The sequence below is a fragment of the Misgurnus anguillicaudatus genome, unplaced genomic scaffold, assembly GCF_027580225.2.
Source record: "Misgurnus anguillicaudatus unplaced genomic scaffold, ASM2758022v2 HiC_scaffold_28, whole genome shotgun sequence".
Taxonomy (NCBI): Eukaryota; Metazoa; Chordata; class Actinopteri; order Cypriniformes; family Cobitidae; genus Misgurnus; species Misgurnus anguillicaudatus.
In genome coordinates, this window is record NW_027395278.1 from 1127795 (window position 1) to 1235333 (window position 107539).

Below are 107539 nucleotides of genomic sequence, written 5' to 3' on the forward strand. Positions count from 1 at the left end.
TTTACGCCCCTCTGTTATTAAGTTGCCACCAACTGCTCCCCTAGTGGCCACTCTCCTTGTGCTTATTTTTGTTACAAACGGACAGAGTACGGCTGGAGCTAAATTATTTACACATTTAAAAATCAGTTTAATAAAAGAGAACTTGATAAAACTATCAAAATTTAAAAGCTTGTATTTTTGTATAATCAGACAATGATGCCACGTAATTGGTTTCTGATCCATTATTTTCAATGCCTGTTTATACAGTGATATAATGGGTTTGACTGTTGTGTGGGAGGCTTGGCCCCATACAGTAACACAATAAGATAGATGAGAGAGAATCATAGCATGAAAGAAAAGCAATGATGCCTTGACAGGTATATGAGATCTTATCTGTCTAAAACAGTTCAAATTTATCTGAATAGTCTTGCAGAGTTTATTGATGTGTTTATTAAATTTAAGTTGTGAATCCAAAATAATACCTAAAAATTTAAATTCATCAACTTCCTCTATTATTGCTTGATCTATTTTGATAGTACATTTAGCTTTCCCTCTTATAGAAAAGCACATAGATACAGTCTTTTTGATGTTTAGTGTCAAATGATTATTTTTAAGCCACTGGGAAATACCCTCCATTTCCTTAGTCAATGTCTCTGCTACTGCAAGTGGTGTTTTGGCCGATGCATAAATTACTGTATCGTCAGCATACATTTGACAGTTTGCTGACTGACAGCATGTTGATAAATCGTTTATATATAAACTAAAGAGCAGAGGCCCCAAAATGGATCCCTGTGGAATACCCATTTTGGAGTATAGTGGTGTTGAGAGTTCTGTGTTTATTTTAACACGTTGCTCTCTATGCTCCAAGTATGATGCAAACCAGCCAATAGCATGTTCAGAAAAATTAAAAGTGGTAAGTTTATTCAAGAGTATCATGTGGTTCACGGTGTCAAAGGCCTTTTTTAGGTCTATAAACACAGCTCCCACAACATTACCCTTGTCCAGCTTACTCTTAATGTTTTCAATAAGGTAACAGTTAGCCATTTCTGTGGAGTAACCTGCTCTAAAACCAAACTGTTTTGAACTGATAAGTTTATTACTTTCAAGATACTCTATTAGCTGTTCCGTAATAACCTTCTCTAAAATTTTTGATAGGGCAGGCAATATAGAAATTGGCCTATAATTGCTTGCTTGGTCCTTTATACCATCCTTAAAAATTGGTGTAACAATGGCTTGTTTCCAACTTTGTGGGAATTTACCCACTCTGATGGAAAGGTTTATCAGATGGGTTACAGGTTTAACCAAGACAGAGCTATGAGCTTTAATAAACGCAGTATCCAGCCCAAACACATCCTTTGCCTTAGACATATTTAGTTTAGTAATGATTTTATGTACTTTTTCCTGACTAACCTCTTTAATTTGGAAAAGTTTTGATGACTCAGACTTTGTGGTGATATATGATAGGTTTGCTGGTTCAAAAGTCTCAGCAAGTTCCTCCACTGACTGAATAAAGAAGTTATTGAATTCATTTGCAATAGCTGAATTGTTAGTACTGGTAGCTCCATTTACTTCCAATTCTGATATTGTTTTTTGTTGATTAGGCTTAAGTTTAATAAGACTGTTGAGGTGCTTCCAAAGGGATGCGCTATTTCCTTCAGATTCCTCAATCATTTGCATAAAATAGGCGGTCTTTGCTTTACGCAGTTCTCTAACTACTGCATTTCTCAATCCTTTAAAAACGAGGAAATCGGTGTTTGTTTTGGAAAGCAGTGATTTTTTCAATGCATAATCTCTTTTTTTCATTAGCTGACGGATGTCATTATTCAGCCATGGTAAAGAGACTTTTCGTTGCGTACCTTTGAATGTCTTAGTATATTTCCCAATCAAATTTGTAAGGTTTTTCATCAGGGAGTTACAACAATTGTCTAACTCATTCGATTGTAAAACATTATTCCAGTCTAAATTGTCTAGATCGTTTTTAACGTGTATCAGCTTGTTTTTGGGAATAACCGAATGCCCTGTCTTACTTTCATTCCCAAATTTTAGTAAACGCTGTTTAGTAAGTTTTCGGACAACCATAGTCATATTATGATCAGAGAGACCCGTAAGTAAATTATACGTTCTAGTAATTCGTTGGGGTCTATTAGTAACTATCAGGTCTATCATAGTTTTACTCATTCGCGTAATCCTTGTTGGACCCTTCATCATCTGCTGAAGACTTATTTTGACAACAGCCTCTTCAATTTTTTTCTACGACTTTTGTCTAACCAGTTGATATTAAAATCACCCAAAAAGATAGTTTCGGTGCGAATATTTACGTGTTTAAAAAGCTTATCTAAATGATCATAAAATGAAACATCATGAGATGGTGGGTTATACAGCACTACAATGTTAAAATTCATCTTAGGAGACAATATAACATTCAAAGCCAAACATTCTAATGATGTATCAAGTTTGATTTCGTTACATTTCAAAGTGTCCTTAACATAGAATAGTACTCCCCCACCACTTTTACCAGATATTCTATCTTTTCTATAACAATTGTAACCCGGAACATCAATCATACTGGTCGGGATATTACTATGCAACCAAGTTTCACTCAACGCCAAAAAATCTAAATTGGAGTCAGTTAACAGATGTTGAATCTGATCACATTTTGGCAGTATACTCCGAATGTTCAAGTGTCCACCCAAAATACCCTTAGGTTTAGATGTAGGCTCCCATATTACCCTTGCGTGATTTACAGTCTGAAAAAATCTAAACTCTCGTTGTTTCCTTATGGATTGGATACCACTGTCGCCGTATGAAGCTCCCGTTACCTCAGGGAAGACGTCCGTCTCTCCGAAGCCCAGCCGCTGCACGCGCAGTCCACTCGCCAGTGCACCTCCCGGGGAAAGGTTAGTAGATGGACCTGGATTTAGTTGCACATCCCCAGACAGTAAAATCAGAGTCAAGATAACGCTAAAAGTATTCCACTTGCGTCCTCTCCGATTGTCCTGCTTTCTCGGTGCTCCACGACGAGCGATCCCAAACTGCTTAGTATTCGAGCTTATGGCAATGTTGTTTTGCTTGCTCGTCGTGCTGCGACGGGAATTATCAGATTGTTTGATGATCGAGAAGACGGTAAGATATCCATATCCAAAAAAGTTCAATCTCGATATTCCATTCATATTTACTGACTGGTCGTTTTCAACCTGGGACATTTGTTTGTTTGAACTTAGATGTTGTCCAATTGGTGACAACAGAAGCCAACAGCAGAGCAGCAATACACAAACATTTCCCCCATCTCCATGATTGTTGTTTGACTGGTTTCTTTGTTTTTTTCTTAAACCACTAACTGTTTTATTAAAAGCAAGGGCTATTCTGCCAATTAATAGCACACAAAAACAGTTAAAAAGTATTGAAGTGGAGCCTGACAAACCACCCAACACCTCCACCGCCATTACTAATTAATTAAAAGGAAACTAATTATTACAGGACTTCAGACACTACATCTCTCTGGTCCAGTCATACTTATAAGTGTAGCCTATTTGTCCAAAACTCATTTATTTACAAAGATTGAGAATTATTGAATTATTTAGAATTATATCATACAATTTCTAGTTGTATTTTGAGCAGTTTCCTTGACATTTTAATAAAATGCAAATATAAACAAATGTCATGAATATGTATGCTTTTTATTAGGCACGGACAATACAGGTAATGTTGTATTTCTTGTAGTTGTATTTTTTATACCTCAAGACATCACACACATGCAATTTTACAACATTGCAACTGTACAAGTGGGATCTGGTGCCAATTTACAGAAAACACACATTTCTTTATGATGTATCAAAAACAAACACATAAAAAGGTCATCTAAAGAAGATTTGAAAGGCAAACCCATTTTGATAAGGTGCACTGACAAGGTCCCTAAATTACATACAAAAATAGGCAACAATAATTGCCATGTTTTACAGCTGTTATATGGCTAAAATATAGCTAAATTATAATATAGCTAAAAACCAGAAACATTAATACAAAGGGTCCACCTTATGGAAAAAGAAAGCAAACTGTTTGTTGGACAGACAGACACATACATAGTTTAATGTGTTAATAAAAACAAACTGGCAAAGCTAAGTTTTGTGCAACAGGCAAATTCTTACAAACAGGAACAATACAGTATTTGGCTGTTTGTAAAATCTATACTGTATTTTAAGATGCATTTCCTAGTTACAATATGTTGAAGGAACAAATTACATTTTCTATGCTACCCAAAAAGAAGAAACAAAATAGGCACCAACTAAATGAAAAGCCAAAGTGATATTTCAATAACCCTGAAGGAAAACAATTATATTACACAAGTATATTACATAAACATAAAAACATCAAATGGATACTGAGACCAAATGTACATACACTATAAATGAAACTCACTCTTCTGAGATTTTATAGCCCATACATCAAAATCTCTCATGAGTACATATTTACCCAAAAAGTGTTTTCTTTCCAAATGTCATAAAAATCTGCTTGGCACTATCAATATATACATGTATGTGTATGCATTACAATAGTTATTTGCACAGAAATAGTCAAATGTTGCTGAAAAAACAACAAAAATTAGGTTTCACTCAACAGAGAAACGTCTGTGCTATTCATAAGTGACATATGATGTGCTTTGCTTTTATTTATCATATTTTTGCTATGGTTTCAAATTAGGGAATGATATACTGTAGCTAAAGGTGTCAAACACTTACTTAATTATAAGTCAGTTTTCTTAACAGAATATTATAGAGACTGAGAATAACCATTATTATGATGTTAAAAGATGTACTTTAGCAAGAAAAAAAATAATACAGTTGTTGCATATAATGTATAGCAAATGATTCGTTTAGTCCATACTTTGGCCATGTGTTCATTTATTTATGTATGCATTAATGGTATCTTTAACATCACAAAAGTTGTAAAGTGTTAAAATGATTATTCTAGAAGGATCTAGGTAAGCAAAACCAATAAAAAGACAGAAAAGGAATGAACAAAACCTTAACCCTACAGAAGAGAAACTCCAACTGACTGAGGTACTCCAAAATTTAAGGCTAAAATGTGAAAATGCAAGTTGCTACAAAAGAATGGATGTGATTAACATAAAAAATAACTTGTAAATATAGCTGCAAGACAGGCCCTCGGACAATGTTGCCATCGCTACATAGTGGTTTCCAGAAAATGATGCATGGTGGGCACATGCAATTAAGTAAGTAAATATCAGTGGACCATTTGAATGTTGTTACTGACTAGTTTGGGGACTGTAGGCAAAACTAACACCACCACTTTACTCAAAAGCGGGCACTACAGAACTCTTTTGCCACACCCAAGTTTTGCACACGCCTACCGACCAACAACTTTGACGTCTGTGCCAAATTTCGTGACATTTTAAGCCTGCTTAGAGCCTTAAATACACCTGAATGTAATATTGAAGTTTGACAGGTTGCCATAGCAACATATCACAAAACCATTTTAACAAATATACATCAGCCACGTCTCTACATTTTTCTGATCATGTCTGTATTGAATTCGGTAAATATATGCGGACAATTTTAAAGTCTGTTTTACGAGACACACCTTCTGTTGCTAGCTGGCGGCGCTATGCCTGTGACTTACAATATCTACATCAATATGATCAGACCCCATAACCAAACCAATATTTCTCAGATGTGATTGAAATCACTTAATGTATGCAGTAGATATAATACACTTCCTGTTTCCCTGATTTCGCCATAAATCTACTGCCTCGCCATGGCGACAGCATTTTAAATATCAAAAATCTGTTCGCAATTTAAAATCTCCAATGTCTTGGCATCATGCTCACCAAATTTAGTGTCAATCGCATGGATCCCCTAAAAGGAGTATTTAAAAGTTAATCGCATGCAACTGTAATCCACTTTTGTGACTGACACACTTCCTGGCGCCAGTTAGTGGCACTATGCCGGGACTTACAGTAGCCACATCAATGTGATCAGACTCCATGGCCAAACATACACCTTACATTTTAATCACAATCAGAATGTATGCCTTAGATATAAGACTTTCCTCTTTCTGATTTCGCCATAAATTTGTTGCTTTGCCATGGCAACAGCGTTTGAGATATAAAAATCCCTTTACAATTTATCTCCAATGTTTTGGCATCATGTTCACCAAACTTGTTGTCAATCACATAAATTCCCTAGGAGGAGTATTTAAAAGTTTGCTACATGCACTTTTCAAACAATCACAAAAGTTGTTCGGAATGATAATATCTATGCACGTATCAAGTTTTACAAACATGTATGCACGATCTGTGCACCAAGATTTTTTTTCATTACAGGGGTGCTACAGAGCCCCCGTCATGCCCGTGTACCAGCCTTTGCCCGGTCCGAATGGTGACGACTCCAGCGTTTGTGCCAAGTTTCAAGACTTTTCGAGCATGCTCGGGCCCGTAATATACTGAGAATAAGTAACTTAGGGCTAGGAAAAAAATTATTAAAAAAAAGACAACCCCTTCACCATCACCCTCCAATATGGCACTCCCACATTATAAAAGATAAATTGCGAATGTTAGATGAGAAAATATCACAAAGGATTTTGAGGAGATGAGCTACATATAGTCCAGCTACAAATATGGCTGGTGCTCCATTCATGTATTTATGAAACATATGATGGTGCAATAGCTTTTAAAAATGAGCCATGTGGTGCAGGCAAGATGATAACATTGAAATAGTATAACTCTAAAGTGCATTTAAAGCAAGAAATTATTTTCCAATGTTTTCAGAAATGCTGAACTGTTTTAAACATACATTGATATAGCTCTCCTTTAGCTAGAAAACCACTGTATACATAAACCTGCAACCATTCAATTCAAGACAGCAAACGCCACATTTTTGATCTACAATTTGTATAAACTTGCATAGATACAGAGCTGAAGCTTGAATCAGTGTATAATCCCTGTTAGAATTAGAGACTGTTCCAAAACTGAAAATGTTGCAAGTGATACAAACTGTATACAAGTTTAAACCATCTGACAAAAAATACAGCTTAATAGCCATAAAATCTCCAAAATATCTTTGCACTCATCTTGACATATCCAAAAAAGATCCGTAGAGACCGAAATTAAGTCTGTTTACAAAGCATATATGCAGTTTAGGTTAAAAGGCTCTTAACAATGATACATTTTAATAATTTGGTTTCAGTATTTGGACCGTTTGCATTTAGCTACCTGCAATTTTAGGTGTTTGGATAAGATTAAACTTCACAGAACAGCCCTTAAATCATAACGCTTATATTCCTCCGTTCCAAAACCTTTTGAGCTGCCTTTGGAAACACTATAAGGCATGAAAGGTGCATTGCTGGAGAGAAGGCTGTTTCAAAGGGTAGGCAACTTTATTAAAATACCTTCTTTTGGCCAAAATTTTAAAGGCATTACAGCATGCATCCATTGCAGGAAAGGCAATCCCAGAATGCACTTCAACAAGCTCAGTGACAGAATAAATCCACTATAGACTATAGATACATATTCAATACTAAGAGTTTTAATGAGAAGTAGTCCAGTCTATTTAAAAATTATTTAGTGTGTATTTTATTTTAATGGTTATTAGCTTAAACGCTTTTAACTTAGCAACATGCTAATGTATTCAAATGAATTGTTAGACGTACAGAGTTGCGTTTCAAATTTGTCACTTGTTCCAAGTTTGCCTTTAAAGGCAGAGAAAGCAAGACAGCTCACTAGGTTTTGGAATAGGGCTTTCATTTTTCTGTGGGTTTAGATTAACAGACTTCATGTTAAAACTGCAATGTTTTTATACATTTGAGACAAAGAAATGATATATGCTCACATTGAAACTGACAGACAAGTCCCATCTCTGTGTAATACTAGTGATAAAGAAATAACTGAACTGCTACTTTGCACACCGACTAAATGTTTGTGTTAAAACAGAACCCGTCAGGACAGCCACATATGCGTAACATCCACCACATACAAAAAATACAAGTGCCCCATACAATCACCATGCTGTTTCCTGCGGTACTGCGGAGAGGATACTCTACCTCTCAAATCCTCCACCTAAGCAAGCGGCTCATGAGGTCCCCTTTGGACTCGTTGAGCCTGCCGCGATATAGCCTACTCAGCCAGCTATGCTGCTGTGTAACCGTGGCATGAGTTGCTCATGTTACAAGTCCCACCGGTTGATGAAGAGCTCAAAGGCGGAGGAAGAAAAGAAAAACGATTAAAGGAGATGACCGGAATTCCTCACACAGCGACTCTTCGGAACGAGCTGTTAGGTGGGAAGAGGGTCATCGTCACCTTTACTGCATTTGCACTTGCAGCACAAAATGAAAGGTGTGGCCAGCAGCAGAAATGGTGAGGCTACCAGTAAGAGGAGGCCGAAACCGGCGAAGATTCCAACGACCTGTGGAAAAAACAATGAAGTCAATATAACAGATGTTAAAAAAAGTACATGAGACTGGTGGTCTACCGATATGTCCAGTCAATGTGACCAATTCAGTTCAGATAGTCATAATGAGTATTCACTTAAACTACTAACAACAAGCTGTATGATGATCTGAGATGTTCACTGTCAAAAAAATTGGTCCAAAACTGTACATTTTCTGTTGCTGGGGTGGTACCCTAAGGTTACGTTTGGTACCCTTATAGGTACAAAACATAATACAATGTTGTACCTTTTTGGGTACATTACTGTACCTCAAGGACCTATTGTGTGCCTTTAAAGGCACAGTTAAATGTTGTGTACCCTTAACATGAAACTGGTACAAAATGGGCTATTACAAGTACGCAATAGGTCCTTAGGGTATAATATGTAGCCCCTAAAGGTACAACATTTCAATGTATTGTATACATATAAAAGGTACAAACATGAATCTTTGAGGGTACCATCCCAGTGACAGAAAAGGTATAATTATGTACCTTTTTTCTGACAGTGTTCATCCAATGCAGCACCATAATTCACCACATAGGGGCATCAGATCTTTATAATTTATTACTGGAAAAGATGTATTCATAAAACATGTAATCATGGTCTTAAAATTATGCTTGCTTCACATCACTCTAAGACACAGTATGAAACTTATATTCATATTTAACAACTTCAAAAACATATAACTGGCCTCTATTTCCATAGACAAACTTCCCAGAATTTCTATAAGGACAATTACAGCGATTCATCAAGGGACCCATTTGCACACACTCTCCATTTACTTTTGGCGCTTTTCCATTGCATAGTACCCCACGGTTTAGTTTAGTTTGGGTCGGGTCAGCTCACCTCACTTTGGCTTGGTTAGCTTTTCCATTGAGTTTAGTATCACTTTGCAGTGGGAGGGATTATAGGCGTGTCGTTATATTTGCGCTGCCTGCTGTGACATCATACAAGTGAGAGCGTCGTTGTACATTCCCATTTATTTATTTATTTATTTATTTATCAGTCCGCCACAAAATTAAAATTGACCATTACAAACAGATGTTTGCACATCGCGTTTATCACTATACCTCTGTCTCACATGACAGGTTCTGTACAAACACCCGTGGCGTCAGCTGATGGCGCTCCGCGGAGCCTCATTTAGGTTGCATTTATGCATATATATAATGCCGACTTGCTCGTCGCAAATGTTCCGCCACAAACTGCAAGTCTGGAAAAAACTGTTATGGTGTCCCGGATTCTCAACATGTGGATGTTTTTCATTGCTAAATGGGAGTTTGGGAACTTATAGCAGAGCAGATGACAACAGGTTTGCTCGAGGCATCGCAAGCTAGCATTGAGGTAAAGCTAATGTTTTACATTATAGCGATGACGTGACGATTCTCTCAGACCAATCAGTGATCTACAGTGTTTTCGCATCACGTTTGGTATCAGCTCGGGTCGCTTGGAACCCCAACCGAGGTGGTAAGAAAAAAAGTATCGGGTACTACGTACTGCACCCAATGGAAAAGCTCCCAAAAGTAAGCTGACCCGACCCAAACTAAACCAAACCGTGGGGTACTATGCAATGGAAAAGCGCCATTTGTCTATGTAAATTCTTTTGCAGTCTGAAAAACCACACGATTAACAAATGGCATGAAGAGGAGAGCAGTGAAATGAAAGAAAAGCTCAAGGCTCAAAACCAGGTGCGGCTCAGCCCAGCAGCTCCATCTTTACTTATTTATAATATAAAGAGTCAAATTCTGATGCTATACAGACTGAGGCTTTGTAAAATTCAAACTCTGAGGGCTGGCGCAGAGCTGCCGTGCTTTTATGATGCCTAATGCGACTCACTGTTCCATGCTGAGCAACAGATGTCTTTGTGCAGATCTCTTTATAGTTTCAGGGCCAGCTCACCTTTTCAACATTATGTTCAGCATACAATGATGTCAGCGCTTAAAAAAGATTTTTTACGTACTTTATTATCATAAGGTTTTAAGTCAAGCAATAAGCAGCACACGTTGTGGTGTATATCACCATGGTTGCGATTTGCACTGCTTTATCATAGTTATATTTCAAAAGACATCAAGGCAGACGAATACAAAACCCTATTATTTAGAATGCAGTATTATGAGTGTGCAGAGCGTATATAATGCAGTTCTGTTGTCATTGTCTCTTCAAAATAATCACACAGCACAAGTTCTGATGTGTTTGACGATACGGATTATTGGCTGATACATTGGTGCATCCCTATACAGTATTAATATAATGGCAAGAAATAAGCCCTAATGAGTAAAAGCCTAGATATACTTTTGACTCGTACACGCAGACCCGTACAGGAGTATGTAGTATGTACTGTCGGCCAGGAGAGGTATTGCAGTTTGCCCCAATACGCATGTATGCATACAAGGCTTGGGGGTTCGTGCCTGCAAGGTACGCTTTGTACACTTAAAGGGGGGTGTTCAATGGTATTTCATGCATTCTGACTTATGAACACAGTTATAGAGCAGTTAGGCGTGTTACAGAGTATTTCTGTGCCGAATGCACTTTGCCAGGGTATATACAAGTTTCGGAACGTTTTTTTTTTTCGATTATGGGTCCAGCTGAGGTTTCAGGGGTTTCAATACGTATCACTTCTTTTTATAGGCACTTCCCCCGGACAACCCCGCCCACCCGTCAATCAGCGGCAGACTATAGAACTTCGCGTGACAAGCACGGAAGAAGAAGTTTGTTTTTGGATGTAAGGAGAAGAAAGCCAGCCTTATGGAAACGATGGATGTAGTTTATTATCCGGGGTAGCAGCGGAGTTTTGCGTGTGTGTTTGATGCGCTGGATTTCGTTGAAAAGTCCCAACCGGGTCATGAGTTGCATGCGGTAAGTAAGACTTCTGCCTTATGTTGGAAATAGGCATGTGCATATTATATTAATGACACAAACATGTAGTGAATCATAAATTAAACAGTGTTGTATAGTGTTGCATGACTCGTACTCGCTCCTCCTGTGGTAGTAACTCCTCCTTCTTCATTTTTTCGTACGTTATTGGAAAGAATCAGTAAAGCTAATCTTTCTTTTATAAATCTGATTAAACTAAAGACTCTTTGGAGATATAAAGGATGTAATACTACTCTATAGGTACTCCAGATTAACATCAGAAATGTAGAAACAGCGTGTGTTATGTGAGCTTTAAAAAAACGAAGTATACTTGGGCCTTACATCTAACTAGTTTACAGAAACAAGTGTAATACACTGGAGCTACTAAGGTCAGCAGATGTCTCTATAGACCGTTTCATCGGGCGCACGTGCGGTGATGTGATAAGCGTCTGGTCCGAACTTTACCTCCGGTTTCTGTTTGTTTAATGGTCTGACTAGTTGCTGAAACTGAACTCTTAAACAAATACCTCGTTGAAAATAAAAAATTTTTTGGGTTCCTATGTAATTTACGAGTTGTTTATTTTTCTTGGTATATAAATAAACTGCTTTAAAATGACTTTGTTGTTATTTATTACTCGTAGAGTTTACCGGAAGTTACGTGATGACCACGAAAGCCGCGTGTTAATGTTGTTACTGCTGAAACCGTCTATATTGTATAATGCATAAAATGTACACCAATCAGCACTTACGATCAAACAATCTGTTTATTAATAATATAATAGTATTTTTAATAGAATTATTAATAGTGCTTACACAAGCAAGTATGGATTATGGTCGTATATCTGCAAATGCCTCTCATCCAATCAGATTCAAAGTTACTTTTGTTCGGTAAGGTGCAATGTGGGACTTTTAGCAACATCTAATGCTGAGACTGTAAACTGCAACCAATGGCTCAGTCCAGAGGTCACCCATTCCATTTTGAAATGCATAGTGGTAGCCGCCACAAGACAAACATGTAATCGTCTAAGACAATGTAGTAACAAAAAACGATCTATTAAAGAGTAACTAAACCCTAAACCAACTTTTTTTATTTTTTGATCTGTAAGAATGGGGCTTTATTAGTGCTGTTCATTGATTCGAGTAACTTTTTTGACATTTGGTTATAAAGTGTTTCAATGCTACAATATATGGTGTAAAAACATCCAAGTGCTGCCCTCTTCAGATTGAACGGTGGCTACTGCAGTTAAATTTTCCTATTGAATGTTGCGGTACTGCGTGACGTATGACCCTACGTAAGCAGGTTCAAGCTTACCACGCCCTTGTTACGATCTCACCACACCCTTGATACGAGCTCAGTTCGTCCCCTCTATCTCCGTTGGGGTCTGCCCACTTTTCTTGCATTTTTCAAATATTTCCAGTGGGTGGAGTCAGGCTTTGACCAGGGGTTTAGTTACGCTTTAAACAGTTTGTCCATTTAGGGCTGCTGCAGAAACATGATGGCGCGAAATGACGATTTCCATATAAGGGAACTCGCAGTGTATGTAGAAAAAAATGGCTCATTCTAAGGTAATAAAAACAATAAAAGTCATTTTGTAGGGTGTTTATACACCACTGATAATATTGTTATGTATATTCTATTGCATATTGCATTTCTGTCACATTGCATCTTTAAGGCATATTCTTATGAAATTAGGTGCAACATGCCCCAACAAGGAAATTATCAGCAATGTTAGTAGTAATACTTCAAAATCCATTTTCTCCATACTGTAGCTTCCTCCTAATGACATCCTTTGGAGACTTTATTACACATAGCTTTTGCTAATCTTATGAGCCGTAGAAAAATTAGGTAATAGGAAATACATTATGGACAGTATGTCTAATGAGCCTTACACAGCACTGAAAAATATGTCAGCACAGAATGTCCTATAGACATAAGCAATGTGTGTATTTGTGTGGGATGGATAAAGGCATAAAGCATAGCTTTATTCATCTAATTTACAATTACTAACGGTGAGACTATGAATTGCAACCAACAGCTCAATCCACAGATCACCCGTCCTTTTCGAAACACACAGTAAGTGTATTTTTTGAAGCACAGAACCACCTTGCTGAATAAACGCTAGTTTCTGAATGGACCCACGTGTAAGTGCATGTGCATGGGCGCATGCTGGATTCACAGCAACACAACGGAGGAAAAAACATGTGCACCCACCTGCGTTCTGTGCCAGATCACGGAGGCCCGCGAGTGGCCTAATTTGTTCCGGCAGGGTCCTTTGTCATAATGAATCAGGAGGAAGTCATCCTGTTAGAAACACAGTATTAGGAGAAAGCGCTCATTATCACTGTGGGTGTTCAGAAGAGCTGAGTGAAGGACACTGTTGCATTCACAGCCAAACGTGTCGCCCTCAATGACAGACACATGACCACTTAAAATACAGTAGGATAGCGTGGCATTCTGTTAGTGCTCTAATAGCGCTCTAAAGAATGAAAATTTGGTTATTATTTCACCCTGTATTGTTTCTTTTGTTGGGAAAACACAAAAGGAGATGTGAAAAGGGATGTTTGGATGGACAAAATCACCATGGAGGTATCATAACAGTAGTTCATACAGCATGTGCGCTAAATTACAAGTCAGAAGAAACCAAATGATATAGACAAAAGGTATCCTCATATAATCCTCTTTGTGTTTAGGGGAAAAGATTTTTAGTGCATACAATTTCTTGCACAGAGCTATTGCATGATTTCAGAAGACTTTGAATACAGAGCACAATATTAAAATTTGTCATTATTAATCACTCCCCACTTTTGCATTTCATACAAAAACAGCTGCTCAGAGATTCTGACTAACATCTCATGACGATAGCCGAGATATTTGACACTACAGATGCTGTGAGAACTTACGTCCAGAGACTCCAAGCAGTACCAGCAGAAAGCGTGCTTGCAGTTTTTACACATCATCTGGGCACATCCCTCATCTCTCTCTATGTACACTTTACATTTTGGACAGCGTTTGATGGGCGTGTTGTCATCGTTGGCCTTAAAGAAAGAACTGTGAGAATAAAAAAAAGAGTATTACTAAAAGTATTACTTAGTTATGAGTAAAAACAAATAAAACTGATGCTTATATTAAAGGATTAGTCCATTTTCTTAAAAAAATCCAGATAATTTACTCACCACCATGTCACCCAAAATGTTGATGTCTTTCTTTGTTCAGTCAAGAAGAAATTATGTTTTTTTGAGGAAAACATTCCTGGATTTTTCTCATTTTATTGGACTTTAATGGACCCTAAAACGTAACAGTTTTAATGCATTTTCAAATTGCATATTCAAAGGACTCTAAACGATCCCAAACGAGGCATAAGGGTATTATCTAATGAAACGATTGTCAAACTTCTCGTCTTACTCCGGTCCTGTGACGCGCCAGAGCTACCTCACGTAATACATCACGTCACGGAGGACGTATGCGAAACTACGCCCCAGTGTTTACAAGTGTGGAGAAAGAGGACCGTTCCGAAGTTGTTGTATGTCGAATGATACTAATTAATGTCTTTGTGTCAGTTTTTTGTTGGTCCGCAAATGTGTGTTTCATATATGTAACATGTAACCTTTTAACGTAATTATGCAAATACGTGATTTCGCGCTGACTGGTCACACAGCCAGAGGAAGAAGAGAACATGTGGATTAAAAATGCATATTTTTTATTTTTCTTGCCAAAAATGACAATCGTTTCGCTAGATAACACCTTTATGCCTCGTTTGGGATCGTTCAGAGTCCTTTGAAACTGCAAACTGCAATTGCAAGTGTTGGTGTCTGTTCTTTCATTTGGTATATTGTATGTTTATATATTTAAAGAAGAACATTTTCTGGAAGGCATTAAACTTTGGTGAAAATCATGAAAAACGCTGGCGTTGGCTGGCAACTTTTTTTTAAAAACGCTGGCGGTGAAAGAGTTAAAGGAAAACACCACCGTTTTTCAATATTTTACTATGTTCTTACCTCAACTTAGACTAATTAATACATACCTATCTTTTATCAATGAGTGCACTTTTAATCTTTGTACAGCGTCTCGTGAATGTGTTAGCATTTAGCCTAGCCACATTCATTCCATAGGATCCAAACAGGGATGAATTTAGAAGCCCCCAAACACTTTCATGTTTCCCTATTTAAAGACTGTTACATGAGTAGTTACACGAGTAAGTATGGTGGCATAAAATAAAACTTTTGTTTGGAACCATAGGAATGAATGTGCAAGTGTTGGGGTCCATTAAAATCCATTAAAATGAGAAAAATCCTGGAATGTTTTCCTCAAAAAAACATAATTTCTTCTCAACTAAACACAGAAAGACATCAACATTTTGGATGACATATTGGTGAGTAAATTATCTGGATTTTTTGTTAAGAAAATTGACCAATCCTTTAATATGTGCTAAAAAGAAAAGATGAGAGATACTAGAGCAAAATAATTTAGCATGAAACTGACTTAATCTTTGAATTTAAAAGAGGAACTGCTAAAAAAAGTCAAGAGTTGACTCTTTTTCGCCTCGACAAGCCCATATCTTTGTACTAAGGAGTTGTGGCCCAGAGTCAGTGCTGGTAATGGAGCGGCTGACCCACAGGGACCGAGCTGACAGGTACAAGCCCATTTATTTCCAGGACAATCCCTGCTCTATTGATCTAAGAGAAGTGACACCGTGCAGCTGTGCTTTCATAGTCAGTGAAATGTCTGAATTTTTTTACAACTGCAGGGGCAGAATCTGATTCACATTGCTGCTTAATGGAGCTCTGAAATATAATTTTAAATATTACAATTATTTAGTATTAGGAGTGCAGGTATTAACTCTTTCACCGCCATTGACGAGATATCTCGTCAATTAAGAGAAAACGCTTCCCCGCCAATGACGAGATTTTCCGTCTTTCCGCAATACCGCTATTATCCACAAGGTGGCGCCCTTCCGCAACTTTTTAAACCCGGAAGTATTGCTCTATGGCAAGCGGCTCCATGTCCGTGTCTGTTTTAAAGATCGCTCTGAATGGGATCTCTATGAAAAGTTCATCACAAAAATGGAATTATCTCTGCTTTTTGCTCAAAATGTGGTGTTTTTGCAGAAACCTACCCATATTCAAAAGCTGATTACAAAAGAACCACTTAAGGTAGGATGAAACGTTTTTTTTTTTTTTTGAAAGCAGAGGGTCTGTTCTTTCATTTGTTATATTGTATCTTTATATATTTAAAGAAGAACATTTTCTGGAAGGCATTAAACTTTGGTGAAAATCATGAAAAACGCTGGCGTTGGCTGGCAACTTTTTTAAAAAAACGCTGGCGGTGAAAGAGTTAAAGGAAAACACCACCGTTTTTCAATATTTTACTATGTTTTTACCTCAACTTAGACTAATTAATACATACCTCTCTTTTATCAATGAGTGCACTTTTAATCTTTGTACAGCGTCTCGTGAATGTGTTAGCATTTAGCCTAGCCACATTCATTCCATAGGATCCAAACAGGGATGAATTTAGAAGCCCCCAAACACTTTCATGTTTCCCTATTTAAAGATTGTTACATGAGTAGTTACACGAGTAAGTATGGTGGCATAAAATAAAACTTTTGTTTGGAACCATAGGAATGAATGGGGCTAGGCTAAATGCTAACACATTTAAGAAGCGCCGTACAAAGATTAAATGTGCACGCATTGAAAAAAATAGGTATGTATTAATTCATCTAAGTTGAGGTAAGAACATACTAAAATATTGAAAAACTGTGGTGTTTTCCTTTAATAATTACAATAGTAATAATATGATGAGTTCACATTTTAATCCCACACTAGTAAGAATGCTGGGATCACTTCAACCCAGGGTTCGGTCAAAAAGGGATGAACACAACCCATTGGGTTGTAATTTCAATTATGCTGGGTAAGGCTGTGTATCGGCAAGAATGTTGCGATGCAAAATGTTGCAATACATTGCAATACTGTACAGCGAGATGGTATATTCGTAGATTTCCTTTTTCGGAATATAATAGGATCAAATTTTAGGAAAGCTGTCATTGAGAGCACACCACAATATGCAAAACCACCTTAGCAAAAAATTGTGGCGAGTCCCTATGTTAGTACTTCCTGTCACTGTTTAAGTTCAGAGATAAGAAGAATGCTGTCTAGTGGTCAGGATGTAAACTCCAAACGAAACAACTGCCATGAATCTTTCATCATTTTTATTTTAAAAATATAGATTTTTTAATTAAAGCAGCCTTGCCAAATGAAATATCATAATACTTATATCATGTATCAAATATTTTCTTACACCCCTAATGCCGAGTTGTTTTAAACCCTTATTTGGGTCAAAAACGTTTTCTGGGTTAATTTAACCCAGTGGGTTGCATTTGTCCCTTTATGACTCAATGCTGGGTTGAAAATAACACAAACATTGACAGTAGTTCATTTAAGAATGACATAAAATGGAATTGCAAACAATATTAACTCTACCAATATGATTTCAAGGGAACCAAGACAGTCTTGGGGAAAAACAGTAATGCAGGACAGGAGCTGATTTTATTGGCGTTAGATTGGATTAAAAATAGCTAACTTTTTCATTTTTTCATTATTTTTAATATAATCAGTAGAAAATGTATCAGTATTTATTTCAGAGGCAGAGAAAGTTATTACATCTACAAGATTAAAACCAAAAACCCAGTTAAAGTTAATATTTAATATGCCTGACTCAACCTGAAAAAAAAAACTCACAATCATAAGTCATATTTTTGAAATTATTAGGTAGAAATAGCTTCATAAAGAAATATTCCACTTTCATAAAAAATCCTGATAATTTACTCACCCCCATGTCATCCAAGATGTTTATGTTTTTTTTTTTTTGTCGAAAATAAATTCCAGGATTTTTCTCCATATACTTTAGTGGACCTCAACGGTTTGCTGTTTCAAGGCAGCTTCAAAGGTCTCTAAGGGGCTGTTTACACTTGATATACAGATGTGTTTTCGTCAATCGGATCACAAGTGGACGACGTTAATGCGCTATTTTTTGCCATTCATTGATAAAACTAAAGCAGCTGATCTCTGCAGTTTCATTTTGCAAGCGTGTAAAAGTTTTCATCTTATTTCATCCATTGAGCTGAAAATTCAGAGAAAGCTTTAACGTATACATATACAAAACACCGAGCAGCATGTTTACTTACAACACAAGCAGCTGACTCTGACATAATATTACTTCGCGTCCATATAAACTCATCATTACTCCCGCTTGCGTTTAAATGACAACAGAGAGACTCATCCACAGTCTCGACATACCACCCCCTCACAGTTTTCAGGACAGAAGCGGTCAAAAGTTGACAAAATAGACGGATTTAAATACCAGGTGTAACGTGTACCAGGTGTAACGTAATGTGTCTCTCTCGTCCACTTGTGATCAGATCGACGAAAACACATCTTAATACCAAGTGTAAACAGCCCCTAAACAATCCCAACCTGAGGCACAAGGGCTTTATCTAGCAAAGCGAATCGTAATTTTTGCCAAGAAAAATACAAAATAAGTACTTTTTAACCACAACTTCTTGTCTTGCACTGGCCTAGTCATGTGCCAGCGTAACCTTACATATTACGTTGTCACGTTGAAAGGTCACATATCACGTATGCGAAACTACCGCTTTAGTGTTTACAAGTGTGGAGAAAGAGCACCATTCCGACACTGTTGTATGTGGAATGATAATAATTAATGTCTTTGCGTCAGTTTATTGTTTAAAATGGTCCGCAAGTGTGCATTTTACATATGTGACACGTGACCTTTTGGTGTGATTAAATAACACGTAAGGTCACGCTGATGCGTTACACGGTTAGTGCAAGAAGAGAAGCTGTAGTTTAAAAGTACTTTTTTGTGAAAATTATGATCGTTTCGCTAGATAAAACCCTTATGCCTTGCTTGTGATCGTTTTGAGCCCTTTGAAGCTGCGTTGAAACTGCAATTTTAAATTGCATTGAAACTGCAAACCGTTCACCAAAGTCCACTATATTGAAAAAAATTCCTCAATTTTTTTTATTTTTGACTGAAAAAAGAAAAACATAAACATCTTGGATAACATGGGGATGAGTAAATTTATCAGGATTTTTTTCATAAAAAGTGGAGTAATCCTAGTGCTGGGCAAAGATTAATCGCGATTAATCGCATACAAAATAAAAGTGCATTTTTGCCTAATATATGTGTGTGTATTGTGTGTAATTATTATGTATATAAACAAACACACATGTATACATTTCAGATTTTTTTTATATATCCATTTTTATGAATAATATTATATGTAGAATATATAAAAATATAAATAAATAAATAGATAAATAAATAAATAGATAAATAAATAAATAGATAGATAAATAGATAGATAGATAAATAGATAAATAGATAAATAGATAAATAAATAGATAAATAGATAAATAAATAAATAGATAAATAAATAGATAAATAAATAGATAAATAGATAAATAAATAGATAAATAGATAGATAAATAGATAAATAAATAGATAGATAAATATATATATATATATATATATATATATATATATATATATATATATATATATATATATATATATATATATATATATATATATATATATATATTAGGGCTGCACGATTACAGGAAAAATGATGATCACGATTGTTTTGCTCAAACTTTTGATCACGATTAAAAAATTACGATCATTCTTTTAGTGAAGAACTTCTACTTCTGTATTTTTATCACATTTTACAGCCATGTATATAATATTATATACATTTTATATGCCTATATTATAAAATATTTTATTGTTTTGTAATATCCACAGCTCCCATTCTCTTATATTTTTTAAAACATTTAAAATCATTTCGCATAGATTTTGCAAAAGAAATGCGCAGAAATAACAAAAAAATAACTCCTTACACACAGATTCCTTACAGCTGTACTACTATTGCAGCAATTAAAGCAGTTCAGTTTTAACTGTCAAAATTATAAAATATCTTTTATTTCTTACATTTTAGAGCTTTTTTGTTTGTTAAATTAAGGTTTTTGATAATGACCAAGCAGTTAGCAGCCGACAGCTAACGTCATTTTGACGACTTGTTTAATCAGTTGAGCCTCTCAAATCAACACTTCACTTGCAATAAGATCTATATAAAATATATATTTTCAGCATATAACAATGTTAGTTTAATTGTTTATTATCAACACACTATTTTTTTAAAAAGCGGAGGGAGGCTGCTCTGTTGCTCGCAGTTGCGGCGGGGTGCAAAAAAATAATGAAAAATAATGTATCAAAACAAAACAAAACGAAACATGAAACGAAATAAACATGCAGGTTGCCTTACCTTACACATTCGCTATGCATCAATTAAAATTCAAGGCTTTACCATAGAACATGGTTATTCGTGTATCCAACAGTTAAACTAAGAAAAAAGTCTCTCAAACAAGAAAAAATGACACCGCATTTTTACATGACTACAGAAAGAAGTCTTTTATAGATTATGCGCAGTATTTAAGGTTTTAATTCAGTTCTCAATTTTTCCCGATGCGCTGAAGGTCCTGCTGCTGGCGGAGATGCTAAACACCGTTGCAACAGGTGCATTGTGAATGTGCGTAGTGGACTCGTGCGATAGGTTAAACGTCTTTAAAAATTGATCAATGTCTCAACATTTCTTTTAATTAAATTTAAATATATAAAGGTGGAGAAGCCTAAAAAATCCAGAGGCCTGGCCGCATATCGACTGTGATGTTAAAATTTGTCTGAAACCGGACCCGAGGGGCGTAAAAAGCAAATGCAGGGCTCTAATATATATATTTATATCAAATTAGAATTAAACTGAAATAAAAACAAATTGTGGCAATCATTTTTTTTTAAACCCCTTGCTGCTCACGGTGCTTATTGACACATATCCTTGGCTAATTTACATGATCCCTTATTTTTTTCTTTGTCGTGGATGGTCGGGGATTTTTTTATGGTTGCGGCTTCAGCTTTTGAAACTTTTGATATTTCACGTTTGGACGGAACAGGAGCACAGTTTGCACAAGACGTAACTTACCTGATCAGCAACCCTTTCCTCAAATCCGAAATATCCAAACAATGTAGGCCTATATGACCCTTTTTGGGAATTAAACATACATATTTCTGCACTTTCTTCTTGTTGCTCTGCCTTTATTCTCGTTCAAGGTGAATGACCGTAAATCTTGTGATGCTAACGTTTTCTCTACCATAACACAGACTGCGCTTGCAAAAACACTCCGTTTACTCTGACTCCGCCCATAACAAACACATTGCATGATTCTAGACTGTCTGTTTTGTGCTTGGTCTATACACATTAATCGCGACGATTGTCATTACTTAATCGTGGGGCACGCATATCGTTATCATGATAAAAATACGATTAATCGTGCAGCCCTAATATATATATATATACATACACACACACATGTAAATGTCTCTTAAATACATACATGAATGTGTGTGTATTTATATATACATAATAATTACACACAGCACACACTCATATATTATGCAAAAACATCACTTTTATTTTGTATGCGATTAATCGCGATTAATCTTTGCCCAGCACTACTTTAATGTAAAAAATTTAATTTAAATTTTAAATTTAAAGGCCACATTTAACATTTAGACTCTGAGATGGTATGCTTCATCATTTGTTTGATGTTCGGAGGTTGACACAAAGCAATATTGAAATGCAAAAAGATACAGAGATCTTGATAGGATGTGTGAAGTATGTAATTCACTCCAGTTCACTTCCAGCTAAGTGCTCAATCCCACCTGCCCGCAGATCAAAGATCAGAGTCAGACACTCTCCTCAGTGATGCTTTTGCTTGTGAATCGAGTTTGTGTGTGACATGAATGTCAACTAACACCTGTGAGTGAATCTCAGACTCACTGAGCTGAAAGCAGAGCGCTCTTCGACATCTAGAGCAGACATCAATTCTGAAGCTGAATGATGCGAGTGCTCAACAGTGTGGAAAAAAGCCCGCTTAAATGTACATCTATGAGCCCAAACAAAACTGAGCGAGTATCTCAGCTGGTAGAACATACAGTAGCACCACCAAGGTCATTGGTTTGATTCTCACTGACACACATACAGATTAAAAATGTATACCCTAAAAAAACCATGATAAATTGTTTTATACATAAATGCTAATGAATGAGAAAGAGAGTGTTTAACACCAAGTACCTGCTCTCTCCAGGTAGAAAGGAGGTCATGGGGACGTTCTCCTGGCAGTCTTGGTCTGGGTGCCAGCTGGCCTTGCAGGCGGAACAGAACTCGTGTGTGCAGACGTTGCACCGTACCAACTGCGGAAGTGTCGTGTCAGACTCTTTCAGCTGGCATACCGCCTGGCACGTGGAAGACGGGCACCAGGTCCGGCGCGGGTCCAGCAACACCTCTGTTGGGGTGAGAGGAAGAATATTACGGTTCCTGTGAGTGTATATTTTAGGCTGCTTAGAACAGATTCGGGCTGATGGGTCACCATGGTTACACCATCAAAGATGAGTCTCATCTGCCCCGAGGAACAAGACACTACCAGTGCAACAACTTATCATAGTTTTGCATAAATTCATTAGTTAAATAAGTGATCATTAAAGCAATAAGCCATGAGAGGAGCTTAAGTGATTTTTAGCACATCTGCCATGTAAAAAAAAATAAAGCTCCAACTGGTTATAAAAGTAATAGTAAAAAAAAATGTATGCATGTTGGGTTTGGGTAAAAAATGATTCGGGTCATTTTGGGTCGGGTATATTTCTTTGTACCCAAGATACTCTAGGTGATTTCCATAAAAGATTATAACATGACTGCATTTTAATATAAAAATTATTTATTTGTGTTCAGCTGAAGAAAGGCATGAAAGTGAGAATATTATAAAAGAATTTTCATATCTGGGTGAAATATTCATTTAAACAACATACTGTATGACTCAGTTATCTATGTAAAGTACGGTCAGGGCAAATACTGTAAAAAGACTGCTTTCATAATATGTGCTGATTGCCATTTTTAGAAGTCTTGTTGAGTCAGGATGACACACGCTCTTATCTGTCCCTGCATGCACTGTGAATCTCTCACAAACCTAACACAATCTTTCTCCATATTTTTTGTATTTTGCTCGGTCTCTGTAAGCCTTGATATGTTAAATTCATAATTCCGCCCCAGTTAGCAGGAACAATGATGGGTTTGTTTCTCGTTTTACTTATTTATGATGATATTGCTGTCACAATCCTCATGCGAAACTCTACAGCCCTTACAGAAACAGCCGTGTTGATCCAGACTTTCTTTTGGAAGAAATACCTCGCGGGCTCTTTTCCATACAGTGAAAATGGTGCTTTCATGCTCCAAAAATAAAAAACAGCTCCATAAAAGTGATACATATGAAAGCTTTGTCAGAGAAAAAGAGCAAAGTCTGCGTCAAATTTAATAACAATTGATCCAGTTTGCTTTCTTAATATAAAAAAGATTAATGAAAGCCATATTGGTTTTGAATATAAAAACAACAAATTGTATGCTGCAATACTTTGTATTTGCCTTCTACAAGAAAAATCCTTTATTAAAATATTTTTATTACTTTAAAAAATGTAATACTCATTTTAAGATGTTATTATGTTTTGTGCATAGTGCATTCTAGTTAATAACATGTAATGGTTGTTATGAAATATAAGTACAGTGTACTATATTAAATACTATAGTATCTACTATAGTTTTTAATGTGAGAATGTTTTACTCCCCACTTTCTTACCTCTCACAGTACGTATACAGGGCGCAAGCGTTAACGTTTCCCATTCACTTTTAATGCGTTTCCTAACTGAATTGTGGATCCGTCGGCGTCACGTCACTGCATTGCTCGCGGCAGAAGTTGAACATTTCTCAACTTTCAAGCGGCAACGCATGCCTCAGCCAATCAGATCACCTTATGCAAATAACCTAAACAGAGCCAGCCAATTACTTTTATGGAAGACCGACACATGTATTGCGGCCACTGTGATTGGCTGTTGGCCATGCTTAAGACAAGCCTTCTGTCAAGCGTTAATGCTTTCGCCCGTGTGAATGTACCGTCAGACTTTCTGTATTGTTCATCATTTATGTTACTCTCCAGTTTATACCGAAAGGGCTGAACAGCAGATGTTAATGTACTTGTATTTTTAAAGCTGTAGTCTACGATGTTGAAAATCGGTCGAGAAAGCCTGAGACGGTTGGGAAGTTTTAAAAAACGTACCCGCCCCTCCACACACACACACCCCTCCAACCGGGAAACGATGTGAACAACGTCACTCATTCAAGCTGCGATCACCGGTAGTAAACATCGGAACAGAGATTTACTGAGATTTAAAGAGATTTAGTTAAAAGCAGTGAACACATAAAGCCTTGAAGGAATGAACACTTACAATTATGACTGATTGACATTATTTACTTTCACAACAACGTTTGGCATTCAATTCCCCTCCTGAGCCTTGTTTACCCTGGTCAAAAGTGCTACCTAGCGCACATTAAGTGCACAATAATTATTAGTTAGTATTGCTAAGGTTTTGAGTAATTGTTATAGCAGCACACAGCGCATCTTGATATTTACGTAACACCTCACACCATAAAAGTATAAATAAATGTTAACCTGCTCAACAAAAAGTCAGCCGTGTCAGCGTCGGTTTTCAGTCCCAAATCTCCCTGAAGCTTCCTCCAATGGTCAATGGTGGACCCTATATTAATTTGACTTTGAGTCCGGCATTCTTCACATTATTTTTTTATCTCTGCTCTTTTTTCTTCCTTCTCTTTCTTCCAACCTTGACCGGACCGCTTGCTGCTGTCGGTTTGTTTTTTCTCCATTTGTGAGCTGTTGCTACTTTGCTAGCTACCATACACTGTCAGAAATTTATTTTCGCAGGAGGGGCCGGGGCGGGGTGCGAAGGGGTGGAGACGCGAGTGCAAGGTGCAGTTTCAAGTCGAGCGGGGATTGGATGAGAGCAGTTGACCAATGTAAGCTGTCCGGCCGGACAGCTTACATTGGTCAACTTTTCTGCCGCTTCACACCCAATAGAGTGAATGGATTTTTTCATTCTCTTTTCTCTTCATATTGTTAGGATTTTACTGTAGAACCATAACCAGCATCTAAACGAGGTTATTAATAATGAACAATCTTTGAAATCGTAGACCATAGCTTTAAAGGGCACCTATTTCATTGCTAAAAAACAACGTTATTCTGTGTATTTGGTATAATACAATGTGTTTGCGTAGGTTATGGTTCCAACAACACATTATTTTCCACCATACATTTTTGTAGCTTCAGATATCTCGGTCTTCCTGAAATACACTGATTTTGTACAAAACTCATCAATCTGAAAAATGCCAGCTAATCTGTACGTTGTGATCGGTCTGATTACCTCTGACATAAGCCGGAAATGTGACGCTCTTTACCATGTTTAAAAGATGCGCTTACAATGCAATGCTAACAGGAGTTAACTTACAGGCTGCAAGTCCGAAGCGGGCAGAATTATGATAATGTCGGTCTTGTCCATGTCAACAGGCCCAGGATTTGTTGCCAAATCGTGTGTTTGTTGTAGTCCAAGAAAAGAGATTTACGTTGGAGACGATAACTCGCATCATTGTTTACTTTGGGGTTTGTACCTTTTGCATATCGTTGACATGTACTAATACACTCTTACACACCAAAGGAAATGTAAAATCGTGAATCGGACAATAGGTGCTCTTTAATAGCATGCAGGTGCCAATACCACATACCGCCACCTAGCCTACTGTCTGTGAGCATTTATAACTATAAAAAATTCATTTTAAATTGAAGCCTTGTATGTAACGTTAAAAGAATGGCTTTTTATTACAACCTTTTGACGTGATTTGCATTGCAATGTAAACAAAATGAAAGCCTCCAAGTGAAAAGATTTGTAATTTATTTATTAAAACTATGATATTTGTACTGTTTTTAATTTTACATTCTTATAGTCAATCCCAGTGTTAATCTATACGCCATACATGTGTTTATAGTCGGGGTACCATAGTTTAAAGTAAAATACACTCTATAAAGAACAAAACACATTAACTCCCAGCGAGTGCCACATGTAACCACATTTAACTTTCTCCCTTGTGTCCTATTTCAAAGGCATGCAATACACAAGAGATGGAAAGGGTGATATCACTCAAATGTATCCTGTGGTTTAGACAACCGGAGGCATAACAAAGCCTGGGATCACCTACTGATGAATATGATGAAAGAGAAGATTCATACGGCACCAAAGCTAAAGGGTCTTATGTCTCATCACATGCATTATTTTTGATCAAGCATATCCAATTAATGTGAGACTTTGAATAACTCCTTATGAATCTGATTTGAAGCATGTTAAAAACTGAAGGCACTTCAGGACAGTCTGTGCTAATGCCTTAATGCCTTTAAAGGGACACTCCATATTTTTTTTCCAGCTTCCCTTGAGTAAAATTTGGAATCCATTCAGCCGATCTCCGGGTCTGGCGGTACCACTTTTAGCATAGCTTAGCATAATCCATTGGATCCGGTTAGACCATTAGCATCACGCTAAAAAAAACCCAAAGAGTTTTGATATTTTTCCTATTTAAAACTTGACTCTTCTGTAGTTACATCGTGTACTAAGACCGACGGAAAATTTAAAGTTGCGATTTTCTATGCCGATATGGCTAGGAACTATATTCTCATTCCGGACTGCCGTACCATGGCTGCAGCAGGCGCAATGATATTATGCAGTGCCCGAAAATAGTTCCCTGCTATTGAAAGTACCATTTTCTGGCGCTGCGTAATATCATCACAAAAAAATTACTTTACCTGGGTTTTCACATGGAGTGTCACCCAAAAGACTTCAGATGTGTCTATCAAATTTATATCTGCCAACCCAGTTATTATAATAAGCCGTGTTGCTTATGCAGACAATGTGAGTTTAAAAATGAAAAACAAAGACAGTTCACATAATAAGGTTAATCTACTGGGTGACATTGATATGTCGACAGATGGCATGTTGTTACTGTTTGAGATGCAGCTAGCACCTGTTTAAGCATAAGGTCAGCTGGACGTACACGTGTGCAATGCGAGTCCCCCCTCTTTACCTTCATGCTCACACGTACCACCGCCTTGGCCTATTTGTCTAAGGTGAGTCACCCTCAGGCATCTAGGACAGGAACCATGGAGCTCACCATAAACAAACATGCACACGTGTCTGATCAGGTGATGCTGATCGCCCCCCTGATGGACAGACAGACTGTTTCCACTCACCCTTCTCAAACTGGAGCTTCCTGTATCTCTGCATTATCTCTGTGGCCACCATGCATTCAATCTGAGAGATATAGAAAGAGAGAGAGAGAGAGAGAGAGAGAGAGAGAGAGAGAGAGAGAGAGAGAGAGAGAGAGAGAGAGAGAGAGGGAGAGAGAGAACAAAAGCAATTATGCACAGTGTGGTCTGATGGAAACAAGATCACTCTTCGATTTGCAGATATTACATTTTAAATTATGATTTAATCTGGGTAAACACTGTCCAGATATCAGACATGATGTCTAGTGTAATCACTGTTTTAAGAATATGGCTATATGAGATATAAAATTTATAACATTCACATATTTTATATATTTAAAATATTTATGTATATTATATCAATATATTAAATCATATCTACAGTACTTGTAGCTTATATGGTGGACCATGTGGTAACAATGTCATAGGTTAAAGGGTTAGTTCACCTCAAAATTAAAATTTTATCATAAATCACTTACTCATTTGTCGTTCTAAACCACCAATTTTTAGATATTTTTGATGAAAACCGGGAGACTTGTGACTGTCCCATAGACTGCAGTTTGATTTTCCCAATCAAGCCCAAAAAAGAATGAAAGAGATCGCCTAAAATGTCTATGTTCCATTATTAGTTCAATAATAATATTTTGAAGCGACCAAAACACTTTTGTGCGGTTTGATTCAACAATTTGTTTCCCTCCTTGGTCGTTCAGTGCACGTTCACGAGCAGACGTGTTGATGTATTGCCAGCGTACAGACACAAAATACATTATTTTTGCATTCATACAGACTTAAAGGATTAGTCAATTTTCTTTAAAAAAAAATCAGATTTTTACTCACCACCATGTCATTCAAAATGTTGATGTCTTTCTTTATTCAGTCAAGAAGAAATTATGTTTTTTGAGGAAAACATTCCAGGATTCGAAGGACTCGTTTCGCTAGACCCTTATGCCTTGTTTGAGATCGTTTAGAGTCATTTGAAACTGCAATTTTAAACTGCATTAAAACTAACAAGTGTTGGTGTCCATTAAAGTCCATTAAAATAAGAAAAATTCTGGAATGTTTTCCTCAAAAAACATAATTTCTTCTCGACTGAACAAAGAAAGACATCGGGCTCTATCTTACACCCGGTGCAATGCAGCGCAATGCACGACGCAAGTGTCTTTCGCTAGTTTCCACCCTAATTTTCACGTTTAGCGCCGCGTTGTTTAAATGGCAAATGCATTTGCGCCCCCTTTTGCGCCCATGGGCGTTCTGGTCTGAAAACGAGGTGTGTTCAGGCGCATTGTTGGCGCGTTGCTATTTTGAGGCAACTAAAATAGACTACACCATTGACCAACAAAAAACGGGTCTAAAGTCTAAAGTCAATGGCGCAATGTGCTTTATGTTATTTAAAGAGTGCATTAGTAATATGCGCCTATAAACGGGAGGACAACGCGGGTTTGCTTATCACAAAGTACATGAATGCGCAGCAGCACAAAAATGCTTTTAAATATGAAAGATTAAAGGATTGAATGTAAAAGATTATTATTGAGTCTCTTGGACATAAATGAGGACTAATTATGATACGTTAGAAGACGCAAAGAGCTGCTTCACCTTTAAACAAATGCATCTGTTTTTAAATGTTTTTTTTTTAATGCTACCTCACGGATTTATTGTATTGACTCTGTACCTGCGGATATGGTGAGATAAGAAAATTTTTTAAGTAATGCTTAAAAAAACTCTTTGCTAAAAAAACGCTGTCCAAAGTACTGAAATGTGAGGAGAGCCGTTTGTAAATTCTTTATCTCCTGTTTGTTACAAATAAAGTATTTTTAGAGTACAAACCTTATCTTACATACTTGATATTGGATAGCCATACATTTAAAGCAATTACAAGCCTGCTTTTTTACTTCCATGACTAAAAGAAAAACGGGTTTTAAAGGTTTTAATAAAAAAATAACAATTTCAATACAAGTGAAAAACAACACAATTATTTAACATTAATCTTAAACTGGGGATCTTCTTCCTCCGCTTAGTTTTTCAGTTTACAAAGTCGGTCATCTAATTAGGGATTAGACATAGCGCCAGCGCAACTTGCTTTTAAAGAGGATGAGAGCTGTGACTCTCATTGGTTTACTGCACGTTACGCCAAAAATACTCCCATTACAATACGACCAACCCTTTTCGACCATGCGCTCGGCGCACAAACCATTTTTCCCGTCGTTAAATTAGCAAAAGTGGATTCGGACAAGCCCATTTAGACGTTGCGCTGTGCGTTTTAGACAATGCGCTTAGATGGTTAAAATAGGGCCCATCAACATTGTGATTGACATGGTGGTGAGTAAATTATCTGGACTTTTTTTAATAAAATTGACTAATCCTTTAAGTAGGTTTAACAAGTTTAAACATTGCTTATGTTGTTTGCATAATGGTTTAAATAAAAAAACCTTTGGCAACTTCTTCAGCAGGTCACGTTCAATGCGGCGAACGTGGCCTGCTGACGAAGTTGCCAAAAGTTTTTTTTATTTAAACCATTTGTTTGTTTTGTTTTCTTTGTGCACAAAAAGTGTTCCATGTGATTGGGAAAATCAAACTACAGTCTATGGGACAGTTACAAACCTTCCAGTTTTCATCAAAAATAGCTAAAAATGTGTTCTGAAGACAATCGAAGTGATTTATGATAACTAATAATGATAACTGATAATATAAAATGATTTTAATTTTGGGGTAAACTAACCCTTTAATTTTTAAGGACCCCATTTCAATATGTGAATCTGCCTGTGAAATCCAGTCTCATAATCTTATTTTGAGATTAGGAGCATCAACATTTGATTTCAACCATTAATTTCACTTTCATTTCAATAATTTTTATACTTAAAAGGTCACTTTCTTCCTGATCCCATTTTCAAAACTTTAGTTAGTGTGTAATGTTGCTGTTAGAGCATAAATAATACCTGTAAAATAATAAAGCTCAAACTTCAATGCCAGGCGATATATTTTCTTTAACAGAATTTCCCTTTCAAAGCCTACAGCAAACGGCAGGTTTGGACTACAGCCCTTTACTTCCTGCTTTAATGACGTCAATATAAGAATTTTTGACTATACTCCGCCCACAGGAATAAGTCAGTCGGCAGCTAAGCTCAAACGGCTCAGCAAAACTAAGCTGCCGAATCACAACACACTAAACAAACTACACAATCAGAACTCGTTATGTATTTCTCAAGGAGGGACCTCATAGAACAAAGAAGACATTGGCTCATTTTAGGACAGTGAAAACAGCAGTATAGAGATAAAGTAAATTGTGTGAAAGATTTTTTTACACGTAAAACCTGAATATATGAACACATGTTATATTGCGCACTGTAAACACAATCAAAGCTTCAAAATCACAAGAAAAACAGGACCTTTAATACTTAGTCAATATTAAAGATATCAAGGTTATATTTTCACAGAACGTTCTTTATGTATAATGATTTTATGGAAAAAAAACATTAACCCCCCCAAAAAATAGCTGGGTTTTCACAGGCTGGGTCACATATTGTAAATATCACTTATTTCATCCAATATATAGCCTACTGTATCACCCAAAAAATGTCTTAAGATCACACAACAAATAAGTATATTGAAAATGAACCACTTACAAAAAACTCTAAGCATAATGACCAGTGCAACATTGGCTCAACTAATTTCAGAGATGGGTTCTGTAAACCTAAAAACCTGAAAAGTGATTATTTTCGCAGTTACACTACACTATCTTGACACAGAAGTGATACACTTGTCTTTTAAGATGGCCAGACCGACACATTAGTTGCTCTAATGCTCGGTTCCTGGTTCCGATTCCTCCGATTTAACTGTTTTGAATACTAAATGAGCCAAGCATCCTCACAATGAGCCCACAGCCTGAGGAGAAACCCTCCCCTCGCACTGACCTCAGACTACAGAGGATTTCACGATGCAGGCAACTGAGGAAAGAGTGAAACTGTTGAGATCTCAGCATACATTTCATACTGAAAGACATCTGATACTGATGCTCAGTAGAATTTCGTTTGCTCTATGTTTGTATCCAGCATCCATGCCAGGTTTGGTTGAAAACACATCTGTCAGAAATCCCATTAGTATTATATTTGCAGTATATCATAGCCTCAGGTGTTTATAATAAAGTTGCTACAAACTACAACAAGAACAAATTTCATATTGGCACTTTAAAGGTGCAGTGTGTCATTTTTAGAAGGATTTCTTGACAGAAATGCGAAATAATATACAAAACTATATTATCAGGTGTGTAAAAGACCTTTTATAATGAACCCTTATGTTTTTATTACCTTAGAATGAGACATTTTTATCTACATACTGAGGGTCCCCTAACATGGAAGTCGCCATTTTGTGACGCCATGTTTCTACAGAAGCCCTTAACGGACAAACTTTTTTTACGAAGCTGTCTCCGAAAATGAGGAGGCCGTCATACATAGCCCAGGAGATGCATTGGATTTTGTTGCAAAACGCATGCATTGAACGTCTGTGTATACGTATAAGAGTAAAAAAGCCTATGCTTTGCATTCGACCATGCTCATATGTTTACATACATGTTTTGCGTCTTCTTGTGCTTAAATATTTAAATTGTCAAAACTAAAAGCATGTGAAATGCAGTGGCGGATGGTGCCTTCTTTTTTCGAGGGCGCTTGATGCAAAGTTAGTCCCAACCTGTATGTAGCCCATCATGTGTGTGGTTCCTTATTTCAAAATATATGCTCTGCGCATCGAGAGATCCTGTGTGCATCAAGTGTCTTGTCAAAACAAATGCCTGCTGCAAATGCGTCTAAAGGGTTTATGATAAAAGAGACGCTCGCGTTTGCCAGATACTCGCATAATCTCATGCGTGATCAGAGTTTACTGTTAATAGAGTGTCTTGCGTGTATTTTGTGAACGTGAGCGTCTCTTTTATCATAAGCGGTTTTGACGTGTGTGCAGCAGGCACTTATAAAAATGCATTTTCCCCAAAATTTAATCAGTCTAATTAACGTTAACTTAACAGCCCTATTTTTATTTAGTAAGAAAATGATTTAAGTTCCATTTATCTAGAATATACAGTCCGACAAATAAACAACATTTAGTTTGAAAAATATTGTATGAATATTGCACAGTGATAGCCAATGTCTGAACAAATATTTTGCATTAGCTGTTTTCTTTATCATGTTTAAATTAGTATTTTTCTACTTAAAATTCTCCTAAGATAAGCTATATAAACTGCACCCGCATTATAAATGTTAACCTTACCTCATTTTCCTGTAAATGTCCACGTTTTGGGCAGGCCGAGTCTGGACAGCTGATTGCGATTTCAAAGCCCTCTTTGATGAGAAGTTCCACATACTGCTTCAGGCACTTTAAAAAACAAAACAAAATAGTAACTACAAGATAAAAGACAAAAACGAAAAAATACAATCTGTAAACAAATTGCTTTTGTTATTGCTCAATGTGTCTACAAGGGCGAGCACTGGAGCAGAGAAACATCACTTGAAACATGAACTGCTAACTTTCTCAAAATAATTACATTGTGTACAGTAATGTCTCAATTTAATGAAGACGCAGTCACTTTTCCAAGACTAATTATTCTCCAGTACGCAAACTGTTTTGAATAAGCCATGACAAAATACTTTAGTTTTATTATTTATAAATGAAGAGTTTGGTTCCAATCCGCAATAAATCCATTTTGACTAATTTTGGTAAAAACGTGTTTTCTATACCAAGAAAGTGACAAGATGAAAACCACTATTTTCTGTTACAAACTTTCACATAGCATCTTTAGGTTATAATAGCATTATAAATTCAAATCCATAATTTGATTTTCAAAAATGTATTATAAAAACAGATTTTTTTCCCCACAAAATGCAATAAATCCATGACTTTCATTTCAAATCCATGTTTATTTTTCAAAATTCTACAAATCTATTAAATCAATATATAAATGTGCATTTATCTTTGCCATGTTATATTCATTTAGTTGACTAGTGGTATACACTGATTAAAAAAACATTAATGGCATTAATCAAAACGCTTTGTCATATTAAGAACACTGTCATTGCTGCTGTTATTCGTGGGACGTCATCGCTGAACTTTTTTGACGGCGATCAGCTGTAAAATGTTTTGGTCCTGCTCAATTTTCGTTGACTGAGTAAAATAATGGAAAGTTTTTCATAAGACCCACTGGGATCAATGTGTTAGCATGACAGAAGCTTGACGCTGTCGTGTGAGAACAAACAACAGCCGGCATTTTTCCTTCGCCCGAGTGGCTTACGTTTCTTCCCCGCCACAGAAAACCACTACAGGTTTATCAATGCCAAAACAAAGTATGATTTTGTTTTTGTTTGTTTGTTGATCACGAAGTACAAAGTAGATGGGGAAAAGTATGATTCTGTGTGTTTTCAACGCGCCGCCATTGTTGTTTACAGTGCGTGTAATGGTGCGCTGTTGAGCGGATTTGTTGCATTCTGCAGAGAAGGAGGATTGGCGTTTATCCGTTTTGGGAAAAAAGGGAGAAAATATGACAGAATAACACGGCGGATATCGGATTTTGCGTAAAATTAAGAATTTACTTTTTAATATGACCAAATAAAATACTGATTTTGGTAGTACCTTTTCTTTTTAAATGGCGTTTATTGCGTTTTGGAACCATACTATTCATATATATTAACACACACACAGCAAAAAAATCTTGAAAAAATATCAGTTAATATTTTTTGTTACTAAATAGTTTTTTTTAAACAAAAACAAAAAGACGTGTATCTGAGCATTTTAAAATGCTTGACAAGGAAAATGTTATGTTTTAGTATTAACACGAAAGATCGAACGCACAGCCTTTCAAAGCATAGTTTATTTGACTCATATGTGTACGCAGACGTGCAACGCATGCACATTGCGATAAAATGCAACGCATCTCCTGGGCTACAAACTACATTCTCCTGTACACGCATATGGTATAATGTATACCAAGGTTTTAAAACCACAAACATTTTCTACATTGAATACATTGAAACCGGTAACTGGCCCATGCCTACAGTATACGGCACTTTTCATGGTGAAGAAAATTGTGTCACGAGCACTGTACGAGGACCCTCACGTACACACATACTTCGGCCTTTAGTCGTGTTTACAACGTCAGGTGCATTCGTATGTCTGCGGAAAATGGCAGTGTACCTTCTTTTAATGAATAACATGAAAAAAACAGATTTATTAACTCTTTCGCCGCCATTGACGAGATATCTCGTCAATTAAGAGAAAACGCTTCCCCGCCAATACCACTATTATCCACCAGGTGGCGCACTTCCGCAACTTATACAACCCGGAAGTAGCGCCTCACGTGAAAGAAAAATCACAAAAATTGAATTATCTCAGCTTTTTACTCAAAATTGGGTGTTTTTGAAGAAACCTACCCATGTTTGAGAGGTGATTACAGGAGAACTAATGAAGGTAGGATGAAACGTTTTTTTTTTTTGAAAGCAGAGGGTCTGTTCTTTCATCTGATATATTGTTTGCTTATATATTTAAAGAAGAACATTTTCTGGAAGGCATTAAACTTTTGTGAAAATCATGAAAAATGCTGGTGCTGGCAACTTTTTTAAAAAATGCTGGTGGGGAAAGAGAAAGGAAAGCTGATCAGGTTTTGTTTTTTTATGTTAATTTTAATTTATTCAGACACACAGCAAATGAAAAGAACAAGCTGGACTGTGAACACACTGCTGGCACAAAAACTCTGCGCCTAAATTTAGACACGCTTAAAAAGGCTTACGCAAGAATCACACCAATGTATTTTTAGATGTTCCATTTGAATAATAGTAAAAGGCACAAATCTATTATCCAAAGTGAGTAAACACAATGGTACAAAATACATAAAACAATCAATATTTATTTTCAAACCGAGGCAGACAAATTTTAATATTACTTTACTTCCAAAGCGACGTACAGTGCATGACTAAGTTTACATTTTTATCAGTATGCGTGTTGCCTGGGTTAAAACGCATGACTTTTTGTGCTGCTAACGCAATGCTCTACCACTAAGCTTTACATGAGCACTTTATTTAACTCTTTATAAAGAACAAACAAGATGAGAAGAATGCTGTTGATATGCAACATACATTAATCTTAATAAATAAAAGGCATTACAAATAAATCACAACACATAAAACAAAAAGGCAACAATATTGTGTCGTGACCAGGGTATTCATCCAATATTGTCTGTCCAGCTCCCTGCTGATACCCACCACCCCTGGGGATCAGCATCCAAAACAACATTTGGTGATGACTGGCTCTGCTCTTTGTTTGGTCGGCAGGGGTGCAGCTCTCTTATCTGATGAGTTTGAACTTTGAGACCTATGTTTAGATGCTACTCACCAGGGTGCAGAAGACACATTGGCACTGGGTGATGGTGGTCATTTGCTCCAAAGGAAACTCTCCAAGGCACAGCTTACAAGACACCAGTGGGTCCAGGGCCAAATCCCAGGTGGGTCGGTACCTAGCTGTGGTCATGGTTCCTGCTGGAGAGCTGAAACACATAACATGCTGTGTTACAGAAAGGCTACACGCTTTAATACGGCAATACAGACAGCGCAAAGCTTTTAAGCATTGTGAATCCAGACTGGCAACGATAAGTGCATCTTTATTGCCCAGTTGCTAACATACACGGTATCGCTACCAATGTGATGGCCAGCCTTTTAAATGCACATTAAATTAGCCACAGTTTGTACAAAGAAGGTCTGATAGACGGAGTGGTGAAAGGGTCAAGTCCATTTACCCGCCTTTATATTATGTAACCGAAAGCGTGGCCTCGAAGTGCTTTCCGATATACATTCGGGACTGCTTTTCAAATGTAATGGAATGGGAATAAGTCAGGCGGAGCTATTTTTCCTCGTCTGGTGCTGCCGGAGTAAAAAAGCAAAGGGGAAGTAAGTGTGAAGGTGAGGAGAAAAAATAAATCACACTTTCACTCTGCCTACGCTTCTGCTTTTTACAGTTTTCAGGAAAGGGATATTTTTGGATGTCTTGAGTATGAGAGACACAGTGGTTTCTATTTTCTCATGTCGAAGTGGGCTGTTGTGCACTGAGAGGCTTGCGTACCCTTAAGTGTTTACAGGAAATGCTTGTGAGAAACACCCTGGCTTGGCTGCTAAGCAACGTGGGAAGGGGGCACGAGGCAGATACGCTTCATCTGGTGGTGCCTGAAGTATTTATGACAGATTTCTTCTGTAGTTGTGGAAGGAGGCGGGGCAGAAACTTTCAGATTTTATGACGTAGTTGTGCCTTGAGGGATGGTCAGGTATCTTTCACTTATCAGGGGTCGTGCAGTAAAACCATCAGCCAGCGCTGCAAAGGGCAGTGTGACGTGGTGGTTAATGGTGATCTGCTAACTAGAAGGTTGTGGGTTTAACACTCAAAGAAAACAAGGAGTAAGTCATCACAATTGTACACTTAAAGGAATAGTCCGTCTAAAAATAAAAATCCAAGGTGTATATGACCTTTCTCTTTTAGCCAAACCCAGTTGGAGTTATATTAAATAATATCCTGGCTCTTTTCAGCTTTATAATAGCATTGGATAGTGCTCCAACTTTGAAGCTCCCAAAAGCACATCTATCCATCAAAAACTAATTCATCATGGAGTTATTAAGAGAAAAAGCGATGGGTTTTTGTAACGTTGCGCCTTCCGCCTGACCTTAACTCTCTGGTAAACATGCATTTTTTTTAAAGTTTAAAGGAACACCCCAACTTTTTGGGACTTTAGCTTATTCACAATATCTCCCAGAGTTAGATAAGTCCATACTAGGGGTGTCACAATTCTCGATTTTTACTTTTTTTGAAGGAACAGGTTGCTATGCCATTTTTAGACTAGACTTTTATGAAATATAATATCTGACATAGAACCCGAAGATGCCCTGCCATGTTAGTCGTGCTGCCAGTGGAAAAATAAGGTACACGCACATACCTGATAAAACAAAACTTCCTGTCAGATGAACATCTGTCAGTACTTTGCACCTTAAAACGCTTTTACTACCGTCAGACACGATTGTGAGACTATACCCCAATAAGTGATGTTTAAATGCTGTTTTCATAACTCTTAAAGGAATAGTCTACTCATTTTCAATATTAAAATATGTTATTACCTTAACTAAGAATTGTTGATACATCCCTCTATCATCTGTGTGCGTGCACGTAAGCGCTGGAGCGCGCTGCGACGCTTCGATAGCATTTAGCTTAGCCCCATTCATTCAATGGTACCAATCAGAGATAAAGTTACAAGTGACCAAACACATCAACGTTTTTCCTATTTAAGACGAGTAGTTATACGAGCAAGTTTGGTGGTACAAAATAAAACGTATCGCTTTTCTAAGCGGATTTAAAAGAGGAACTATATTTTATGGCGTAATAGAACTTTTGGGAGTACTTCGACTCGCCTGAAAAGTCCGCTCCCCTTCTCACTCTCATAATGGGAGAGGGAGGGTGTTACTGCGCCGAGTCGAAGTACTCCCAAAAGTGCTATTACGCCATAAAATATAGTTCCTCTTTTAAATCCGCTTAGAAAAGCGCTACGTTTTATTTTGTACTACCAAACTTGCTCGTATAACTACTCGTCTTAAATAGGAAAAACGTTGATGTGTTTGGTCACTTCTAACTTTATCTCTGATTGGTACCATTGAATGAATGGGGCTAAGCTAAATGCTATCGAAGCGTTGCAGCACACAGATGATAGAGGGATGTATCAACAATTCTTAGTTAAGGTAATAACATATTTTAATATTGAAAATGAGTAGACTATTCCTTTAACTCTCTGGTAAACATGCATAGTTTATAAAGTTTAAAGGAACACCCCAACTTTTTGGGACTTTAGCTTATTCACAATATCTCCCAGAGTTAGATATGTCCATACTAGGAGTGTCACAATTCTCGATTTGTACTTTTTTTTTGAAGGAACATGCTGCTATGCCATTTTTAGACTAGACTTTTATGAAATATAATATCTGACATGGAACCCCGAACCCTGCCATGTTAGTCGTGCTGCCAGTGGAAAAATAAGGTACACGCACATACCTGATAAAACAAAACTTCCTGTCAGATGAACATCTGTCAGTACTTTACACCTTAAAAACGCTTTTACTACCGTCAGACACGATTGTGAGACTATACCCCAATAAGTGATGTTTAAATGCTCTTTTCATAACTCTTAAGCAACTGAAATAAGTTGTTGTGAAACTTAAACAGATCTCAGTTCAGAGATACGACTGGTCCTGGCACAGACGTCGTTCTGCTGTGCACGCGTGCATGCTCTGTTTTGATTGAGTTCAGCTGAAGGTGGGAGGTGCTTGCTGTTTTTTTTCTCCTGTAAAGAGCAGCTCGCGTGGTGTCTCCTGCATCTGCCATGCTATCTTTTTACTGGCTGTAGCAAGCGAAGTTAATGGAGGTTGACTCGCAGGACTTAACACATGTTTTTTTCCGCTTGCAAGCCGACCGGACGTGACATGGGGGCGTGGCAGCATCGACGATTCCATTTTTTTAATTCGAAGTTCAAAGTTGTGAGTTCATTTCAAAAGATTTCGATTTAAAATCTAAATCGTGACACCCTTAGTCCATACATACCTTTTTCATCTCCGTGCATGCCATAACTCTGTCTGACACACCCACTGCTAGCCTAGCTTAACACCAAGAATGGAAGTAAATGGCTCCATACATATGGTTAAAAGATGGCTGTGTCTCATATAACCTTGACTATACAAATCACAACATACAAATAGGAAAATGTTGGTGTTACTTTGTCATTTATTGGGAGCAGTATGCCATCTGGAGCCATTTACTTCCAGTCTTTGTGCTAAGCTAGGCTAGCAGTGGGTGCGTCAGACAGAGTTACGGGATGCACGTTGATGAAAAGGATATGTATGGACTTATCTAACTCTGGGGGATTAAAGTCCCCAAAAGTCGGCGTGTTGCTTTAAAATTAAGATTGTGCCGATAGACAGTACTATCAGTAGTCAGACTTATGGCCCGATAGCGGGCCTTCATGACGATAGTTGACTTGTTGGCCAATTATAGTTTTAAATTATTATTATTATCATCATTGTTTCACATTAACATGCACACTGCATGCTTTTTCTCGCATATGAGGGCTTGTGGGGTTCTGTTTGTGCGAGACAGCTTGTAATGCTCTTTCTCACACGTGAACTTGTAATGCAGACGACTCAGACTCTTCCGCGCACCGGAGCTTGTAATAAATGTTTATTTGCACTGGAGAGGCGCGCAGGGGTTTTAAACCAGTGAGTGAGTTGTTCCCGCTCCCTGGCATGCAGGAAATTTCAGAACGCCTGGGCATCAATGACGCACTCGGATTAATGGCATCAAGTTTAAAAAGGTTACTATTGTGACAGTGTTGCCAGCTGCCCTAAATCAGGTTCTGTTTTTGTCCACCAATCCAGTGGCTTGTCACAAATGAGTAAAAAACTGAAAATAAATAAATAAATAAATAAGTAAACTATTGCACGGTCCCCAATATTATTGTGTATCGGCAATCTTACAGGCTGACGACAGGATGATCTAACTATGGGGCATATCGTACAACACTATTTAAAATATAAATGTTTCCTTACAAAAAAAAACATATCATTTGGCTTAAAGAAGTAAGTCATATACAACTGGCTTGAGGTTAAACTTTTCAATTTTTTTAAGAAATGCACTTGTTTAACTTTATCAGTGATGATAGAGAGGTTATGAATAACAGACAATCGATTGAAAAAAATGCTTCTAATTGCTTTTTATTTTAAACCCCACACTTCATAGGAAGTCAAAAGGCTTTTATGTCAAGCAAAATCGTTAATCATTTCCACAAACACTTGGCCCGTTTTGGCTTATAAGTCAAATGGTGTTAAGTATTGACGCTTGGTAATGCAGTAATGTGGCTTCCTGTCTCTCAAGAGAGAAGATGCTAAAAAAAGCTGATTTTGCAGGCTGGGGCTTACGTCACTCTCTCTTCAGTCTATCACAACATCTCACTCGTCCACATCTATCCATCTCGATCGCTCTGCCTTTCTCTCTACCACCTCATCTACATGGCCGCAAGAAAACTGCACTCAATAGATATATCATCAAATATAAAAGAGGAAGATTTGTGTTGGCACCTTGAGATACTGTATATAAAGGTTTATATAAAGAACCGAAATATTTAAAGTAGGGATGCATAACGAATAATCACGATTAATCTATAGCAGAATAAAAGTTTTTGTTTACTTCATATATCTGTGTAAAATGTGTATAATAATTAATTACAATATATAATTATACATGTTTTTTTAATATCCTATTACTTAAATATCCATAATTATTATACACAGTTCACACACATGTAAAATAAAGGGATACAAAAGTCACAAATGCCATTACATAAAATTACATATTAGGCAGAATGTTAGGGACTGATAGTCTAATGGCGCTTTTCCATTGCATAGAACTCCACGGTTTAGTTTAGTTTGGGTCGGGTCAGCTTACTTTTGGGAGCTTTTCCATTGGGTGCAGTACGTAGTACCCGATACTTTTTTTCGTACCACCTCGGTTGGGGTTCCAAGCGACCCGAGCTGATACCAAACGTGACGCGAAAACACTGTAGATCACTGATTGGTCTGAGAGAATCGTCACGTCATCGCTATAATGTAAAAGATTAGCTTTACCTGTGCTAGGCTAGCTTGCGCTGTCTCGAGCAAACATGTTGTCATCTGTGCTCTGCAATAAGTTCCCAAACTCCCTTTTAGCGATGAAAAACATCCACAGATTGAGAATCAGGAACACCATAACAGTTTTTTCCAAACTTGCAGTTTGTGGCGGAACATTCGCGATGAGCACGTCAGCATTATATGCTTAAATGCAACTTCAATGAGGCTCAGCTGAGCACCGTCGACTGACGCCGCGGTGTTTGAAATGAAACTGTCACGTGAGACAGCGGTAACGTTAGTGATAAACGCGATGTGCAAACATCTATTTGTGGTGGCCAATTTTAATATTGTGGCGGACTGAGAAATAAATAAATGTATGGGAATGTACAAGGACGCTCTCACTTGTATGATGTCACAGCAGTATGCAGCGCAAATATAACGACACGCCTATAATCCCTCCCACTGCGAAGTGATACCAAACTCGATGGAAAAGCTAACCACGCCAAAGTGAGGTGAGCTGAACCGACCCAAACTAAACTAAACCGTGGGGTACTATGCAATGGAAAAGCGCCATAAGTCACCATTTGCTTTCATTGAATCTTTCACCATACAATGGAAAAAATTGAGACTGGGGCTATCAGTCCCTAACATTCTGCCTAATATGTAATTTTGTGTTCCCCAAATGAACAACAAAAAGTAAACAAATGCTTCACAAACAAACTACATATTTTTTAAATGAAATTGGAAAAAGCATAAGTAATAAACCACCAAATTTCTAATCGATTTCTATTCCTATTACCAGGTTTTTACATTACCGGTTACAGATATTCCATGTGAAACAAGGTGCAATGGGAAAGTTAGTTCACCGAGATGCAATCCTCTGAGCAATTATCACCACCCAACACAGCAACAATAACAACAACAACACAAGCAATCCACAATAACGCAGCCCTCTGAGAACATCTCTGCGCTCATATTTCAGTTACTTATCAGATCACTGAACTGAGAAGAACAATCATTTATCTTGAACTCGGGCGGCAATATGATCTACAGCATCTCAAAAAGTTTCCTATTGTGACTTACACTAACTGACAAACAAGGCAAAGCCTGATTAGTATTATCTCATAAAAAAATCCCATAGTAACCATAACGTCTCCCAAAATAATAAACCACAGTTGTTACAATACATCTGTCTGAAATAGCCCCTTATATATAGTGCACTTGAGGGGCCTGCTATTTTTAGTGGTATTCGAAAACATAGTGGACATTATCAAGTGCACTCATTCAATCCCATGATGCACAGCAATAATTTGTGTATGACCCACATTGTTTAAAGCGATAGTTCACCCAAAAATAAAAATTCTGTCATCATTTACTCACTCTCATGTTGTTACAAACCTGTACAAATTTCTTTGTTCTGATGAACACGAAGGAAGATATTTTGAAGAATGTTTGTAACCAAACCGTTCGTGGACCCCTTTCACTTCCATAGTAGAAAAAAATAATACTATGGAAGTAAATGGGGTCCACAAACAGTTTGGTTACAAACATTTCGTGTTCATCAGAACAAATAAATTTATACAGGTTTGTAACAACATGAGAGTGAGTAAATGATGACAGAATTTTCATTTTTGGGTGACCTATACCTTTAAATTCACTTACTCATTTTCATTAATTCCCTTAAGTCTTGTAGGGACTAGGGATGGGCGATATGGCCTAAAATCCATATTGCATTATACATTGCAGCCTCTTGCAATAGCGATATGTATTGCGATATAATAATTTCAATAGACTCGTTTCAGAACAGGTTATATAGACCCTTACAAAAGCCAAACTGCTAAAAAAGTAAGTAAAAGTAAACCGTTATGGCCAGATTAGTCTTGTTACCTTGTTACTTCTTAGCTGGAACTTTTGCCTGACACACTCTACAGCAGGGGTGTCCAGACTTTTTTGTGTGGTGATCTACTTTTAAGATGATGAAGCCGACAAGATCTATCTGCTAAAAACACAGTTAATTATTTAACACTAAACACTTTAAATGCTTGTGGGGACTATACTGCATATATATTGCATATATATATTGCATGTTTCACAATTACTAGACCATAATGGCAATTTTGCGCGTGGAGCAGCAGTTAACTTATGTAACTTATGGCTTAAATCCAAAAAATAGATGTTGCATCGGTCTTTTTCACGAGTTCCTCTGTTTCGCTGACGCTTTCATCCATGTTTATTCGGCTGCAGCTCGTGGCTAAAGTTCGCGGGTAGATTGTGTCATCAACACGCATTATCGCGATAGTGCAATAGATTGAAAATCTCTATCGTATGCCAATTTTCTATCGTTTATATTGCATATCGTTTATATTGCCCATCCCTAGTAGGGACTAGTGAATGAGGGTATAGGGGCAGGGTTCCCACACCTTAGTTAACTTAAAATTCAAGGACCTTTCAAGGACTTTCTTGGTCCAATACCCTCAAATTCAAGAACTACATTTGGGACACATTTCAAGTGAAAGCAAGGTTACATCATGTTACTTTTAAGATACATTTTTCCCTTTCGAGGGAACTTGCGCTGCGTCACTGCGGTGACACTTAGGGGACGCCTCCAGGTGTAAGTGCGTCTGAATGTATATATCAAATTTAACCAATGGTGAGGCTTAACGACAAATACAGGGTGACGTGGAAGCCAAGAAGTATATCGCTATCTGAAATATTGCCAAAGATGGCGTAACAGGGAAGCAGGAAGTATGGCAAAGGAGACGCAGCGTCTCGTTCCCTTCTCAGGGAACAGCAGTTACATACGTAACCTGAGAAAATTTCATGTGTCAAACACAACTATGCAAAAAAGCATTTTGGTATGAATCAACATTCGCATACAGAAGATAAAAGCATTTAAAGCAAACAGTTTAGCATGATATTATCCTATCCTACAATTTTTTCCAGAAAACTTCTTGCAAAAAATGATTCAAGCACTTTCAATGATCTGTATCTATGTATGTATATTTTCAAAAACTTCCCAGGGCCTTGAATTTTTTTCCCCAGATTCACAAACTTTCAAGGATTCCAAGGACCCGTGGGAACCCTAGGGGACAATTTAGGGCACAGTCTTAGGGTTTAGTTCTAAAGGACAGCCTATATTTTAAGTTATAAAAAAATCATAATAATAAAATGTATTTATTATTATTTTCAGTTAGAATTGAGCGCTACAGATGTCTGAACAATCAAAGATATGGTTGTTTGTAAATCTCTGCCTCAATCCATAAACAGAATACACAATGTTCCCAGACTCGTAAACTATTCTTCTTTCTTATCAACTTCAACAGGCATGTGGTTGGTTTCCACATTATTCTTTAAAAGAAAAGCAGGGCACCATGGGCCCAAGTTCGACTCATTTATCAGAGCATAATATTTCACAATCATAATAACGTAACACTGTGAGCTTTCATAACACTTTCTGACAACATATCCCCATATGAGATTAGCTGGATGCCAACAAACACAATAGACTGTGATAAGAATAGACAGACAGTCATAAACAGACTCATTCAGGGACTTATCAACAATTTTTGCAAAATGAATCCCAGTAAACAAGAAATCCAACCCTCCTCGTTTTCGGTTTACACTTCTGGCCCTTGGGATCTATATGACTCCAAAATTGAATGCATAATTGTAAGAAAAATATAAATTTTTAATAATTCAAATAATGTATCATATTTTTTTCTTTACTTCTAAAATCCTCAACTACACTATTGGCTTGCCTGAAAAATATCACATTTTTATGAAAATTCACATAAATTATGATCTAAATTTGATTTTAATTGTTTATAGATATTGATATAGGTGTGAGGTGTTGAATTCAGGCATTGCGTGTGTGTGCGCGCGCGTGTTTGTGTGTGTGTGTGTGTGTGTGTGTGTGTGTGCGCGAGCGTGTGTGCGCGTGTTTGTGTTTAGGTCACACCCCTTGTTGTGTTATTTTCTGCATTTGTGACTGATTTTATTTGCCAAATTCCACAGAAATGCTCTCTGTGGCAGTCATACCTGTGTGTGTGTGTGTGTGTGTGTGTGTGTGTGTGTGTGTGTGTATGTGTGTGTGTGTTTGTTTGTGTATTTGTGTGTGTTTGTGTGAGCATGTGTTTTTTGCATTGCATTTGTGCACAAGTACCAGGCCTTCATTTCTGTGTCAAAATTTTCAGATTTATAATGGATTTATTGCTATTTATTTTTTTATTGATATATATCATTTTTTTGCATTTCCCATTCACTTTCAATTGGGGTCATATTGACCCCAGGGGATAGATTGATAAAAAAATTTTACATACCTTTAAAACAACCGAATCAAGCCCAGTTTTTTTGTGTATGTAAAGATAGATTATTTAAAAAAAGTCACAAAGTTTTACATCTCTGAGATGAAGGGAACCTTTTTTTAACCAATGAAATGTCGTTTGGGGTCATATAGACCCCAAGGACCGATTGAGGGTTAATGCCTTGAACTTCATATAAAGAACACACAACAATGACAAAAGGTCTGAGCTTCATAGCAGCTTTAATGGACAAGGACCGCCCAAGAAAAGCAACCAATCACATTTTGGCTTTGATTTAAGTAAAAATGGATGTAATTGTCAAGTATGGTAGCCCATACTGAAATTGTGACCTCTGCATTTACCCATCCCAGTGAGTAGTGAACACACGCACTGTAAATCACAAACACCCAAAGCAGTGGACAGCTATCACTGCAACACCCGGGAGCTATTGAGGGAAACGTGCCTTGCTCAAGGGCACCTCAGGCACCTGTCAGTCACGAAACTCAAACCAGTGACCTTCAGGTAACTAGTCCGGCTCTGGTGGACAGTTGAGGACACATGCCTTTTTGGAAATTCTGTAAATTCAAATGTTCAAAAATGTTCATCCAATGGTTTGTTGGCATGATGGCTAGCTTAACTATTATTTCCTGTTCTTTATAGCAAGATTTTCTTATAAAAAGTAACTTTACATGTGATTTATTGTTCCAAATGTGATTTATTGTTCTAACGTGTAGAAAAAGAACAAGAGAACGTTCATTAAACACTTGTTTCCGACGGCAGGCTGTGTTGGGGCTCACACTGAGGTAGTAAATAAGCACTGAATTTGTCTTTGTGTAAAGGTCATTTCTAGTTTCCTGTAAAAATGATATACTCATTAATCCGCCATGTGTGAATGCCAAAATAAACATTCAACAAGCTCAATAAAGGTTTAATAAGAGCTCAGGCTTCAAACACTAACAATAGAGAATGCAGTAGCTTTACACATAAGGTTGGTTTGTCTTTAGATGAGTCACTTGTGAGATTATTAAGGTATTTTTCTTTGAAACACAGGAGGCTTTAGCAGAGATATTAAATCAAAATTGAGCAAGTATGGTGGCACAAAATAAAACGTGGTGATTTTTTAAGCGAATAAAAATGAGAACTATATTGTATGGCGGAACAGCACTTATGGCGCTTTTCCATTGCATAGTAAAATATTGAAAAACGGTGGTGTTTTCCTTTTAAGTTAAAATCTCAATTTCATCTCATTGGCTTTAAATAGAAACAACTGAGATATTAGAGACACTCACGGTAGGATGACAAACGAATCAATAAAGGCAACTGAAAGTTCATGACTACACCTTTTAAATACCCAGAAGGACAATGTAATGACAAAAGCTTTCAGACGGTCAAGGAAGATCACAGATGTTACGGTTCCACCATCGTTTATTAGCCCTTACAAAAGACCCACTTTATTACCCAAAGGGACTGAGCACTCTTTTATTTTTGACATCATCTTTCTAAACTTCGGGATCCCAGAGGTGAAACCCTCCAAGCGAGCAAGAACAATTATCTTCAGCCTTCATCATAGTGATGAGAACTGAACTCTACTATTGCTTTATTCATCTTGATATCTCAGTGATCACCAAGGGTTATTTTTTAGTTCAGTGAGTCAGACAAGGCTACAATAACAGTCTTGCATACAAATACAGACCGGTGGCAGTCTTTAACCCTGGCATGCGTCATGAATGACACCAACACCATCAGTCTCTTTTCCAAAGAAACCTCCTTGAACGTCACGGGCAAGATTAATAGTCAGCTCTTTGGAAAGGATTATTGTGGTGTCTCTCTACAGTATGTGACTAGGATGAGATCCGTCCAAACCGTTCTGTAGAGATGTCCATTTCTTTATCCAATTTTTAGCTTTGGCATAAAATCCAACCTGCTAGTAGATGTTTTTTAATATAATCTTTAGCTAGCTGAAACTGATAATTGCCCGGTCTAAACTAGTTTAGATGAATTACCAGCTGGTGGTAGCCTGGGTGCCAGCCGATCTTAGCCCCGCCCACAACATTTTGAGAACGGGAAGATCGGTCTGGGGTTTCTCCGTTGAGGAGCTACTATGCTAGACCCAAAGCTGGTCGAACCAATCAAATTGTCAGGGCGGGCTTTATACGATGATGGACAGATGATCAACAGTAACGTAATGAACCACGTCACCAAAGAGCGCGTGTGTTGAATCTGTTTACAACGAAATGGTATGGCTGCCGCTGTAGAATTCAGATGTGTGGATTCTGACATTGAGTCTGTTCTAAAAGATATTGACAGAGCATTGATTTTAAAAGAGGAACAGAGAAACGCGAGCAAGGCATTTGTTGATGTTTTTGCCGTCCTTCCTACGGGATTCTGCAAAAGTTGATCGCAACTGAAATTGGTATCACGGCGATGCAACTCGGCGTGCATGACAAGATGGATATAATTAGCGGTCGTTGCCAGCTTCTTTTCGGAAGCCCGGAATCATGGTTGCTGAATAAGTGGAGGGACATGCTAGGCTCCAATATTTTCAAGCCAACGTAATGGGTATCGTCGTGGATGAAGTTCACCTAACATACAAATGGTAAGAGATAGTCTTACTGTATGACTTAGTAAATACTTAATGTTGTGATATAAACCAAATGTTGTAAACATAGTAGGTGTTGATGTACGTTCGCTAACTCAGACTTAATATAATCACAATGTTAGTGTCATTGTAGCGAAATAACTAGCAGTTCGGTCAGGCTGCAAAAGACGTAATTTCAACATACGTCACACACTCTGTTGCTCTGATTGGTCGTAGGTCTATCCATTTGAGCGCAGAGGCATTTTTCGGTTGAGACACGCCTCATAATTATAGCTCAATGGAGAGGTATCAGACTCAAATTCTGACTAGAATTGAATATGACAACGTCAGGCTAAGCTGGTGGGGCTGCAGATAGGCCATCTTGGGCTGGTATACCTTAGCTAAGCTGGTGAAGATCTGGCTGAACTGGTTAACAATGGTCCAAAACAAAGTTTGAAGTGGTTGATCCCCACTGCCCCATGTGTGAGGCTTAATCACCCCAAACCAAACCAGAAATGTGCTTCATTTTAAGTGGCTATTATCAGAGCGATTCACAAACTGCAATTGACACTAAGTGAATACACATACGTCTGGTTGGGAATCAATCAGATGGAACACAGTTAATTGGTATGACCAGTTTATCCAGCAGTATAAGCTGAAAACAATGTGCTTAAATTATGTCGCTCCATCAGTAGTATTTTACTGTTATAAAAACTAATTCACGAGGAAGTGACACATGTGACCCCGTCTTTAAAATGCAGGCTAACGTCTAATAATCTAATTATGAGATTAGCACCATCAACGTTTGATTTCAATAATTGATTTCACTTTAATTAACCTTACAGATTTCAAGGTCACAAAATGTTCTTTACATAACAGTATGATTTTATACTGAGTTTTTACAGACTAATTTTTAATAGATCAAATTTTCAGATTTCGGTGCAGGAATATCTTGTCTCATCAGTTTATATCATGTAAAGGTCAACCTGATAGAATGAGAACGCTTCTCTATTAAATATCCACGTTACTCTGTCTACAGATGGTCTGTAAAAATGTTTCCCAGTTTGATTACAAGAACGCTATTATCTACAAAGATGAATAATTAAAGCAGAAATGCAACACTGAAACGTTTTAATTTCACTTTAGTGTGAAGGCTAAGACAAAATAACACTAAATTAGATCTAAACAGACATCTTCCATCATATAAGCCATACACACCATCAGTGGCGGCGCCAAGGGGGGTCTTGAGGGGTCTTAAGACCCGCCCAAAAAACGCCTTGACCCCCCATTTGACCCCCCACCCTCTTCCTGATTTAATATATACATATATATATCCGGGATAAATATTTAAAAATGTTTCTCTACGCAGAACAATAATAAAGAATAATATTTTTCGACATAAAAAATATATAAACATAAAAATCACTGCGATGCACTGTGACTCATGAACGTCGCTGCGTCATTGCGTCGCTGCGTCATTGCGTTCTGCTGTGAGCCCGCTAGAGCTGCTACGCTAAAGCTAGCTTCAAGCGGAAAATGGATCGCTTTGTCATACCTCAGAAAAAAATGAGAGCAGACGGAAATTTAAGGACTGAAAATATACCCGTTGCCGTGGATGAAGAGCCGTGCTTGCTTATAGAAACAGAGGACAACAAGGAATTGGAGGAGGAGCAACTCGCAGCCTCCAAGGCGGGGGAGACAGGTGAGCAGATAGAAAAAAATGGCGCCTCATCGAGCGCTGCAGCGGGCACGGATGGTGAGAATCCTGGCGGCGGAGTGGATTTAACGGGGGATTTAAGCCATGGCCCAGCCGAGAAACCAAGACAACCTCAACTTAAAGCATACCCGCGTTGTTCTTTTGGATCGCAGGGGCAGCTAGCATCCAGGAGTTTTAGTTATTACACACTGCAAAAAATGACTTTTTTACTTCAGTAAAAAATATCTTAAAATTCTTAAATTAAAAATGTATTTTCTTGATGAGTAAAATTACCTAAGAAAATAGTTTTCTAATTTTTACGGAAAACAAGACAAAATTATTAAGTAAGAAAGTAATTTCTTCAACTGGACAGAAGAAGGGCAATCAAAAGAGAGTATGAGAATAGATACTATATTGTTTTCTGTCATGGGTATGGCTATGGCAGTTATAGTTTGAGCGTATTGTTTGTTAACTGGAATTGATTAATTAATAAAAACAAATTGGTTCATATGCTGTGTTGTTTTTGTTGTTAAGTAGCAGTAATATGCCATTATTAGCCTTGTCCACTGTATTTTTTGTTGGTTTTCATGAGACCCCCCTTGAAATGACTAGGACCCCCCATTGCCCCCCCAATCAAAATTGTCTGGAGCCGCCACTGCACACCATTTGTGCCTTTGGGGGTTAGGAAGAACCAATAAATATAATAACCAAATATTTTTCTTTAAATATGAAGAAGTGCAATTGTTCACGTTTGTGTATAACAGATTCCAGTTACACAGAATTAAGTATTATGGTGCAAACAACCAAAAATGTGATGTCCACATATAAACACACAAGGAGTGTGACAATTTATCTGTGGAACACATATTTCTATTGACAGATACATTCAAACAGGTTACCGAAAGTCCGAGGTTATCTGGGAATGTTTTTGTGTCTTAAAAACACATTAGTAAATTACAAGATGAAAATAAAGTGAAACACCTACAACTTAATCCATGAAAAATAATTGTTACATTTTGAATTTCAGATAAATATGAAAGTGAAACATTTAGCCAACACAATTGAGCATGCCAGCTCCTCAACAAAAATATATGTCTTGTCAACGGTTACACTGGAAACACAAATAAGATGGGAAAGGTACAGAAGTCGCCTATAGCAAAGCTGTAAATCACAGATGATCGGGACAGAATTCACTTGCATGTCTAAACTGGTCCCCCTCACGTTTTCTTTAGCAAACACAGCTTTACAAAAAACGCATGCATTCACTGCATCACAAGGCATGCACTGCAAAAATGACTTTCTTAGTATTTTTGTCTTGTTTTCAGTAAAAATATCTAAAAATTCTTAAATTAAGATGTATTTTCTTGATGAGCAAAATGACCTAGGAAAATAAGTATATTAGTGCTTTAAACAAGCAAAAAAATCTGCCAATGGAATAAGAAAAAAAATTCTTGAAATAAGTTTACTTTTTTTATAAACGCTTAACTCAAGAATTTTTTTCTTATTCCATTGGCAGTTTTTTGCTCATTTTAAGCACAAATTCGCTTTTTTCTATAAACTAGACTTATTTCAGGTCATTTTGTTGATCAAGAAAATACATCTTAATTTAAAAGTTTTTAGATATATTTACTGAAAACAAAATACTTAGTAAAAAAATGTCATTTTTTGCAGTGTGTACATTTACCCTGTGATTGCACAAGCTGAGTGTCTAAAATCTAAACTTTATTATATTATAATTTATTATAATCTACACCAAAAGCTCTATTTGAACAGGCACTCAATGTTCTGTCACATTAAACTGCTGCACCGCTGTGTTCATCAAGTCACTAACTGCTTTAATATTTTGACTCTCAAAGAAAGAGCCTGGCTTCACAAGTCTGCTTGAAGTCATACAATGCCTTTCAAACGTTTACAGTCGCTTCACTTTGTCAAAAACTTAAACTTAAAAATCCTTTATCAGAAGGACATTCATATGCTTGAATGTTTGAAATAATTTTGGTAGACAAAAATATGTTCATTTTATTATATTTTTGAAAAATGACTTTGTAAAAATATAGTTGAAAAAGTATCTCAAGGTTATTCCTCAGGAAGCTGGATGATAAAATGACAAAAAACTACTTTTTCAACAAACTGGTGCATCACTAGTGCAAAATTGCCACTTTGTAGGTGTGAGCAGGTGCCGTTTTTGGGGTGTGTTTTAAAAATGCAAACGAGCTGATCTCTGCACTAAATGGCAGTGCCATGGTTGGATAGTGCAGATTAAGGGGTGGTATTATCCCCTTCTGACATCACAACGGGAGCCAAATTTTAATCACATATTTTTCACATGCTTGCAGAGAATGGTTTACAAAAACTAAAGGGGATCGCACACCGGCCGCGCAGCTCAGCGCCGCGCCGTTCTAAAAAAATCTAACACACTGCTTTCTATGAGTATACGCACACCGGCGCCGCCAGGTGGCGCCTGTCCGCGCCGCCCAGCTGTGACTCAGGAAGTTGTTCAAATTCCTGTCGCGCCACACAGCGCCACTCACATAGTTTAACATTAAATAACATCATATTTGTCCCAAATCATTAAGGATTAACATTGGCTGCTAACGTATATTTTGCATTTTGAAGTAGACGCTATCTGACGAGGTTGCGCTATTTAATGTGCACTTCCGGTTTACAATACCTCCGAGTTGTCCTAGACGCGACTCGACACGGCGCGGCGCTGAGCTGCGCGGCCGGTGTGCGATCCCCTTAAGTTTCTGGGTTGACCTTTTTCACATTTTCTAGGTTGTTAGAAGAACTGGGGACCCAATTATAGCACTCAAACATGAAAAGTCTGATTGGGGATGATATGTCCACTTTAATTATTGTCTACAAAGAGTGTTGCACCATTTTTTCATTTAGTGTAATTTTTTATTATAAGTTGCACCTTCTTTCTTTGATTTGATTGAGTATCTCTTTTGTATATAAAACTCTACACTTGTCAGAAAAATTGTCAAAAAATGGTCCCTAGCAGTCCAAAGTACCCTTTCAAAAGTACACCTTTGCACTTTTATGGTGCATTCACACCAGCCACGGTAGAGGCGGCAAAAACGCGCTATTCGCGCAGAGTTGGACGCTTGAACATTTGAGTTTACTCGCTTCATTTGTGCCTGAAATTCTAGTCATTCGAGACATTCATGAGAAAATTCGCATCATGGGAGGGGCTCTGCGACTCCGCTGAGACTCCGCTCGCTTCCTGTAATCACGTCACTACCACAGCAAGTTCCTGATTGGTTAACGCGGCGTGGAAATCCGCCGAAGTTCAGATTTTTCAACTCACGCGTTTCCTGCGGCAACCCTCAATTTGCGCGAAACGCCCCATCCGTGCCACGCCTACCATGCATACCACAACGCAGGATGCGTCTTTGCATTGACTTAGCATGTAAATCACTCGCGCTTGCCAACTCTACTCCGTCTTGTGTTAACCCTGCATAACCGTGGGTTCACAATAGCCGTGTTTGAGGCGTCAAATTTGTGTCTACCGCGTCTAGTTTGTAGCTTGAACATTTTGAGTTTACTCGCTTCATCCATGCGTGAAATTCTAGTCATCGGGACAATCAAGCGGAAATTCGTGTCATGGGAGGGCCTTTCATAGGTTTCTGCGACTCCACTTCATGTAATCACGTCACTAGAGTAAACTCCTGATTGGTTAACGCAGCACATTTTTCCTCCAATGTTCAAATGTTCCAACTCACGCCTTTCCCGCGGCAATGCTTAATTCGCACCATTCACGCAAACTAGACGCGGGAATGAGCCGGAATCACATCCACGCCGCTCTAAACGCCTCATTTGCACCGCGAGACCTCCACACGCGCGTCAACGCGTCTTTACATGGACTTAACATTGAAATTAGAGCCCGACCGATTTATCGTTTTGCCGATTTTATCGGCCGATATGAGCATGTCGCAGATATATCTGTATCGGCGTATAAGCCGCAGATATGCGCCGATATGAACGTTTGTTACAGAACACATTAAATGCATTTGAAAGATGTAAGTACTTGTTTGTCCAGCAGAGTGCGCCATACTGGTTGCTAATGGCGACCCAGATCACTCACTGTAGTGACACCAGCCAATCCCCCACCCCCTTCCCTTCAGTCAGTCTCTCAGTTCAGGTGGCATGAAAGCAGGCACGCAGTGTCTTCTTCACAACATTGTTACACCTGGTATTAAGACGCGCTTTGGTCGATTGGATTATAAATGGACAAGAGAGACGCATTCCCGCTTACATTTGGTGTTTTTAATCCGTCTCTTTGTCGACTTGCGAGTTAAAACGCAAGCGGGAGAAATGACGCGAGACGGAGAAATGACATGTTTAAACTACGCGCAGCCGTGCACTTATATATCACTATATGAGATTACTGCTGCTTGTGTTGTTAGGTAACATGCTCATTTCAGAGCAATTGATTCAATAAGCTCGCGCAACTCTACACCCTTGCTAAATAAAAGAGGCGGAGCGAAGACGCTTTATTTTTATAAAAGTCTAAAGTTTGCACGGAACCCTGGGTTTGTGTTATAAAAACGTTTTGCACAACATTAAACATAGTGTACATTAGTATGTGCTCCGTCAAGCATTGTCTTCGTAACTGTGAGTGGCTAACTTTAACTAATTTGTGAAGAACACAACTTACTGTAAAGCTAATATTAATCAATGACTTCATAAGTTTCTCTTTATAACGTTCTCGTCAAAACTGCAAATGATGCAAGTTTTATGTATTTTGTTCTCTTTGTGTTTTAAAGTTATTTATAATAAGTCAAGTTTACTGTTTAGTGCACTGATATCCAACTAATTTTGGATAATAAAGTTTATTGTTAACTTCTTGCCTATAGTACACATCTTTGTCACATCAATATAAGTGTTGGATCACCACATTTGTGAGTGATCACCACATATGTGAGTGATCATTGCATTGCATTGTATTTATTCATATACAGTATATTATGTTAAAGTATATAGTGTATTCTATGTACAGTACTTTAGTATAATATACTGTAGTATATACTGAACTATAATATACACATAAAGAATATCGGCCGATATATCGTTATCAGTCTTTTTTTACTCCCTAATATCTGTATCGGCATTGGCCCCAAAAAACGCATATCGGTCGGGCTCTAATTGAAATCACCTGCGCTTGGCGCCTTTACAGCAGCTGATCTGTAGGGCTGGACCAGAATATTCGAATATTCGTTCCGTGGGTTCACATTCGATTTTCAATTTTGAGATTCGAATATATATATATAAATATTTTTACAGCGTTAATGCAGAGCTTTTGCCAAGCAGAAAGTGCGCTTCACGCTCCTGCTCTATAGGTGGCGCAGAGAGACCAACATCCATAGCCAACAGCCACCAAACCCCACCAGTAGAAGAGATCGCCTCGAATGTAAAGCACGCTTCCTGCTTTGGCATTCACGCTAATAGTGTTGTAAATAACGTTCAGTTTCTTGCAAAAACTGATTGATTTGCTTCACAAGACGTCAAAATGTCACACGGAGTTATAATGGATTACTTTTGTATTGGATATATATGCTTTAGCTCTTAAAGTGTGCGGATCGGTTGAATTGCATAACGGAGCACTGGGGTTTCTGCAAAATATCTTCTATATTGTTCTACTGATGAAAAAACATATTGGATGGTGTAAGGGTTATAAATAAACTTGATTTTGAAAGTATGCTACTGTTTTATTAGTTTGTTGAGCTTAGTTCATTTATTTTCGTTGTTTTATTTAAATGGGCTACCCTTTACGATGTCAGTAATTACTGTGCTGCTAATTTCTGATACAGGAATGTTTGTTTGTTAGAAAAATTTTAGGCTACCTTATTAAAAGTATTGCTCTTGTGTTTTGTTTCACTAATGCTGTTCTCGCAGGACGCGTGACAGGCACGCCGCTTCCAGCTTGCGCTGTTCTGTAGTATTTTTAAAGTTTATTAATTCTAAACTTGTCACATGTCCATATTGCACACAAAAAAGGCACTACACTCCCTTTGGTCCGCAGCAACACATCCGCCACATAATAAAACTGTAGACAGACAGCCGCATACACACACAGAGAGATTCCTGCCTTTATTAAAGAGAAAAATATGTTTTGCCCCTCCTTCCGAAGCTTCGAATATTCAATTTGATTTCTACTAGAGCTTCGAAGCTCAAAAAATGGTATTCGGAACAGCCCTACTGATCTGAATGCAGCATAAAAGTTCATGTTAGTACCTCAGAGTACATATTGGCATATTGGTACCAAAGACTGCACATTAGTACCTCAAAAGGCAAATTCACACTGGTCTAACAAACGCCAACGTCAGCTGGAGTCTGTTGGGTCAGTGTGAAACCCTTGTTGGCAGTTTGTTGGTTGTTGTTGGACCAGTGTGAATTTGGCCTAAACATATACATACTGTATATGTACCTAAATGGTACATATGAATACCTTCTCTAAATGGTACTGCCCCAGAGACCATTTTTTACTGACAGTATAGGCAAAAGAATGGCAGGTTTTGATTGAATTTGGATGTTTTTAGTAAAAAAGAATGGTTACTGAGTCATCCAAAATAGCCTTGAGGTAAACTTAACCAGTGAAATTTTAATACAAATTAACAGGCTATCAATAACACAGCATGAATCATAAATCATGTATAAAATTTTACCAAATCGAGTTAAAAAGAAAAACATTAGCTTGGTTCAAAATATGGAGCAGATTAATTTATTTCTATGACTCAACTGTTGCTAAAGTAGTGCCTCAATTAACATCGTGGTGGTCCAGTCATTTGGATGATGCTGTGCAGTATCTGCATAGATTTGCAGTACTCACTGCCTGATGAGTTCACACTTTACCATCAAGCTATTAACATGCAAATGTCTCATTATATCACCAACCACATGTGGCAATGCTTGATACTCTAGGGTGGGCGCGAGCTTTCAACTTGAGTGGCTACCGACTGTGAGAACTGAATGAATAAAAATGTCTGTCACCCAGGTAAGCCATGGTTTAAATTTGTGGCAAGCTCATGAAAAGGTCAACCATTTTACACATCCATAAAGTCATAAACCAACATTATTGTTAGAGACCAAAAGAAGGATTGACAAACTTTTTCAGTGTTTTTCAGTTTCAGTCCAATTAAAGGTGCCATTTGTAATAATTGAGGTAAAAGATTTTTAAAAATTAGCTACACGCATCAAAAGAATGAGAAGAAATAAGGGCAAAGATGTCATTAAAAAAATGACAAGGTATAGTGCTGCAGAAATATCAATCTGAATTAGCATGCTAAATTACTAGCTACAGCCCGACTGGTGTTGTAATACCAGTTTCGACCATGGGAGGCGGTATGCGGGTCACGCACATAACCGCCAGCCAAACTGCAATACACGAATAAGTCGCATGTATGGGAGTACAGCCCTCTACTACTACCGCTGCGTTCGAAAACTAAGGCTCAGAGATATGCAATTCGGACAGCCATGGATTCGGACATGCCTTGATGCCTTCCTGCCTTGCAATAGGGTTTTCGGACGTATTTCAGGTCAGGGAAGAGAGCGGAAGAATGGCTAAAGCAAGAGACATTTACCACTACCACAACCATTTGCTGCAGGGAACAACGCGCTCGGAATCACAAATTAAATATGATAAATAAAGGAACCAAACCAGAGTAAATACTGGCACTGCTTTTCCTCGCTGGAGACAACTAATGGACATGAAAGAAATGAGGTTCGACTCCGAAATGACAACATTTCTTTTCGATTGGCAAGTAAGATGCTGTTAGTATTTCGCTAGAAGTTCACTTATAATAGGCATTGCGATAACCTATGCTCAGCTTGTACATGAACTACGGCTTTGTGCAGTAAATGTGGCTCCATCTGAAAGCAGCTGGTGGCGATTCACTTTTAATCAAGAAACCGGCTTCACTGACGAGAAGCGCAATGACTGTCGCATGCAAATTATCGCGCATCTTTAGCTGTTAGCGTTTAATAGTTAGCTCTACCCACGGATCCGATCCGGTTTTCACCCGTTATCTACCAAGCTGATGCTAAAATGTAACATTAGCTAAGAAGCTTGAAATGTCTTCGATGATAATGAACACCAAATGGACGCACGAAACGTAGCGGAAAACATTGCAATTTTAATGAGACCGAATGTTTTTTTTGTGACTAATGATAACTTAGTTGCTAATGTAAATCAAACTTGATATATGCTGCTAAATTTGCAGCTGCTAAATTAAAATAGACCAACTCACTTTCTGGAGGTATACTGCCCCCGTCTGTTTGGAGTGTGGAGTATAAATTGATTTTTTTTTGGCGGACATTTTAAATGGTCCCTTTAACCACTACAGTACAAATATAAAGCATCAAACCCCAAGGTTATACACTAGCATATAAAGGACTTGTGATGTCATTAGCCAATCGTTTTTGTGATGACATTATTTTCCTGTTTCAGCTGAATGGCTCAAAAAAGCCTAAATTGCAAAGCTCAGTGCCCATGAGCAATGATGGCAGATGTTAAACTGCGTACTTTCGGCGAGGTTGTGTGCCAACTGCGTATTCCTGGCAAATTAACTTTAAAAAAAAACTGTTTGTGCATGTGTAACTTTTAAACACATAACTACTGGTATTCTTTTACTCTGCAATTCGGTTCAGATTTGAACCCAGCTGAGGTCACCTTCTACCCTGAGCCAGACAGTCTAGTAAGTGTCTGAATTATAAAGCGTTCTCTATCTCAACCACAGCTGGTAGGCTGCAACAATGCTACTTTGATAAATGGCGCCTGGCTAATAGTGAAAACATGGTATGTCATGAAAAAAGCAGGATTGCGTAGAATTTAATACAGAAGAAGCCCTACTGCTTATGGTGAAAATGTCGCCTTGAGCAAGACAGATTTGAACAAGGAGGTATTCCGTGGTAACTAATGTGTTTTTTTTAACATTAATGAATTTTATGGTAAATATATAATATTTGACTGGAAAAGATTATTGTAGTTTATTATTTATTATTAGTTGGTACGGCAATAAGTTCCTGAGTTAAATAAAAGGCCTGTTGTCATAGTGCCTCTTGTAATTCAATTGCAAAATGGTCCCTTTATCTCAGAACTTACACATTACGAATTGTTGACAACGGCTCAACAGCTTTAAGGTGTTCAGTAATGCATTTAGCGAATAAAATATATGTGTGCGTGGGCTGACAAGGTCAAACAAGGCCATTTTATGGTTAAAAATATAGGATGCTTATCTGCCAAGCTTTAAAACACATTAAGAAAGCCAGCCACTGTCTTTATGGATTTCCTATAAACAAATCAAGGCAAAAAGTGTGGTGTGAAAGTTTCTAAGTCATGTACATTAAATGCAAGGACCAGGAAGAGATATTAAATGGTCGATAGGCAAGGTGAAGCTATTTAGAGTTTAAAGTTACAAATTGTTGTAACAAATCTTACTATTGTCTTGTTGGAATAGACAGTCTGGAATCATACCATACACAGCCTTCTAGCTAAACCACTTGCCCAACATTTATGTATTTAAGCAAATATTTTATAAGCAAATGACTACATTTAAATTTTGCCAGTGCAGCTGGATCACCACAAACCAACTTTCTAAAATAAATGCATTGCCAGTTTGGTGAATCAGAGAGCGGCCTAGTTCCTGTTTTTCTGTTTGTTATGACTTAACTCATTTATCTAATCTCAGTATGATTTACATTTTTTTCTGGTGAAAAAATAAGATTATGTCACATTTAGAACACAGGCCATTAATGGTATTGTTTATAGACTGATCCCCACCCCATCACATATTTGTGATACAGTATACAGTATATGGGCACATAAATGTTCATCTGTCAAGGCTAAAATGCACAACAGGACTTGGCATTCTCCAAAAGACAAAATTTTTGGTCAGTGTCAGTCACTTAAATGCATTGTTATCCTACAAATTCAACTTTAGATAACACACCCATCAGATAAGGGTTCTGCTCTAATGTAAACAGACCACTACAATCACGTAAGCCCTTCTCTAAACATTTTTGGTCTTTGAAAACGGTCTCCTTAACAAATCCACATGGTAAGCTTATAAAAACGGTTTATCATTTGAGCTCACAAGTCTGATTTCATGGCTAATGCCAATTTGATGTCATTCGACTTTAAGGCACAATATGTAAGATTTTTATATTAAAACATCAAAAAATCACTATCACCGTGTTTTTTTCACATGTGTTGTTACATTATCTGACCTAGATGTTTTCAACAATGTTTGAATATAAAAAAATCATAGTTTTAACTAGAGCTAAATAAAAATGGCAGTTTTAACTAGAGCTAAATAATATATATAAAATAAAAATATCTGCCAATGCGGTTTAGAAAAAAATCTTGAAATAAATGTACTTTTTTATTAAATACTTAATTCAAGTACAATTTCTCACGCCATTGGCAGATATTATTTTTGCTTGTTTTAGGCACATATTCGCTTAAACTGTATATTTTTTTGTCTAAAAACTTTACTTATTTTCTTGGGTAATTTTGCTTATCAAGGCAATGGATCTTGATTTAAGAATTTTTGGATATGTTTACTGAAAACAAGACAAAAATACTGAGTAAGAAAGTCATTTTTTGCAATGAAGTATCCAAAAACCAGAAATAGCAACATCTATCGTGCTTTATTGTAATATTTCAATATTCAAAATGATTTCAATCAATGATTTTTGAATCCTGTCAGTGATTTGATTTTGTGAATCGATTCCTATGGACATTGACGGTGAAGACTACAATGCCTATCGTTCCACGCTCCTTAAAGGGACACTCCACTTTTTTTAAAAAAAAGGCTAATTTTCCAGCCTCCATAGAGTTAAACATTTGATTTTTACCGTTTTGGAATCCATTCAGCCAATCTCCGGGTCTGGCGGTACCACATAGCTTAGCATAATCCATTGAATCTGATTAGACCACTAGCATCGCGGTCAAAAATGACCAAAGAGTTTCAAAATTTTTCCTATTTAAAAACTTGACTCTTCTGTAGTTACATTGTGTTCTAAGACGGATGAAAAATTAAAAGTTGTGATTTTCTAGGCAGATATGGCTAGGACTATAAATACTCTCATTCCGAAGTAATTCATCAAGGACTTTGCGGCCGTACCATGGCTGCAGCAGGCGCAATGATAGTACGCAGTGCCAGAAAATAGTCCCCTTGGTAACTTTCAACAGCAGGGGACTATTTTCGGGCACTGCGTAAAATCACTGCGCCTGCTGCAGCCATGGTACGGCAGCAAAGTCCTTGATTATAACGTCGGAATGAGAGTATAGTTCCTAGCCATATCGGCCTAGAAAACTGCAACTTTTAATTTTCCGTCGGTCTTAGTACACTATGTAATTACAGAAGTCAAGATTTGAAAAAAAGGAAAAATATCGAAACCTTTTTGGTCATTTTTAAGCGATGCTACTGATCTAATCAAATTCAATGGATTATGCTAAGATGTGCTAAAAGTGGTACCGCCAGACCCAAAGATCAGCTGAATTGATTACAAAACTGTAAAAATAAAAAATTTTAACTCTAGGGGACCTGGAAAAGGAGCCTATTTTCAAAAAAAGTGGAGTGTCCCGTTGACATCATCATAATGCTGTGGCCGTTGTTGTTGTTTAGCGACTCAGTGTTTCCCATGCAATTTTGTGAGACTATGGTGCTGGATAACGCTAAATACTAATTAGCATATTTGTGATGTCATCACTTCTTATTTCCATTCAGATTTGGCACTTAAAGGTGCAGTGTGTAATTTTTAGAAGGATCTCTTGACAGAAATGCAAAATAATATACAAAACTATATTATCAGGGGTGTACAAAGACCTTTCATTATGAACCGTTATGTGTTTATTACCTTAGAACGAGACCTTTTTATCTACATACAAAGAGGGTCCCCTTACATGAAAGTCGCCATTTTGTGCTGCCATTTTTCTACAGAAGCCCTTAACGGACAATTTTTTTACTAAGTTGTCTCTGATGATGACATGTTTGTCCGGTGACAGCTACTGTAGCTTCTCTATGTGTTTCAAAAGCGAAGGGGGGGGGGGCAGTGGACTACGCCGTTGGTTGCAATTCGCAACCTCACCACTAGATGGCACTAAAATTTACACACTGCACCTTTAAGATCTGTTTCACTTTAAATCTCTGAACTGTCACATACTGTAATTTTATACATCTGAATGCCGAATAAAGCTGTTATCATTTACATATTTTCAGTTTTGTTGTCAAAGCAATCAATCAGCAGTCACTTCCAATAAACTGCGTAAATCCTGATTTATAACCACAACATCAGCCCACAAAATTGAGTCAGTGCGACTGACTGTGACTGAGAGATGCTTCGCGGAAAAAACAGCGCAACGTTAGGGATCCTTATGTTATCATGAGATGTTTAAAAGCTTTTTTTAGTTGTTTTGAAACTAAAATGGGACAAATAAGATGCCAAAGTCTAAACAATTCATGGGAAACACTGTGACCTCTAGCCTGAAAATTGCATAGTGTGCCTTTAAACTCATGTAAAAATATGTACATAAAATAACCTGACTTTAGGTTTCAAACAAAAATGGCGACAGAATGGCAAAAGTTACAAAAGTACGCTTTTGATTTTTTCACATTTTGTTTTTGACTCTTATCGATCATAATGTTTTCAGGTGTATCCATACATTTGGGTTATAATTACAAGGCTAAAACATAGCAGACACAACAGCAATACAAAATGTCAATGAACCATATATCTGTTTTACAGAAAACCAATTTCTACATCCAAGGACAAAAAAAATCCAGCCCTTTTCTTCCTTCCATCACCTCTATCTAAAGATACATCTAAAGATCTATATAGACGGTTACCCTGGATCTCTTTGCAGACTACCACATGCTAGTTTTCACAAACTAAGGAAGAGATTACTTCATGTCTCTGCATAAACCAGACAATTTGAAAACATGAAAATCCCTGTAACCTAATTCAAAGCTATTTACCATGGGGTCCACGGTCAGACACATAACAAGCTGCTGCCCACCTGCAAATGTTTTAATGCAAACTCAGTGCATCGTATGCTTTAAAGGGCCAGGGGGTGGAAACCCTTGTGCTGTTTACAGTAGGCAGCATTTCTGGGCATAACATGCGCGTGCATCATTTCTGTACATCATGGCCAAAACATTGCACGCGATATAACTTAATGGTCAAAGCGTGCACGATTTAGATACAGTCAAACTGAATGTGATAGTAAACAGACATTTTTAGACATTAGTCGTGTAAACAAATCTATCTGATCAGAGCAGCACATCCTCTAAGAAAGTAACGTTAGAGTTCGCCGTTATAGCTAATCTTAATCAATAGCATTGGCATAAAGCAGACGTTAAATTTTTAGATGGCTGACAAAGAGGTTGTTTTTAAAAGGACGAACGCTGCACAAGTTGTTTTTCATTATTGATTGATGGAGTCGATGTCGTGTATTGCGAACGCTGTACATAAAATAGTATTACAGCTGAAGACAGATATATTCAAAGCGTACAGTTACGATTATTTTACCTTATGTCTTCTTGTAGTTTTGCAGCCAGATATAAGAATCAGCTGATCGGTCCGACGCGTTGTGAAGACGCCATTAGTCTGAGCAGCATTTCCTACTGCCGTGCTGTAAAGACAGTGGGCTTCTTTATATCTACTGTAGTTATATGTGTGTATGTGTCTCTCTAAAACGAAACCTCAACACTAGCGCCCTCTGTCGGGTACATGTGAGAAGCCCAAAGTAAACTAGATTGGAACAACTCCAAACGATTAAGATTTGGTGATTTTGGGCTAATATTTGGATATAACACTATGGGTTAGTTTCCCAGAGAGGGATTAGATTAATCCAGGACTAGGCCTTAATTATATTAGGACATTTAAGTAGTTTTTTACAAACATAACATTACTGTTAAGATTAATGTTAAGATATGTCAGTGCAAGATGTTTTAAATTAAGGCAGCTCAAACATGCATATAAGTCTTTGCTGAAAGTTCCTCGTCATTGTGGAGAGTGCAGTTCATGGTTCCATAGCATCCTCACCTGTTTTTACTATTTGTTAAATATAGTTTTTTTTTTAAAGTTTAATAAATGTTTAAATTAAAACTTGTAGCATTTGGCATCATTGTGTCATTTTTATGATGTAAATTGAGTGAGCAAAAGCAGTTTTGGCTCCAAATATCGGCTCAAGAAAATCGGCAGCCTGTATAGGTCATCGGCTAAGGCTGATGAAACAAAAATCGGTATCGGCATCAGCACTAAAAAAAAAAAAATCCATATCGGTCGATCCCTACTTGTTCGCTTTATTCAGCCCCTACAGTCCAGTCTGTGGCTCGTTTGAGATGCTGATTGGCTTAATTTTATGTCATATCTTAAAGGGGACATATCACGAAAATCTGACTTTTTCCATCTTTAAGTGCTATATTTGGGTCTTCAGTGCTTCTATTAACCTAGAAAATGTGAAAAAGATAGTTTTGGTAAACCATTCTCTGCAAGCATGTGAAAAAATAGGTTATTGATATTTGGCTCCTCTTGTGATGTCAGAAGGGGATAATACCGCCTCTTAATCTGCACTATCCAACCACGACACTCACCTACACAAAGTGTCAATTTTAAAATGCTATAATAAATTATCTATATGTTGTTTTGAGCTAAAACTTCACATAGGCACTCCGGGGACACCAAAGACTTATTAGACATCTTAAAAAAGTCTTGTGAAATGTCCCCTTTAATGTTCACATGTTCACAGCAACTGGCTAAACTGCTACGTAACCATATTTTTAGCACGAGACAGGCAGAGGGGATACATTTATGGAATGATAAAAACAAATAATGAACTAGGCACTAAATGTAAAATAGACCTGGTAAAATGTAGTAAATTGAATCAAAAGAAAATACAAATGTTTGCTTTGTAGCGATACATTTATTTAAGTACAAGAGAAAGAAAATTACATTAAGCAGCCACTCGCATACAGAAAAACAGGTAAAGATGCTTATGCTTTATATTTCCAAAATATATAAGGAAATAAAGGCAAGAAGTCCAATTCTTAATGTGATTAATTGAGAGTACAGCAAGCTACAATGCTTCCTTTATTGCTTCTCAACATTTTCTTTGATCATTATTGAGATTAGCAATACTGATTTGATATTTTATCATGGAAACCCAGAATAAACTGATGCCTAACCTTTACTAAGACTAATAAATATATGAATTAAGAACACACTGAGCTTACTGAGCAATTTCTAGTTATCAGGCATCTCAGACACTGGGTGAATTGCGTCTTGCAGTGTATCTAGAATCTCCTGAAGCTCCTCTGTCGTCTCCTTTATTTTCGTCACGAATTTCATGGTCTCGGACTTCAGCTGTTCTGCTTGTTGAGTATCTGAAGGCAGTAGATCTGTTGTGTCACTGTTAATTGATGTCTGGTCAGACAACTCGCTGCTTTGGTTGCTGGTGGATCCTGATTCTCGTCGACTCGCTCTTAAAGCATAATCTTGGCGGATGTTGTGGATTTCTCTCGAGTCCAGAAACACAAAGAAAATATCAACAGCTACAAAAAGTGCAGACAAAATTCCTGTAGCTGCTTCAGCCACACGAATGGCTCTTGCGGCCTGAGCTGCAATCTTTCCAAAATTTACAACTTCAATTAGACGGAGCATCTCCGGAATTCCTCCCAGTCCTCGTCCAAGTCGAGCTCCAGCCTTTGCCCCAGATGTTGTGTTAGAAAATGCACCATCGTCTGTGGAAAACTGTCTATCTAAAGTTTCCACGGCTATTTGGATGTTTTGAATGGAGCAAACTGTGGAGGTAATTTTTTCTTGGAACTCTTTTATGAGCATTTTGATCTTTTGCCGGTTTGTGCGTTGGTTAACCATGTTTGTTATGTTGCTGGCACCAGCTGTTATTCCTCCAGCTACCGCTGTGCCGATTCCCACTCCTGTTACTATCAGAGATGCTCCGAAAGTGAACGGTGAGAGAATAAGTCCCACCACAGATGTGATTCCTCCAGCCAATCCCACTACACCTCCTGTGAGACTACCTACAGTTGTGTTGAAATGGACTCTTTCCAAACCATCAGCCAGGGTTCTCAGTTCCTCTAGTGTCCTATAAAGGTTCTTAATAGTTTGCTTGTTCTGAAAAAAAGAGACACATTTCTTCAGTGCTCTTTATCATTTTGTTTAAAAACTAGTGCCATATGAATATATATTTGATAAAGTAGCTTACCTTTTCACAAAGATAATCAATGATAAAAGGTCGGGTCAAGATCTCGCTGACAGACGGACGGCTCGCTGGATTGGCCTGAAGTGTGTCGTTTACCAGCTGACGAAGTTCCTCGGAGAAGGTCAGAGGAAGAGCTTCATAGGAGGATGTGAGTATCTTTTGGACATTCTCAACTGAAAGTATTCCAGGAAACTAATTGGGGACAAAAATTAGATAATCAATAAAATCTTTTATTTATCAATAGGTTCAAACAAAACACTACATACTAAAATGTAAGTTGCTATAATGTTTTCGAGTGAAATATTCACCAGGAGGTGCCGTGGTGACATGTAGATGAAAATTAATTAGTTGACATGTAGTTCCAAAGGTACTTATAGTCAGAATGTCTATAATGGACTATCAAAAAAGTTAAATAATTTTTACTCACTTCTGCATTGGTATTTGTACAGTATGTTTTAGAACATTAGCTTTAAACTTGTTGACTCAGCTTCAATCTGATAAAAGTAAAATCTCACCGGACTCTTTAGCATGCACAGCTCGTAGAGGACACATCCCAACCTCCATATTTCACTGTGAAAGTGATTATTGCCAGGGTTTAAGTATTCAGTCTGAAATGTGTGTGTGTGTGTTTAAATATGTATGCATGTATACATACACAGGATGTATATATACAAAAGTTAATCAAAGTTATATGCATGCACTTAAAGGGTTTTGGAGGGAAACATTGAAAAAGAGAAATTACTGAATCTAAATATGAGAGCCTCTAAATATAAGAGCTTTTATAATATTTAAAAAAAATTATATATATAATTTTTTGGTTCCAAAACACGATAAACGCCATTTTGGAAAAAAACGAGTTACTGCCAAAATCAGTATTATATCAGGTCAGTAGTTAAAAGTAAATTCTTAATTTTACGCAAAATCCAATATCCGCCGGGTTATTCTGTCATCTTTTCTCCCTTTTTTCCCAAAATGCGATAAAGGCCACTCCTCCTTTTTTACAGAACGCAATAAATCCATTCCTGAAATTACAGCCCACCAGTCACGCAATGTAAACAAACAATGGCGGCGCACTGAGTACATTGAGTCCTAGTTTTCCTCATCTACTTTGTACTTCGTGATCAACAAACAAAACAAAATTATACTTTAATGGCATTGCTAAACCTGTGATGGTTTTCTGTGACGGGAAAGAAATGTAAGCCATCAACATCTAATAATTTCCGCGAGAGGCACTCGAGTGCTTGTTCTCCCGACAGCATCAAGCTTCTCATGCTAAAACATTGACCCCAGAGGATCTTATGAAAACTTTACATTATTTTACTCAAAGTCAACGAAAATCGAGCAGGACCAAAACATTTTACAGCTGATCGCTGTGAAAAGGTAAAGAGAAGACGTCAAGTATAACCGCAGCAATGACAGTGTTCTTAATATAACAAAGTAAGTGTTTTGGTAAATGCCATTAATGTTTATTTTTTAATCAGTGTATACCACTACACAGCAAAATCACTGGTGTTAAAATAACACCCACGGTGTCAAATTTAACACCGGCAAAGTGTGTATATGTGTCCACACTACACTGTGTTAATTTAGTCAAAAGTGTAGTGTTAATTTAACAACACCCATTATTTGTTAATTTAACACTCAATATTGTTACATTTTACACTTTGTTCAACACTATTCATTGTTGTTTACACACTACACTGGTGTTGGCACAGAAATACAGTGTTAAAAATTAACACTCCTAATTTAAGGTCAACACCAGTGTAATGTGAATTCAACAATGTTAAGTGTTAAAAAACTGATTAATAGCCACTTTTGTTGCTAAAGAGTTGTTTCTATAAAAGACAAATGACAAGAAATATTGCAAAACCTCTTTTTATTAATGTACATCACATTTAATATTTACATTAATACACACAACACTTTGCATTTAACACTGCTTATTTAAATACCTCAGCTACAATTAGAAACAGAATACAGTATGGAATAATGAAAGTTATCTTACACCACAGCGCAGTGACATGAAAACCACATAATATAAGGTCTTTAATATATCAAATGAGAGTTAAAAAAAATTAGCCACCCTACTCAAAACTTGAACATTACAATACACTGCAATTACCTTACTGGCAAGCAGAAATGCTTATCCTTCACAATACTAAAGATTTTTCCATAACAAAAAAGACATTTCAATTCAAAAGACGTTTCATTTTTCTTAAATACGTTCCAACCTGGTATTTAGTTCTGTAGTTGTTTTACTCATGATGTAGTGGAAGGCTGCATCAGTGGTCTTCATCATGGAGGGAATGGCTTTCTGGTCCAGAATGATGCAAAAAGTCTGGATGCAACTTTTGTTCCCAACGCAGAGCAGGCAGGGCTGTGCTGATCCATCCACCTCAAAGCATGGATTGATGCTCATCACCTAAGTGTTTTAAAAGAGTGTATTTGATGTGTATTTATGAACTTGTATGCATTTAAGTGGGGTGAACAATGCAAGCAAACTAACTGCTGACTAAATAACTAGAACAAAATACCAAAAAACTTACACAGCACAGTCAGTAGCTTCAGTTGCACATTGACCCTCTCCAGTCTTTCTTCCTTTCACAAATTAAGGCAAGAGGTGAATGAGTCAGGGAAGAGCTGCCACATCACTGTCCCGTCCTAGCAAAACAGAATTTAAACACAAACAACCCATGAGTATACAGTTAAACTTTAAAACCGTAAAAGCAGCAAACCCATGTACACTTACCATATTTAAACTATTGTTGACCAGACAGAGGGTCATCCATATCTTCATCAGGATGTAGTCTGCAATTATCCTTTAATTGTTGTATGTTGGCTATTTTGCAATACATCGCCTCAGCATATTTCTGCAGATTTTCAAAGACAAAAAGAGTCAAGAAAACACCAAAAAGGGTGCAGTTTTAACCATTATTTGAATCAAAATCATCTCAGTATAATAAATCATGTTAGAGACAGTGTACAGTACTAATGTACTGTGTATACTCACATAACTAGTTGGTAAGCTCTTATCCTCCAAACTGGGTTAAGGAATAACAGTTCCAGAATTCACGGGTATGCCGTATTCAAATATAGTCTGGTAGGGTCCTATCACAAAAAAATGACAATAAAGACTCTGAAAACTCAACATTCTTTTTATATTAAAAACAGCACTCAAGGCAATATGAGTCTTCATTCATACATTTTCAAAATAGTAATCAATTTGATTGCTATTTAATATGACATCAATAGCAAAACGATGTATGAGAAGATAATATCAGCAGGTCTTGTGACTTTCTTGCCAGATTAATAACCATAATATGTACAAAACTACATATACTAAAAAGATTGGTTAGCTGTTCAATTATGTCAAATAAAATTATTTATATGTATAAATATATAAACTTACCTTCTGTAATGAATTTATATAAGTACTAGCAGTCGTTTCTCATTGGAAGTCATCCATGTCAGGTCTTCTTTAATAAACTGCCCTAAAAACAGCATCTCTTTTGAATGATGTGAAGCACTCAGTGTGTACTTTCACCAAACTAGCATCTATAATGACAGAAAATCAAATGTTTGCCATACACGTTTTACACTTTCGTATGTATTTGCCATTTGCATCTGTCTGACATCTAGCGCCACGAAAAGCTTACAACATACAATGCATCCAATCCTGCAATGTGTGCATACAAATGATGATATATTGTGAGGTTTTGGTAAAATTAATTGTTGGTTTGGCGATATTTCCCCTGTTTGCATACATCTTAGAAAAACACATGACCATGCAGTTGCGGTTTTCTCCGTGTTTTTTAGTAATTTGAATAATTAACCGATATCCGTGCACTCACGTGCATGTAAACGACCTCGTTAACTCACGGTATCTAGCCTAAGTTATATGATTAGCCTACCTCATAACGAGCATCATATGGTGAATAAACGAGCTTTCATTTAACTTAATTTCATACCTTCAATTTGTAGTGCATGTCGCGTTTTATCATGGTTCAATTCTTTCGTTCATATCTCCTGTTAATATCCTTGGTTACAACTTTTAGCTAGCAGTTTAACTTTATACTAAACTAACAAGGGAACAACGTAAAACAAGCTCTGATTAAACTGAACCAAATAACGAACAAAGGGGAAATAAAATGGGAAAAATATCTTATTGAGGTTTTTTGGCATATGGCTGCGTAGAGTCAGACAGAGAAATAACAGTTTAATTTAGCTAAACCATGTAAATATTATTAAACTTATTTACCTCATCTCTTCAGTCCTCCTTTGAAAGAAAATGGCGGTAAAATCCCTGACAGGAAATGTTTAGTGGAGGCGTGGCTGGATTTACACCGCTCAGAGTGAAATCTGATAACACCCTTGTTTTACACTGACACTGTCGTGGATATAACACTGGCCTAGCAATGGCAGTGTTATTTTATTACCAGATAGTGTTAAAACAGCATCAACACTGGGTATTTAACACCATCCCTGAAAATTTAACACTGGTGATTTTGCTGTGTAGTCAACTAAATAAATATAAAATGGTAAAGATGAATGCACATTTATACATTGATTTAATAGATTTATAGCATTTTGAAATAAAAAACTGTCATGGATTTATTGCATTTTGTGGAAAAAAGAATTCGTTTTTATATTAAATCTTTGAAAATCAAGTTATGGATTTGAATTTTTTATGTTTTTATAACCTAAAGATGCTATGTGAAAGTTTGTAGTGGTTTTCATCTTGTCGCTTTCTTGGTATAGAAAACACGTTTTTACCGAAATTTGTCAAAATGGATTTATTACGTTTTGGAACCAAACTCTTCATATATATATATATATATATATATATATATATATATATATATATATATATATATATATATATATATATATATATATATATAATCACTGTTTGTTGATGTTTAATTACGTTTTCTCTTCATAAGGTTCGCCCTTCAGAATCTCTGGTGGAACATATGAGGGTTTATTTTCTGCTGTTTGCTCTTCTGTGGACCTAATAGATACAGCAAAAAACAATGATACACAATGGTAAAAATACAGGGAATGCACTGGTAATTTTCTTCAGTACTTTTCCAATATAGTTAACAGACCTCTAATGCTAAAACATAGTGAAATGCAGTGCAAAATTTTTAATCCAGGTGAAACAGCTTGAGTGAAAGGAGCAAACAATACCGTTGACGAATCACTTCAAACTCGCCAAGACGGATGGTTCCGAATGTGGTGAATAATATGCTCTGTCATAAGAAAACCAAATATAAGTTGGAGATGCTTGTAATGAGTGAAAGCATTTTTAGTGCTCTGAGTATACATTTTATACATGCATATACAGTACACTGATAAACCTTTGCAACTTAAAAAATTGCAGAATTTTCCCTTAATACAACAACTTTGTACTAAAACAGATGAACGCATTGTTAAACAGGCAAAATTGCTGTTTTTGTGTAAATAAAAAGCTTTCTGTTTTCAGTTGAAAATGGTTTGATGTAAAAAGCCCATTTGTATGACTTTGCTGCATTTACAATTTCGTTGGATTCTCTTTACAAATCATAAGAAAAAACAGCCAAATTAGATGCATTTTCAGAGCACTTTAACTTAATTTTAGGCTCCAGCACTCCTTGATCCCATATACGTAGATGATATGTAAAGATCAACTGAATTAAATCTTTACCTCAGGCTGCAGGTTTTTATGCAGAAGCTGTTGATCATGCAGGTGTTTCAAAGCCATGCAGGTATTCACAATCCATTCCAGAATCTGTAAATCAGTAAAATGTGAATTTACATTTTATTTTGTTACAAATGCAACATTTGATATTCAATTATTTGAAGTAATTTGTCTACATACGGTCTAACAACTAACTGCATACAGAGAAAAAAACTGTGACAAACATGAGGATTTGAGGAATTCACACATTTTTGCTTTACTGTAATATACAGTGTAAAAAAGTTTTTCAACTTAAAATGTTCACCTAAAGTGAAATGAAAGTAAAATTTTAAGTTGATCTAACTTTTCACTTTTTTCAGTGCCCTTAAAAATATTGAGTCAAAAATTGTTGTGACAACTAATATTTTTAAGTTGAACCAACTTTCTTTTACAGTGTCACAAATCCTCAATTCTGCTCTTGGAGGGTCAACAGCAAGTTCCAATAGTCAAAGACAATAATTAGATTTTACATGTGTGCTTGATTGGAAGTAAAATAACTAAAAACCAGGAACAAAATTTAAAATGCATGTGCTAATGAATGTTTTATACATGCCTGATTCTCAGAAAATTTAACGGTTCCCTCCTTTTTGTTGCTGATTTTCTGAGCAAGATCTCCACCCTCGCAGTGCTCCATTACAAGATACAAACAGTCAGAATCTGAAAGCACATTAATTACAGTTTCAAGAGCTTTAAAATGATAAAAAAGTAAGAATCTAATTAAACCTTGAGAGATGAACGGTATGAGTTTGGAATTTTCGATCAACCTTTGACGAATTCCTCATGACGGATGATGTGTGGATGACTGAGGTGGAGGAGAAATAGTAATTCATCCTAAAAACAGAAACAAACTCTCAAATCTAAGTATAAACATGCTTCATTTATAATCATTTAACTCTCAAATCTCATTATAATCAAACTGTCTAACTTACCTGGTTAGCACTCAACTTTTTAATGACAAACTGGTCGCCACCTTCATTTTTTACCAGGATCTTATTCTTTTCTTCACTCACTAATGTGTAGCCATGCTCTTTTAGAGCAGACAGATTGGTGCCCATTGCTGTAAATTTCTGGAAATAAAAATGTTTAAAATGAGTACATTTATGTGGATTTAAGCTAACCAAAGATTTGGTTTCTATGGAAATTGTGCTTTTTATATTAAATTTGCAAGGAAAAGCTGTGAAAAGCGTTATACAAATCAAGTTGAATTTAACTGAATTGTATAAATAATTTAAAAATTACACATTTACAACCTAGACTTTTTTTTTAATTATTAAGCTTTTAAGTTATTAAGAAATTAAGTTGTTCATTTGGCTGGACGGTTGTTTAATTTTTACCTAATGAAAAACTTTTTAAAAAAAAATTTTTTTCAACGACTGACTACTGTGTGTTGTCAACAATAGGCTTGTTCGACTTCATGCGGCGCCGCAAGAATCGACAGCCGGATGACGTCAAAGTACCGCGAGAGCGATTCGCGAAATCAAACGGTTGAGTTTGCTTTAAAACCGCTCTCGCGGAACTTTGACGTCGGTTCTTGCGGTGACGCATGAAGTCGAACGCGCCACCTGCAAGACAGGAAGTCCAGATAATAAACTGTTCAACAACTCGACACGCGATGAGTTTCACAGCTGTTTTAAACGTAAAAAATCACGCGTAAAATAAGCGCTGATCTACCGCAAACAGACTGCATGTGCGTATCTACTAATAAAACAAACTAGAAGTAATAATAATGAAATCGATTAAATCTGTGAACTAATCTTTAAAAGATCAGGGGATTTTTAAAGCTAATGCATGGGCAACAACTGCCTCCAGCTAATGTTGTGATAATGCTGTGACGTCGATACTTAAATGTTTATTACTTTCTTGATCTAAAAATGTATTTTCTTGATCAAATGAACTATATTAACGTTACGTATCAAATGATTTTCCTTACCAGACAAAAAGGGAGCTTCTGTGTTGCTCTTTTTAGTTTGTTATATCTTCAGTGATGTTTCCGTCTTCGTTCCGTCTGCCTTCCACCAATGAGAAGATATGTATTTCTTGCACTGAATAAACATGCCATGAAATGCAGTAAGTTTCACTTTGTCAAATTTTGGGAGGGGCGAAGTTTAGAGCAATCTGAAAGCTGCAGCCTCCGGAGGTGGCATTATGCAGGCTGCATACGTCGTCAAGCCTGGTTCATTTGAGCATTACATTCGCAAGTCATAAGCATATTAAAACAATTTGCGATGAACTAAAAATAATACAACTTTACAATTTTAAAATTCAGAAATAAGACAGTCTTGATGACGTATGAAGCGTCTTTTGGAGGCTGCAGCCCTCAGATTGAGAAACGGCCAGCGTGTTGTTTTCAAACGAAATCACGTGTTATTGCATACAGTCTATGGTTTCACAACAACATACCCCTTTTGAAAGTAATTTAGTAAGACCTGTTAAAAAATATTGGATTAAAATACTTTTGGTTTTGTTTTAAGGAGACCAAAGAGGTATCAGTCATGGAAATTTTATGCGCAGGTGATGACATCACTGAAGCCAATTTCATGCCTCTTCACATACAGTAAGCAGAAAGCACACTGTCATTGTATTCATTAAAATGATTGTGTATCTTAATTATACTTAGTATTAATAAGGCTGCTGAGTTGCTATATTACTATACTGTTTTGCAAATATATAGTTATCTTAAACTTTATTTAGAAATAATTTTTTTTTTTTTTTAGAATAAATACATGATAATCAATCTGTACTATGCACCTATTTTAGTATAATAATGGCCACTATTAGTTTGGGCTTTTTTAAAAAAAGTTTTTGGCCTACAAAAGTTTAACACATTACAAATAGAATGTCTACCGGTGTCTTTATTACAAAATCAGTAATTCAGACCCATCCTGGAAACATTGCTTTTAGTCCAGCTGAATCTCTGCATAGTGAACAATAAACATGGCAGTAGTTCAATTTCGAACAATTCTCCCACAGCAAACATTCATAAGTAGGTGGCTTACTAAACAACACATTTGATTTGACTTTGTTTCTGTTAGTGACAGTAATTTAAGATTTCTCATCTTCTTTGAAAATGAACTTTTGCCTATACTTGGCAAAATCATGGTGACTCATTATAAAAGCTTCACAGTTTCTACATTGTGCCTCACGTCAGACAGGAGGCAAGATTAAGCATTGAAGAATGCCGATCACTGTTAGCATAGAGACCTACTGTATTAATTCTTATAAAAAATAAATAAAACAAATGAAACAAACCAGCAAACCAATATATAGTTGGCATGAACCACAATTAGCATTTTGTCATGTCTTCATTTTAGATATGCCAAATTTGAAAGGATATTTCACCCTATTTTTGTAACCAGAGCTTGTTTTCTCTCTCAACAGAGCTTCTGTGGCTACCAGGATCCACCAAGAGACCTGATGAAGAAATAACTGTCTAAAGGGAAGTTCACTTTTCATGACTTTTTACCACACACAAGTTTGTTATTTTAAAGGGGATATATCATTAAATTTGACTTTTACCTTGTTTAGGTTCTGTCAACCTAAAACATGTGAAAAAGAACAACCAAGTAACTTAGTTTTGTGAAGCATGTGAAAAAATAGGTAATTAAAATTTGGCCTCCTAATCTGAACTATCCAACCACAGCACTGCCATTTAGCATAAAGAGAGAGAAAGAAAATAATTGACAATTGAGTTTCAATTTCAACATACCACCATCATGGTGATCAGTGTTTACATTTCAGCTCATTTGCCTTTAACACAGACCAAAATGTATAGGCTCACACCAATAAAGTGGCAATTTTAACATGGTCTGTGTAATGAATTATCTGTGGTATTTTGAGTTAAATCTTTACTTACGTACTCTGAGGACACCAAAGATTTATTTTACATCTTTGAAATGTCCCCTATAAGTGTAGATGCGCAGCAAACTCACTCAAATAGGGAGCAAAACGATCGTGATGCACCCTTTTCAGGCGCGTTGGCGCCGCAGCGATGCAAAAATAATTACTCGCTGTGCAGAATGCACCATAGTCCGCACCGGAGGACATGATGTGACATAAATTGACCAGTCAACTCAACCTTTATGTATCAACATTGTATCATGTAAACATTGTAATATTCGTATCAACTCAAGAGAAAGGATTAGCTGATCATTTACAGGGATACGATCTGTCAAGCAGCTATTCTTTTGACAAAAAAAGAAGAAACAATGCATATACAGTATATACTGTATATCTAATTCAGCATCATATAACATAACAGCTTTACAATGTCAGCCAGTGTAAATCGTTAAGAAAACTATTTATTTTCAGATAGCAAATATAAAAATACTTATACAATATACAAACAAAATTCAAGTACACAATAACACAATGTTAAAAATTAAACTGAGACTTTATTACTTAATGAAAACAAATTAGTTAACTAAAACTTAAAGTCTTATTTCTATCAAAGTATATTAATGCTTTTAAAATATTGATGACGCATACAGATATATAATACCTTGATATGTGTTACTTTACTGCAAACTACTTCCTTCATTACTACATTAACAATTCTAACATAAAGTGCAGATAAAGTCAGACATAACATAAAGGCTAAATTATGAATATTATGTTGCAAAATACAACAAATATAAAAATATGTTTATTAATAACATTTATACAAAAATAAAGTTTAAAATGAAATACATATATTATGAATTTACTTTAAATTTTTGTTGTAGAGGCTCCTAAAAATAATTTATACAAACATTTATACACCAATCTAATAACATTATCTGTTTAGCTATATTGAATGTCTGTAATTTACGGCAATGTACATGCAACAATATTTACAAACATACAGTGCATTACCATTTAATATTAAATGAAACATCCATGTTGACACATGAGTAAAAAGTTCACCACTCCAGTTTCATGTCTTCTTTGCTCCAGATATATTTCCCTCCTCTAATGAGGAACATTTTCTCATCAAAACCACTAAACTTGATGGCCTCTTCCACACCAACGTCCAGGATGGATTTTGAGGGATCTTTTCTTCCCTCTCGACAATCCAGGAAACGCATCTACAGCATCAGAGTAAAAACAATTTACAATGATGCATTCATTCTGATGATATCTAAATGAGATATCTAAATGAATGCATGATTAAGAGATTATATGAAGGCTGAAGTTACTGAAAATATGGGGAAAATTACGGTGGGCCTTATTATATTCCCGTTCATGATTTCTCTCATACTGACATCATGACATAATGCAATACAAAGGTATCATTTACAGTGTGAAGATAGTTTAATCTGAAATAAAAAATAATTTGGACTAAGATATTACTTACATATTCATCAAGAATCAAGTAGGAATCTCTCATCTGTAAAAGAAAATGGACATATAAATAAACAACTCATAATAAAACAATAGTGTGGTTATATTTAGTTCATTATTAGTTTCTGTTTCCCATTTGTTTCAGAACTAGCAATGCATATTTGTTAAAAATATAATAAAGGCTTTAGTAATGATTTAAAACGGTATGTACTGTAAATTGCCTGTAAATCGAAAGTACTTGTAAAGTAGTGCAATGCTGATTTTAATTTAAATTGAGACAAAGCATGAACCTGGTTTTTCAACATACCTTTTGATTTGACTCTGGAACAAGACACTTGACGCTCTGGTGGCGGTCCAGAAATTCTTGGAATTGCTGCTCACTGATGACAAATTTCTCTGCCTCACGTAGACTGTTTTCCCCTGCATTTTCACCGTCAATTAGCAGACATTGGAATACCTGTGTGAACATTACAATACTTTAACTTTTTTAAGTAACAGTGCACTCATGCTTTACATTTCATTTTTTATGCCCAAGTTCTGGTATTAGCACCAGGTTGTAAATGAGTACAGCTTGAGTTGATCAGTCATATTTGGACTGTAGTAAACAAAGTCACCGTACCTTCCAGCGCACAGGGTTTAGACCAGTGATGTGCTCTCTCATATCTTCGTCCACATTGAAGGTGTTGATTACAGAGTTGATTTTGAATGCCACTTTATATTCCCGGCACCATTTACAAACTTTATGGAGATTATCCAAATGGCTCTTCTTTCCTTGACCTCGACCTATGACTTTATTGGTGTCCTCATAAAAACTATCACAAGAAACTGCCAGAATATCCAAATAGTCACCTGTGAACAACGAGAGGGAAATAAGCAATAAATTCAGAAAGGCTAATACAAAATGCTTTACAAAACAACTGTAACCCCCCACACATGAAGAAATACTGTATTATACTTTAGCATTAGTAACTACAAAAAAAATCTAGATACAAAAGTGTTTTGAACCTTACCATAGTATAGTAATAATACAATATTTTACTAAAGTTTAACAAATTACTATAGTTAATACTATAGAACACTTTAACAGAGTGTACAATAGTAATTATAGCCTACTACATTTATTACTGTTTACTATACGAATTGATCTCGCGTTAATTTGACGTCATAAACCGATCGTTCTGCGCAGCACCGCATGAAATCGAACACACCTTTGGTTTTCGCACTTACTGTGGCCGTTTCTCAATCCAAAGGCTGCAGCCTCCGGAGGTCGCATTTGCAGGGTGCATACGTCATCAAGACTGTCTCCTTTCAGAATATTAACAATTATAAAGTTGACTAATATTTTTAATATATCGTAAATTCTTGTAATATGCTTATGACTTGCGAATGCAATGCTCAGTTAACTTAAATAATCCAGTCTTGATGACGTATGCAGCCTGCACATGCGACCTCCGGAGGCTGGAGTCTTCGAATTGAGAGACGGCATGTAATTTACCCCCCAAGTGATTAAGGTGTTGGGTGTTTCTTTATGACACATTTCCTAGATATGTGCACTCGTGTAGCGTGAAGGAAAGTTTCGAGGGATAGGCATAAATATTTGGATGGTGAGTGCGTTGTATGAATTTACACCTGTGACCTGAATACATCAATATTGCGCCACAGCGACTTTGTTGCTGTGTTTGTTCTGCTTGGCAAACAAAGTTGATTTTTTTCTTAAAAACTACACTGAGTAGGGGAAGAATATTTCATCAATATCATTATAATTATACATTTTATCTATTTATCATTATTAAAAATGTATCATTACATTTTTGATGCTGTGCGTTTTTTTTCTTCATAAAACTTGCCAGATAAGCCGTGGTGAATCAGTGAATCTAGAACAATACACACAACGTCTATTGCTGACAATTCACTCTCTTTTATTAGCACGTGCTGCCATCTGCTGGTCTTGTTTATCACACGACTCACCGTATTTCTGAAACCAGGTTTCCTTTATTAAACTGCCGTTACTGACGATGCTGACACTCGGCAGCTCCAGCTCCTGTTTGCAGTACTGCACCAACTGTCCCAAGAAATCTCCCCTCTGGTGCATGAACGGCTCTCCACCTGAGAAATTGATCTTTTCCATTCCTGAAAAGTTCAGATGAAATTTATCAACTTCAACGTACACTCTCAGGTATCTCAGGTAAAAATAGCTGTCAATGTAAGCTACACTTTTGTACCTGAGGGTGCATATACCTCAACGGTACATTAGCCTACCTCATGCGTACCTACCTGTATAGGTCAAAGGGTACCGTCCCAATAACAGCTTTTGTAACTTAAATTCGAACAATGCAGTAATGTTAAATTACCTGCTTCCTTCAGAAGTCGTAATCCTCGCTTTGCCTCTTCAATAGGTAAGACGAACGAAGTCTTTGCCGTATGGAAGCAAAAGCCGCATTTGTAATTGCACTGCCTGGTAAAATGGTAGTTTACACTTTTCGGAGTTGTCAGCTGAGCATCCGGTCCCTCATTCTCATCCTTGTTGCGAATCGTGGGCTGTTTGTTGCTAACAGATGTGTTTTGCCCCCGTGCGCCTGCTATCAGCATACAAACATATATCCACAGGTTTGAAATGATGATGCGGATGTTCTGCATCAACATTCCCGCAAAACTTGGTTGCAGTAGTTGTCTTGGTGTCAGCATGATTATAGTCTGTGAAGGACGAAAAGTTACTGCCACCCCTTTTATACTGAGCCGAAGGATGCTGATCAGTTTCTTTTCTTGTTGGTCGGTTCGGAAAACGAAAGGCAAAGAGCATCAGCTGATTACTTAAGCTTGAGTATCATTCTTCTTGTATAACCACGACCAACGCCCTGTAGTATGCTATCTATGAGCTATAATTTACAGTTTCAACATTTAAATGCTAAATAAGTACATAATAATACATATGTTATTAAATGGTGTTTTTACAAAAAAAACTTTATTTTCAACACATATAAAGTTTGCATGTTGTATCGGTATTACAATATCTATATAAAAATGCAACTTGTTATCGTGCAGTTTCAATGTACACCAGATTTATCTCTGATCGACAGGGCAACGTCCAGGACCGGTGTTTTACCTCTTACTGTGACATAGGCAAAATAAATGCCCCCCCCCCAATTATATTATAGTTATATATAACTTTGATGTCATGTCCCATCTGGGATAAACGGGAAAACGGTGCATTAATTCTGCTAAAGCATGCGTTGCTTGATTCTACGTAGCCTACTAAATGTCCGAAAGGAAAAAATAGTAACAGATGGTGACGATTCATTAATTTCCTTTGTTTTGATTACATGATGAAGATGTATGCTTCAAACTGGCCTCAAACAAACATCTGTAGCTAAAAATTACCGATCGCGTGTTAGGGAGCAAAAACCAGTCGGTAAGCCCCTTGAACTTTAGCTCATGCAGAATGCGCATATTCAGGAACATATGATATATAGCCTATTATCTCATTGACTGGGATACCCTTTGACATGCACGCATAGGCACGTGTCTAGATTGTCCATGCAAAAATCCAGCCTGGCAACGTCTTATGTAATTATTGTCTATTGGATATTGGAACCTAAGAGGAAATGAGACCTAACTTGTGAACTTGTTATCGTGCGTTCATTGTTAACTGGTTGTTATGATAGTTTTTTTTAGCTCATTCTTGTTTGGCGCGTCAGTGACTCGGCACTCCTACTTTCGTTTTCCCATCTAGTTTCGTTTCTCTCTAAACCGACAGTGGAGTCTTTATATAGCCTACTGTTAAGCACAACAATGTTGTCAAGAGCAATGTTTCGCTTTGGACAGTTGTGTCCGCGCGTGTTTGGTGTCGAGTTTGATTCGCGCACCGAACCGCTCTACTACACATTGAGCTCTAGTCCCCAGGCTCTGCACCGGGATCATCAGAGGTTTTTTAACGATTATGGGAACCTCTACTCGCTATACATCCACTCCGATAACCGGATTCAGAAAGCGCAAACTCACGCAGAAATAAAGAGCAAACTGTCTGAAAAATTTGCACGATTTTGCGATGTCTTTGAGACAACTGCGTTTATTCCGGATGTTAATGACAGCGTCGTTAAAGGATTTTGCATTCGTGAGAAATCCACCACAGGCATTTCGAAGGAAATATTAAAGACATTTTATCAGAATGAATCGGTATGTTTGTTTTCATACAAACGCGAGGGGCAGTACTGCTGGCAGGAGGCGTGGTCACATGTCAAGCAAGCGGAGAAGGCGGAGAGACAGTACATCAAGCCCGCATCATCACCGGTTTATCATCCATCAACACTGGCCATCAGGAACTCCGATGTCTTTTATTGTATGGAGGAAGCCTATAAGGTTCTTCAGGAGGTACGTATTTAAAACAAATAGGATGAGACTAAACTTGTAGAAACATGTGGAAAGCATTAAAGGGGACCTATCATGAAAATGTGACTTTGCTAAAGTGCTAAAATTGGGTCCCCAGTGCTTCTATCAACCTAAAAAACGTGTTAAAGAACAACCCACTAACTTAGTTTTGGTAAACAATTCGCTGCAAGCATGTAAAAAAATAGGTCATTGAAATTTGGCTCCTCTTGTGATGTCAGAAGGGGATAAAACTGCCCCTTAATCTGCACTATCCAACCACTGCCATTTAGTGCAGAGATCAGCTCATTTGCATTTAACAGGACACACCCAAAATGGCACAATTTGCTCACACTTACAAAGTGGCAATTTTAGCATGTTATAATAAATCATCTATATGGAATTTTGAGCTAAAATTTCACATATGTACTCTGGGACACCAAAGTCCTACTAGAAAGTGTCCCCAAAACATACCACATAAATAAATCTCATGGTAATAAATCTAATGGTTTAAATGGTAAACTTGTAAAAACCCAGCTAAGTCAAATTTCAGTCATTAGTCAGTTTTCTAAAACCTGTCTACGTAAATCACATTATGTGAAAATATAAAATTTTTCTTTAATATATTCATATCTTAATATATTATATAATATATTAATATATTTTTAATATTGACTGTATCACAATTGTAAGAAAAAACATTAGAATGTCAATAGTTGTTTTCAGATGGGACATAAATTCATATTATGTTACACTGGTGCTATTCAGTTACTGTTGCACAGGTTATGGTTAATTTAATCTATTCAGTAGTCTATCTGATACAGTATAAGAAAATACTTCTTTCTCTGCCCATCTTAGTGTAGCGACATTTTACCCGAGTCAAAGGCCGTGCTGCAGATAGTGGATGAACAGGTGGAGTCCTGCAGAAAAGATGGTTTTCCTGTCACTGTGATCGAAGGACTGGATGCTACAGGTTAATACAGAGACACCAACATATTTGCTGTACTATATGGGGGCGGTTTCCTGGACAGGGTTTAGATTAATCCAGTACTAGTCCCTCAATTGTAGTAGGACATTTAAATAGTTTTTACACACAAAAAAACTTAGCAAAAAGCAATACTGGTGTGCATCTTGAGACATAATAATGGCACTGATATGTCAGTAGTAAATTAAAGGATTAGTCCATTTTCTTAAAAAAAAATCCAGATAATTTACTCATCACCATGTCATCCAAAATGTTGATGTCTTTCTTTGTTCAGTCGAGAGGAAATTAAGTTTTTTGAGGATTTTTTCATTTTAATGGACTTAAATGGACCCCAACACGTAACAGTTTTAATGCAGTTTAAAATTGAAGTTTCATCAGAGTTTCAAAGGACTCTAAACGATTCCAAACGAGGCATAAGGGTCATGTGAATGCCTAATTGTCATTTTTGACAAGAAAAATAAAAAATATGCACTTTTAAACCACAACTTCTCGGCTCTCTCCGGTCCTGTGACGCGCCAGCGCGACCTCACGTAATTGCATAATGACGTCGAAAGGTCACGTGTTACAAATATGAAATGCACATTTGCGGACCTTTTTAAAAAATAAACTGACATAATTTTTTATTTTTTTTTATTTAATCATTAGACATACAACAATGTCGGAATGGCCCTATTTCGCCACACTTGTAAACACTGGGGCGTAGTTTCACATTCGTCATTCGTGACCTCTTGACGTGATGACGTATTGCGTGAGGTCGCGCTGGCGCATCACAGGACCAGAGATAGACGAGAAGTTGTGGTTTAAAAGTGCATATTTTTTATTTTTCTTGTGAACAATAAAAATTGTTTCGCTAGATAAGATCATTACGCCTCGTTTGGGATTGTTTAGAGTCCTTTAAAACTGCATTAAAACTGTTACGTGTTGGGGTCCATTAATGTCCATTAAAATGAGAAAAATCCTGGAATGTTTTTCTCAAAAAACATAATTTCTTCTCGACTGAACAAAGAAAGACATCAACATTTTGGATGACATGGTGGTGAGTAAATTATCTGGATTTATTTTAAGAAAAATTGACTTTAAAGCAGGTCAAACATGCATTTTAGTCTGGGACTAGAGTAAGGCCTGTCCATGAAACCACCCCTAAATGCTTTATTATATACCACATTAGTTCTGCAGCATATAGTACATTCTCAGAAAAAAAGGTACAAAAGATGCAACTGGGACATTATCTTTTATAAAGGTACCGGTACCTCATTACTTCAACTTCATTTATTTATAGCACATTTAAGAACTTCGTGAGAAGAAGTGCTTTACAAATTAAAATTCCATATAGGTACTCAAAAAAGATACACATAAAAAGATATACAATAAAAAATATACACATAACCAGCATACACAAAAGACCACATAATAAAAGATTCCCATATGAGCCTCTAAGGTACCAATGTGTACCTTTGATTTACCAATATTCTCCTTTTAGGTACAAAATACTTTTTAAAAAAGGTACTGCGCCAGTGACAACTTCTGTACCTTCTTGTACTATTTTTCTGAAAGTACACACTATATAAACACTTTATGCATGGCACACATTGTTATAAGTGTATTTCAAACAAATTCTGTCCAACTTTAACACTACCATATAGTTTAGTGAAGGACTCTCCATCCATATCTTCTGAACCAGGTAAAACTACCCTCACAGAAGCCCTGCGGGAATCTCTGAATGCCACATTGCTGAAATCTCCTCCCCAGTGCCTGGCTCCATTCAGACAGCGCTTTGACTCAGAACCACCCCTCATCCGCAGGGCCTTTTATGCTCTGGGGAACTACATCACTGCGGCTCATGTGGGAAAAGAGTCCTTGAGAGCTCCTGTCATAGTGGATAGGTAAAGCCACAGATACACTCACATGATCTATCTAGTACTTGTACACTACAACATGCTGAAGAATGTACTGTAGCTGGTATTTGTATTTATGCTGGATTTGCAGTAATGTTGTATAGTAATCCAAAATGCAGTGAGATGCACTGACATGACTTTGAATAATCCTGAGCATGTTTGAAAATGAATGTTCATACGGGTCAGTTTTTTGAAATTTAAACAAAGCTTTCCATTGATATATGGTTTCTTAGGATATGATGATATTTGGCAACTATTTGAAAATAAAAAAATTATAATCTAAAAATAAAGTTTATTATATATGTACGGTAGGAAATTTACAAAATATCTTAATGGAACATGAGCTTTACATAATTTCTACCAATATATACCCGTGCGACTTAAGCTGGTTTCGTGGTCTATGGCCACGTATGAGGAGAAGAAATGGGAGTTGAACCCTTTTGAGACTGCTTTATTCATCTCTGATAGGTACTGGCACAGCACAGCAGCGTATGCTATAGCCACAGCTGTCAGTGGGAGGGTGGAAAACCTCCCTAGACCAGGCTCAGAACTCTACCAGTGGCCAGACGACCTACTCCGGCCAAACCTGGTGCTTCTACTTACTGTCAATCCTGAGGAAAGGCTGAGACGACTGAGGGACAGGGGACAGGACAAGACTATTGAGGAGACAGAGCTTGAGGTCAACCAACTGTTCAGACTTAAGTAGGTTAAAATGTGTTTTGCAAGTTTATATTAATTTAAAGGAAAACACCACCGTTTTTCAATATTTTACATGTTCTTACCTCAACTTAGACGAATTAATACATACCTATCTTTTTTCAATGCGTGCACTTAATCTTTGTATACCATGTCGTGAATTTATTAGCATTTAGCCTAGCCCCATTCATTCCTATGGCTCCAAACAGGGATGAATGTAAAAGCCACCAAACACTTCCATGTTTTCCCTATTTAAAGACTGTTACATGAGAAGTCACATGAGTAAGGGGCCAGTCACACCAAAAGCGTTTATGGCAGTTGCAGGCACCTTTTTTGAATGATATTCTATGGGCAGGGCACGTTTGGGCGCTGTTTATGCGCGCCGAGCGCCTTGCGGTTTTTTGCCGCCTGCCGCGCACGCGTTTTTGAAGGAGCGCTGAGAGCGGAGAAGCGCCTGATGTCATTCGTGTCTTTCCATTGTCCAATCGAATGAGGGGAGAGGTGGGTCTTACGTTGTGGTGAGGGAAGTTTACAATTGCTTTGAAGAAGCGGACTCCACTCGCTCACTCTCTTTAACGTGTTTGTGCACCTCTCACCCCCAAACAAGGTCAGAGCAAGCGTCCTCTTTTTAAAGTTTCTGCTAATAAGACAGTTAACAGCAAAAGAGCGCTCACGCTTCAATATTTGATTGACAAGACAGCTGACTCGGTGGTTGCTTAGCAATATGAAAAGCCGCGTCGCACTGCTCTTTTTTTAAAAAAGGCAGTGCGTCGCGCCTTGCGTTTGCAAGCGTTTAAAGCACTTTTGGTGTGACTGGCCCCTAAGTATGGTGGGACAAAATAAAACTTTGGTTTGGAGCCATAGGAATGAATAGGGCTATGTTAAATCCCAACACATTCAAGAAGGGCTGTACAAAGATTAATAGTGCACGCATTGAAAAAAATAGGTATGTATTATTTCATCTAAGTTGAGGTAAGAACATAGTAAAATATTGAAAAACGGTAGTGTTTTCCTTTAAAACTTACAAATTAAAGGCATGTACCGACCCATTTGCTTTATAACAAGACCCCAAATATGTAATGAAAGCATCATCCGACCTTGACTTCTGTGGCATTTAGGCATTACATATATATATATTTTTAAAGTAAAGCTCTTCTATACCTTCACTGTAAATTGCTTTGGGTGAAAGTGTCTGCCAAATGTGTAAAAGTAAAAGAGGTATATCGAAGCATTGTTCACAGAGATTTACAAGAACTGGTTTCGCAGTCATGGCTTATGCCTATGCCAGAATGAAATATGAAGTGTCTTAACCAAAAACAACTTGCTTTGACATTTCTTAAAATACATGTGTCATCATTTTGCCTCAAGATGCACACTGATAAAAGTTTTTCGAAGTCACATTTATAAAAGCCACTGAAATGTCCTAGGCCTGGTTCCACAGACAATGCTTTGCTAAAGCCAGGACTAGGCCTTTGTTAAATAAAGACATTTAAACATTTTTTATAAACAAAAATATGTTAGGTGTATATCTTACAGTTTTTTTCTCAGTCGCTTTGGTACATTTCTCGAATCATCCTTGACATGCATTTCGCAAAACAATTCGTACAAATAGCAAAACACCATGAATTACCTGCAAAAGACAATCTCTTGCTCAAAGTCCTTAGTTCATGTCTCAAAGTAAATATATATGTGTCAACAGGGCCGGCGCCAGACCATAACTAACAGGGGGGCACTCGGCTTCCAACGGGGGGCACGCAATAGCAACAATAACTTGCAAAAACAAGACATTAAAACAACAAATACAGCAAGCACACACTCATACAACTAGTACAGACTGTCAGCTCATTTCCCGTATAAAGTGCAAAAGACCACAAACTATGCGCAAAACTATTGAACTTCGACCGCGGCTCGCGCTTGGCTCGACGCAACAACAAACCGCCCTCGCGCGGCGCAAGCCTTTGGAATGAATGGGTTTCATAGCGCAGCGCACACCGCGTTCTAGCTTTAAAAAAGCCGCTTTACCATAATCACGTCGTAATGCTGTTAACGGTCTATAGCCACACTTCACATCTAAGCTTACGTAATTTAAAACAACGCTAACTTACCTTTAAAATAGCTGAAGACGGCGTGTAAGAACATTAAACTTCCTTAAAACAGTGTCCTGTAGATTGTAAATTCCACCTCGACCTCTAATCTCTGAGTTTGAGCCAGTCTGTGTTTGCATGAAGATGAAGCAGGCGGTGCTGGTTCGTTCTAAATGTTCTAATATCCATATTTTACACGATCCATAAAATGCCGCGAAAAAACACGTTGCAAGTATCAAGTCACAAATATGCTAAAGACGTAAGACGGGTGAGACGCGGCAATACATCCAATCAGAGAAACTGGTCTATTTTAATTAAAGAAAATTTAATTAAAAAAAAATATTTTCCTCATTTGATTACATTACAAGTCATGAAACATTCAATGTTTAATTTATTTTAATTATTCTTGATATATATTAAAGTAATAAAAAACTTTGTAGGGGGGGCACAACAACCTGTTCGGGGGGGCACTGCCCGCGAATGCCCCCCCTTGACGCCGGCCCTGTGTGTCAACGAACATGTCAGTGCCATCAGAATTACAAGTCCTTGTGTCGTTGTGATGTGGATGAGAATTTGTGGCCCAGCAGACAGGAACGTCAGGAGTAATTCCTACAGCACTGCATGTACAGTATTCCCTAAGGAGATTGTCCTATGTTCACATTTCTACTTTTTTGTGCTATGCAGTGCTATCTTTTCCTTTCTGTATTGCAATGACATGGCCTGTCAACAAATTACAGTACAAACAGTAGAAGTGTAAATGTGAATCTTGTCCAGTCTCGCAACCAAACTCCCACATAATTGTCATCAAAACTTTAGCTATAGTTTACATCGGAACATCCCTCCAGAGTAAACTGTTATATTGACAACACGACTAAGCAATTTGACTGTCTTATCTGTACACATGAATATTTTCTCTTTCGATGCAGCGTGGAAAGAATATTTTAGATTGTCTTATCCAGCCTCTGCAGGCATATGCTGTGATGTCATTACATGCCACATCCATGCCAACCAGAAGGGTCATCTGTGTATGTGGCTGGCGATCATATGGGTGATTCTCACGAAAACTTGGTTTTAAAAATGTCAAGCATGAAAATGTAAAAATTGCTTAAATTTACTTTTTTTCCCACCAGACATTGAAAAACAAAGTCTGGAGTAAATGGGAACATTAATTTAAAAACCTTTACTTATCATTTAACACTTTTTGTAACATAATTTAAAAAATTTGTCCTAAAAAATCTCATTACCGCAACAGTCAGAAAACATCAACACTGACATATTTTCAAAATGACATGACAAACTTGAAAGAACATAATTTGGAGATTCTGCACATGCATTTAAAATCAAAGTATTATGCTTCTATTAATTTAATAAGCATCTGTTGCGGTAATGATTGATAATCAAAATGTCGTGTAAGCATTCTGACAAGACAATATTTCAAATTAACTGTAAAAAAAATGATCTTACCTGGTAGCCATCTTGAAGTAACTGGTCCATGTGCTTGGTCACTCAAAATCAAACTTTATTAAAATTCTGTATGTGTGCTTAAACTGTTCTCAAAAAGTGTTGTGGAGGATGAGAACATCAGGCATGGACACATCATTTTCCTAATTTTTCTTCATTATTATTATACATGAATATTCAGTAAATATTTTTTCTGTCATCTAAAGTAGTCTAGCAAAACATCCATTTATTTTTTTCTTAATATTTTTGTGTTAATTTGATTAAATTACAACATAACGCATGTTCAAACACAGCCGGACACATTGCGGTAATGAGAATTTCAGCAGAAAATGAGATAAAATTTACAATTACAAATTCTTATGTTGAAATCACACATTGTGCAAGGTAAAATACAGTATTGTGTTAATTCTGATGCTTTTTAATGTTACTATATTACACATTTTAAAGCTAAAATCATTACTGCCGTGGTGTTTCAATGGTTTCGTGAGAATCACCCATTATACTTTTCATCTCCATGCTGAGAAAAATACCTCAGTGGGGTTAAGGAATAGAGAGTTAGTGAGAGGATCAAACCATGTTGGAGGGATAGAAACTAACATTGCCCCAAACTATCACGTACTTTGGCAAGTCATCTCCAATTTGACCCCTCTGTTGTTCAGAGATGAGATCCCAGTGGAGAGTGTCTAAAAAGGTGTCAATTTACCAATTCAGGACAGATTTAGGAAAAAGTCTAATGAGAATGTGTAGAAATATGCTATATGACTATTCAACAGAGACCCACTATAATACATTTTGATCAACATGACATAAACAAATGATAATGTAGGAAACAGCAGAGAATTACATAATCGTTTGCATGGATGTACCAAGCATTTGCAACTTCCTCAAAGAAATGAGAAACTGCTTTTTTGATGTGCACAAGTGACACAATAATGTTTTTAATGATGAATTAAACAGGTAGTTTTGAGAATTTCAAATCTGATCTGAGAAATGTACCAAAGCGACTGAGAAAAACTGTTAAGACAAATCAATGGCACTGGCATATTTTAAGATACGTACTTGCGAGACACCTCAAACATGTGTTTTAGTCTAGAAAAAAACCTGAAAAACAAAACAAAAAACTTTTGTTTAAATGTAGCTTAAATAAATTGATTGAAACCACTTACCTTAATAAAATGAGTAAATTGAATGAATCATTTTTTGAGTGTAAGCCTTATAATTTACCTAATGCATAATCCTGGCTTAATCTTAACAGTTTTTAAACTGGGCCTAAGTGGGGTGAATGCTTAAATACTCTCTAAAATTATTGGGTTGTTTCAAACCATGCACTGGAAAAAATTATTAATTCAATGTACTCAATTTTTTAAGGTAAGTGGTTGCAATCAATTTATTTAAGCTATCTAAACAAAAGTGTATTATTTGCTTTTTTTGTTTAAATATAGCTTTAATAAATTGATTGCAACCACTTACCTTAAAAAATTTGAGTTAATTGAAAGAATAATTTTTTTATAATTACTATGCTGAATTGAAACAACTTAGTTTTTGGAATGTAATATGTTTTTCATTGAAATACCAAAAAATAAAGTTAAAAACTATAAACTATACAGTATTCAAAACATAAATGTTTACTGAATAAATTGGGTTGCCAGGCATATTCAGAGGGAGCATAAACAAAACAACATACTTCATTGTTCCTTATTGCTTCATTATACTTAAAAACGCTGGTATAAGAAATGTAAGGTGTCACTCAAATAAAAAATAAACATGACATGATGCTTTTTGATTTCAGGGTGGAGGAAGCTTACAAGAGAATCCAGAATCCTTCCTGCATCATCGTGGACGCGAGTCCCTCTCCACAACAAGTGCTACAACAAGTGCAACAGTTAATCAGGAACAATTGTCACTTGTAAACAACAAGGTCTTCAACAAGCAATGCAATTCCTCTACAAAACACTAGATGGTAGTATAATGTTATGATTCAGCCTTGATCCCACTGTAGGGTCTCAGTCAGCTGAGCCTGTTGATTGAAAGAGAGGCTGGTGGCAAGCAGCCAGCATATATTTTCGGGCTCGTATCTGGACATGTCAGAACATATTCCCTGTCCCACAGAGCTTTAGCAATGAAAAACACGAGAGGAAAAGTTTTTGGGGGTGCCGTAGCTGGATGTCAGCTCTCATAGGTGGGGTGAAAGCATTCTGAATTATTCCCACTGAAACACAGGAACTGAACTAAAGACGTTTGAGAATTCATCAATCACCTCAATTAGATTTAAACACAAGAACTTATTGTTGGTCAGCTCTCCGTTCACCCCTATAGGAGATAGAAACAGGGGAGTTTATGGGGATATTAAAAGCAATAGATCTGATCTAGACAATTTAAAGGTTGTTTGATTTGTGGCTGTTTCTTTTGGACACGGACTCTGGTCATTAATTAAGAGTGACATGTTTAGTTAAAGAAATACTTTAAGTACAATATGCCATTATATTCAATTCAAGAGTTCTAATACATGATTCTTTTTATTGTACTGAAATAGTTTATTTATACAATTTTAAATATTGGTGTTATTTAATCATCTATATCCACAATGAGTTTTATTTAATCGGGTCATTTAAATATTAAAAAAATCTTTAAATCTGAAAATAAATACAATTATATTTAATTTTCATGTCGGCTTTACTGAGCTTCTTTCACAAAGTTATTGTACTGCCCTAAAATTTAAAGTGCTGAAGAAATGCTATTTTTTTTCTTTTGTGGAGCTTAGTTGACAGCTTTAGAGACTATACACGAAAATGTAACTTTTAAAATTCTTCCTTTAATTATAAACCCCTTAAAAGTTTGTAAACATTGCAACGTCTCCGGGTGGGCGGGGCTTAGCTGGAGGCAAAAAGAGGCGCTTACGCAAAGTTGACAAGCGTAAGCTAGCACGTTTTAAGGAGGGATTTATTAAACATGGATGCAGAAGAAGGTTTGGAACTGTCCGAATATGTACAGTCACTGATTCTGCGGGACCGTGACAGATATTTTTGTAAGTTACCCCACCCCTAATTTTAACCGGGTTTTAGATATATCCTATACAACATATGATTTACTTTCGGGTAGTTGTAGGGTGGCCATTCGTGCCAGTTCCGCCGGACACGTCCCAAACATGTTTTCGGAACATGTTCGTTCTCCGGAAGTCGCGTTGGTTGCCCGCATAAGTCATCGAGGTTCTCACATTTTAGTTAAAATACATTAGAAAATTAATGTTTATTTCTTTTAAGACATACAATCATTGTAGTTTCATTCTTACCTTGAAATGTAACGGTTGGTTTTCTAAAATTAAACCCGAAATATTAAACATTGATGACGTATGCGGTCGACCAACGCGACTTCCGGAGAACGAACCCGAAAACATGTTCAGGACGTGTCCGGCGGAACTGGCACGAATGGCCACCCTAGGTAGTTGGGGAATTTTGTCAAGGCTTATTTATATTGTCTAATGTAACCTATCGCTAGGATAACTATGATTAGCAATGTGGATTATATTAAGAGACCATCCAAGGATGGCACACACATCTATTGCTGTATGTTTTTTTAACATTTAAGCTAGCTAGTGCGCTAAAGGTTGGCAACTTTCTACCAGAGACTTGTTGATTTGTTCTAGACACACCAGTAAATATGCATAGATTATTTGACCTGATATGAAGTGTGCACTGCAAACATGAGCGTTATTTATGATCGTCTCTCCATCTAGTCTGTACGCCGTATTGCATTCAACCGCAATTGTCTTCTTGATTTGTGTGAAGGAATGTCTGCCGGGATCCGGTAAAACTTTAGTTTTGAACCAAAAGTGCTGTTCCTTCTATTCTGGCAGCCAAAAACACAACAAAACGTCATTTTGAAGTCAAAACCTCAAACTTTTAGCGAGCCTGCTATAATGCTGCGTTTACACCAGCCACTGTAGAGGCGTCAAAATCGCGTCTACCGCATCTAGTTTGCTGCTTGAACATTTTGAATGCATTCGGGTGTCTAGAGCGAAGTAGACGCGCAGAGAAAGCAAGCATTTGGAAATCCGCCAAAGTTAATATTTTGAAACTCGAGCGTCAGCCACAAATTCGCGTCAAACGTGAAATGCACAAAAAGAACCATTCGCTCGTACCGCGCCAGATGCTCAATTCGCGCCATTCGCAATGAGGTGGAATCGCGTCTACTGCGCCACGCCCAACGCCTCAATCGCACCGCAAGACCTCCAGACGCGCATCAACGCTTCTTCACATTGACTTAACATTGAAATCACGCACGGTTGACGCCTCTACCGTGGCTGGTGTAAACGCAGCATAAGTTCTTCAATATGTTTTGCCTCCAGCTAGAGCGTAGGCGTTTAAGGGGTCTTTACAAACAGCCAACTCGGATTTAGGATATTTCTCACCTCAAAATTTCTGAATTAAGTAACATTAAAAGTATTTAGTAACATTAATACATTAAAGGGACAGTTCATCCAAAAAGTGAAATTCTGTCATAATTTTCTCCCTCTTGTGTTACCGATCCGAAGCACCCATAGTATTCATTTTTCCTACTTTAGTAGTCAATGGTGATTCTGATCGGTTTGGTTACAAACACTTTTCAAACCATGTAATTGTGTTCAGCAGAAATTTATAAAGGTTTGTAACAACATGAGAATGCGTAAATGATGAAAGAATTTTCATTTTTGGGTGAACTATCCTTTTAAATTTACTAATACTGTAGTTTAGTTGCATAAAAACATTCAAAGTGTTTAGTAACATTAAATACGCCGTTCCAGACATGATTTCTGGGTTGAGATCGGAAATATCCTAATTCCGAGTTGTCAGGAATGCAGAATAATGCTTCCTTCATGTGCTATCGGAGTTATCGTAAAAATACAGGTTTCTAGGTAAAAATTGCACATGAATGCCCTCTGATGTCATGTTTACCTTTGAGAAGTTATTTTGATACCCAAATCAAAAGATGGGCGAGCCCTAAACTGTAAAAAAAAGACAGTTGGGAGAAGAATGTCTGCTGTGTTTAGTGTTTATCTGTAAGAGCTTCATTGCCTTGTCTTGTTGTTAAACGTAGTGTTTAAATAACATTTTCACGTAAGTGAACCTGGCGTCCTCCAATCCTTCCAACAACAAAGCACCTGAATACAACAAGCTCATAATCATATCTTCAAAAGTGGGAGTTATCAAATTTCTGCTAGCATGTGAAGGCGGCTTAAGTACCTCTGCACAAGTGCCACGCCCTCCGCCCGTCCACGCATGCATAGTCATGCGCTAACAATACTGCACTTACCCCGTAATTCATTTACATGGCAAGCGCTGCATTCACCCAGTGATAGCAAGATTAATTAATGGTTTTAGTAATTATGAGCTCAGTGAGGATGTGGGCCGGAAAAGACGGAATGACCCGTCTCCCACACCCTGATGCCTCAGCAGTGGGGAGAAGAGACTGGGGTAAATTCATATGGCAATTAATGGTCTCCGGTAGATCACTGTCAGATGGCTTTCCACACCACTGCGCAATTACACCCCCCCAACCAATTATTCAGACGCTTGCTGTAGATGCAATTATTTGTTTATTTTCTAACATTTAACTGCATATTTTGCATATAAGCTTGTCAGGGGTTATTATTAATGCTTTGCGACGCACCTAAAGCATGAAATAGCATATTTACATGTCCTGTGTGGGAAGCGTAATGGTCTTTGATATTTCTACGATTTAACCGGTTTGAGATAAATTTTGCACATTTTCTTGTCCACAGGGGTCCCCGATGGTTATACCGTCAGATTGATCAATTTTCCATCTATTTGCGGTTGCTTTCTGAAGGAATTACTTTATATATATTCTGTTGCTGGATGATTTCCTTGAATTTTTATAAATTAGGTTCAGTCATATATTAAGCTAAAATGTACTTGAGTATAAAATACTGTCTGTGGACAAAATGTACAGTTAGTCCCGTATATATATGGCACTAATACTTTCACTGACTGTAATATTCTACACTGTAAAAAAATTCCATAGAAATTTCAATGTTATTGCAGCTGGGTTGCCGGTAATTTACCGTAGATTTACATTTATGTTATTTACTGGCAAGAGTTTGTTCAAAGTTAAATAAATTTTAAATATTAACAAGTCTTTATCTTTACAGAATAAAACTACACAATAACAGCCTCATGCAAAGCATTCTGGGAATCAGAAATCATCATCAACCTTTTTCTGTTTTTTTGCTTCAGATTTTGTTTCCCAGAATGTTTTGCTTGATGCTGCTTTTTTAGTTTTACTCTGTAAAGACAAAGACTTGTAAATGTTTAATGTTCATTTAACTTTGAACAAACTCTTGCCTGTAAATAACATAAATGTAAATCTACGGTAAATTACCGGCAACCCAGCTGCAATTTCTACTGAATTTTTTACAGTGTAGTCTTCTGTACACTGTAAAAAAACTGTAAAAAACTGTAAAATTCCGGCAGCTGGGGTGCCGCAAAAAATACAGTAAGTAACGGTCACAATAACTTACAGAAATTTTCCGTGATACAAAAATACAGTTTTTTAGTCATTTTAAATTAAAGTGTATTATATGACATAGACAGAATGAACATATGAAGAGCTCAGATGCAAAAGCCACTAATTGCCACCTCCATCAATGAGATATTACCTGAATGCTCTCGGCTGGTATTATACGTCCGTTAAGTACCTTTGCTTAAAGTCTGCTTAATCCAGGCCTCATGCCATTCAAAAATATCACTTTGTTGGCAGAATCCATTAAACGCCAAGTTGGACAATTCGACCATGACTTACATTCAAACTTGGATCCATTATGAGTACTTGGACCCCTTGTGAGTACTTGGATCTGAATACAACATGTGTCACAGCACCCCCAACATGTGTTGTTCAGTTTCTTCATTTTTACATTATGGTTTTCATTTTTTGCAATGTTTCTAATTGCATCTTTAGTGTTTTTGCAACTGTTTACTGTTATGTCCAAAGAAGTGGATAGTGGAGGTTTTTGTCCAAAAGACAGTCAAATTGTCAAATTGTTAAAGGGACATTCCACTTTTTCGAAAATATGCTAATTTTCCAGCTCCCCTAGAGTTAAACATTTGATTCTTACTGTTTTGGAAACCATTCAGCTGATCTCCAGGTGTGGCGCTACCACTTAGCTTAGCACAATCCATTGAATCTGATTAGACCATTAGCATCGCGCTCAAAAATAACCATAGAGTTTCGATATTTTTCCTATTTAAAACTTGACTGTAGTTACATCGTGTGGTAAGACCGAAGGAAAATTTTAAGTTGCGACTCTTATTCTGGTGTAATAATCAAGGACTTTGCTTCTGTAACAGGCATAGTGATATTACGCACTGCCCGAAAATAGTCCCCTTGGTTACTTTGATAGCAGGGGGAATATTTTCAGGCAGTGCGTAATATAGAGTACAGTTCCTAGCCATCGCAGCTTTTAATTTTCTGTCGACCTTAGTACACGATGTTACTACAGAAGAGTCGAGTTTTAAATAGAAAAAATATCGAAACTCTTTGGTTATTTTTGAGCGCGATGCTAATGGTCTAATCAGATTCAATGGATTGCGCTAAGCTATGCTAAAAGTGATAGTGCCAGACCCAGAGATCAGCTGAATGGATTCCAAAAAGGTACAAATCAAATGTTTAACTCTAGGGGAGTTGGAAAATGAGCATATTTTCAAAAAAAGTGGAATGTCCCTTTAAAGCCCCCTTAACTTAAAATGCACTTAAAATTTGTTTCTATCAGAAAATGAGTCACCAGTGTGTGCAGAAACATCCTGTTATTATACAAATTCATCTCTTCTTCTTTGTCTAACCCACTGTAAACCGCAACAGTCACACAAAACAGGCCGTTGGAGATCCCCTATCAATGTGATGTCACATTGATTAAGCCCCAACCATAACCACTCACAGACTCCGCCTTATGAGTGCGTAGATCAATCTTCTGCCAGAGACACGTGTGTTGATGTAGTCCAAAGCACATGTGTAAGCGCTCGCCGCTTTACTCCCTACTTTCCATATGGGGCGGGGAACAGAAGCTTTCTTTGAAATTTAAAGAGACACACAAAAACAGCATGTTTTCATTGCAGCCACAAATGGCCATGTTCAACATCGTATAAAGATCTGTGGTGGATTTTGAGCTGAAACTTTACAGACACATTCTGTGGAAACTGGAGACTTTAATATCACTGAAAACACCTAGATTAGGGGCCCTTTAAATATCAATGAAATGACATTTGTGAAAATAATGCATTTTAGTTACTGCCTAATAACCTTTTTTGCCCATTAAATTGAAATTACTGAACCTACACATAAGAGCCTGATAAAAAATGCTCATTTACAAGAAAACATGTCAGACGCATATAGAGGGTTTTGCCTATCCTACAGACGCATTAAATATATCATTCACTATACATTGGACCCACTATAAATATATTATTCATAACATAGAAAGTGTGCTTGAAGATGCCAAGTTTTAATAAACTACAACAAACCATGCTTCACATAGGCTACGCATATTTAAAACCCATACAAGCAAAACTAAACGCCAACCTTAATTTTTTATTTCACTCTAAAGTATTTATGCAATGGTTTATATTTAAATCCATTCATTTAGCAGACTCTTCAGTCCAAAGCAGATTGAATATGCAGAACGGTACCACACGAGATCTATACAGTAATCAAAAATTAAACAAAGCCGAATGCGTTGACCCATCAACCTTTAAATATACATGTGATATATTAAATCACATGTGCATTTCAAATACTGAAAATCAGGTCAGGGTCCAGAAGGTTTGTGTAGAGGGGAAAGGTAAGCCACCGTCTTCCTCAGCAGGCCCCACAATCTACATCAGCCACTTCAATATTTCATTAGCACAACAAAGAACAAGATAGAGAAAACCCTCTCTGCAATAATTAAAGATCCAGCGGGGATGGAGCTGCACAGCAGTCTGTGGTCCCCCCGTCTAAGTAATAGATCAAATGAAAGCTGTCCCTATGAACATGAATAATGAGTGAAGCTTGGTAAGGGGGTTGGGGTGGTATATGAGGGTGGGCTGGTTTGGGATCTAGAGACTTGGCACTGACACCCTTCTTCTAGGCCTACTAAACCTGCCAGTTGCAAAGAAAGTCTGAAGCTATAGAAGCATATAGAATACTATGGATGGAGAATAAAGTGAGGGAGTAAGTATGTTTTGTTGGCATAAGAAAAATTGCTACGAGATGTTATCTAAAGTCTGAATATAAATAAAGTAAGGGTGCACCTACTTTATGATTGATTCTTATGAAAGAAATTTTAATGACAGTTAAGCTGTTTCTAATTTCTATTCTCATTGATTACACTCTAAAAAATTTGCTGTAATTTTGCAGCTGGTTGCCAGTAACTTACTGAAGAAGATAAAGTCAAAAAATGTTTCATGGTTATTTAATTTTGAACAAAATGTTGCCAGTAAATAACATAAATGTAAAATCTACAGTAAGTTACTGGCAGCTAGTTGCCAGTAATACCCATTAATACGGTAATTTCTACAGACATCTTTTACAGTGTACTGTATTACAGTAGCTTACTGTATTACAGTTAAATACTGTAATCCATAGTTTTGGTCATGCAACAGTGCTGTATTTTTACCCATATGTGTTCCTGAAATTCTTCATGAGATTCACCTATAAAACCTTTTGAGTCATCCTTGTTGATATAGATGAGTGCCCGATAAAATACCGCTTTTACAATGCACAATCATCCTACATTTATGGGTATCCGTATAAAAAGCTCCAAGAAGACTGTAAACATATATAAACAGATGCAAGGGAAAATGAGCTGAACGTTCATGCCACAATTTCTCAAAATTGGGATGAAATTGCGATGGGTGTTCCTGACAGCAGATAGAGGAGCTACTCCAGGAATTGTTAAATATTTAAACACGCTGCGAGATCTCATTAAAATCCATACAAGCGCAGCCCACACCAAAAGTCCCATCAGCGTCTAGTCATTTTGTATACTAGTCATAACTCAGTGAAGTTTGACACAGCACTTATTATCTAAAGCTTCCTTGTCACACTAAGAGCATCATATATCATCATTTTCGGTGAAATGAATCAGCCTTTGACTGAGATTCATAAAATTTTTGGATTGATTCGCTCCGCTTGAATTCTGACAGCCGAAGGCAGGCAAACAAAAAAAATGTATTGAGGGGAGAAAAGAAAGTGTGAAAAAAAACACGACAGCTTGAAACACAAAAACAGTGGTGTCTTCTACCAAAATCTTGCCAATTAATTCTTTGTATTGCTAGTCTTACACTATTTTTAGCTGTGCTGCCCATATAAATTGATTTCCTGTGGTGAGCTTGAATTTTTGCACTCCTTAAGTTTTTACATATCGTCCTTTCTCGTACCCTTAGGAATAAATCAAAGAACACTGCCGAGTTGCTACACAGTATTTTTAAACATGAAAATAGTTTATTTTTGTATTAATGGAGGCTTTAATGGTGAGGCATGCTTTAAACTTCATCAACGTCAACCATCGCCATCCAGATGTGCGTCCTTGTTTATTAATTTATTTATTCAGAACTCGTGTGACAAGCTGTTTTGGTTTTCCCAGAAACAAATTCTAGGTCAAAAAAGATCCTGGATTGTGGAATAAAAGTGTTTGAAAACCTCAGTTGCACACATGAATAAAAGTAGAGCGACTTTTTTCCCGCATTCTTGTTGGAGCGTCAGGGGAAAGCGAGTCTTTGATAAATGTTAGTAGTGAGATGTAAGCTAGTTGGCACTGGGACTGTTTTACTTAGAAGTCGTAGGAAGTCCGTTGAATTGAAGCGGTGCTCTGAGGAATGATGATGTGAATCATTAACTGCTACAAATGTTTGCTTATTTTATTTCGGGTAACATTGCAAAATAAATCCGCTGGAAACACAAGAGAGCACGTCCTTAATTATCACACGCAGCAACTAACAAGCAGGAAACTATGCCTCACAAAACCAAAATTCTCTGTGCATACATAATTCATGAAGTTTTTATTAGTCTTTAAAGCCCTTAAACCTGAAAATGACAATTCTAGCATTATTTAAATTCCTATACAAGTATTGTACCAATTGCTTTCAAGTTTCATGAAATCAGTTCATTCAGTCCATACAGTAAAAGCATTCAGTGCACTTTGTCCAGGTTTTGTGGTAATGGAAAAACCTATACAGTTTGTCACACAAGCAATGAAAATAAATACATTTATCAAACAAACAAACAAGAAAATGAGCAAAGTGTAAAGAGATGTTTCTGAATGGTGATGGTTAATGCAGTCTGATCTCACTGAATTCATATGTGGGTGATTCTCACGAAACCATTGAAACACCACGGCACTAATGATTTTAGCTTTAAAATGTGTAATATAGTAATATTAAAAAGCATCAGAATTAACACAATACTGTGTTCTACCTTGCACAATGTGTGATTTCAACATAAGAATTTATAATTGGAAATTTTATCTCATTTTCTGCTGAAATTCTCATTACCGCAATGTGTCCGGCTGTGTTTGAACATGCGTTATGTTGTAATTTAATCATATTAAGAAAAAAAAATAAAGGGATGTTTTGCTAGACTACTTTAGATGACAGAAAAAATATTTACTGAATATTCATGTATAATAATAATGAAGAAAAATTAGGAAAATGATGTGTCCATGCCCATGGGCGGAAATCCCGGGGGGGTCGGGGGGGACAGGACCCCCCCATCTGAGGGTTGTCCCCCCTAAAATATCATTAGAATATGTGTATTGAAAATAATTTAATGATTTATAATACTTAAAATAGTTGTGTAAGAAGTGAAACAATACAAATGCAAACGGAGCAACAACAAAAAAACGTTTTAAACATTTTGATTCCCCCTCCCTTGCCTCACAGTGGTTTGGTCCACTGCCCACGCCCCTTTTACCTCACCACCGACACACATTCCGGTGTACGGAGTGTACGGAGCCGACGCGTTAATCAGCTATATACAATACAACGTTTCCCATCACTTATCAGTTTATCCTCATATGTTTTAAAACTGGACTATTTTGACATATAAACATGAACATATTTCGTTTTCTGAGAACAGAAGCAGATAAACGATCAAGAAAACATTTTTATGCATTCATGCAGAGGTGAGGCAGAGCTGAAAGTAACAAATTACATTTACTCACCTTGCTGTAACTGAGTTTTTTGTGTACTTTTACTTTGAGTAGTTTTTAAAATCTGTACTTTACTTTTACTTAAGTATGTTTAAAGTATTGTAGGTTACTTCGCTACATGTTAAATCATATCCGTTACCGAGTAAAAATAAATAAAAAAGTAAGGTAATAAAGACGCGCCACGGTCAGATGATTGATTGATGGGCGGGGGAACGCGCAAAAAGAACCATGGAGAGGGACAAGACAGGCGCGGGCTAATGCAGACCCTCAATTCAATTCTTACGAAAGAAACACCTGGCCATTGACGGAAAGCGATTGTTTCATTCAATCAGGGTTCATGCTCTTGAGTACGGAGTTTGAGAATTGCCGACCGGGTTTTAACCGCTAATTTGCACGATGCGTTTTTAATAAATGCGCATTATCTTCCGAGGTCTAGCAGCTTCGCGTCAAGTCAAACAACTTAAGAACGTCCTCGAGAATGCGCAGATCATTATACATTGTAGAGAGAGAGAGAGAGAGCGCGAGAGAGAGAGATTGAAAGACATCAGGTACACAGGTCTGGGAGCTAATAAACGTGTAAAGATGTATAGTGTATAGCCATGGCACTCATCTCATTATATGCTTATTTATGTATATAGTTTAATAACAATGTATGTTACCAGCAATACATCAATTACAACCTTCATATAATGATTGTATTTACTAGCTGCTGACCTCATATTATTTTTGCTTCAAAAGTGCATAACTCACCTGTAAAAATCATTAAATAATTCCATAAATGTTTCTTAGTTATAAAAAAGCTTTTTATTTTATTAACATTTGTTTTTGCACTTTAATTGTAGAGATGTTTACAATTAAAAACATAGTTTGAGATGTATATATCCTTCCTTTGTGAACTATACTAGAAACCTCTCCCCGCTGTAAAAAAGTAACTCTTAAAATTAAAATGACTTACTTTTTACTTGAGTAGATTTTTAGACCAGTAACTTTACTTTTACTTAAGTAAAATATTATTAAAGTAACTTTACTCTTACTTAAGTAGAAAATGTTATTACTCTTTTCACCTCTGCATTCATATGTATTAAAATTAAATTTGCGTCCGTTCATAGAGAAAGAGAAACGTTTTCTATCTGTACCCATTTCCTTGCAAGTACAATTTTGCCTGTATTATTGTTGTCCCCCCAACATTTAGATGAGATTTTCGCCCCTGTCCATGCCTGATGTTCTCATCCTCCGCAACACTTTTTGAGAACAGTTTAAGCACACATACAGAATTTTAATGAAGTTTGATTTTGAGTGACCAAGCACATGGACCAGTTACTTCAAGATGGCTACCAGGTAAGATAATTTTTTTACAGTTAATTTGAAATATTGTCTTGTCAGAATGCTTACACGACATTTTGATTATCATTACCGCAACAGATGCTTATTAAATGTTAATTTAATTAATAGAAGCATAATACTTTGATTTTAAATGCATGTGCAGAATCTTCAAATTATTTTCTTTCAGGTTTGTCATGTCATTTTGAAAATATGTCAGTGTTGATGTTTTCTGACTGTTGCGGTAATGAGATTTTTTTAGGACTAATTTTTTAAATTATGTTACAAAAAGTGTTAAATGATAAGTAAAAGTTTTTAAATTAATGTTCCCATTTACTCCAGACTTTGTTTTTCAATGTCTGGTGGGAATTTTTTTTTTACATTTTCATGCTTGACATTTTTAAAACAAAGTTTTTGTGAGAATCACCCATGTATTTTACGAGTTGGCTAATTCGTCTGAATACATACGAAGCGAATCATACAAAAACGTACAATTATCAGTGGCGGATGGTAAAAAAAAATTTCGAGGGTGCTTGGTGCGAAATTCGTCACAACATATATGTAGCCCGTCGTGTGTGGTTCGTAATTTCAAAAAATGTGTTCTGCATGTCGAGTGAACCTATGTGCATCACGTGTCTTGTCAAAATAAGTGCCTGCTGCAGACGCGTCTAAAGGGTTTATGATAAAAGAGACGCTCGCGTTTGCCAGATACTCGCATAATCTCATGCGTAATCAGAGTTTAATGTTAAGGGAGTGTCTTGCGTGTATTTTGTGAACGTGAGCGTCTCTTTTATCATAAATGGTTTTGACATGTGTGCAGCAGGCACTTATTTTGACAAAACACGTGATGCACATGGTTCACATGACGCAACAAACACATATTTTGTAAACACAAGCAACACACATGACACTCCAAAAACATATTTTGAATTTGCGCCCCTCGAATGAGCAGTCACGAGCCGACACTGATGATTATCATAAAAACAGAAAGGAAACCAATGTAACAATGACTGTGTACCAACTTGGCAGCGTACTTTCATGAATAAGTCATGAATGATTTGTTCATGACCCTATTTAATTTAATTTAAAGGGGACATTTTACAAGACTTTTTTAAGATGTAAAATAAATCTTTGGTGTCCCCATAGTACATATGTGAAGTTCTAGCTCAATATATCTAATAAGCTCAATATATCCAATATATTATTTATTAAAGCATGTTAAAATTGCCACTTTGTAGGTGTGAGCAAAAATATTCTGTTTTTGGGTGTGTCCTTTAAAATGCAAATGAGCTGATCTCTGCACTAAATGGCAGTGCAGTGGTTGGATGGTGCAGATTAAGGGGAGGTATTATCCCCTTCTGACATCACAAGGGGAGCCAAATTTCAATGACCTATTTTTTCACATGCTTGCAGAGAAAGAGCTCATAGCTTAGTCTCCAAAAAAGCGGGACAGTTTTGAATTAAGTAAATAATGACAGTATTTTACATCTTGTGTGAACTTTTGCTTTAAAATAATTCATTGACATTGCTTTAGCATTCCAGTGTGTGTCACCTCAATGTTGACTGTTAAAGGTGTTTCAGAGAAAATCCCAAAGAGGGAGGAAGAGTAATGAGAAAAATCCTTCCTTCTTATCCAGAATAAGCCTCATGAATCCCTTTACACCCATTTAGTTTTCTTGCTGTGTGATTCTTTTGACTCCGACCCGGACATCTCCGTACTTGAGAGTTCACACGCTCCTCCTCGTAAAATATGGAGCTCAAGGCTGTTCATCTCTATAATCATCTGTCTGCGTGCTTGGCAAGCGTCCCCAAGAAAAAGTAACAAGAGTTCGGGCTCTACGCCAGCTTCCTATAGCTCTCTTTAAAACGTCCCAACGTTTTCAAAGCGAACGCTATTGAATATTCCTTTGAGGTCTGACATGCTATGCTATCATTTTGAAACGTGCCACTGTTTTATGATTTTATGTCAGTTGTTTACATTTATATGTAGCATTTCACAAATTATCAACCAATCAGATAAGGATAAGTTGTTGCGGGCAATGTAGCCGATGGACCGTGCATATTGTGAATCAACAAAACTAAGGTCGAACCAGCACAGTCTTTCTGATAAAAATGGTTGACCCATGGAGCCTGCATAATAAACAAATTTACAGAGGCACTAGCATACTAGCATCCAGTGCTGGAGATGCATTTGGCAGACGGTTTTACGGTGCATTACAGGAAATACATTTTATCAGGATGTGCGTATGGGGATCGAACACATGATCAAACCATTTAACAGGTAGAGCATTGTGTTAGCAGCGCAACAGGTTGTGGGTTTGATTCCCATGTAACATACATACTGATAAAATGTATAGCTTGAGGTTGCTTTGAAAAACTGCATCTGCCAAATGCTAAACTGTCACCTTTTGCACTATTTAAAGTAATGCTCGACCAATTGAACTGCACCGTAAACTTTTTTGCATGAAACATCTGTATTTCAGTTTCATCACACAAGACCACTGAGAGCACAGTTAGACCTTCTTCTTGCATTTCACAGCCAAAGTTAAAACTCTTGTGAGTATCTCAAGGACAGCCGGCAAAATATTGTCATAAATGATGAAACCTAATAAATACAGAGAGCATCGGCTGTCGTCAGTGTGCTCAGTCACACATTCAGGGTCTGTCAAAGCACTGGCTGCACTCAAAAAAATGATTCAAGCCCTTCTTAGAAATGACACATTAAAATTGTGTTCAATTAATTAAAAATACCTCATTAAGAGCAAAAAGTATATATATTTAATTAGTCTAACACAAAAAGAATATGTACTATAATTTATTGATTTCTTTTTAATTGCGTTAACACAATTAGTTTGAGTTTGGGTTCTGGAAAAAGAATTTCCCAACATGCTTTGCATGCAACTGCTTTTGGAGAGTAATTTTGTTAATTTAGTGTTATTTTATGCATTTTTAGGTAAAGAGAAAGACTTAATAGTGTTTGATGTCTGTTTATCTTATTGGTTTAGAAGCGTTTGTGTTATATTTTTTCAAATTGTTTGGTTACCATCGTGCAGAAGAGTGGCACTTTTGGTTAGGTTGTGGATGTGACATATATCTCTCAATGAGCACTAACTGTGTTAATGCCTGTTTGGAGATCAGTCTCTCCTCACATGCTCATCCAAAGTATCATATGTTGTTATTATTAGCATGCTAACATGTGCTTATGCTAATTAGTATGATATAAAAACGTTTTATATAAAATAACAGAATTGAGTTACTCAGACTACACAACATTGTGTTACTCAAACTATGCTAAATTGAGTTATTCAGACTACACTAAATTGAGTTAAGGCAACTAATTGAGTATTGCCATTTACTTGAAATTGAGTTGGACTAACTCAATATATTTTTGTTGTGTGAAGCAGTTTTTTATGAGTTAGGGGTACACATTCACATTGGATGGAAATCCTGCCCACAATTTAATTGAGTTAATCCAATGAATCATTTTTTTGAGTGTGCTCAGAGACTGTCGCACGGCACCCTGGGCCTGCAGACACGTGTGAGCTTGTGAAAGTGCCAGCAGGGGCACTGCAACTGATAGCCAGAGGATTTATAACCAGCAGACTGAGAAATAGAGAGAGGGAGAGAAAGAGAGAGAGCATGTGTGAGGAGAAATTGCTGCAGGCATTTCTCAGACTGACCTTCAGAGTCCCGTCCCAGCCGATCTCTTTAAATGTGCCTCTGTACCAGCGGCGGCCAGGGCAACCATCCAGCCACGAGGCAGGGGAGAGCAGACTGCTCTTGTGAGACTACACATCGCAGCCACCCACTCACAGTGGTGATATGTCCAATTTTCACCAAATCCCCTTTAGAGCTTGATCTGAATTGATGCACTTAACGTATTTAAATGAGTAAAGCAGTGGGGTTCCAGAAGTTTAAAAACGCCTTTAGAGAGTCTCCTTAGAGAAATAGATTTTTAACGATAACATATAGATTTAAAGACAGATTCATTATGATCTCTGAGGTTGTTTATGTGATAGTTTATGTTTCTGTAGAACAGTGGTTTTCATCCTTTTTCAATGTGAGGCGCATCCCTTTGCGGCCCACCCTTAAGGAAAATTCATGACATAAAACGATTTCAAACTTATAAAATTGTAATTTATCAAAATATATTAAATGATAAAATGTAGTGCTGTAGCCTTATTTTTCTGAGATTTAATTACAAAGAATCTATAACAAATGTATGTATTTTATAAAATGTCATAAACTGGTGCACCACCTCGAGGCCCCCTGTTTGAGAACCATGGTCACTGTAAAAAGAAAAGTTTGTTCAAATTAAAAAAGTAAGTTACCTGCTTGCCTTAAAATTTTACGTTAATTCAACCTAAACATTAGTTGACACAACAATTTTACACAACTTTTTCAACTAATATTTTGAAGTTGAATGAACTCAAAATTTTAAGACAACCAAATAACTTACTTTTTTAAGTTGAACCAAAAAATCTTTTTTTTACAGTGCACTTCTAGAAACTATAAAGTTGGATTAGCTTCATTTGAAAAGAATTCGACAAATAGCTGAATTTCACACTGTAAAAAAAATTCATAGAAATTACAATGTTATTGCAGCTGGGTTACTGGTAATTTAATTTAATGTTATTTGGTGGCAAGAGTTTGTTAAAAGTTAAATAAATTTTAAATATTAACAAGTCTTTATCTTTACAGAAAAAAATACAATAACAGCCTCATGCAAAGCATTCTGGGAACCAGAAATCCTCATCAACCTTTTCTGTTTTTTGCTTCAGATTTTGTTTCCCAGAATGTTTAGCTTGATGCTGTTTTTTTAGTTTCACTATGTAAAGACAAAGACTTGTAAATGTGTAATGTTCATTTCACTTTGAACAAAATGTTGCCAGTAAAAAACATAAATGTAAATCTACGGTAAGTTACCGGCAACCCAGCTGCAATTTCTACGGAATTTTTTTACAGTGAATGAACTACATTACCCACAATCCTGTAAAAATACCAATAATCCTGTAAAAATACCAATAATCCTGTAAAATGCCCAACAATCAGAGAAGTTAATCGTTATTATATAAACAAGAAACTACCGTTTTTTGACGGGATTAGTGTTTTACTCACGTTTCATTGGCTACATAATTTGTTACTTCATAAAATACATAAAAACAAATATTTTACCTTATTTTGGCCTTTATATTTAAATTCTCATTTATCCGAGGGGCTGTTTACAGCTGGTATTAAGATAGTACAGCTGGTATTAAGTAGTCGAAAAAACTTTTGACCGGATTGCTTTTGTGGTGTAAACGTGCATGTGGTCGAATGTGTTCAAACAGCCACAAGACACCACCTACTCTCTGCCTATTTATCTAATGTGATGTATCGAGCACAATGTTTTACATGTTTTTGACTTCTAGCACTAATACACAGTGTAAAGCGCTATCCTAAGGCTTTCATTGATAAAACCAAAGTGGCTGCTCTCCGCGTCTTTCATTAGTTTCATTTTGCGAGCATGTGAAATTT

At 36.9% G+C, this 107539-nt stretch overlaps 4 protein-coding genes and 2 long non-coding RNA genes across 7 annotated transcripts; 2 read left to right on the forward strand and 4 right to left on the reverse strand.

Moving 5' to 3' along the window:
• Nucleotides 1-3637: 3637 nt before the first annotated feature.
• Nucleotides 3638-63480, reverse strand: LOC141362511 (probable E3 ubiquitin-protein ligase RNF144A-A). The gene is made up of 8 exons (XM_073864707.1): nt 63312-63480; nt 35913-36063; nt 32802-32906; nt 27534-27594; nt 22475-22685; nt 14172-14319; nt 13483-13572; nt 3638-8396 (listed from the first exon to the last, which is right to left on the reverse strand). Exons 2-8 carry the CDS (start codon nt 36045-36047, stop codon nt 8265-8267), a joined length of 882 nt encoding a protein of 293 aa, XP_073720808.1. The 5' UTR covers nt 36048-36063; nt 63312-63480; the 3' UTR covers nt 3638-8264.
• A 1207-nt stretch (nt 63481-64687) lies between these two features.
• LOC129417187 (uncharacterized) lies at nt 64688-73793 on the reverse strand. Its single transcript, XM_055171692.2, has 10 exons — nt 73656-73793; nt 72655-72792; nt 72490-72556; nt 72279-72382; nt 71693-71776; nt 71197-71258; nt 70934-71017; nt 66522-66576; nt 66010-66198; nt 64688-65918 (listed from the first exon to the last, which is right to left on the reverse strand). Exons 2-10 carry the CDS (start codon nt 72778-72780, stop codon nt 65028-65030), a joined length of 1662 nt encoding a protein of 553 aa, XP_055027667.2. The 5' UTR covers nt 72781-72792; nt 73656-73793; the 3' UTR covers nt 64688-65027.
• LOC129422887 (uncharacterized) lies at nt 67567-70520 on the reverse strand. 2 transcript variants are annotated; one of them, XR_012368331.1, is made up of 6 exons: nt 70265-70520; nt 69416-69561; nt 69017-69114; nt 68756-68876; nt 68553-68667; nt 67567-68428 (listed from the first exon to the last, which is right to left on the reverse strand). It is a non-coding gene; the product is annotated as an uncharacterized lncRNA (long non-coding RNA). The 2 variants fall into 2 exon arrangements; XR_012368330.1 differs by having other exon boundaries at nt 69416-70520.
• LOC141362608 (uncharacterized) lies at nt 73097-76629 on the forward strand. Its single transcript, XR_012368332.1, has 4 exons — nt 73097-73412; nt 73659-73792; nt 74197-74279; nt 75104-76629. It is a non-coding gene; the product is annotated as an uncharacterized lncRNA (long non-coding RNA).
• LOC141362607 (S-adenosylmethionine-dependent nucleotide dehydratase RSAD2-like) lies at nt 76004-79763 on the reverse strand. The gene is made up of 6 exons (XM_073864908.1): nt 79396-79763; nt 79013-79174; nt 77664-77893; nt 77352-77501; nt 77058-77090; nt 76004-76788 (listed from the first exon to the last, which is right to left on the reverse strand). Exons 1-6 carry the CDS (start codon nt 79727-79729, stop codon nt 76624-76626), a joined length of 1074 nt encoding a protein of 357 aa, XP_073721009.1. The 5' UTR covers nt 79730-79763; the 3' UTR covers nt 76004-76623.
• Nucleotides 79764-80648: 885 nt separating this feature from the next.
• Nucleotides 80649-91186, forward strand: LOC129417189 (UMP-CMP kinase 2, mitochondrial). Its single transcript, XM_055171693.2, has 5 exons — nt 80649-81412; nt 82265-82379; nt 84073-84274; nt 84755-84988; nt 90317-91186. Exons 1-5 carry the CDS (start codon nt 80834-80836, stop codon nt 90435-90437), a joined length of 1251 nt encoding a protein of 416 aa, XP_055027668.2. The 5' UTR covers nt 80649-80833; the 3' UTR covers nt 90438-91186.
• The last annotated feature ends 16353 nt before the right edge of the window (nt 91187-107539 follow it).

Coding starts and splice junctions, on each gene's coding strand:
- LOC141362511 (XM_073864707.1), bottom strand. CDS start 36,047: ATGACCACAGCTAGGTACCGACCCACCTGGGATTTGGCCCTGGACCCA. Junction 32,907..35,912: donor AATGTGTCTTCTGCACCCTG/GTGAGTAGCATC, acceptor TGTTTTTTAAAG/TGCCTGAAGCAGTATGTGGA. Junction 8,397..13,482: donor TGATCTGGCACAGAACGCAG/GTGGGTGCACAT, acceptor TTTTTTCCACAG/GTCGTTGGAATCTTCGCCGG.
- LOC129417187 (XM_055171692.2), bottom strand. CDS start 72,780: ATGGGCACCAATCTGTCTGCTCTAAAAGAGCATGGCTACACATTAGTG. Junction 72,557..72,654: donor AAAAGTTGAGTGCTAACCAG/GTAAGTTAGACA, acceptor TTCTGTTTTTAG/GATGAATTACTATTTCTCCT. Junction 71,018..71,196: donor TTTGAAGTGATTCGTCAACG/GTATTGTTTGCT, acceptor TGTATCTATTAG/GTCCACAGAAGAGCAAACAG.
- LOC129417189 (XM_055171693.2), top strand. CDS start 80,834: ATGTTGTCAAGAGCAATGTTTCGCTTTGGACAGTTGTGTCCGCGCGTG. Junction 82,380..84,072: donor CGAAGGACTGGATGCTACAG/GTTAATACAGAG, acceptor CTTCTGAACCAG/GTAAAACTACCCTCACAGAA. Junction 84,275..84,754: donor GCTCCTGTCATAGTGGATAG/GTAAAGCCACAG, acceptor CATCTCTGATAG/GTACTGGCACAGCACAGCAG.
- LOC141362607 (XM_073864908.1), bottom strand. CDS start 79,729: ATGCTGACACCAAGACAACTACTGCAACCAAGTTTTGCGGGAATGTTG. Junction 79,175..79,395: donor ACGACTTCTGAAGGAAGCAG/GTAATTTAACAT, acceptor TGAACTTTTCAG/GAATGGAAAAGATCAATTTC. Junction 76,789..77,057: donor ACTTGATTCTTGATGAATAT/GTAAGTAATATC, acceptor CTGATGCTGTAG/ATGCGTTTCCTGGATTGTCG.